The sequence below is a fragment of the Cervus canadensis genome, chromosome 20 (genome assembly GCF_019320065.1).
Source record: "Cervus canadensis isolate Bull #8, Minnesota chromosome 20, ASM1932006v1, whole genome shotgun sequence".
Lineage (NCBI taxonomy): Eukaryota > Metazoa > Chordata > Mammalia > Artiodactyla > Cervidae > Cervus > Cervus canadensis.
Genome location: NC_057405.1, coordinates 59,263,250 through 59,395,781, shown reverse-complemented (window position 1 = coordinate 59,395,781; position 132,532 = coordinate 59,263,250). Strand labels below are relative to the sequence as shown.

At 40.5% G+C, this 132,532-nt stretch overlaps 1 protein-coding gene across 2 annotated transcripts; it reads right to left on the bottom strand.

Annotated features, from left to right (window-relative positions):
- Positions 1 to 11,415: 11,415 nt before the first annotated feature.
- On the bottom strand, positions 11,416 to 126,226 carry SLC16A10 (solute carrier family 16 member 10). Of its 2 annotated transcripts, none has more exons than XM_043439695.1 (6): positions 125,692 to 126,226; positions 56,683 to 56,827; positions 50,735 to 51,197; positions 24,909 to 25,079; positions 16,358 to 16,586; positions 11,416 to 14,044 (listed from the first exon to the last, which is right to left on the bottom strand). In XM_043439695.1, the coding sequence occupies exons 1-6, from the start codon at positions 126,026 to 126,028 to the stop codon at positions 13,815 to 13,817; spliced, it is 1,575 nt and encodes a 524-aa protein (XP_043295630.1). In that variant the 5' UTR covers positions 126,029 to 126,226; the 3' UTR covers positions 11,416 to 13,814. The 2 variants fall into 2 exon arrangements, with proteins under 2 accessions (XP_043295630.1, XP_043295631.1); XM_043439696.1 differs by having other exon boundaries at positions 24,909 to 25,052; positions 125,692 to 126,225.
- Positions 126,227 to 132,532: the final 6,306 nt, after the last annotated feature.

Below are 132,532 nucleotides of genomic sequence, written 5' to 3'. Positions count from 1 at the left end.
CTTCCAGTAAATAGTAAGACAGTTTTCAAACTTCAGAGTGCCTTATGTCAGAAGAATGCTATTATCTTTGCCAGCTTTTCACCATGCTTCCCTGTAAAGTGGTCACTTAATTTTGATGGTTTCATTGCTTCATTAAAAAACATGTTAATAAAATGAGCATACAGTAACTGTTCATTTGTGGGCAAAGATATAAAAGCAAGCTTGAAATATTCAATTGAATATTGATACTTCTCTATAATTAATGAAATAAAGACTAAATAAGTATATTCTTACAGACAAATTGCTGTGAATGCCACATTATAGATACAGACTTAAGTTGTTTTAGATAACTTGAGTACTGACTATTCAAATACCATGAGTGCTATTCCTTTGATGATTTTCCAAAATGAAGACCCACTGTTGGTAAAGTTCTAACTAAAGCAAAACGTAGTGATCCCTTGAGTTACATAATAGTTTATGCTCTCGGCAAATTTGGTGTTTTATTGAAACTATGCAAAAAATTTTGTGTTTTCATGTATAAGAGAGTTAGAATCTAAGCTCAGATACTTACAAAAAACCAGCTTTTTTCACGCAATATTTAGCAGGACATTCAAAAGTTGACAGAGTGTGGGACTACCCAACATTGTATCCAACCATATACATTGTAGGATGTCCAGCATCTCTGACAGCTGACCACTAAATGACACCCTCACAGATTTCCAGAGTACCCTCTGGGTACAATAAGACTTCAATTGAAAACTGCTCATGTCAAATGTCAGCCTCAAAGCTTGGCAAATAGTGTTCCTTCATTGGGGCAAGTGACACAAGAAGACAGTGACATTTCTATTGTACGCTATTACGATTCTAGATAAGGTATTCTTTTACAAGATGCTTCATATTAAAAGTTCATACATGATAAGAAATTCACGTATGAACTACCTTTGTTCTTAAGCTTCAAAACATTTATAGACATACAATGATAAAGGATGGTCATTGTTAGGTGGCAGAACTTCCCTTACCAATAAAAGTTGCTTGCTGTCTAGTATCTCAAAGAGATCAGTCTGTTTAATAGATGTGATAATGTCACCTGGGACAGGTGCCTTGAAAAAAAATTTCCTTCTCCTTAAGACCCATGACAACCATTCTCTATTGCCACTAGGTCTATAACAAAGATCAAATCTCAACATGATTCACAGGAACAGGTATACACTGTGATCCAGGAGGACCTAGCTTGCACATCAAAATAATTGCAAAGGGTGGGTTGCCATTCCCTCATACTTCAAAAAAAAAATCAGAGTTTAGAGATTTAATGAAAAAATGAAGCCATAAAGCTATTAAAAGGGATTTTTAAAATATAGTTACATAATAAGGGTAGGCCTTACTAAACATATAAGCAATGATAGAGTCTATAAAAGTGAAAACTTTAATTTGAAAAAAAATGTAAAAAGACAAACTGGGGAAACTTTTACCAATGCTTATTAGAGTCTCACATAATATATGAAGAGCACTCACAAACCAATAGGCTTCCCTGATAGTTCAGTTGCTAAAGAATCCGCCTGCAATGCAGGAGATCTGGGTTTGACCCTTGGGTTGGCAAGATCCCCTGGAGAAGGGAAAGGCTATCCACTCCAGTATTCTGGCCTGGACAGTTCCATGGACTGTACAGTCCGTGGGGTTGCAAAGAGTCAGACATGACTGAGCGACTTTTACTTTCACTCACAAACCAATAAGAAAAAGAGAAGCCCCTCAATAGAAAAATAGACAGCGGATTATAACATAATACACCAAAGAAGAGATGCCGTGACTGAGAAGCTTATGAAAAAAGATTTACACTAATTAGTCATAAAAATGCAAACGTGGACAAATACCATGTATGTCCACTATATGAAGCACCTAGCATGATCAACAGTAAAGAATCTGCCTGCAGTGTGGGAGACCTGGGTTTGATCCCCGGGTTGGGAAGATCCACTGGAGGGGAGGGCATGGCAACCCACGCCACTATTCTTGCCTGGAGATTCCCCTGGACAGAGGAGCCTGGCAGGCTACAGTCCATGAGGCCACAAAGAGTCGGACACAACTGAGCGACTCAACACAGCACAACACAACACAGCATGATGAAATTCATAGAGACAGAAATAGAATGGTGGTTGACAGGGATGGAGGGAGGGAGGGTTGGGGAATGGGTACAGAGTTTCCGTTTAGGATGATTGAAGCATTCAGGAGATGCCTGGTGACCGTTACCCAACAGTGTGAATGTACTTAATGCCACAACACACTTTAAAGTGGTTCAAATGGTAAATTTTATGATAAGTAGATTTTATCATAGTTGGAAAAGAAACAAAAATGCAAATTTACGAGTGTAAATTTTTTTTGTGTTTTAGGATTTTTAAAAAGTAATCCTAAACATCATAATCATACCTAGTGTTATAAAGGTACAGAGAAAACATGTGGTAATGCAATTTGGTAAAACAGTAAAAATCACAAGTTCTTGTCCTTCCACCTAGAAATCCCGCTACTAGGAATCCAGCCTAAAGGAAATAATTATGAGCATAAAAATTTAGCTATTAGTTTGTTCATAGCGGCAGTGTTTATTATTGTGGAACATGAAACTACTCTAGGTAGCCAATAATAGAGTTACATCAAATTAATTGTTCATCTGTCTCATGAGATAATTGTGCATCTATCAAAAAAAAAGATGTAGAATTTTATTAATTGATATATGTGGTAAACTTCTGTTGTTATGCCTTCCCAGAATCCATTCATCCCTTTTTCAGACAACAGAACCCCAGTTTTCCCAGAAGGGAGCCTACTTCTCCTCTTGTTCCATGAAGTGGGTTGAGCACTAGCCAGCTTCAGGTAGCCTGAGGCTGAGGCCTGGTTGAATCAGCATATTCTATCTTCCAGCCTCAGTGATGGGTTTAGAGCTGGGCTCCTGACCTGTGTTGGACCAGTATGTTTCAGTCCCAGGAATTTGTCCAAAATATTGGGTAAGAGAAGCCCTTTTTTTTCTCTGCTGGAGTTGATGAAAAGGATAGCTTAGAGTCATTGGGAAGAATTAAGTTTTTACCTGAATTAAGCCTACAGAAAAATAAGTAGTCGAGAGATGGCAAGGATATAGCTCCCATGACGTCATCTGACCCTAGATCCTAGCTGTCTGATTTCAGACGGCACCTGAATTTTTCACCCTTTGGCTTAAGCCAGTTTGATTTTGTTGTTTTGTTTTTTCACCTGACAACATCAATAAAGAGTCAGGAAGTTAGGAAAGTGTGTTGGAAAATAGTATGTATATTTCCTCACTTTCACAAAATATTTTTACAGATAGAGTCTTAAGGGACACATTCTGTAATGATAAAGGCAATTATCTGTGGATCAGGGGATTGTCTGTGGTTTTTATTCTTGTTTAATGTCTGAAGACAAGCTTTTCTCCTTCTATGAAATTAGAAGGCTTTCCATGAGTGTCATCTTTGACTCCATCATGCTAGCATTATAATTTAGATTTAAAATATATACAGGGGCCTATCTTTATTCAAATATCTATCATCTGAGTCTCTGCTGTTACAAGGTTGAATATGGGGACACAGTCATTGCTTCTGGGATGTCACTGTCCCTCCTCAGTGGGTGGAGGTGGGAAGCATACCTATGAACACAACATCTACACACACCTACGTATATGTGTTATGTACATACACTAGAATTTGCCAGTCCTAGTCCACCTTCCACCTCTCCAGATATGTACCTCCCTTCTCCTGTGGTAGAAACCTGGTTCTTTTTATTTGCCATCTATTTACTTACCTGCTCAAGCCCCGTTGTTATTGTTTAATCACTAAGTTATGTCTGACTCTTTTGCGACCCCATGGACCAGCTCCTCTGTCCACAGGATTTCCCAGGCAAGAATACTGGAGTGAGGTTGCCATTTCCTTCTCCAGAAGCCCCACATAGAGAATCAAAGCTCCCAACTCTGTGAGCCCTCTCCTCTATTTGGGGCCGGCCAGCCTCTCCCCAGTCCTGATCGTGGTGTCGCCTCACTCCAGCTGCACTGGCTGAGTCCTCTAGTGAAATATTCCTAGGCAGAGGAAGTCGATATGCTAATGCTAACATGTTTGGAAACCATTCACTTATTCAACAATTGTTGAGTACTTATTCTATGCCAGGCATTTTTTTCTTCTTTTTTCAGTAGGTGGGGATAGTGAGAAGCGGGGGGATGGGGGGGCGGGAATTCTGGATGTAGTTTGGAAGTAGAACCTGTGGGGTTTGATAGTAGGCTGGAAGTGGTGAGAGACAAGGAATTAAGTTTTTCAGAGAAAAACTAGCAAAATGAAGTTGTCACTAACGGGAATGAAGAGCTGCAAAAGATGCAAGTACAGGAGAGCAAGCATATCAGGAGCTCAGTTTTGGATGCATTAAGTTGGGAGGTTCTTTGTAGTCATCCTTCTAGAGATGTTAGGTTGGCAGTTGTGTAAGGGTCTGTAGTCTAAGAGAGAGGTATGTGCTTGATCTGCATTCAGATAGTAATTCAAATCATGAGAAAGGATGAGACCACCCAGGGAGTGAGCGGAGATAGAGTAGAGACAAGGTTCAGAAACTAAACTGTGATGGATTCCCAGCGTTAGAGGTTAGATGAGCAGGGCCCAGCAAACCCAACTGAGGAGCAGCTAGCAATCAGAGACAAACCAGGTAGGTGTGTTATACTGGAATGCTGATTCAGAGATCAGGAACTGGTTCCCTGTAACACATGCTGCTGATCATTCAAATAAAATCAGGGCTGAAAAACGACTATTTGATTTTGGGGTGTGGATGTCAGTGGTAACTTTGAGAAGGGCAGTTTCAGTGGAGTGGTAGGGGCAAAATTCTGATGGAGGAGATTCAAAAGAGAATAGTAGAGATAAAATTGGAGAGAGAGGGAATTGTTTCAGGAATTTTTTGGTTTTGTTTTTTTTCTATTGTAAATGGAAAGAAATGAGGCAATAGCTGCAAGGGGCATGTGAATTTAAAAGAAGTCTTTCCTGCTCCACAACCCCCCACCACCACCAACAAAATGCAAGAAAGAATAGCATATATGTGCATATGCCCATGGAAATGATCCTGTAGAGGGGAAAAACTGATGATAGAAAAGAGGGAAGAGATAGTTTGAGGAAGGAATCTGGAAGTGTTTAATTTGGGGTTGGGAGAGAGACAGGGCAGCTAATGAACTGAATATTCAGGAAGCTTATTGGAGCTTTGCCAGACCCAGGGTTAAGAGTTAGAAAAATGAAGTATAAGACTGAAGAGATCTGATTGGTCAAGAGAGGATGGGGATTGGGAGGGGAGGAGTTAATGGGAAGAAGATCTCAAAGTCAAGGAGCAGGCTGGAGGGGAGTTAGCAAGCGGGAATGACGTGATCAGCTGTGATGAGAGACCAGGATATTGGTACTGAGGGTTCCAAAGATGAAGCAACTTCCCGAGAAGACAATGTTCCAAGTGTCCCAGTTAAGTCTGAGTGAAATAAAGTTGCTCCATATGAATGTTGGACATTGAACCAACAGCCACGTGCTCGCGTGATGGGTGTGGAGGAGTGACCAGGGAGGCTGCAGGTGACTGAGACAAGGACAGGCGGTGGGGCTGGACGGTGAGCAGGGAGGCAAGAGGGCCCTCTTATATTGTAGACCATCCTCCAGGGCAGTGAGTTTCCTGCTTCTGTAAGTTTCAAGAAAACACTGGTGCCTCTTGAGGGTTTTAAAAAAGAACTTTTGAGTTTAGGTTCATTTGTAGGAGACTATCCCATGGAGAAAGGAGCTGGCAGGCTGCAGTCCACGGGGGTCACAAAAGAGTTGGACATGACTTTAGCAACTAAACAACAAGAGAATTTTAAACCCTAGAAGTAATGATACTATGATAATTCTTTGAGTTATATATACCTCTAGAAAATTTGTTTTCTATATACATTAGAATTCTATTTTTTTCCTATAAAAATTATTTTCTCAAAAAAAAAAAAAAAATTTTCTCAAGAGGGTGATGTTTACCCTGCTTAGGATCGCCTGCACATCTGGTACTTATTTGCAGGCATATAAATAATTAATAGATTCAATGACATACTGCAAATTTCACATTGATGTATAAAATATATTTAGCACCATTAAACATCAATAGTGACTTGCTTTGTAGTTAGGTCTTATCAAATAATAAACATCCTCTGACTGCAATCAGTTTTTCTCCAAGTGGGTAATCCATAATAGTAGGAAATTAAAAAAAAAAAAAAAAAACTCCAGCCTGGTCTTGATCACCCCCTGAAATTGTCAGTGAGAAATAGATCACTTAGTACCAGCTGAATTTAATAAGTTTATTCAGTGTAAGTAAAAGAAGCAATAATTTAAGTCAACTGTAAAAAAATAAATAAAAGAATGTCAAATAGAAATAGTTTTTGGACTATCCAGTGCTTGTGGTTTATGTCTACCTCCCCTAGAGAAATAACAATAGCCAAAAACACTTGCAATACATATATGAAGCTTTAAAAGCATACAGCTTATTTCTTTTATTCAGTACACACTATTTCCTTCCCTTTAGTCATTTTTTTCTCCGCCCCCCCCCCCCCACACCTCCCCAGGGAATTTGATAAATACAATCACAAAGCCTTATAGAAATTTGCTAAAAAATTTTTATTAACTGAGAATATTACATTGTTTCACAGTAAAATGATCTTATCCTCCAAATGATTACAAAGCTTTTTTTTCATTAAAAAGATTTTGGTTATCTATATTAAATTGAACATTATAAAAAATCAATTATAAATTATACTCTTTAAAAAGAAACATAAAATTTTTTAAAAGGCAAGTACTAAAATACTGCACACTGATCAAACCCAGCATAATCATTTCACATAAGTGACCTATATTTAAATAACTACTGTGCCAAAAATGGCATCCTGTGTAGATAGATAGAGCAGAGTCACTCTGCAGCATGCACTCAGAATAATTTGGTTTTGATGTCTAAGGTCAAACATATTTTTTCCTAACTTTGAAAATATGCAAAATAATTTAAAAATTAGTTTTCAGTTAAACATTAAAACAAGTTGACACAAAAAGTGTCTATTAGGAGATACTTAAAATATCCAAGCTCTCTCTCAGTAATACTGCAGGGTTCAGTCTGTCCTAGCTGTAACTTTCAAGCTAAAATAAACGTGTAGGAGAACAGAATGACAAAATGCAAATTTATCAAGCATTGGGCAATGCCTTAATAATGTTACAGTCCTCAAACCACAATATGATAACAATTACATGAGACGTGATTACTAAGGGGATATTTCATCTCACTCCACTGTAACCTTTTGAGTATAGTTGGTTTACAATGCTGTGTTGGTTTCTACTCTACAGCACAGTGAATCAGTTATACATGAATACACTCTTTTTTAGACTTTTCCCATACAGGTCGTTACAGTACTGAGTCGAGTCCCCTGTGCTACAGTGGGTCCTGACTAGTTAGCTGTGTTATGTAGCGTAGTACGTGTGGGTCAGTCCCAGTCTCCTCCCTCTGGAACTTCTGATTAACAAGCCCCCATTCTCTTACATACAAATCATGTTAACGGTAGAATGGAATTATCATTAGTTAACAGTGAATCCAGTATATTCTAGTAGATTCTAAAGGTTTGGTTTTCCTAGTTAGAAACACCATAGTATTTTTCTAACTTATATTTTTAATATCTTCACAAAAATAGAGTTAAGGCAACATCTATAAAGACAACAAGGTTAAATACAAATCTGTGGTCCCCACTTCCTCTGAATCCTACTCCCAGGTACGTTAGGGACCCAGAGACCTGCACGGAAACTGGGGTAGAGTTTTAGGTGCGTGTCACACAGTCAGCCACAACCATGATGCTCAGAGCCAATCATAGGTCTGAGATTTGCCGACTCTGGCCCAGACACAATTGTCTCTAATCTAATTTCTTTATGTTAAATCTGAAAGATGGACAATGATACTTTATGTCAGGTTTGGTTTTGTTTTTTTTAAGTAACTCATTGTCCAGGTTTTAAGATTGATGGCTCCCAAAACTCTAATCTTAGCCCGAAAAATAGCTTAAATTATCTCCTTAAGCCCAACAGAAAGCTATTTTGTGTGTATGTGTGTATATAATACATACACACACATATATATATAACTATATAATAAAATATGACATTTTTTCACATAAGAGTTACAGAATACTTTGAATAGCTAACTTCATGCTAGCAACATTGACCAGGGACTTTTTCTTTAGTCATTGCCTTTGGGGGCTGTGTTCATCATTAAGTTTTCATTTGGTGATCATTTTTTTGAGTTTTGTACCCTAACACCTTCTGTATTAACAAAAATTACATATCTTTTAGTAGATTTGAACTCAGTAATTCCTTTATAGGAGGGGTTTTCCCTCAGATATATATACAGAATGTAACATGCATAATACTGCCAGACATATATATTTCCTATTGAATTATATATATTTAAAAAGAAAAAAATAATTTTGCAAAGAACATGAAATTTAGCACCAATCCTGATCTAATCTTTCTCTGGTAGGAAAAAAAAGGCACCAAATACAGTCAGTTCATAGGCTGGGGTGAAAATACAGCACTTGATAACAAACCCTGGGTCCCTGACATAATATTCCAGTATAGGCTAAATTACGACAGATATGTTGACCTATCACTGTCTTGCGTTGTAGAACTTACTATAGAAGATTACATTTGGTGAAGATAACAGTAGAAAAGGTTTATGTGTTTACACACATATTTAACAGATTCACTCTTAATAACCAACGGATACTGAAAATATTATCTGATATTGATTTCTAAATGTTGTTTTGTGTAGATAGTGATATCACATGCATGCTTAGTGACACTGAACTCCAAAATACTCTTCTTATAGGCCACCACATTGAAAGGCAAGAAACCTCTTTCATTCGATTGGGAACTTGTGGATTAACCCCTACACTATCGCCACACTCAGTGGTAGCATTTTCAAAAACTCCAGTAAGACGAAAACTCATTGCCACAGTCCCTGATCCACTTGGAAAGGAGTGCTTCTTACAGGAGTTTAACATGGAAGCTGTAAGGCTAAGGCACAAGCATACAATCTATTGTCAGTGATCATCCATCTTCCTGCCAAAGAAAACATGAAAACAAGACCTCGTCGTCAAGCTGCTGGTGTAATTTGTACAAGCCACTCATGATGCATTTTAGTAACTGTTCATTATTGTATATAGGTTATAAGGTTTGTCTCTCTTTTTTTCCTTTTTCAGATTATCCACAGGCCATATTAGTTAATATTCCATTTTTTTTCCTTTTAAATACTATCTATCAGAACAAAACACATTTTGTTTTACTGGTATTTCGACCCCCTTTAACAGCCTACACTCCCTTGCCTTTTGGTCTCCAGAATCACCATTCACTCACTGATTATGCAGGAATTAATTACACTGGGTTTTTAGGTAGACCCCGAAAGCTGAGGTAGGTGGACTGCCATGACCAAGCTGAGTGTCATGATCAAGCACTTGAAAAGGTTTCATTTCATTCTCACGGTCTTTCCAGCATACTAATAAAAAACAGAAACCTTGTTTCATAAATGAGGTAGCCTCCTGTTTTATATCTGTCAAAAAAAAAAAAAAGTACCATGGGAAATTTCCTTGAATGTATAGAGGCCAAGGTAATTAATGTTTACTTTTAAAAAATATTAATTTTTAAAGCTAAAGCTAAAGTAGGCTACTATATCCCAAATATCAAGGTTTGAGTGATTCAAAGATGTGGCAATGAATTGTTTCATGGGTCCTAAGCAGTCATCTGATAAAAATCCCTATTTATGGTAGTTTGGTAATAATGAGTCTGTGTTGTATGCAGGCTTCACATTTAGCTATGGGGATTTGGCCCTTTATTCTTGAAAATTGTAACCTATCACTTGCAGTGTATTTTTAAAACAAAGCATGAGTCTCTGTCAACAAGTAAAGTGATAAAACATGGCTGTGACTATCATACACTCAGTGAGCCTGGAAGCTGTGTGTTGCTGTTGTCTGCCTTATTATTTGCTCCCTCCCTGCAGCAACAATGAAGTTTTCAGTTCGAAAACTTGTGAATAGTTTTAAATATTTAAATTATTCACATATTTTTAAATTTTGGAGCTAATTTGCTCATACTTTCCACCCATATCTCTAGACGCTGGGAACTTAATCTTAATGCCATTCACCATAAATTGTAACCCAGGCCTAAAGCAGATTCATGAGAGACTGCATCCCAGAGGCCTGCTAGATTCCCAGGCATCCTCCAGGGTGTGTTCTCAGGACTACAATTTAGCAAAACTTTAATGGAATATGAAAATTAAAGTAAAAAAAGTATGCTCTGAAAATATGTTAAGAACTTGACACACTTTCCTCTCAAAGCATTTACCTTAAATATTTAAAGTTTTATATGTTAACACAAAAGTTGACAATTACATGAAACTTATTACCCCCCCATTATAATTTTTTTCCCAGTGTACCATTAGTACTCTAAGTTGAAAGCGGAGAGCAAGCCATTCTCTAGGTTACACAAAATTGGATGGGGTTCCATCCTCTGAAATCACCAGGACTAGTAAGTACTGCAACTAAGCAACCAGTGGAACTAAGCAAGGATATTCATTGACTCTTCAGCAGGTTTTTGAAGGATGTAGGGAAGAAAAGGGAAAAGAATGATAAAGATAATACAAAAAGAGGTATGAAAGGGTGTGAAAGCTTGCCACCAGGAAGTCTTCAGGGCCACTCATGCTATAGGGTGCCTGCCTCTGATCTCACAGCACATTTTCTGTTCAGCCTTATTTGATTTATCATCAAGTTATCTGAACATGGGACAGCTTACAAATAACAGTGGCACATATTTAAATGTTAAGTGCAGTTAAAGGAGTATAATTACCAGAAGTAAACATATGTTTACTTTACAACCAAGTGTACATTTACTTTAAAAGTGTGGAAAGTTGAAGCTAATGGCATTAATTTTTTTTTTCCCCCATACTTGGGCAGAGTCCATGGGATCATCTGCAAACATTTATAAACAGATAATGTATGATCATGAAATGCAAATGAAGTCTTATTTCTATTTATGAATAGAATTGGAAGCTCAGTGCAAGCACTGTGCAGTTTTCAGGAGAAATTACAGGTCTTGTGGTAGGGCTATAGACTAAGCATTGCAACTGTGATCAAAGAGATAAATTTTGAAAACAGTATCAGTAATCTGGGTGGCTTATTATTACTGAAATGGATGCATCCCAGCCACAGCCACTGCAGTAAACCTTAACCAGAATGTTTCTGGAAGATCCTTGGGCATCCTGTTAGAGTAACATCCCATCCAGACTGCGTGTGAAGAGGAATGATTGCTCCCCTTCTTTTATATTGCTGGCCTCAAATGCCAGAACCTTTTAAATGTAAGAATTTGCTGAGTTCTTTAAAGATTTTATCTATTCTTTAAAAAAAAAGTGTCTTGGATTAAACAACAACAACAACAAAATGTATGTCCATCAGGTCACTTTACTGCAATTAAGTAACAGTCTTTAGAAATTAGGCCTTAGTTTGAAAGATTAAAGTAACATTCCTTGGTCTAAAACAAATCTTTGTTAATACTGGTATTTTTTCTTAGGTTGTATATTTTAGACTTTTAGAGCTTTTTGTACCAAACAACGTATTACTAAATATGCATTTTATGTAATTCAGCATCTTATCTTCTATACTTTTAACTTTATATCACTACAGCACAGCACTGTCCGTAAGAGTCTGTTTTAGTGGAGCCTTCTCAGTGTTATAGATCTGTTTGATTCATTCCATTGGACTGAAAACTACATATATGTAATATTATACACAAACACAGTAGTCTGAGATCTAAGTTATATTCTACTTGTCACGTTGCTCTTTTATTATGGAAAATAAACAAGATCAAGTCTGAGTTTCAGATAATTACTTTTTTCCCCTAATATCAGCCAAATAATGAAAGGAAAAACATTCTGAAGGTCTTTACAGAGTAAGTTTTTCAGATCTGTTCTTTCTGTAAAATCACGGGGTAGTCAGGAATTTGTGCTGAAACTATAGAAAAAAATAAGTATTTTATAGTGGCAGGTTTGATGATTGTCCCTGGCTGTTTGTATATGAAATACGGAAGTACTGGAAGTAGTAGGCTGCAGCTGTGTGTATCACGTAGTAAGCTGAATGAATCTGAATGTCTCTCAGATCAAAATTGTTTAAAGCTCTATTATAAATAAATTCCATATTTAGTGTTTATACTGAACCTTCAAGGTTGCAGGTTGAGAAAGCTGATACTGAAAAAGTTAGTGGGTTTCCTAGTTGTTTACTTATCAGCCTCACTTTGCTCTTCCTCCTGAGTGCCCTCCTCCCCCAACAACAACAGAAATCCATATGTTTTACCGGCATCTCCATCCTCAGCTTGAGACAGGAATGGAAGGACTTTGCCCTTCACAAACCATCCAAGCTGAACAGAAAAGCAGGGAGACTGCATTTCTCTCAGCACAAAGGATTTAAGAACAGGTGGGTCCTGAAGGAGTTTTATAAAAAACATGCACCTGCCCAGGTGAATGAGCCACATTTGAGGAGGATCTAATACACATGCGTATTGGGGGTTTAAATATGAGTTTGCGTATTATTAACTTTTAAAGACCTAAATAAGAAACAAACATACTAAAATATAATTTCAGGATGAGGGACCCATTCCTGTTTCTTTCTTTTAGTTGAGTATAGGTCATGTCATGACTTTGGTTTTAACTTTAAATCTTTAAAACTTTAATTGCTTTCTTATATTTATATATAAATAGAAAAATACAGGCAGTGTTAAAGGGGAACACACTAGGATAAATATATATGAATGCAAATTTTTGCCAGAAAGTTTTACCAACTTAAGCAATTCTTCCTATCAGAAATAGATATTTTCTTCACAAATACTTTTTTTTCCCATTTATGCCTAAAACTGCAACTTGATAATATGCTTGTTTAAATATCAGGTCCTAGTGCAACAAATTCAGAAGTCAGAAAAAAATCTAAGCTAAAAATGCTAAAATATCTTTCAGTCATTCTATTTTACTGTTACAACTTAAACATTCAGAAATCTGGGGTGTTTCTGGCAACTTGAGTAAAACACACTGCAAATCCAAAGGGAGAAAACGTAAATGGAAGAAATGTCTGATTTCTGAACTGTTTTGCCCTTATGAACAGTATCCTGTTCATCTCACATATTGATTGATTCTGAATACCTTGTCAGCCCCTGCTCCAAGAAGGTCCCTTGACACGGGAGCAAGTCAGAATAACTTACTTTCATAGCTTATTTAACAGCAGGCAAACAATTTTTACATTGGCTTGAAATCTAAGTCGATATGATACTAGAATCCAGGCTTAAATTTTGTAAGAAGTTTCCAAGTAGCAGAAGAAATTAAAACAGAGATACCAAAACTAAAAACACCAATGTGAGACAACAAATAATATTTCCAGTCCTAATCAAACCACAACCCTTTCAGTATAGCTTGAGGTATTTTTAAGTATTTGTACAAGCTAAAGAGCATTCACAGTTTCCGAAGCTGCTTTTTTACTGAGATAGCCTCACATTCTCATGATAGTTGACTTTCAGACAGGTTTTCTCGTACATGAAAACTGAATCTGAGTCTCCGCCCTCAGACTCACGGAAATATCAGACAGCTAGCTGTTCAGTGGCAGCGAATGGTTCTCGTAGTAATGAGGGTTCTATTTCCCAATTATTGTGCTACTCCTAGGATGTGATTAAAAAAATAAGAAATTTGCAATTCATATATAAAAGGAAAAACTTGCTTCAGTTTCTGAAAGCAAGTCCAGTCTGGTGGAGGTATATAAGACATTAAATAACAGAGTCAGATTCCTTCTTAAAGACTGCAGCTGAGCTTGACACAGAGTTCTGGTTCTCCAGCATTTTCTCCACCTTTTCTCCTCCAGTGGCTTTAGTGACCTCCTTTTGCTTCTTACTGTGGACCCATGGGATAAAACAAAGGACAGCACCTCCAATAAGGGGCGGGATTCCAGCGAGGTAGAATGCCACATCATAGGAGCCCAGCTTGTCATGGAATAACCCTGGGAAGGGAAAAAATTGTCACCAAGAGAGAACAAGTATGACTGCTGAGGGCTCAGATTAGTCACCCTAGTGGCCTACTGCCAACCCAGTATCTTCATCCCGGCAGGCTCGTGCAGACACCTCAGATAGCAGACACTTTTAAGGAAATGGGTTTGAAAGATAAACCTTTTCTGATAGGAGGAAAGAAAAGATGTCATTTCTTTAATCTTGTTGCAAATCTGTGACAGGCTTCTGAGTTTTCCTACCAAGATATTACATGGACAGAACAGTCGAGCTTTGGCTTTCTCAAAATCCTTCAGAGGCCATTTGGGTATTCTGACACATGGTGTTAAGGTCCTGTTTTGGCTGAAGGTGGACGGTCCACCAAGCTGAAACCTCTGTCATACACACAGGCTTCAAAATGTTTACATTTTCAGACCTTTCTTGGGCCTGTTTATGAAATAACATGAAACTACTTAAAATGATAATCCAATATCATGAAAACTTATAAGGGGATGAAAAAGTTACATTGTTAAATACATTTTGGAAAGATACTAAGGTTTGTCAGCACCTGAGGGGAAAATGTAAGAATATAGGCGTGGTATTCTAATTAGATCCTAGGGCTGTGCTTCTGAAAACTGTCAGAGTTCTCTTTATTTCTATTTCTCTAACAAAATCCAGACTTTAAAAGTTATCTTAGTGTTTCAGACTTTTACTGTACAACCTGTTACCAGAAATGTTCCAGGAACACATCACACTGAGTATCTGACTCTGCTAAATAAACAGCTGAGGATTTGTTCAGCTGTTAAATACCAACACATTGAAAAAAAAAAAGTGTACAGTCATTCCAAATAGAAACCTAAAACATACAGTATATCTAAATATATGTTTTTCCTATCTGAATCAGAATATTCCATATATAACTGAACCTTGCATCTTTATGAACACAGATTATGTTTGGCTGTAATACTGTAATCCCTAGAACCTCCTGGTGTTTTTCTGCCCACTTTGGGAATTTCCTGTTTCCCCCTTCATTCTTGACCTGTTATAGTCACTTCCAGTGGCAAATAGAAACACCACTTCTACTAAAGTGCTTCCTATAACTTGCTGTGGACTTGGAAACCGTAACAAAGCATGTAAGATGTAAAAACAGGTTATTACCTGGGGGAGAAGGGAAGGACCGGAGGGTTCTCCTACAAGGAGACTGTGATTTTTAGAATTTATATTTTACTTGGTCTGCTCAGTAGTTGTTCTGCTTGCTTGATTCATGACTAGGTTCCCAAGTGGCAAATTTGCTGATATGTGTGGTTCTGAATATGAGAATGAGCTGAACTGAACCTTCACTGAGCCACTCACATACAAGACAGACGCCAGTACCTACATTTAAATTTCATAACATTTATATCAAATCTTACAATTTACAGTAGTACCCAGTTTATACTGAACATGAGACAGCTTTATACTATTCATTCAGAAGATTTCTAAAGGTAAAATTCACATAACATAAAATTAACCATCTTAGTGGCATCTGGTATGTTTACAATGTTGTACAACCACCACTCTCTCTCTAGTTCCAAAATATTTTCATCACAACAAAAGAAAAGTCCACACCCAATATGCAGTTACTCCCTAATCCCCCTTCCCTCCATCCCCTCACATCTGTTCTGTCTCTGAATTTATTATGGCTATTTCACATAAATGGAATAACATGTGACCTTCTGTATTTGGCTTCTTTCACACTGAGCATAATGTTTGAGGTTCATCTACCTGTGTAGCGTGTACCAGAATGATACTTCATTCCTTTCTATGGCCGAAGAACTCCACTGTATGGATATAGCACATTTTGTTTACCCGTTCATCTACTGACGGACATTTGGGTTTTCCTGTTAAGTGTTACTTTTCATTTAATTATTTCTCAGGGAGGACTGTGATCTCTTACACAGTTCATACATATTTAGAAATCTTTCAGAATCTTCACCTCTGGACTGTGATCTCTTACACAGTTCATACATATTTAGAAATCTTTCAGAATCTTCACCTCTTGATAGAAAGAAATCACATTTCCTATTCCTCCAAAACACTTACTAACATAGGAACTCTGAAGTCCTCAAGTCCAGAAGCTAACTGCTATACATTCAGCAGGTGTTTAAGATATCAATGAGAGTAAGAGGACTCATCGGCAAATTTTTCCAACATGCCATCTGCTGGTCCTGGTAAAAACGTTATAGATAAGATAAGACAACAGCAAGACACCAGAAACCAATAATTCATAATATATTTAACATGTGAGACTCAGGATCTACAGTAGACAATGCTAGGACAATATTATTTACCTGCGATGGGTGGGCCCACAGTCATGGGTATAGACATGAATCCGAGCAGAAATCCAATTGCTTGGGAGACATCCTGGGCACCAACCAACTCAAAGGCAATGGGGGCCATAATGGAAATGAAGCATCCATCGAAGAGACCCATGACGAGGCATACAGCAATGAGGGTCCCAAAGACGCTGCACAGGGGAATCATCATGGACATCAGACCAATGAAGAGAAAGGACAGGACCTAGGACAGACGCCACAGTGTCAGCTCCGCTCTCGGAACAAGGGAACATCACATTACTAAGCAACATGCTTAGGACTTTTAAGTGGTTGCTGGTTAGTCACCTCCCCAGCCCACTTGGCCTTGATTTTATATACATAATCAACTCCCACAATCATATTCCCTGAATTCCCCTCCCACTTTCTCAGTATTTCCATTAAGGGACAAGAAAAAAGTAAGGGTTTTCATATACTTACTTTCCTTTCCCAGCTGTAAGCTCTTTGAGATCAGAATCTGTACAAAAGTCATCTTTGGCCCTACATATAATAAGGTTTAAGGATCTTGTACCTGGTCAGTGCTCATTACATATTTGTCCTTTGACTATCAGCCCAAATTCACTCATCCAACATATGATTTAAAAATTTTACCTTTGAAATTATATGCACTTGACTGGTGTCAGTCCTGTGCATAATGAAGATACGCCAGCCAGATCCATCCTTCACCTCACAGAGCTTCCAGTTTGTTAGAATAACTAGTAGAATCAAACACTGGACTCTCCCTGCCGTTGGGCAGCTACTGTGCTCTGTTCTATGCACTGTGCTATGTGAATAAAACCCGGTTCATACCCTTGGGTTATGAAGAGTTGACTATGTAAATAAGTACACGTGAAGTATCCTAGATGTTCTAGTTGTATATTCAAAGTACGGTGGGTACAAAAAAGGAGGGAGCAGATAATTCAATTTTTTAGGCAAATAACTAATTAAAATTGTATCATTCACTCACTAGGCGGAATAGATGTTTTAAAAAGAATCAGCTTTTTTTAAAAGTATGCATATAACAGAAACTATCATTTACTTAATGCTTATGAAATGCAGTCAATGTTCTAAGGACTTTAGATGGTGATTTTATGAGGTGAGCCCTAATATTTTCCCCATTTTACAGATGAAGTGAATGATGCTGGTAAGTTTAGTAAGCCCAGATGGAGCCAGCCTGGAACCCATGGTCTGCGTGGGCAGTAAGTAGCAGGGGGCAATGGAACAGTTCCTAGAGGGTTCCCTCTGATGACAGTGGGGCAGGGAGGGAAGGGAGCGGCCACAGACAGCAGTGCTCTGGATCATCACCTTCATCCGCTCTATTTTCCCAGGGCTCACTGGCGGACACCAGGCTTGGCAGGGCCTCGGGGCAGCCCCCACCACCTCAGTGCAGAGCAGGATCGCCTGAGGACAGGGACCCCCAACGGTGGTTTTCACAGGCTCCCCAGGTGACTCTGACACACGTCATCCACTGACCCCACAATCAGAAACATTCTTTTAAACTCCAAGTTGGGGACTTCCCTGGCGGTCTAGTGGTTAAGGCTCTGCACTCCCAATGCAGGAGGCACAGGTTTGATTCCTGATCAGAGGATTAAGATCCTACATGTCACTCAGGCCAGAAAAAAAAAATCCAAGTTGGTCTCTTTTCTGACACCATTGTATTATATAGCTGAGTAAATATGGCTTTATGGTAGAATTAGTTTAAGACTCAGAGTTGGTTATTTGAAAAAGAAGTCTGGCACATCACATTTTTTCCTAAAGAACATGATCTCCACATTCTGATCGTTTATACTGTACTTAAACATCTTTTCCTCCAGTCCAATTTCCATTAAAGTGGAAGCAGAATTCCTTAGTGCTCCTTAGTGCTTTGGGCTTCCCTAGTGGCTCAGATGATAAAGAATCTGCCTGCAATTCAGGAGACCTGAGTTCAATCCCTGGGTTGGGAAGATCCCCTGGAGGAGGAAATGGCAACTCACTCTAGTATTCTTGCCTGGAGAATCCCATGGATAGAGGAGCCTGGCAGGCTACATTCCATGGGCTTGCAAAGAGTCGGACACGACTGGGTGACTAACAGACAGACTGGCTAACTCTGGGTTTGCAGCCTTAAGGCTGGAAAGAACTAAGGCCCAGAAGGACAGGCCAGGTTCCAGATTTCTGTGACCCTGTGACAGAAAGACTTCCTGATGCTTCCCATCTACCATCTATAAAGAAGACCAATCCTAGTATTATTTATTAGATACATTTTCACTCTATCTACAAACACAAAGGAGATAAAACTCCAGCGAACCTGGAATAAAACGTTAGGACATCACGGGGCCAGATTCAATGGGTTTAATGCCCAACCACACCTCTGTACTACTACTAGGTTCGCTTAGAACGCGCTTCCTGTTCTTTTCATACTTTGTTCAGTACAATCTCCTGCAAGATAAGACAACCAGAGTGAATGTTGACAGCTTAGAGCACAAAGTCAGTTTTGCTGAATAAACAAATGTTTTCTTGGACCCAATTCATTTAACATGAGACCCAGACACATATAGTGCTCATCCTGATTTTTCTATTCATTTTGGTCCCTTCAAGTTTTTATTCTTTGTTCAGTTTTCTAAGAAATCATTCATATAAGAGTTTCAGGTTTATTAATATATATATTTTGAGCACATTATTACTTCTTAATACTTTACCTGACTGCAAGCTCTCCTTTTCTCAATTCAAATTATATTAATTTATATTCTCTTTTTCAACTATTTGACAATTAGTATTTAAAACTGTTAAATTTTAACAATAATTGTTAAATAAAAATTATGAGTTGTTATTTAAAGTAAAATTCCTTGGTTTTTCTTTAAGAATTGAATTGATAGAAATTTACACACTTATTCTTCAGTATCTCTCAGAAAATACCTGGCTACTTCTGCCTTATTTGCAGCTAAAAAGTAGTGAGAAATGCTGCTGTTTCTCAGCAGGTTTAACTACCCTAAATGTAGCTAAGTTCAGAATAGCAGGCCAAGCTGACAAGGACACACTTGTTCCCCACACTCAGGAACGCTCCACCCACAAGTAGCATAGACCAAGGTTTAGCGCACTGTGCGTGTAGGAAGCTCATCACTTCCCCAAATATCTACTGATCTGTAGATACAAGCCCCCAGTGTGAAAGGTGAGTAATTTAGTATTACAATCTTTCTTTCCACCCCAAACACAGTAGCTCTGGTTAGATTTAAAAAAGAGATTTAAAGGTTCCTAACCCTTTTCTAGGCTCTGGCACTGCCATTTAATGAGACATTGACTGTTGAGATGTCTTTCTTGCTTCTGCTTCTTAAAACTATACAGGAAATATTTTCTGTCATAATATTACAGTCTCTAGAAGAATAACCCCCTGCTTCAGTTAGTTTATGTACCTAAGAACAACAAAAAAATTCCTTGCTATTACAGTCCCCATTTCTGTCACCAAGAACATTTTTGGAGGAAATGTCAGTGGAAGTTTTCTTCAGAAATCTAAGCATAATGACGGAAGAGGAAAAAATGAGCTGCACCTGAATAAAAGCAAAAGACACTTTCAGAGGCAGATGCAAATTATATTAGTTTATATTCTCTTGGCCACAGTTAGAAACAAGTGTTGCTCCTATGAATTTGGCAGATGCAAATTATATTAGTTTATATTCTCTTGGCCACAGTTAGAAACAAGTGTTGCTCCTATGAATTTACCCAGTATAAAGTTTGCAGACTTTCAGAGCCTCTGGCTAGGAACCCTCTACTTGGCAGCAGGGGTCTGGGGTCCATCACACCAAAGGAAAGTGTTCAGGGCACAGCCGAGCATCCGGTTTCTTCTAAAGCACGCAGTCCTGTGGAAGTGCTTCACCCAGACGTCTGTTCAGCTTTCCTGCTGCACATAAATACCACCATTTCTGCCTGGAGGAGCAACCAGCCCCAATGCCGCGTCCCAGGTGAGAAGAGGGAATCGTAGTCTGATTCCTCATTCAGGCAGGGGAGCTGCTAAATACCTGGATACCATTGTAGAAGCAGCTCATGTTTGGTAAAGCATATACCTTTTATCCCAAGGTATCTTTCAGAAAACATAAAACACCAAAAGGGAACAAAAAACAGCAGCAGCAACAACAAACTGGACAACGCGGCTCAGTTCGTTCTACTGCAAGCAGAAGTGACTTCCAGAGGAAGATGGATCTAAAAGTGATTCGTTTTTCTACATTACAAAAAACAATTCTGCATTTCAAAAGTAACTCATGCATTCCTGACAAAATTCAAACTGTAGAAAAATGTATACAGTAATAAATGAAAGTCTTCCTTCAACCCCCTCCCACCCTCAACCCACACTCTCCTGGTCAGGAATAACCGCTCAGTAATTTGATGGTCCTCCCAGACCTTTCCTGTGTGTACTCATCGGGGTTTGTCTGCTTACATACATGGATATGATGTCCACACTTTGGTATGTCCATGGGCACAGAGCAATCTGACACAGTGGGAAAGTGATCTTAATCCAAAGCTTTCGATTCTTTCCTTAGAGTTACAACTTCCAAACTTTTGAAACACCCTCACACTGTTGAAAGAGGTACACAGTAAAGAGAAATCTGCAATAATGTACTGGTGACTGGAAACACAGGCCTGTGAAGTTAAGAAAGATGGCTGGGAATGTGCCAGGACACAGTCTTCCCTCTCCTAATGAAGTACTCCTGGAACTTCTGCAGAGATTCTCTTTACCCATCATTATTCTATATAATACATTTCAATCACCTCTTCGGTCAGTATTCAGAATTGTTAGGCTGAAAATACTCGGTTACCCAAGACCTTGCTGGAAGTTTAAATTCAGAACTCTTTAGTAAAAGTGTAAAATATATTCCTAAACTCTGTTACCTATAAGCAAAGATCCCCACATCAGAAAAACCAAGGTCTCCTTTTTCTTGAGACCTGTTCCAAATCAGAATCTGCCTCAGTATTTCACAGAATATTAAAATCTCACAAAAGCAAGGACTTACTAATGATCCCCCTGGGCCAGCAGTTTACATAAGCTGTCACCATGAATCCTCACACGGGCCTCTGCACGATCTGGAGACGAGTTGGGTCTCACTTTAGAGTCTGTGCTTTTCTGCTCTGCAGCCTCCCCAAACCCAAGATGACTGTGCCCCCAAAGTAGACCACGTGGAATGTTGCGAACTGTGTTCCGGGCCCGGAAGCTACTCAGCACTGGTGTCACAGGGGCAGGGAGGGAGGAGAACTCCTGTGCCCCCACAAGGCTGAGCTGTGACAGAAGCAAGGAGCAGATGTGCCTGAGAAAACCCAGCACCCACGAAAGGAAGGAGAGGAAGTAAGCTGCGGAAGCACTGCAGCCCCTAGCGGCTGGGCCAGAGGGCAAACAGCCAGGCGGGGAGACAGGGAGAGGAGGAGGAATAAGCCGACAGGCAGAGCTGGACTTGATCACAGCAGAGAAGAGCCAAGAATCAAAAACCACATGAGATTCGGGAGTTGGGGCAGGGGAGAGACGGAGCGGGGAGGGATGTCGGGGGCTCCCAGCAGCCGGGACACTGAAGGCCAGCCTTCTGCTGCCCGGGCCTCCCTGGACTGCGGTCACCTCGCCTGTGACTCAGCACGTACTACAGGCGTGACACACGCTGTACCACGTTTGGATGAAGGAGAAAACTAGATGCGACTTAAAAGAAGCCAGGCTGTGGCTAACCTTTCATCCAAAACGAAATTACTCATTCTTCACTCACTTCCGTGTAACTGCAGGCCACACGTGGGCCAAGTCAGAAAAGGCTGTTTTCTTTCCTCAGTTACATGAACTACGAACGCATCTGCCCCCTGTTACGTTGTAAAGGAACCAACTGCCCCACTGGTAGCGGGGGATCCTTTCTAAAGTCAAAGTTGTTTTGGGGTAAAGCGCGGATGTATAAAACACCCCATGCCTTCATCCGTCGCGTCACTGCAGTCTGGCCTCCATCCTCTCTAACCCGGACGCTGTATTAGCTCCTCCCTGGTCTCCCTCTTGCGCCCCCGCCTCCCTCGCAGTCTTCAGTCCTGCACACACCACAGCAACCACGCCGACTTCCAAATGCAAGATCACGTCATTCTCCAACAAGGACCTACTAAGCTTAAAGTAAAATGTCTCCACGGTGTATTCCAAGGCCCTGGTTAATCTGGCCACTCCTGTCCCCATGTCCTGCTCTTTCCAGCCTCCTCCCAGGCCACTCTGTCTTCTCGAGTTCCCAATCATGCCCAGCTTTCCCCTGCCTCAGGTCTCACTCCAGAAACTCAGGGACCATGTCTGTATCATGTTTGTATCACCCACCAGGGTCGGGGCTGGTGCTTGGGGCACAGTAGACACTCAATCTTCTTTTAATAAATGAAAGGAAGCCGAAAGTCTGTAAGGCAACAAATGTCCACTAGAGGGCTCCCTTGACGCTTGAAAACAAGACTGTTCTGTTAAACGTTGGACAGGGATACCGGCAGTTAAGGTGTTAATAAAAGGGGAAATGATCATAACACAGGAATACTTCTAAAGGTAGTACTCTCCCAGCCTTCCAGCTAGGTGACCAGACTCCTTAGTGCGCTGACCGCCTAGATCTATAGAGACACCCACAGTGAGGCAGCCCCTCTGCCCCTCCGTGTTCGCATCTGTAAGTGCAGCAGCGCGCACCTGGAAGCAAAGGCGCACTCGGTTCACTGACCTTCACTGGTGTGTAGTTTTAGAATATTTACATCACCCCAAAAGAAGCCCCACAGCCATAGCAGTCACTCCCCAGACCCTCCTTCGCTCAGCCACCAGCAACCACTGATCTACACTTTCTGTCCCTGGATCCGCCACAATTCTGGACACTGCGTGTAAAGGGAACCACACAACATGTAGCCTTTTGTGACTGTATGAACCCTGGCCCCTCCTCCTCTGTATTCACCCTTCACAGCTGTTAGGTTAAGCTTTATAAAATACAACTCTTGTCACTCCCTTGTATAAAAAAAACCCTTAATGGCTCCTGGTAGATTTCAGGATCGAGCTCAGCCTCTTCTGTGCTCACAAAGGTCCTTCCCAACCTGACTCCTGCCTATTCCCCAGCCAAGCAACCTACTATGCTCTCTTAAAGTTCAGTCGCTCAGTCGTGTCCGACTCTCCGCGACCCCATGAACCACAGCACACCAGGCCTCCCTGTCCATCACCAGCTCCCAGAGTCCACCCAAACACTGCTTCCCAGACACAGCACACAATGTCGCGTCTCCGTCTCTTTGCCCATGCGGCTTCCTCTGCTTGCAACACTCTTCTCCGTTTTCCTTATCTATCTAACTGCTACTCTCAACAGCCCGCCAGCCAAGGGAGCCTGCTCAGACCTCCTCTAGTGATTTAGTTGCTCCGTGCCTGTGTTTCTGTGGCTCCACCTAGCCCCGTTAGTCCACTGTGCTGCAACCTGGCTTTATCTGTCTCACCCAGAGACCATTCGTCACAGAGCACGCAGGTGGTGTTTCATCTGTAGCATTTAGCACAGTAGCCAGCATGGAGGAGTCACTTCAATACTTGTGAAGTGAACATCAGTATGGTCTCGGGACAGCACAGCCCACAACACCCAGAAGGCAATCTGCAGTAAAGAAACTCAAAAGACACGCACATCCCTGAATTTCACAGGGTACTGCAAAAGGCACATGACCATGAGAACTACGTCAAAAATAAAGCATTCTTAGAAAAAAAGCAAAAGATAGAAAACCATTCTGGTTTGGTGCAGTTCCATGACAGAACAAAGAATATTGTTTGTTCGCCAATTTCTCATGTTGAAAACCCCAAACTCTGGACTACCCTGGCAGTCCAGTGGTCAAGACTCTGAGCTCCCTTTGCAAACCAGAGCACTGGTTCAATCCCTGGTCACGGAACTAAGATCCCACATGCCATGCAGCACAGCCAAAGAGAAAACCCAGACCTCATAACTGATTTTGCACTTTAAAAGCTGCTTGTAAAAGGGTCTAGAAAATAGTTCTTATTTTATGGAAGAATTTAAGTAAATAAGTACATATATGAGCCATTAGGTGACAAGGATAAATTTGCTAGAGGAATAAAGGCTTATTAAGGAATAAAGGCTTATTAAGGGCTGTCCTGGTGGCTCAGTGATAAAGAATCCACTTGCCAATGCAGAGGGGACAGGAAGATCCCACATGCCGCGGAGCAACTTCTACTGAGCCCGCGCTTGAGAGCCTGGAAGCCACCACCACTGAGCCCACATACTTCAACCATTGAGGCCCCACAGCCTAGAGCCTGTGCTCTGCGACGAGACATCGCTGCAAAGAGAAGCCTGCACACCTCAACAAAGAGCGGATCCCACACGACCAAGACGACCCAGCACAGCAAAAATAGAAAAAAAAAAGAATCAAAGCAACACCACAAGCCCATCTCCACTCCCAGAGGCTGACCTGAAAGCATTTCCCTATACTTCTCAGTTCCCGTGGAAATACATGCAATAATGGTTGACACTATGGGATGGGTACATGGGAGGTTCATCAATGAGGTTTAAAACTTTACATAGTAAAAGACGTTTAAAAAAAAAAAAAGTACCTGGAGATAAATTTTCTTCACACCAGGCACATAATCCGCGATCCGGCCGAAGAACAGCCGTCCGACTCCTGAAGTGATGCCGATGCACGTGAGAACCACCTCTTTATTTTTCTCATCTTCAAACCTTTCATTCACATGTTTCATCTGTAGACCAAAGAGAAAGAAGCCACACTAAATGTGGCAGGAAAACTTGACAAGTTTTGAGGCTTTGTACAAATGTCTTTTTTTGTACATGTAACAGATTCTCCTTCCATAGTCAAATTTTTATAAAAATGTATTCTATGATAATTTTTCATGAGAACACATGAAGAAAAGCCAACATGGTTTAGCTTGTATAAATAACAATTTTTATAAGAGGGTTTTAAAAATATTTTTAATAAAAGGTAACCAGCACACCCTTTATCAGTTATCATTGGGCCATGAGCTAAAGGAAGAGAAGAGACCTTTGAATACACCACGCCACAAGGTCACCCAAGGACTCAGCCCATCATCTGCTCCCCTGAAAGGCAGTCTGAAGGCTCAATTCTGAAGTCTCATCTCTTCTAGGAGGACCTAAACCAAACTGAAATAAGTTACACTGGAGCTTCCGGGATAAAAGCATAAGGCTCTCTACCTGAGGATCTGCCTATTTGTGTGGCCTTAGAACAGATAAAAATACAGAAGCGGTTTAACACAGTGGTTAAAAGAAAGGTAGAGGTTAAAGGAAAGGCGCAAGAGATTATGTCTGCATTTAAGTCCTGTTTCCATCCCTTGTTAGCCCTATGACCTTAGTTAAATTCTTAACCTCTAGGGCCTCAGTTTCCCTGTCTATAAAATGGAGACAGCACTAGTACTTCAAGAAGGTGCTTGCAAGGATTAAATAAAATATCTATGTAAAGAACTTAGGGCCTGACAAGAAAACTATAAAACACTGATGAAAGAAATCAAAGAGGACACAAACAGATGGAGAAACATACCGTGTTCATGGATTGGAAGAATCAATATTGTCAAAATGGCTATTCTACCCAAAGCAATCTATAGATTCAATGCAATCCCTATCAAGCTACCAACGGTATTTTTCACAGAACTAGACCAAAGAATTTCACAATTTGTATGGAAATACAAAAAACCTCGAATAGCCAAAGTAATCTTGAGAAAGAAGAATGGAACTGGAGGAATCAACCTGCCTGACTTCAGACTCTACTACAAAGCCACAGTCATCAAGACAGTATGGTACTGGCACAAAGACAGAAATATAGATCAATGGAACAGAATAGAAAGCCCAGAGATAAATCCACGAACCTATGGACACCTTATCTTTGACAAAGGAGGCAAGGATATACAATGGAAAAAAGACAACCTCTTTAACAAGTGGTGCTGGGAAAACTGGTCAACCACTTGTAAAAGAATGAAACTAGAACACTTTCTAACACCATACACAAAAATAAACTCAAAATGGATTAAAGATCTAAATGTAAGACCAGAAACTATAAAACTCCTAGAGGAGAACATAGGCAAAACACTCTCCGACATAAATCACAGCAAGATCCTCTATGACCCACCTCCCAGAATATTGGAAATAAAAGCAAAACTAAACAAATGGGACCTAATGAAACTTAAAAGCTTTTGCACTACAAAGGAAACTATAAGTAAGGTGAAAAGACAGCCCTCAGATTGGGAGAAAATAATAGCAAATGAAGAAACAGACAAAGGATTAATCTCAAAAATATACAAGCAACTCCTGCAGCTCAATTCCAGAAAAATAATGACCCAATCAAAAAATGGGCCAAAGAACTAAACAGACATTTCTCCAAAGAAGACATACAGATGGCTAACAAACACATGAAAAGATGCTCAACATCACTCATTATTAGAGAAATGCAAATCAAAACCACAATGAGGTACCATTACACGCCAGTCAGGATGGCTGCTATCCAAAAGTCTACAAGCAATAAATGCTGGAGAGGGTGTGGAGAAAAGGGAACCCTCTTACACTGTTGGTGGGAATGCAAACTAGTACAGCCACTATGGAGAACAGTGTGGAGATTTCTTAAAAAACTGGAAATGGAACTGCCATATGACCCAGCAATCCCACTTCTGGGCATACACACTGAGGAAACCAGATCTGAAAGAGACACGTGCACCCCAATGTTCATTGCAGCACTGTTTATAATAGCCAGGACATGGAAGCAACCTAGATGCCCATCAGCAGATGAATGGATAAGGAAGCTGTGGTACATATACACCATGGAATATTACTCAGCTGTCAAAAAGAATTCATTTGAATCAGTCCTAATGAGATGGATGAAACTGGAGCCCATTATACAGAGTGAAGTAAGCCAGAAAGATAAAGAACATTACAGCATACTAACACATATATATGGAATTTAGAAAGATGGTAATGATAACCCTATATGCAAAACAGAAAAAGAGACACAGAAATACAGAACAGACTTTTGAACTCTGTGGGAGAATGTGAGGGTGGGATGTTTCAAAAGAACAGCATGTATACTATCTATGGTGAAACAGATCACCAGCCCAGGTGGGATGCATGAGACAAGTGCTCGGGCCTGGTGCACTGGGAAGACCCAGAGGAATCGGGTGAAGAGGGAGGTGGGAGGGGGGATCGGGATGGGGAATAAGTGTAAATCTATGGCTGATTCATATCAATGTATGACAAAACCCACTGAAATGTTGTGAAGTAATTAGCCTCCAACTAATAAAAAAATTAAAAAAAAAAAAAAAAGAACTTAGGGCCTGACAAGAAGTTAAGAGTGATATTAATTTTAGCCTTCTTGCTAAAGGACCTTTTCCCTCCATGTATAGTCTACTTAGAACAGTGACTGCAGATCTACAACCCGACTGTTTCAAAAGGAGTGTGACCAGCAGGTGCTATTCTGGGTGACAGAACCGGTGGCCCAGCACCCACTGTCTAATACAAGCTTTGCTCCCACGGCCCCAAAGCCCCGCGCTTTCCACTCCTTGCTCAGCACTACCACTTTCTCAGTGCTCACCCGTCTGTGCTCGTAGCAAGAAGAAAAGGTGTGTGTGTGCTTCCACTGCTTTCTCTGCAGTCACGGAGCTATTATACCAAGCAGTTGTTTCAAACAATCAGACTCACTGTCCCCTACACCAAACACTGGCCTGAATTCTGAAAGCCTGCAAAGTCAGTTTCCCAGAAAGCACGCTGGCCCAGACGATCCCTTGTGGCACTTGCAGCCTTTCTGGACGACATCGCCTTAGAAGACCTCCATTTTGCAGTTTTAGGCCTACTTGGGTAATCACATCTCTCCTTTCCCTTTCAAAACTGGTTAACTGTTCTCCCTCACTTTTGTATTTTCACAGTGGTCCAGGATCTCTCTCCAAGGAGATGGTCCAGTGGCTAAGATGCTGTGGGGGCCCAGGTTCGATCCCTGGTCAGGGAACTAGATCCCACATGCTACATAGGGATCTATCCCACATGAAGATACTGCATGCCACGATTAAGACCTGGCGCAGCCAAATAAATAAATATCCAACAACCAGAACAGAATAACTCTCCTAAACATGGCTTTAATCTCATCAGTCCCTTATACATCAGCTGACTACATTTATACCCCTTACTTTGGTATTAAAAGCCCTCTATAATCTGTCACTGATCTATCTCTGTAACTTTATTACCTACCAATCCTTGACTCAGAAAACTCAAATGTCTACAGGATTCGGGTAAACAGCAGGAAGGAGTAAAAGAGACTTGCTGGAGAGGGGCCGTTACACTCAGTCCCATCATTACCGTATAGGACCACCTGCGCTGCCAAATCAACCTCCTGGCTGCCTTTTATTTTAAAGAAAAGTCAGAAATCTGGCCTTTTGTGTGGAAATGTTGGCACCTAAAATTTAGAACACTGCATGATCCAACCCCACGTGTGCCAAACACAACAGCTTTGATCTCAGCCCTAATCCCATCTGGCCCAGCAGGAAGGTTTAATCACAGTGTCACTTAGACATGTCCAACACCTTCTCATCTGTCTACATTTCTGCTGCCCCTTCTCCTGGTTCTCTAAGACTCTGCCCAAGTCCCACCTTTTCCATAAAGCTGTCCTTGATTACCTGACCCTTACGTCCCCTTCGGGTTTCTGCCTAGCCTTCATGGGTACCTTAAGTACTGAGTGCCCTCCCCAGCCCTTCTGGCGTCATAGGTGGCACCAGTGGTTAAAGAACCTGCCTGCTAATGCTAAGAGACATGGGTTCGACCCCTGCGTCAGAAAGATCCCCTGGAGGAGGGCACGGCAACCCACCCCAGTATTCTTGCCTGGAGAATCCCATGGACAGATGAGCCTGGCGGGCTTACAACCTTCCTCCTTCCATTTCAGTCACCACCACTGCTGTGGACTCAACCACCCAGGTAAAAACGGGACAACCATCCTAGACTACCCCCCGCCCTTCAAATCCAGCAGCCACCATCCAATTCCAATGATCTTTCCTCCCAAACCTCTCAGACACCCTCCCGTGGTCCACGCTCCCCACACTGTTTTTACTTTGGGCGATCACTCCTCCCCTGGATCCCAACACCCACTTGAACGTGCTACGGGTTAGAGCCCTCACTCCTAAATCTCTAACCTGCATTCCCTGAGACCACCAGATGAAGTTCAAAATTGTAAATAACACTGCTCCACCACTGTGGCCTTGCAGGCTTCAGGGTAAAGCTCAGACTCCTGGTTTGTCAGATGAAGCCTTGCCTCCAGCTGCCGCCTCTGCACACCACGTTGGTGCCGTGTGGTCCAGTACAGCGGGTGCTGGCCACGGTGGGCTGGGCTGTCCAGCACTTGAAATGTAGCTAATTTGAGATGTGCTTTAAGTGTAAAACACACAGAAAATTTAGAAACCTTAGTGGAATAAAAAACCATGTAAAATATCTCAATAATTTCAAAATACCGATTCTTTGTTGGAATAATGCTTTGGCTATATTGGCTAAATAAAATATATTATGAAAACATTTCATTTCTGAGGTCTTTTTTCTGTTTTTTTTTTTTAACTTTTAAAAATATGACAAGAAAATTTTAAATGACATGTGTCTTGCATTATATTTCTATTAAAGAGTGCTGGGTCTAAAAAATTCCCTTGTGGACACAAAAATAAAACAGCTGTTGATAAAAGTGACTTCAAACTGGCTCATTTCCTTCAGGTCCTTATCAGAGATGGATTCCAGCTCAATTCTGAAGAAAATGAATAACCTGATCTGAGGCAGGTGAGATATAATTACGTGAATTCATCAGCTTTATTTGGAATTTGAATTCAGACTCTCATGTATTAATCCACTTTAGAAATCACTCAAAGGATCTAGTATAACTTTTTAAGAGACATTCTTTAGAATTCAAACCAGATTGAATATGCTAGTCATTGTTTTGATGAAACTAAGAACACATGCCTGCCGAACTATTATCCTTTATTAGTGGTTTATTTTTCTTCCCCCCCTGCTCTACACGTTGTAATCCTTAATGGTACATTTGGTAAATTCAAAGTATGCTTAAGTGGAAACTTACTTCTTCAGCTATAACGGGCCTTATTTCATTGAATTTTGTTGTTGTTGAAATAAAGCAAGAACTTCAGCTTTTGATACCTCCTTTCCTACCCTCAGCCAAAATTTGCAAAGTTAAGTTGTGGTTTATTTTGTTTCTGTTTCTTGGTTTTGTTTGGGCAGCAAATAGGGAACTGGAAAACAGCATCTGGGGAGGCGGCATCTTTTGGTCCAAGAGATCCTTCCTCATTGAGGAAATAGCCTGCGGGAGAGCTAGTGTATTCTACCCGCAGCCTGGGCCCCCCACTACTGCTGCAGCTATTCCCCAAATCCCCACCCATTCTTCATTCTCTGGAGACTGGTACATAGTTTAGTTTAGCAGAAGACACGAGTACTGGCAAAACTGGTATTTCCAACAAGAGTCACATGGGTAGGGACATGAAAATGTTGACCAGATGTTCCCATATTTAACCTCACTTATTTAAACCAATACAAAGCTCTTATTAGAAACTATTATCTACACGGGGATAGGTTTTGCCAGTGGCTTAGTCGGTAAAGAGTCTGCCTGGAATGCAAGAGACCTGCGTTTGGTCCCTGAGTCGGGAAGATCCCCTGGAGGAGGGCATGGCAACCCACTCCAGTATTCTTGCCTGGAGAATTTCATGGACAGAGAAGCCTGGCAGGCTATAGTCCATGGGGTCGCAAAGAGTCGGACACGACTGAGTGACTAACATTTCACTTCAACAGGGGATAACATCATTTTTAGAACAGTGGTTTTAAAACAGACTTTATCCACATGTGGAAATGCCTTTACGGCAGGAACTAGTCTTTTGTTTCTATTCCAAACATGTGTTTACTCCAGGGCTGCACACCTCTCAGGGATGACCAGCGCCTGGGTGCTGCCTGCTCTGGAAACATTTTCCATCATTCCAACAACAACTTCACTTCATCAGTCACAGAAGCCATTTTTGAACTGGGTGAAACCCTCTTTTTGTTGTGTTATCCAAAGATAACCAAGAACTTAAATCCCATCATAGCTTCTCACTCCTTATCCATGGGCGACAGAAGGAAGCAAGACGCGTGCTCACGGTTTACGCCCTTCCCTCCTGACCATCCCCACTTCAAGTCAATGGCGAGTCAGCGTCTCTCCATGGATGACAGGATTCTGACCAGCCAAGTGAAGGCAGAAGTTCCTCCCCACTCGCCAGAGCCCAGAGCCAGTGTCTAAGAAAGGGCGCCTCTCACTGCGCGGGCCACAGCCCGGCTTCTCCCCCTCACCTCTCGCCTACAGGGCAGCCCCAGGCGCAGATGCTGCGCCATCAGCAGCGATCTTCCGCTGAGAAGCCGGGCGAGTCTTCTGGCTCAGAGAGTCAGCTGTGAAGGAAGCCCAGCAGCAGCCGTCGTATGAAACCAGCTCCAACACAGCTGACGCAGTGCACTAGAAACCCAAGCTTCTCCCTGACGAGCGGTTTCACCACAGAAGACGGTCCACCAGAAGGGAACCTCGACTCACTTTATCTACGGAAGCCCCTGAAATCCCGTGACGCTACGCAGCTGCAAATCAAGGCGCCCACTGGTCCAAAAGATGCAATAACTAGGGAACTCCCTGGCCAGTCCAGTGATTAGGGCTGGGTGCTGAGCGCCTGGGTTCGATATATGGTTGGGGAACTGTTAATAAGATCCCACAAGGCTGGCAGTGGCGGGGGGGGGGCGGGGGGGGAGACAAAAAAGTCCAATAATTACCTACAGTACGGCTTTCTCAGATTGCCTGTTATCTGGCCATGCCATAAACAGTCATTAGCCTCACTGTCCTCCCCTCCAGTAGCACCATTTTAAGGGGATGGGTGGTCTTCATTTAATATCTGTTACGTAATTTATTACAAAAAGAAACATGATAAAACTCTGGTGCATACAAGTTAAATTATGTATCATTAGGGGATAGCAGTTAAAGGAGGAAAACTACTGAAGATGTAAAACAAAAACAAGTTTGTTTCTGACAGCAGACTTGTAGTAACAGCTGACTGACTCAAGTAGCAAGTGCTAACAAAGGCAGTATTTCAGGAAGGCCAGGAAAGCAGGGTAAAAACAGGCCCAGCAGAGCACTGCGGGCTATGGGACTAATGGAACAACTGCCTCTGCAGAACTGAGGACAAAAAACAAAACCCTATTTATCATCCACTGTTGCTGCAGTTACTATGCCCTTTGGGAGAGAACAGATTCCAGGCAGCAGTCATTACCTGTCCTTACCTGTGGGCATCCCATTCCCCGATCCTCTGCCCTCCTCACCAGATCCACACCATCAAGCTGAGGAGGAGGTGGACAACAGACAGTCCTGTTGCGCTCCTTTTGGTGGGGACAAGGGATCTGTATCATTTACATTTCCACCGTACTTTCAAAAATGGGATAATAAATGCTGCACCATATTTTCAGGGGCTGTGGAATGCAGAATTTCTCCAGCTTCCTACTTCCCCACAGGGATGCTGAGTTCCGAGCACTTCTGCCCTCTTGCTCTTCATCCTGAGATTAGCAGGTTCAGCTTGTTGCCTCTTCCTTGAATGCAATTTAATTTCTAAGAACACATCCTTTTAACACCTGAAAAGCTACTCAATAACTCTTTTAAGATGGAGTATTTACATGTATTCTACTTAAATACACTTTTTTTTTAAAGGTAAACACAAAGAAAAGAGCCTGGTCCCTTTAAAAATTACATGTACATTTGAAAGGCAGTAGAAGGCTGCTAGAGTAGTTAATGGATAATCTCAGATTTTGTTGCAAATCAAAACTTTATACTACCCTTTGACTTCAAAGAAAGATGAACAGAAATCTGAATGGATTGAGGGTTTGGTTTGTTTTTTTCTTTCTTTTTTACAATAATTGTGTTTTCTCCATCTTTGTTTTTGCTAAGAAAGTAAGTTAGCACTGCAGGGCATTCCCTGAGAAAGTTTTACATGATCACAGTACACCAGTGAGTCCAGTGAGGTGACTAAAGCTAGCAGAAAACTAAGCCCACAGATTTGGGTACATAAAATTAACCCCTTTACATCATTTAATATTGAAATAGGACTTTACGGCCATTAAGACAAGTACTGATTATGTCAGCCTCAAAATATCATTTTAACATGTTAAATTTGATCAACCGTGCTTTGAAGTAAAACAGCTCTAAGATGTCCTTGAAGTGAAAACACAGAATCTCCTTGCCTGCCAACATTTTTAAGGACTAACATCTTAGGCAGCCCACTGTCTCTTTACTAATAAGGTACCTGTTGTGATTAAAGCCGAAGTATGCGTACTGCCTGCCTCCCCAGCAGCTAACCCAGCGGAGGGCAGACCTTTGGCCTGGCAGGACTCTAGGAGGCATGGGCAGTTGGCTCTGTTTGTTTTTTTAAACGGCCAGTCTTTCCATTTCATTGAGATGGGTTTCCATGGTGCCGGTAATCACACACGGCACTATTAAGAGTGGGACCAGAAAAGAGACTGAGAAAGTCAAGACTGAGAAAAAAGAGGGAAGAGTTTCCAGGAACTTATTTAACAGCCACCAAGGGGTAGAAAAAGAAGGGTTCTAAAGGAAGGAAGGTAGCTGATGGTTTGGAAATCCCTGGTCTGATTTGGAAAACATTTTCTAACTCTAAAAATTCTTAAGACCTGATTATTTTTCTTTTTGTTTTTTCCAAAAATAATTTTCCTTTGATTAAAGCGAAGTTCATCCTTGACACAGAATTATTTAGATGAGATTTGGCAAAATGTTTCAGAGGAATTATCTGTCAAAACCAATCTGGATTTAGATGCCAGTTCAAATAATCCTAAATTATAGACAATGAACTTACAATGAACTTAATCTTAAAAAATAAATCACTAGGGTTTTTAGATAACTTGATGTCATTAGTGACCCTGACAATAATATCCATACCAGATAGTTCTCAAATTATCAAAAATTATTCTGGTCCTTCCTGAACTATGAAGGATGTTTAATCTGTTGGTTGATGTGATTTTTATTCATTCCACCCAAATCCAAATATGATTCGGAACAGCTTTCTTGGAGGCTCATTCTTGGCACAGCAGGGTCACCACTCCCTCAGACCCCTGGTTCCTGGCTAGGCTGGATGAACACAGTGGACTGTGAACTGTTAAGACAGGGCCCATCTGTGAAGGACGTAGATTGCCTCTGCTCTGGTTGGGATGGCTCGGGAAGGCTCCGCTATGGTCCCGAGCATGCCTGCATGACTGCCTAACGCTTCAGGACAGCACTTGGAAGGTACAAAGCGGTAGCAAGGTCTCCACAGATGCAGACCCCTGGTTGTGGTTAATGCTCTTCTGAGGCATCATTGAGTTTCCATGTTTTAGTTTTTTTACAGGGAGGAGGTGATGTATGCTCTTCTAGACTTACTCCTGGATTCACCTGGTGATAAAATCACCCATCAGCTAAATGTACATGCAGATAGACAGGTGTGGGTTATGGAGTTTCTAGTCAACAGCTGAATTGCATGAATTTAGAAAAATAGTCCAAAATGAACAAATGCACCCAGCAAAAGGCCAGTTCAATTAAGGCTGAATATTTGAAGTTTAAGATAGACTTCGTCTTAAAATAGGAAGGGATAACTTCAGAAAGTATTATTTAAATCACTAGGATTTGGGGTAATTTGATAATGACCCTGGAGCATTATTAGTTCTTACTTAGCTTCTTAATTTTGTCCTTAATTTTAAAGTGATAAAAGCCTGATCCTTCCACAAAAATTCTACCTTCTTCTAACCTCTCCTCACTAAGATTCTTTCAGGCTAGTGATGCTGGCTAGAGAACCCTTTTACCAAAAGCCTTCTGGCCTCCTTTCTCCTTCAGTCTTTCTAAGGCACACCATAGAGCTTGTCTTTTCTACTAATTCTAAGAGTTAGTTCTTAAATTCTCTCCCTAGGATCACATCACATTTTAAAAAAATTATCTGAATAAAGATTAAAAATCGTTAGGATCACGGAATTCTTTGGCAGCCCAATGGTTAGGACTCCATACTTCCACTGCAGTGTGCATCAGTTTGATTCCTGGTCAGGGAACTAAGACCCTATATGCCTCATGGGATGGCCAAAAAAGAAAAAAAAAATAGGATTAAGCTCAGATCAGTCTCCCTTCCACTGTCGTCACTTTCACACACTTCTGAAATTGTCTATCCCAATTTTTTACCTCCTCTTTAAAGAATAAGACTACTTCAGATTTGGGGTGAGGTGGTGGTGACTAACATTATTTTAGACATGTTCGATCCCGTCTTGTGATTTTAAAGCGTTCAGGAAGAAAAGGACCACACCTCTGTAGGATAGATAAGAAAGTAGAAAGCCTAAGTGGTCTGGATTAAGGCAGCTGGCATGGCACAGAGAAAAACTTTCACAGACTGAGAGTTGGAAGGCCTCGGCAGAGCAGGTAAAAAAAAGTCTTTGGAGTCAAATTGTGAGCTCTGTTCCTTAGAGTCTAAGATCTTGGACATCGGTTCCTTGGTTTCAAGTTGACCCTGCACACTGCTTCACTCCCTTGGAGGGATGTTCTGGAAATCTATGGAGGCTATTTTTATCTGATATAGTTGTGCCCAAACATTGCCTTTTTTCCAATTAATTTTTTATTTTAATAAACTTTTTTATCACATAACACTTACCATTTAAGCCATTTTAAAGTGTATACAGTCAGTGGCATTAAGTACATTCACGTTCTTATGTAACTATTACCACCATCCATCTCCAGAACTTCTTCACTTTCTCAAACTGAAACTCCAAACCCATTAAATAATATCTCCCCCCTTCCCCACTTCTCAAAGTCCCTGGGAGCCCTCATTGTACTTCCATCTCTGAATCTGACTCCCCTAGGTACCTCATCTAAGTGACATCATACACTTTGTATCTGGTTTATTTCATTTAGCATAATGTCTTCAAGGTTCCTCTATGTTGTCACATGTGTCCCAAACATTACCTTTTAAAATACGTATTATTTTATCCAAAAAATTACTTTTTATTTCTTTTTATGTTACAAGTGGGGCATTCCTGATTTTTTTTTTTTTAATTATGTATACAGGTAGGTTTTATGACCTAGGAATTTGGTTCCGGGAGAGAAAAGGAGGCACCAGGTCTGACACACTACTCCGGGTGTGTGACAGCATAGCTGTGGAGGTGAATGTGACATTGAACTTAGAAAGCGCCTCGCAAGGAAGATGTGGGACGGGGACCCCAGGACGGGGCATCCCCGAAAGCTGGAGACCAGGAGCCAGGAGACACCGGCAGGGAACTGTGAGAAGTCCCTAGGACAGCTCCTGAGGAGTCAGAAACGTAAAAGGAAGCTGTGTGTTCACAGGAGCAGACCCAGGGATATCCGATTTATGTTGAGGTTTGTACAATGCCTCATAAATTAAATAATCAACACACGGGAGCACTTTACATTCTACAGATGTGTGCAGGGGTCACGAGACTGGGGCAGAATCTGCTAGTCTATGTGGTGGTGGTCCACTCAGACACCCCATTCTCCTGGAAGCACATGGTACAAGGTATGAGAGAGGGTATTCCACCTTAGCAGGGCCGACTATATACTGACTGTGTACCTCTAGCCACCCATTTCCGTATCTTTAAATTACTCCACATGGACACTAGTCTAGATAAACATACTTTACTTCTATTATTTAAGCTTTAAATGACACCTTGTCACTAATTACACATGTGTGATCAGAGAAAGTCTCAAAACCAATTAACTCCTCTCCAGGAGAGTTGAAGAACATAAAGCACAATTAGAACGGAAAAGTTGTCATGAGTAGGGAAATTACTAGAGGTCATACTCTAGCAACTCAACCAACCTGTAAGCTCGGCCTCAAACTGGTCAAAAATATTTGCGTGCTGGGGGCTGGGATGCAGCAGTGAAGAGGAGGCTGTGTCCCTACCCTTGTCCCATCTGCCTTACCTGGTTCTTCTTTATCATTTCATGAGGTGTTAGGACCCTCCCCACACAAAATGCCCCAGTATATGTTGTAGATAAATCCAGTCTTCACCAGCCTTTCCCATACTTACACTGAACACATCATGCAGTACAAGTGCCTAACCAAAACACACTACTGCTGTGTTCCAACTTAACGTAAAATCAGATACTCTTAAATGAGAATTTCTTTCTCTACCACAATCTTAAATCTTTCAGCAGTATGGGGCCCACATTCTAGAGATAATTTTCATGCCTGAATAAACCATCTATCACTTCTAAAAACTAGCATTGAATTATCTGTAAATACATATTATTGTTTATAAATACATATTATTTTTGGCTAAATAAATATAATTTGGAAAATATGACAAGCTTACTCTACCTTACCAAAAGCAGCAGCTCTGTTTTCATTTATCTGTAAATGATTTGTTTTCTAGATTTCTTATGTATTAATTATGTATTGTCTTCCTATCCTGTTCCTATACTGCTGCTGCTAAGTCGCTTCAGTCGTGTCTGACTCTGTATGATCCCATAGACGGCAGCCCACCAGGCTCCACCGTCCCTGGGATTCTCCAGGCAAGAACACTGAAGTGGGTTGCCATTTCCTTCTCCGATGCATGAAAGTGAAAAGTGAAAGTGAAGTTGCTCAGTCGTGTCCAACTCTTAGTGACCCCATGGACTGCAGCCCACCAGGCTCCTCCGTCCATGGGATTTTCCAGGCAAGAGTACTAGAGTGGGGTGCCATTGCCTTCTCCAGATCCTATACTAGTGTACTACAATTAAGAAGAAAAAAATACTCAAAAAACCAGCTAGCTTTTCTTGGATGAAACTGTTCTATAGATATGGAACTTCACCATTAATGAGTCACAAGTGGCCAGAGAAGTAAAGATCCTTATTCACCTCAAGAGAATGCTGGTGAATACTGCCTAAGGCACAAAACTGGTAAATGGGCAAATTTTCACTAACCTGAGTAGTCAAATTGCAGCAGATGGTGAGATCTGCAGGGAAATAAATGCAAGGTTAGAAAAGCAAGAAAAGCACAGACACCACTGAAAAAAATCTGAAAAAAGTGGGGATAAAGTGATGGTGAGAGGATATCTACTCACTCATGTAATAACCACAGGAGAACTGAGGGACTACAGTTAGAAGATGTAAGTAGTGAATGAAGTATCTGAAGAAAAAGCAATGCTTGGGTCCTATGTAAGAATTTTTCATTTCTAACATGCAGACTTTAATATAATGCATTGGATAAAAACAAGTTGAATAAAAAAATTCATTGGCTGATCTTAAAGACAGAAACTAGAGAATTTCCAAGCCATAGGCTTCCTACAGGCAACAGGAAGCCATCTCATTTTTCTGTCTTCTAAATACCTACTGCTGCCCTTCACCCAGAGAATGCACCTACTAGCACCTCCTCAAAGAGGTTATCGCTGACTTGACAAACTGAGGTTACGTCCTACCATCACCTTCCATCTAATTTTACTGCCTTCAAAGAAAATATCACTATTTGAAAAGTACCTTGTTTATTCACGTGGTTACTGTTTACTGAGCTCCCTGAGAGTAGAGACTACATCCCTTCTCAGCACTGCAATCCCACATCTAAAGGCGCCGGCAGGTACCCGGTGAGTATCTATCAGGTATGGACTTGAACCTGCTCAATTTGAATCTGCACAACTGAGTCATAATTCCTGAGAGGAAGGTCACATACATGCAAGGAAATACAGCAGTGACAGAAAGGAATAACTCACCCTAATTCTATCCTAGTAACATCCCTGCCACTTACTGTGAAACTCTGAGCAAAAGAAAACCTCTCTTTTGGTCCAGGTTCTTATCTATTAGTAGGAGAGACCAGCATCAATGCTGCTTTCCTCATAAGAGGGTGCTGTGAGAGTTGAATCAGAAAATCTATCTGTGAAGTGAATTCCTTCATATTCTTTAGGGAAGTCCACTGGGATGGGAATGAATGAATGAAATGAAATGGAAATAAATGAACAACAAAACATTTCCAGACCACATAATAGGGAAAAAATGTAGCGGGTGTTTGTGTGTGTGTGTATGATCAGCACACAGTGAATCTTAATGGTTAATTCTTGATATTTAAATCTATACACTATACAAAGAAATATTCTTGTTGTCAAGGAAATTTTATAAGCATGCTTTTAATGAAAAAACAAAAATTACTTAATTAGAAAATCTTCATGAAAAATCTTGATTAGATTACTTTTTATTCTGCAAAGTACCAAAACATTCTGCATAACTAGTAAAAGTCAAAGTAACAATAAAGATAATCAGGATAATAAACCAAAATCAAGAATGAAAAGGAGGGAGGGAGGGAAGGAAAAAATGAAATTTAATCCCTAGTATTTAGACTTTATTGTTTAGCATCCAGTCTAAAAACAAAATTAAAATGTCAACTCTGCCTCTTTTATCTGGTTATAGTGCCAGAAGACTGAGATAGGGCAACTCTTCAGATTATACAATCCCACTGGAAATCAGTTTAAAAATGTTTCTAAAACTCTGCAATCACCATCCCAGGGCTGAGGACATGTATTGGGCCTCCAGGCCTTTCTCCTGTCAGAACCTTACGAGAAACAGATAAAGAAAGCAGGTGAGGTCAGCTCAGCTGCCCAGACCTGGCCCCATACACAGTAACCTTTGGTTTAGATGAATTCTGCTACGAACCCTGCATCCTCGGGGCTCAGCCACACAATAACTATAACTTTGAGCTCTAAATATATCCATGAAAGAAAGATGACAAAACCAGTACAGTCGCTACTGGCAACCTGGAAGACCTGGACTGTGTCAGAATGGTGAAGTGACCTCCAGGTTGGGAAGCGAACCCCATAATCTGACGAGGGTTATAATAAGGGTCAGATAAGCCAACCTCACTCCTCTAATGACTCAGTTTCCACTACATGCACATTTACATTTCAGGCTAGGATAAGCTTCCATTCATTTTCCATGGATATTCTTGCACGTTATGGGTGCCAGGTTCTATCATTTTTATAACTGTGTGACTTTTGGCAAGCAACTTAACCTTTTTGTGTCTTAATTACTTTACCAGTTTTTTTTTTTTTAAGTACAATTAAATGACCTGTACACTCCGTTCAACTCCTAAATTACTATCATACTTTTTTTTAAAGGCATTTAAATATTTATATTTTACCTCAAAGCCACACATTTAAGAAGACCAGGCTCAAGCCTCAGCTGCACCAGGCACCAGCCTACAACCCTGAGCAAGTTGACTTAATAACCCCAAGTCCAGTTCCTCTCCTGCCAAATGGAATCTGACCCTGCCCATCTCGTAGGGTGGCTCTGAGGCTCCAGTGAGAGATAATACTTGTGGGAGAGTCTTAGAAAGTAAATGTTAATAAAACTGTGGGAAATAAAAATACGTTTAAAAGAAACTTATAGTTTAAAATAAACCTTCGTGTGGCTATGATGACTGGGCATACAGGATGCTAAATCATGCTCTGAAGATTGAATGCTGCAGTTGTTCTGGCCCTGTTACTTTGAGAATAAATCAGTTCAACTTGACATGGATGCAGACACAGCTGGACTACGTAACTGCACATCAGTTGTCCATGTTTGCAATTTTGCCTCCAAACTAGCTACCATTAAATGAGTTTTTCTCCAATTTGTTATGAGGGAATATAAACTTTCTGATGATGAGTGAGCTGCCAAAAGGTAGAGCAGTGAAAAAACTAGATGTAGGTAATGGGGATGGAAAGCAGGGAAAGCAAAGGGGGAAAGGCACAGTGGCATCTGGGGGGGATACATAAGAGACACGCACCCCTCAAACTTTCTTTGGATCTAGAGACACTTCCCTACACCATGAATACGTAAGTGGCGGATCTAGAGACACTTCCCTACATCATGAATACGTAAGTGGTGGATCTGGAGACACTTCCCTACACCATGAATACGTAAGTGGTGGATCTGGAGACACTTCCCTACACCATGAATATGTAAGTGACCTTCTCCCCGATACTCTGTAATCACTGGAGTTAGTCTCTGTGAGGGCTTTTCCAAAGAGATGTCCCAGAACCTAGAGAGAAGGTTAAACTAGCAGAAGGTACTCTCAATTGATCAGACAATTCTCTCCACCCACCAGAACCACCTGGTAAATGCAGAGTGAAAGGCAATGTCCAGGTATACCCTCATACCTTTAAGAGTCTTCAAATTAAGATTTCTATTTGTGTTAATTCTCTGTCATAACAATTTATCTTCTAGTTGACAGAAAAATCAGGATAGGACCCCTTATCAGCTAAATTTAGGTTCCTCAAACTTGAACAAATTTTGATATTAATCCGACGAGTTGAGGGATAAAGCAAATATCCCTATTACAGTTAAATTTTGAGATTATTCTAGAGAATATTATATTTTAACAAATAAAACATGAGACAATTAAATACAAAAGACCTGGTAAAATTTACATATTAACAAGATAGAAAAACAGATACAGAGGATAAACTAGTGGTTATCACTGGGGAGAGGAAAGTGAGGAGGGGCAAAACAGGGCATAGTGTATGAAGAGGCACAAACTATTACGCTAAAGTAAGCTACAAGGATATACTGTACAGTATGGGGACTAAAGCCAGTATCTTATAATAACCTTAAATATCTTATAATAAATTTTATTATAGATTTATAGATTTATATAGATTTATAATAAACTTATAATCTATAGAAATAAATTTATATAGATTTATAATAAATTTATATAGATTTAAAAAATCTATAAAAATATTGAATCACTATGTTGTATACCTGAAACTAATATAATATTGTAAATCAACTATACTTCAATTTTTAAAAAAAGAAAAAACATTATAGATATGGGGAGGGGACAAGAGAAGGAACAATCTCTCCAATGCTTTTTGGGCCTTCTCAGGAAACTTCACAGGGCTTCCCAAGTGGCACTAGTAGAGAAAAAAACCTGACTGCCAATACAGGAGATATTAACACACGCAGGTTTGATCCCTGGGTTGGGAAAATCCCCTGGAGGAGGGCTTGGCAACCCACTCCAGCATTCTTGCCTGGAGAATCACATGGACGGAGGAGCCTGGTGTGCTACGGTCCGTAGGGGTGCAAAGAGTTGGACAAGACTAAAGTGACTTAGCACACGCACACACAGGACACTTAAAGATCTATCAGGGTCTTCAGAGTTTATATGTAACTCTAAAATTCAAGCAATTTGTTTCTTTGCATTTTCCTATAATAGTACTCTGTTATCAATCAAATACATTTGTACATTTTACTATAAATTTGTAATTTGTCCATTTTTTCTTCTGCTATGCTTAATGTTTACTGTAGAAAACCAAACCGATCAAAAAACTATGCATATTTCATGTTCCGCTTGTCACAGAAAAGCAATTCGATTTTCTCATATTCACAACGTCCTAGAGACCAAAAGAGGAGACACGGGGGCTGAGAGGACAGTTACACGTCACCCTGTCACTCACATCAGCCCGTCTGCTCGGAGTCCTCCCCACGGCTGTGCGGCGTCCTCTGAGGGCCTGGACAGTCCGGCCCTGCTTCTGTGCTTAGTCCTGAAGGAACAGAGGGGAAACACGCAAGCCAGAGAAAACCCTGGTCCCGGCCCAGTGTGGCTGATGGTAGGCAGCACTCCACCTCTCAGGTGATCCAAAGAAGGAACAGAAGACTCTTTACGAAAAGAACACGAGACTCAGAGTCTGAGACCCATGGTTTAAATCCCAGCTCTGAGCAAACTCAGTGCATGACCCTGACCAAGCATAACTTATTTAGCAAAGTAGCTTCCTTGGCTCCAAGTATATAATTATTTCTGACATTTATTACCCTCACCCTTGTGATGGTTATGTGAGATTTTGTGGAGATGCTTGGCACGTGACAGATTCTTGCAAATGCCACCTGACTCTCCGTTTGAGGAAGCCACAGAGAGACAAGAGCATGTCTGCTGATCCTATTTACACGGCTCAGCACCCTGAGCTTTACCTTGGGGCGATATTCCTGCTGTGACCACAACGTGGCCAGTGGTAACCTGGCCGGTGAATTAGGTGAATTAGGCCCGGAACCTAACAGGTGCATTCCAGTACTGAGCCACGGAGCACCTGGCATTAATCAAAGCCATAGAATATCTCCTGAGGTTTTACATGCCCCATTGATTGGCTTGTTTGCCTACAGATTTCATTTCTAATTTAAAAACACAACTTGTTTGTTCCCAATTACAATTGGACTTGGTGTCCACTGAATTGCCCTGTCAGCAGGCAAATAATGGTGCCTTTAATCATAGTCTCAGATGAGTGGGATATTCGTACCAGATCAGAGTTTCTTTTGAGGACAATTACTATCTGCCACAAAACTGACAGATCTTATGGAGTTTTTTAAAAATGAGCTAATAAACACAAATTTCAACACATGAGTCAGTCATCTCTCTGATACAGAACGATATGGGTCAAAGCTTAAAACCTAACAGTTCACTGCCGTATGTTCTGGAGTCAAAGAACACAAGTGCTGCTTTTCAAGGCGAGTAGTGGTGGAGAGATGTAAAAGCAATAAAAACTAAGTCATCATTCTCGTACTGAGGATGGGACATTCTATGCCACTGAGAAGAGCTGCATCACTGTTGTCATTTGCAGGCATTTATCAGGCATCTGACTGATGTGGCCCTGTGGTCAGTGCTCTGGGCCTGTATCCCCATCCTGTTCTCACTCACAGCACCCAAGGCTCTGCAAGATTTTCAGCTGCTATGCAGGAGAGCAACTGTCTAGCTTTCCTTGTTAATGGGGATGGCCATTCCATCCTTCCACACACTTACAACAGTGACAGAGACACACAAATTTCTTCCATTTATAAATTTTCAATTTCAACATGTATATATAGCTATAGGTCAAAAGCAAAACGCATCAACTCTTTTCTCGATCATCAACAGATGGCATTAGTGGTACTTAAGTCTGAGGTCTGCTGAGCTTGAGCTTACTGATTAACTGTGGAGTGGATATGAATACCATCATGTCCTATAGGTATAACATGTGAAACATCACTTTAGTATCATAGTAGAGAATTTTAAAGATCAAAATGAAGAGAAGATGAACAGTGCTTATACAGTGTCACTTCTGATGAATCCATAAGATATTTAGTCATTCAACAAATATTTGAGCACCCACTGCTATGTCAGGCACTGTGCTAGGTGCTCACTGAACAAGACAGAGAAGGACCCTTGGCTGGCCTCAACATTTACATTCTAGCAGAGGTATACACACAGAGAACAAACAATCACCATCACAATTAAGTTACTTAACACATTAGAAGGTACAACAAAGAAATAGCAGTGTGAGAGAGTTTGGGAGTGTGTGGAGGGGAAATGGATGAAGGGAGTTTTAACCAAGTGGTCAGGGCAAGCCTCATAAAATGTCAACCTGGAGGACTCTGAGGGAAGGAAAGTTAGGCGCTCAAAATAGCCTGGAGTTAAAACTCCCTTCTGGGTCCTCCCCACCATTCTATACAAAACAAAGAACTCTCTCACCTGAAGAAAAAAAATGGACATTCGGATTGATTACGCCCAGCTCCCAGCCGGTCCCAACCTCTGGCAGATCTCCAAAATTCCTTGCCCCAGCCGTTTAAGAGATAACTAATCCGAACAACCTTGGAGAAGAACTGGGGCCCCTTAAGACAGTAGATTTCCACATATGTGCCTGTATGTACTTACTCTTTTCTTGGGTTAGTGCTGCTGCTAAGTCACTTCAGTCGTATCCAACTCTGTGCGACCCCACGACAGCAGCCCACCAGGCTCCCCCGTCCCTGGTTAGTCAGCAGCTCACTAATCTGACTGCTGCCCCTTCTGGCCTCGTTAAAGGGGATCTGTTCTTGTAAAGTGCCAGTCTCGTCCTTTCTCTGAACCTCGCTTTCTCTAATTTCCTTACCCTACATTGAGAGCCACCAGAGGACATTAGTTTTTACTCTCAGAGCAATGGGGAGTCACTAAAAGATTTTGAGAGACTTGTGTTGAAAGAACACCTGTGGTTTCTGCATACAGACTGCAGCAGGGCAAGGAAGGAAGTGGAAAGACCAGATAGGAGTCTGTTACAGTGATCCAGGCTAGGGATGTTGCTGGCCCAGTCAGAGGTATAGTAATGATGATGTTAAGAAGTGGACAGATGCTAAATATATCTTGAAAGGAGAACCACTGAGATTTCTGGCCTGGATCAGGAGTATGGTGTGAAAGAAAGAGGCGCCAAGGTTGCCTCCAAGGTTTGGGGCCTGATGGAATTGCCATCTCCTGAGATAAGGAAGGCTAAGGGCAAGACAGGTTTGGAGGACATGGGATAACCTTCAGCGCTGGACATGTTAAATGTGAAACATCTAGCAATCCTCCAAGTGGAGATATTAAGTAAGCAGTTGGCTATAAAAGTTTGGTGAAGAATTTAGTAAAGGGGTTTGGACTAAATTAATACAAATTTTGAGTCACTGGCATATACATGATATCTGAACTCAGGAAATTAGATGAAATCATCATTTGGAATTAATATAGGAAAAGATCAAGAGGCAAGTCCCTTGATATTCAGAGTCAGGGTGAAAAAGAAGGAACCAGAAGGAACTATTAATAAGAGGATTAATGGAAAAGTAGGAGGAAAACTAAAAGCATGTTATGTTTCTGAAAGGTAGTGAAGAAAAACTGAAGAAGAAGCCATAAAAACTTAATCCAAGTGACCTACAAGGGATTAATCTCCAAAACATACAAATAGCTCATGCAGCTCAAATTAAAAAAAAAAAAAAACAAATAACCCAATCTAAAAATGGGCAGAAGATCCAAACAGACATTTCTCCAAAGAAATATTTAATATACAAATGGCCAAGAGGCACACGAACAATGCTGAACATCACTAATTATTAGAGAAATGCAAACCAAGACTACAATGACGCGTCACGTCACATCAATCAGAAAGGCCATTATCAAAAACTACAAACAATAAATGCTGGAGAAGGTGTGTGGAAAAGGGAACCCTCTGGCACTGTTTGCGGGAACATAAATTGGTACAGCCATTATGGAGAACAGTACGGAGGCTCCTTAAGAAACTAAAATAGAACTACCATATGATCCAGCAATCCCACTCCTGGGCATGTAACCTGAGAAAAACATCCTCCGAAAGGATATATGCACACCAGTGTCCTCAGCAGCACTGTTTACAATAGCCAGGACACGGAAGCAACCCAAAAGTCCATCGACAGAGGAATGAATAAAGGAGACGTGGGACATACATACAATGGAATATTACTCAGTCAGTAAAAATAATGAAATAATGCCATTGGCAGCAACACGGATGGACCTAGAGTGTCATAATGAGTGAAGTGAGTCAGACAGAGAAAGACAAATATGATGTCACCGAATCTAAAAAAAAAAATCACACAAATAAACTTATTTACAAAACAAAAGCAGACTCACAGACTTAAAGAATGAACTTACAGTTACCAGAGAGGAAACACAGGAAACACAGTGGGCAAGGGGTAGTCAGGGAGCTGCGGATGGACAAGTACACACTGCTACAATTAAAATGGATAACCAACAAGGACCTACTAAATAGCAACATGGAATTCTGCTCAGTGTTATGTGCAGGCTGGATGGGAAAGGAGTCTGGGGGAGAATGGATACATGTATATGTATGGCTGAGTCCCTTTGCTCTCCACCTGAAACTACTGTAACATTGTTAATCGGTTATGCTCCAAGACAAAATAAAAAGTTTTAAAAAAATAAGACAAAATGGATAACCAACAAGGACACAGGGAACTCTGCTCAATATTGTGTAACAATCTAAATGGGAAAAGAATTTGAAAAAGAATAGATACATGTATAACTGAACCACTTGGCTGTACACCTAAAAAACCAACACAACACTGATAATCAACTATACTCCAATATAAAATAAAAAGTTAAAAAAAAAAAACAAAAAACCTTAACCTAGAAAACAAAACAGCTCTCAGGAAAAAAAGAGCAATTCAGAAAAACTAACGGAGCTGCTAACAGGAATGGTTATTTGGAAAGTTATGTCTCATCAAAATTAATCTGTAAGATTTGTACCCTTACTCTATTTCTTTAATTTTCTATCTATGAGATATGGGATGTTTACTAAACTTGTTATGATATTCATTTCATGATGTATATGATTCAAATGATTATGCTGTATACCTTAAACTTATAACATGCTGCACGACAATCATATCTCAATAAAACTAGAAGAAAAAAGATTCATCTCACAATAGAGATTACAACTGGAAGGCTTAAAGGAGATCATTTGACCCCTTCTTGGAAGCAATAGGATTCTTCATTTTTAAAAGTCAACTACTAAAAGAAAACTTTCAACCTTGCTCTGAGAGTAAGAACGCCACAAAGCATACATATTTTCTCTCAAATCATCACACATAGTCTAATAGGCAAGTAACCTTGGAATTTTTAACATAACCATGAAAGCACTTCACTGTATTTCTGAATCCTTCAAAGGAGACCTAGATAGAGAAATTAGTTCCCTAATTAAAGATGCAGTTTTAACAGCAAAGCTCATGATTAAGGACCAATTCCAATCCTATGAAGCTTTTACTAACCACTTTCCCAAAAAGATACCATCTTTCTCCTTTGACTCATCCACTAAAACCAGACAATTCACCATCACATCATCTTAAATTTGAACAACTCTCATTTTTATACCAGAACTGGAGAGATGCTTTACATACTTTTTTTTTGTCATCCTTACAACAATTCTGCAAAATTGGATTTATCCCTATTTTATAGATGTTGAAACTGATGGTTAGAGTCTGTTACCTAAGGTTACACAAGTATAAAGGGACAAAACCAGCATCTGCTTTACTCACTATGCAATACTGCCTCTTGCATGAAAGTATTACACTAATAATTACCAGTCACTGTGTCCTGTGACCCTGGACGAGTTTTTACACCTGTCAGTGCCTCATTCATGAAATAAGCATGATACAGTACAGATACTGCACTGTGGTGAAGATGATATAAGGTAATGTATGTAAAACTCCTTTATAAACTGTAATTGTCGATATTACCACTCAGAGTAGATTTTATGCTCCTTCAGCACAGGTTCTCATGCCTTACAGGCATTTTCCCTTCAACATTCAAAGTGAATTGAATACCATCTTACCAGTCCTTGGAAAGATTTCAGACACCTTTTCCCCCCTTCTAAGGAGGGAGGTGGTGTCCCACTGCATGAAGTCTGGATTGAGTATCGAACATCCCTAATCCAAACCTTAAACTACAACACAGTGACAAATTCAGTGTGCTCATCAAACATGAGATTTAAAACCACCTGCCTGGCATTTAACTGGTGTTTCCTCTTCACCACGCCTTTAGTGCCATAAGAGTTTGAAAGGGAGAAAAATCCCAAATGAAAAAATATCACATTTTGTTAAGAAAACATGCCTGGAAGGAGGGAGAACAGGATAAGGCCTGGTTTGTTATCTGAGTTAACAGAGACCTTGTTGTTCTGTGTACAATCTGATTTACAGCCTCCTGATGACAGCAGTAACTATAACACTGTCTAACTCATCACTCATTATGAAATTTCATTTACTTTAAGAAAAAGACCAATAACATATTTATGAAATTTCTTAGGGAACACTCACTCCCCCTTCAATACAATGGACGTATTCAGTGGTATATCTGGGGATGGGAGCTGGTATGCCCCAGAGGAAGACCATGCCAGGCGTGTTCTTCAGGACACAGCAGGAGGGAACCAGCCCCTGCTCTGCCATGATTCTGGGGAAGCTGCTCAAAATCTTTATTAATGATGGATCTGTTTTCCAGCCTGTAAATCATGAGCTAATATAGTTATTCTGCCTACCTCACAAGTTTACTGTGAAGGTCAAATGAAATAATATATGTAAGTTAATTTACAAATTACATTACTAGAAATTACCAGAAATAACTAGAAAATCAGCTACCACTTGTCCTTTGGTAAATGTCAGGTACTAGCAACTTAGCAGCAGCAGCAAAGTTGAGATACTGATTTCGCTAAGTGTTTTCACATTATAGTAACAAACACAATTATTTTTTAAAAATCTACTCATCTCTGAAAAGGACACAACAAATGTTTTCTTATCTATGGAAGCTATAGAAGAAGTAACTGGTAAGGTTGATCTTCCCACAATGGATCTATGTATATATATGTATATATTCTAAATTATTTTCAGATGGTTTAACTATGTCTTCCTAAAAGAGTGAAAATGGACTCTCAGATCAAGATGTAGCCACAGACTTCATATGTGATAGGTGTCACATACCAGGTCATTTTACTTAGGAACTCGGTCTCTGCAAAATGCCTCATGGTCCTAAAAACTAGTCCTCTCCATGTCTCCCCACTGATCATCCCAGCTGCCTCCTTAAAACCTCTGGCAAAAAGAGAATAGGAGAATTAAGAATTCAAATGATCTTAGATCCACAAAGGATTGATCATGTCATTTACTAGCTGACCTCTTGACCCCAGTAATTCTCTGAACTACACTGCCAAATTGCGCCAGAATTTTAACTAGAGAAAAATTGCACAAGTGTCCAAAAGTAGACTGAAAGCTAGAAAAACTCCAAATCACAAACACAGTATACACATAAAAGAAAAACTTATCCTAGTACCATTTTTGTTTATCATTTATCAACTATGTTGAACTATAAATACATTTTCAGTCATAACAATAAGGATAAAGGAAGAAACATAATAGTAATCACTTGTGAGCAAATTTTGCCAGGGGCAAATACTTTAGACACTGCTTAGTCTTATTATAAGAGGTTGAAATTTGCCTTTGCAATATAAATAAGCAATATAAAGTGCCCGAGCACTTGAAATCCTAATTTCCTATGAAATCCTTGCTCTCTCTTGTTATTTGGAACTTGCTAACATTTCTCAAATAATCCTCCAAATGGAATTCCCATTTTCTCAGAAGTATCTCACAAGTAGACAAAGTGCTTCTTTGTGTCAAAGCCACTGGCTTTTACTATTTACCTAATTTTTGCACCCTTTTGTTGAAAAATAATTTATTGGTGTTGCCAAAATCATTGCACCATCTTTGTCCCTGATTATGATTAATAAGCCACTTAAACTAAAAGTGACCTGTCAACCTTTTTGTATATATGACATTTGTTCCAACATTTTAGTGTTCTTTTAAAAAAAAACAAAGTTGGTTTTGTTTGTGTAGGTTTGGCGATCTTTTAAATACCAAAGCATACCATGAAACATATTCTCTATTTAATGACTGGATGACTGTGCTGACCTTGTCTTAGGAGACCTTGACTTTCAAGAGTCCCTGAACTACAACCAGGATAACATTTAAGGCCAACATCAATCTGAGCTCTCTTGCTCTTCTGAGAAGCTGTTCTGTATGAAATAATAATATCTGTTACCAGCAAAGCCAGAGAGGTGTACTCACCAAGTGAACATAAGGTACAAAGTAGCCGAAAAGTGCAAGAGGTATTCCAACGGCCCACACTGCGTATGCTGTCACCTTGAAGATGGCAAAATTGAACATTTTTTTTGGAGGATTGAACTTTCTCCTGGAAAAGAGGGAGAGTCTGTGGCCTCCTTTGGCTGTATCATCTTTATCTTTGGCACTGGAAGCAAGAGGTCGGTAAGTGAAGCCAGCCAGAAAGAGAACAAATATGAAGATGCACAGGACCCTGAGGGTGTGGAAGAGGCCCACGCTGTCGATCAGAACCCGCAAAAGGAAAGGCAGCAAGATTGTGAAGATGCTGCTGCCAGCGGTGACGATGCCGTTCACCAGTCCAAGGCGCTTCTTGAAATAGTGTCCCAAAATGACCAAGGAAGGCTGGTAGGCGAAGGAACAGCCACAGGCAAATATGATTCCGTAGGTCAGGTACAGAGGCTCAATGGAGCTGTGCGAGGATGAAAAAGATGCAGAGCGGCTTTCATTATTTTTATCATGTGCTTGGAAGAATAAAGCCTTATGGTCAAGGTGGGTTTCAGTTAATCAACATATTTTCTACAAATAAAAATTAACCAAAAAGAGGTTAAAATCATAATAATACAACACTACCATATTTTAATTTCATCTGAACAGATAAGAAAAAAATGACTTAATATGTGAAAAATGATCAATCAGGTCCTCAGTGATTTGATCCCCCCTCCTCTTTCTGTCGACTTTCAGGAGAACCATGCAGCACTGGGTAAAAACTGTGATGCTCTCCAACTCAGAAATAAAGAGTGGTGCCAGGAAGGGCCTCAGTGATACTGACAATGATTAAACTACCAAAAAAAGAAAAAAAAACTAGTCTCAATAAAAGCTTTTAAAAAGTAGAATTTAACTATGAAAACTCTTTTCCTTAATGGAATTTTCCCAGGGACTTATTAATCAGCAATCTACTCAAAGAGAAGGCTGTGTTTGACTTTTTTTTTCATTTATTAGTTGGAGGCTAATTACTTTACAATATTGTAGTGGGTTTTGTCATACATTGACATGAATCAGCCATGGATTTACATGTACTCCCCATCCCGATCCCCCCTCCCACCTCCCTCTCTACCTGATCCCTCTGGGTCTTCCGGATGTATGTTTGATATTTTCTCCCCAGGCTTATGCGAGGAACGTTTGCACGGACAAGCAGTTGTGCGTCTGTGCGTTTTGCTGGCCTGAGGGCTGCAGACCAACCTTCGCCCTGTGCTGCACTGTTCTCAGTGTTGGGCAAGATAATGAGAAATCATATTCTGATTGCAGGACTACCAAATGAAGTGCATTCACTACCGATCCCAGTCTGTAAGCTTTAGGGCCAGGCAAGTCTCAACAAAAATAATCAAAGGTTAAGAATTCTGTATTTAACCAAATAACTTAATTACACACTTTCGATGAAAGTAAAGGAACAGAGGGAATTCCCTGGCAGTCCACTGGTTAGGACTCAGCACTCTCACTGCCAAGGGCCTGGGTTCAATCCCCGGTCAGGGAACTACAATCCCACAAGCTGCACAGTGCAACAAAAAAAAAGAAAAAAGAAAATGAACAAAAGAAAAGAGAAGGCTGAAGCAAGAGGAGGCTGCAGAGTGGAGGAAATTTTTTTAAAAAGAAAGTAAAGGAACACAGCATTACATTCTTTGAAACAATTGAGGAGTAAAAGAATGCTGAAGTTTTTTTTCTTTTGAAAATTCAGAAGGCTGTGTATCAGTAGTAAAGGCAAGCTCTTTATTAGAAACTAACATAGATAAAGTTGGTTAATAATTAAATTTTGAACAATAATTGTAGCCTAGCAATATGCTGAGGTAATCACAAGGAACTCTAGAATCTGATAAAATTAAGGCAGGCTGGCAGTCCTCTCACTCTGAGATGCCCTTTCCCCGTCCATTAATCTACGTAAAAACCATTTTCAAATCAGGCTCAAGAGCCAGTCCCTAATTCTCCCAAATTAATCTTACCTAACTCTGATCACTCTTTACCAAAACCCCACTCTTATTCAATAAACATATTTAATAGCTACTATGTTCCAGATACTTGGTGAAAAAAATATTTTAAGTGTGGTTATGCCCTATTTCTTCTAGTCTGCTCAGTGAAACAAGACACCTACCTGAAATAACAAGAATGTAAAACAAAACATAAATAATATTTCACTCATTCTGCATCAGTTTTTTCACATAAGTATTTTTCCAGATAACTGCAACAAATTTCTTAAGGTGTCAATTTACTTTTATTTAACAATTTTAAAGGAAAAACCTAAATACATTTTTCTCTGCCTTCTTCAAAGTATATGTTAGAAAATGTAAACTTTTGCTTTATGATATTTCTTTTGTATAATGTTAGACATGGAATAATTTTAGATCAAGAATTTCTTTGAGTTGAGTAAAATGAAGGAAACCCTGTTACATGTTTTTAAGGAAAACATGCACACAGATACATGTGTGGGTGTGTTCCCCCTCTTCCACACTGTTTTCTAAATCTTGGCTTACTTATATAACCTGTTCATACTTGTGTGTGGTGTGGTGGGAGTTGTGTGTTGATCTTCAGTCAGCCTGGCTGCAGGCTCCTCAAAGGTACAGTATCTTGAGTTTTCTGTCATTGTGCTATTTCTCTTCAAGGCCAGTTTGTTGGAGTGCTTTGGTAGGATTCTCATAAATGGTGATCTATAAAATATGGCATTTTTTATAATAAAAAATTCAATTCAAAAAAAAATAGTATTGACAGCACAGTATTTCCATAAACAATGACAATATCCATAGTTACACTACATTATTATAAAGCTGTCAGTTGGAAAACCAGAGAGCCAAGGACATAAATCAAGACATTCTTTTGCACACCATTTAAATACGGAGTGCTGGGTAAGATTAGCTTTGTATCTCTCCTACAGAGTAAAATACATCAGCTTGGTGATGGCATTTTCACTGCTGCTGGAACCTTCTTCACTTCTAATTTTCACTTTAGTAACAGATGGTTCAAATTGTTGAAGTTTGACAACTGAGTAAGTGCAGTGTAAATCAGTAAGGTATCAAGTATGCGTGGGAAAAGTACTCAAAGAAGAGACACTGATGCAGCAACCTGGAATCGCTAGAGAAGGCTTTCTTCAGAAGGCAGAATTTGAACTAGAGGAAAAGAAGGTCAGTCCACTGTTCAACACTTGGAAATTATCCCACATCTCCCCTTGTTCCTCTGTCTGCTCTGAAAGTTCAGCAGCTTCTGATCAGTGGGTTAAATAATGAAACTGAACAGAAGATATGAGAGCATTATATGTAGTAAGGTAAAGATCCCTTCAAGACAGTTTGTTTTAGGCAGAGGTGGGGATGGGGGACAAACAGAGAGAAAAAGAACTAGGTCACCATGTAAAGTACATTTTATAATTTTTATTTCTCAGTGGTCAAAAAAGTTTGAGCAACATTGCTTGCTGTAAGTAGGTGTGTGTATATGAATTTTGTCTACCAAACGAGGTAACAAGTTACGTGAGTTTTTTTCTTTCTTAGTATCTCTCTCTACCAAAGCCTGAGTGTTAATACTTCAGCAAACACTAAGGTCACTGACTGACAATGGGTACCTGGAGGCTTCTGGACCATGCAGGGATTTGATGAGGCAGCGAGAACACAATACTGTATTAGAGATAAAGGAACTACAAGTAAATGATCTCACAGAATTACCTAAGTACAAACAAAACTGGTTTTTTATTTCTTTAAAAAACAACTTTAGAAGACAAGAACAAAGACAACTTTAAAGGTGGAATATTTATTTTTGAATGAGAAGTAAAAACAATTGTGTAGAATCCAAATAAAATGTCTAAGGTGAAAGAAAGAGGCTCACTTTAGAGCCGAGGAAGGGCTATGTGTGGGGAGAGGGAGGGTAAAACCAAGGATTTTGTTGATCCTGAATATTTAAAAATAAACAGGGTGGGGCTTCCCTGGTGGTCCAGTGACTAAGGACTCCGAGTTTTCACAGAGGGGCCTGGGTTCAATCCCTGGTTGGGAAGCTAAGCTTCCTCATGCTGTGTGATGTGGCCAAAATAAAGATTAAAGAAACAAAAAATAAATAAGTAAACAGGGCAATGGCCAATGAACACATGAAAAGATGCTCAAGATCATTAATTAACAGAGGAATGCAAATTAAAACTACTATGAGGTATCTCCTCCCAGCAGTCAGGATGGCCAGCATCAGAAAATCTACCAACAATAAATGCTGGAGAGGATGTGGAGAAAAGGGAACCCTCCTATACTGTTGGTGGGAATGTGAACTTACACAGCCATTAGCGAGAATAATATGAAAAAACTAGGAATAAATCTACCATATGACCCAGCAACTCCACTACTGGGCATATACCCTAAGAAAATCGTAATCAAAAACGACATGTGGACCCCAATGTTCACAGCAGCACTGTTTACGATAGCCAGGACATGGGAACAACCGAGATGTCCACTGACAGATGAATGAATAAGGAAGATGTGGTATATATACACAGTGGAATATTACTCGGCCATAAAAAGAACAAATTCAAGTCAGTTCTAGTGAGGTAGATGAGCCTAGAGTAATAGAGTGAAGGAAGTCAGAAAGAGAAAAACAAATAAAGTATATTAGCCATATATATGGAATCTAGAAAAATGATATCGATGAACCTATTTTCAGGGAAGGAATGGAGACACAAATGTAGAGAATGGACTTGTGGACACAGTGGGGGAGGGAGAAAGTGGGATGGATGGAGAAAGGAGCATCAGCGTACATAAACGGTTAGGTGTATGGACAGCTGGTGAGAAGTTGCTGCGTGCTACAGGGAGCCCAGTCTTGCGCTCTGTGATGACCTGGAGGGATGGGATGGGGGTGGGGGTAGGGAGGCTAGAGAGGAAGGGGATCTAAGTATAATCATGGCTGTTCTGCATTGTTGTGTAGCAGAAACCAATGCAACACTGCAAAAAAAAAAAAAAAGCCCTTTTTTTTTAAATTAAAAAAAAAAAAAGAAAAAAAAGAAACAGGGCAAGCAATATAAGTTTAATTTTTTTTTCCCTAGTAACTACAATAATGCTTTTCAACTAGAGCTTGAAGATAGCTAGGGAAGAGAAAGGGACAGGAAATGAAGATAAACCACAAAAGTAGACAGAGGATGGGAATCATCTAAGGGTTTTCCTGTTAAGTGCTGCCTGTTAGCCAGAGCTACCCATTTAACCAGTGTTTCTCTATCTGGGGATTAGCCTGACAATGAAAGAGGATTTACAGGTTAAATAGGAGCTGGAGGGAGAGGTGCTTCCACGGTAACTGTGCCCATCAGCTCTCTGAAGTTAGCTCCTCTGCAGTGCTTCTAATAGACACACGGAACAATGTATTGATAGGAATTTTTATTTTAAGCTGCATTTGATCACTTCATTTTGTCATGATCTTTTTAAATTTCAGCACTGTTCTTTCCCCCTCCCCCATTCCCCAAAAAAAGTCCAGGCAGGAATTCTCTACCTAGGTTGAAATAAACAGCAAAGTCTAGATCTCATTAATAAAAATATTTCACATCAAGCATATGAACAACCATTTCAAAATATCATCTCTTGTATGCTTTGGAAATCAGAATGAGTTGATCTTAAATTAAGGCCATTGCTTTAGACAACTTCACTGCTAGAATTTGAGTTCTTCGGGATTTTTTTGTGAATGGAAAAAAACAAAAGGAGAAATATTTTTTCTTGGCTCCAGGGAACACATGTACCCTGACTGGCATCTCACTCTTGAGGCACTGCAAGCAAAAGCATTCAAATTTACAAGCTCTGATTTACAAGCTGTGGACAGTGCATAAGTCACACGGCTTCAAGTTTTAAGCACTGAAGAGGAGGACTTTTTTTTCCTTGTAAACAGCAAACTTTCTGAAAGGAAATCTGGAAGAGAGCTCACAGATTTTGAAAAGCAACGTGAAGAAAGCAAGTCCTTACCTTACAAACGAACTTGATAAGAGTCCAGCAAATCCAACAGCAGCGCCCATGACAGCTGTTTTCCGACAACCAAACATGTCTGTGAAGACGCTGACGATCGGGCAGCAGAAGAAAATCATCCCCATGGAGATAGAACCAACCCATGCTGCAAGAGAGGGGGAGATGGGCGACATTATGACACGGGGAATTCTGGTTGTTCTTATCTCATAGAATGTAAGATATAGTGAGAAAAGTACCAGTGCAGGAAAGATACTACTCAGAGGGACAAATGGGGGAAGTTAGAATAAGTAACAAATCTGAATCATAGATCAAAGCGTTGGCAAGTACTCATTATAATTAGCAAAGCAATTATTTGTGTTTAGTGCAACTTCTGAAAAAAGTTTGTATCCTTAAACAAATCAAACATTCTCCTGGGACCTAATCTCTATCCTGATAACTATGGTTTTAAGCAACTTCTAATCCGTGGAAAGAAATCTGTCTTAAAAAATTGAAATATATTTAGGAACCCATGCCTAGGTGATCAAACTGCAAAGAAATGATGACCACCGACCTCAACAGTGGTGAAACTTGAAGAAAAGGAGTTATAATCATATGAACACAGTAGTTAAGAATCAAACATCTGCCTAGAGTCTGGGCTTTGTGCTTTTGTTAAAGGAATCAAATCCACACAGGCAATTTATTGACCTAGATAGTAGTTACTGTATATTCACATTATTCATAAAACCATACACATATTTATCTTCTTTTTTGAAGGTATGTCATCATTCACAATAGAAAAGATTTAAGAATCAGGTCATAATTTCCTGTTCTGATACTGTAAAGACAAAAACAAAAGGAAAGCAAAAGAGAGACATACTGAGTACAAATGATCATAAATTTGTGCCAAAGAAATGAGTGATCTTGTAAGACACTGAGTCTGTAAATTCTTAAAAAGTATAATGAACTAGTGAGTCCTAAGTGAACATGAGCTATAAAACAAACAAATCCTTCAAGTCCCCAGCTCTGGAACTATCCAACAAATTCTCGGGCAAATCATTTCCTCTGAGTCTGTTTTCTCACCTTGAGAGGGGATTGAACACAGATCTTTCCAGAATTATTAAAGATTAGAGAAAATGTGTCTAAACCTCCACATCTAGCAGAGTGGTTAATATTGCAGAGGTTTAACAACAACAACAAATTTGTCTTATAAAATGAAGTGATCTCCAGCATTCCACCCAGCTCTGACAGTCTACCGGTAAACCACTCTATTTCCTTAGCAAAGGAAGTTAAGTCCAGACAGACCCTGTACAAATGACTATTTGCTAATAATGGTATCCAAATAGAGCTTCACCAGACTAACAATTTCATTTAATTCTTTGCCTTCTTGCATTTTATTTTTTAATTATGTATATTTTATCAGCCATAATTTCTTTCCTTTCTTTCCTTACCAGAAAGGAGACAAAACACAATGAAGAGAATGAACAAACAATGCAGGCTTAGCTTAGGTGTTGGTGGGAGGGATTCAGAAGTGGACAGGAGAGAGGTGATGGGCCAGATATTAGCACAACCACAGCCCCGGATGCACCCGCTCAAGAAGTGTGACTTTTTCAGTCCATGTTATATAAAAATGTTACTGATTTTTAACCATTTAATCTCATTCCAAAAAAATTTAGTCATCTATCATGTTGCTGAAACAATCTAAACCAGTCTAGTCAGACTAGAAGAACAGCATCCTAACCTTTATTTTTGGAAGAAGGCACTTGACAAGTGAAACGCCAACACTAAACAGGAAATCACCTTAAGAAATTCAAGAGCAAATATTCATATTGCACTAATGTTCAAAGAAGTCAAGGCATGTTTCAAAAAGAAAAACAAGTCTTTATGTGTTATCTAGGTATTGGTCTACCGTAACAGCAAATGTGAAAATTTTTACAGAATCTTATGTCCACTGAACAAGCACTAAGTGCAGGATATAATCAAATACAACTTTACTTTTGTCTCGACTATCGTCTTAAAATGCACGTGTGGAGAAAATGTTCCCCTGCCACTCACTGCATGAGCACTTCAGCAAGCCCACCTGATCCTTGCAGCAAGGGCTGAGTAACAAAAAGGCCTCAGTTGCTTTAGGTTACAAACTAACCTTCACTAGGAAATCAAATCTTTTTTCCTTTTCCTCCGGAGGAGAGGAAGATCAGCTTGGTCTCTTTTCCCTGGCCCTTCTTCCCCTCCCTAGCTATTGCTCTCTCCAAAGTGGGCGGGCGTGAGACAGAGGGCTGCTCGGAGACGAGGCAAGGAGACTCTGACTTAACCGATCCTGCCAAAAGGCCCGAATGGTGATGCCCGAAGCGGACGCTTCCCCTCAGATGCACTTCCATGGGTTCCTGCTAGTCTCACCTCAGAGTTCCTTCTGGCTACGGCTCCACAGACAAGGACAGTTCACTCTCCTCCTGGCTTTCTGGCTGGCACTTAAAAGACTCACTGTTGGAGCCTCGTTGCCCTTCTAGACAGTTTATTTGGGCAGGGATCAAAACAGCTCCTCTCTCCTCCACTCAGCCTGCCGCTGCTCTGCAGGAAATATTCATGTTTCCTCTGCCCTGACAAACACTGGAGTGTGGGCAAATTCCACACGGCCCCCCTCTTGCTGTGGAAGCAGTCGGCCAGCTGCAGTGTCTCTCCTTGTTGGATTTCTCACGGGATTCAGACCTCAGTCCTCTGTATCCCCTAACTGAAGAGAATTCTTTAAACCTCTAAGTGGTCCCTCGAAAGCTCCTCTCACTAGGTTATCAAGTGCGAGAGTGTGTACCCCAACTTCTCCCATGAGGGGTGGGTGGAAGGAAGCCACAGCATAATTTCATAAAAGAATCTTCACAAAATGCTCTTCCTTGACCCATAAATATCCTTCTTCTGGGTTTCAGAGCCTCTAACTGGTCCTTGAACTATCCCACTCTTGAATTTCACACTTCTGTACCTTAATGCCTCAGCTAAATTCCCAACATCTTTTTTTTTTTTTTGGCCACACTGCACAGCTTGAGGGATCTTAGTTCCCCTGCAATGGAAGCAGGGGAATCCTAACCACTGCACTAGCAGGGAACTCAAGAAATTCTCTTTTTAGAAAATTTTTATTGGTGTATAGTTGATTTATAATGTTGTGTTAGTTTTGGACATATAGCAAAGTGAATCAGTTATACATATACATATATTCACTTTTTTTTTTTAAGATTCTTTTCCCATATAGGCCATCAGAGAATATTGAGTAGAGGTCTCTGGGCTATGCAGATTCTTATTAGTTATCTATTTATATACAGCAGTGTATAAATGCCAATCCCAATCTTCCGATTTATCCCCCCATCCCCTCGTAATTGTAAGTTTGTTTTCTACATCCATGACTCTATTTCTGCTTCATAAATAAGTTCATTTATACCCTTCTTTTATATTCCACATATAAGTGATATCATATGGTATTTGTCTCTCTGTGTATAACTTACTTCACTCAGGATAATAATCTCTAGGCAAATCCATGTCACTGCAAATGACATTATTTCACTCTTTTTATAGCTGAGTAACATTGCATTGTATATATGTACCATATCTTCTTTAACCATTTCTCTGTTGATGGGCATTTACGGTGCTTCCATGCCCTGGCTATTGTAAATAGTGCTGCAATGAATACTGTGGTGCATGTATCTTTTTCTAATTATGGTTTTCTCTGGGTATATGCCCAGGAGTGTGATTGTTGGGTCATAAGTTAGTTCTATTTTTAGCTTTTTAAGGAACCCCCATATAACACACTGTTCTCCATAGTGGGTGTACCAATTTACCTTCCCACCAACAGTGTAGGAGAGTTCCCTTTTCTACATGCTCTCTAGCATTTACTGTTTGTAGATTTTTGATGATGGCCATTCTGACTGGTGTGAGGTGATACCTCATTGTAGTTCTGATTTGCATTTCTCTAATAGTGATGTTGAGCATCTTTTCATGTACTTTCTGGCTATCCATATGTCTTTTTTGGAGAAATGTCTATATAGATAGTCTGCCCATTTTTTAATTGTTTTTTTTTTTTTATATATTCAGCTACATGAGCTGTTTGCATATTTTGGAGATGAATCCCTTGTCAGTCGCTTTGTTTGAAATATTTTCTCCCATTCTGAGGGCTGTCTTAGTGTTTTGTTTATGGTTTCCTTTGCTATGCAGAAGCTTTTAAGTTTAATTAGATCCCACTTGTTTATTTTTACTTTTATTTTCATTATTCTGGGAGGTAGATCAAAAAAGATCCTGTCAAAGAGTGTTCTATGTTCTTCTCTAAGAGTTCTATCGTATCCAGGCTTACATTTAGGTCTTTAATCCATTTTGAGCTTATTTTTGTGTGTGGTATTAGGAAGTGTTTTAATTTCATTCTTTTACATGTAGCTGTCCTGTTTTCCCAGCACCATGTACTGAAGAGACCATCTTTTTTCCATTGTATATTCCTGCCTCTGTCATAGATTACGTGACCAAAAATATGAATTCTTGAATGAATCTATTACTTGACACTGTTTTTGTAAAATTTTAACATGGCATAACGAAGAATCCAAGGTTTTACAGATTATGCTATACACCATAAAAATAAAAGAGCCTGTTGTTCTCTTCTGACCCTTCCGACTGTGATCACTATTAATGACAGAAGCTGAGAAACTGAAAGACACAGTCACTCTATCCAGCATGGTAAATTTTGTTTAAAAAATACAAACTAGCCCTAACCCCTCCATGTAATTTGATCAAACATCGACACAGGGCTTCCTAATACTGTTGAAGAGCAAATATTTTCCAGTGGAAGAGATACTATTTAAAATGTGGAATAACAACATTCCAAGTAAAAGTGCCTATTATGTACACTCTCGGCACTATCATAGGCTCCTGAGAATATTAAAACAACTAAAATATTTTTCTACCTTCCAATAATTTCCATCTAGTAATATACATATGGAAATAGAGGTCCAACCAGAACACCATATAGAATGTGCTAAATGTCTTAAGAGATATAGATTTCAAAAAATGTATAATAAAGAAGGGATTAAAAATCTGAAAATTTACCAGCACAGAATCCCTAATCAGCAAAGCTTGTTACATACTACTGTATCTTCTCATTTGCAATACTGTTTTTAAAATGTATGTAGATTATGTTAGTAATAAAATTCAGATATTTTAAAATGCTAATGACTTCATAGTAGACCTCTTTGGCATTAATAGTATTTCTCAATGAACTGTACTTTTATATATTTACTGTTGTTGTAGAGTGGCATACCTATGTATGTAATGAATTGATTTTGAGGTTGTTGGCATTTCTATAGGATTCAAGTTAGCTATTACATAAAGTCCATTTTCCCTTAAAAAAAAATAAAACAATAAAGAAAGAAAGACTTTAGAATGTGTTTGTATACTCTTATTTGAATATGTGTGTTTGATTTTAACAGCGAGAAACATCCAAAAAAGAGACCAGGTAGCAAAATCTTTTTTATAAAGTAACAATCAATGTGGTTAGCATAAATACAAATTCAATTCAAATTCTGTGTAACTGTTAACAGTTATAGTAAGGCAACCATAAAAGTACAAATTAAATACAAATTTTAAAAAACAATAAATTATAAACATACATATATATATATATATATAACTATATATATATAATTTATCATTATGCTGCTGCTGCTGCTAAGTCACTTCAGTCGTGTCCGACTCTGTGCGACCCCATAGGCAACAGCCCACAGGCTCCCCCCATCCTTGGGATTCTCCAGGCAAGAACACTAGTGTGGGTTGCCATTTCCTTCTCCAATGCAGGAAAGTGAAAAATGAAAGTGAAGTCACTCAGTTATATCCAACTCTTCGCAACCCCATGGACTGTAGCCTACCAGGCTCCTCCGTCCATGGGATTTTCCAAGCAAGAGTACTGGAGTGGGGTACCATTGCCTTCTCCAGTATATAATTATAGTATATATTAAATATAATATATATTATAGTATATATTATAACTATTAAATATATAACTTAATATTATATATATATATATAAAAGTAACAATCAGCTTTCCAGTTTCCCCATCCAGACTCTCCTTGTTTACTATTCCATACTAAGAACAAATCCTCATCTCTCAGCATGGCCAAAGGAAAATACAAGTCACTCCAAAGAAGTGGTTAGGTTTAATATTTAAAAAGAGTTTACTGCATATTAAGTAAAACAAAAATGTTATAATTATATGGATGTAAATGACTACAAGGACAAAATGTTTACAATTGAAAACACCCAAAGGGAAGACTTACTGTAGTTAGTTGAAGGCTGATAAATACTCTTTCAGCCTGTTTTGAGAGCTCCAACCCCCATTTCCACTTGATCTTGGCCTTTTTCATGACAGCTTTGCTCTACAATAGAACATTGGTCTAATAGCCTCAAATAAACATCTAAATACTATTTAACAAAGTTCCAATGACTTTTGGAGCGTGGTATTGTCTGGCAACTACACAAAACTTCAGAAACGAGTGAACTGTACTTGATTTGACCCTTTTATTGCCAATCAAAAGGTTACTTGGGAGCTAAATTTCACTTAGGAATGGTTTTGAAGTTATTTGCTATCAACTTCTGTTAATCGCAGCAGAGTGAAGTGGTCAAGTAAGTCCTCTTACAGATAATAACTGTGTTGGGGAAAAAAACTTATTTAAACACACTGGGAAATATTTTAAAACAGACAGAAGTTGGAGGAGAGTTTTCTTCCCTGGTGGCTCAGACCGAAAAGAACTTGCCTGTGATGTGGGAGACCAGGTTCAGTCCTTGGGTTGGGAAGATTCCCTAGAGAAGGAAATGAAAACCCACTCCGGTATTCTTGCCTGGAAAATCCCATGGATAGGGAAGCCTAGCGGGCTACAGTCCATGGCGTCTCAAAGAGTTGGACACGACTGAGTGACTAACACCTTCTTTTCCCTTTTACACTTGGAGAAGCTGAATCTGGAAGAAATAGAAATTACCAGTTTGTGGGCCTTCTTGAAGATCAACAAACTATGCAGATGCTGGGTGGACTAGTAAGGGGCCAGACTAAAGAAAAGCAACAGCTGGAGGGGAAAAAAAAAAAAAAGCAACAGTTGGAAACTGTACGAACTAAACAGAGATATCAGCTGCTGCATACCACAGATAGACAGACTTCGCAGTTTGAGTGCAGGCGAAGTAACTGCCTCCTAGGAATAAAAACTCAATAATACCCGGACAAACACAATGGAATCAGAGTTGTTTCAAATATTATCTACAATGTTCAAGTATTCAACCTAAAATTACCAGACATGCAAAAAAACAGGTAATAAATATAAATTGACACTGAATGGACTCAGATGTTGAATTCAGAAAACAAAAACTATAAAATGTCTGTTATAATTATGTGAGAAGTATTGATATTAATGGATAATAATTTAAAAGTAAAATACAGAATTACTGAGTGAAGAGATAGGGAATCTCAACAGTGAAATGTAAACTACAAGAAAACAGAAATTTTAGGGGTGAAAAGTACAATAGCTGGAAAAAATGCATTATGATAGGCTCATACGTAAGAACAAATCTGGGACTTTGAAGACAAAGATTACCTAATACAAGAAAAGAGAAAAATAATACTGAAGGAGAATGAACAAAGTCTCAGAGATCTTAGAATGGACATCTAGGAGATTTCCACTACAAGAAATCTTAGAGAAAGTTCCACAGACTGAAGGGAAAAGATACCAGTTGACAACTTAGGTCCAAAGGAAGGACCGGAACATACAAACACACACAACGCACTGCTTTCTCATATTTCTTTATGAGATACACGACTATTTAAAGCAAAAATTGTGACCATGTGCGTGCAGCAGTGCTTAGCTGCTTCAGTCGTGTCTGACTCTGTGACCCCACAGACTGCAGCCCGCCAGGCTCCTCCATCCACAGAATTTTCCAGTCAAGAATACTGTGGGTTGCCATTTCCTCCTCCAGGGGATCATCCTGACCCAGGGATTGAACCCACATCTCCCGTGGCTTCTGCATTGGCAGGCAGATTCTTTACCACTGAGCCACCTGGGACAGATGTATTATAATACATCTATAATACATATATGATACATATATTATATCTGATAATATCACTAAAGATGGAAGTAAATGAAATTACACTACCACAAGATTCCTATATTTTATCTGAAGCAATTCCATATCAACTTAAAATACATTGAGATATATGTTGTAATCCCTAAAGATAGCACCTTTTAAAAAATCAGAAATACAGCTTGAAAGCAAATAGAGAAATTAAAACTGATTACTAAGAACTACCTGATTAATGTAAAGGAAGGCAGAAGAGAAAGAAGAACAAGAGGCAGATGAGACAAATAAAACCAAATAGCAAAACGTCAGACCTAAATATGACTATATCAGTAATGATATTAAAGAAAAATAAAGACTCCAAGCAAATGGCAAAGACTGTCTAACTGGATTTAAAAAAAAAAATCAAGAATCACTTATATCCTGTTTAAAGAGATGCACTTTAAATACAAATACACAAACAACTTAGGAATAAAAAAGATGGGAAAAGATATGCCATGAATTAATAACCCTAAGAAGACTGGAATGGCTGCACTAATACCAGACAAAACAGACTTCAAGGCAAGTAGTTTTACTAGAAATAAAGAGGGATTCTAATGATCAGTCTCAACACATCAGCAAGATATAACAATGACAAACCTATATACACCTAATATAACAGAGCTTCAGAAACACAAGAAGGAAATTTGATCTCTACAACATATTTTTACTTACCTCAAAATGAATCATAAAAATGAAATTTGAAACTGAAAAGTATAAAACTTCTAGGAAAAAACATTGGAGAAAACCATTGTGACCTTGGGTTAGGCAAAGATTTCTTAGACACAACATCAAAAACATAATCCACAGAAAAAACTTCACTTCAGTAAAATTAAGAATTACTATTTGAAAGGCACTTTTAAGAGAATGAAAAGGCAAGCCATAAACTGGGAGGAAAGACTGGCAAGTTATATATCTTACAAAAAAAAAACACAACAAAACCTGCACCCAGATTATAAAAAGAATTCTCAAAACTCAATAAAAACCAAGCAACCCAATTTAAAAATAGGTAAAAAAGATCTGAACAATCTCTTCACAAAAGATATACAAATGGAAAATATTCATTTTTGAAAAGATGCTCAACATCATTAGCCATGAGGAAAATATAAATTAGAACAATGAAAAAACCACACACACCTATTCAAATGGCTAAAATGGCTAATCATACCAAGCGTTGGTAAGGATGTTAGGATGTAAGGATGTCATACACTGCTACTGGAAATTTAAAATTGGACAACCATTTTGGAAAACTGAGTAGGAATTTTTTTTCAGCTAAATACATCCCTATTATATGATCCAGCCATTCCACTCCCAGGTATTTACCTAAGAGAAACAACAGCATATGTCCATACAAAACTTATGTACAGATGGTTATAGTTGTCTTATTTCTAATAGTGAAAAACTGCAAAGAGTCCAACTCTTCAGAAATAAAGTGACTGGATAAACAAATTATGGTATGTTCATATAATGGAACATGCGTGCATATGAGCTTAGTCACTGCAGTGGTGTCCAACTCTTTGCAGCCCCACAGACTAGAGCCCACCAGGCTCCTCTGTCCATGGAGATTCTCCAGGCAAGCATACTGGAGCAGGTTGCCACGCCCTCCTCCAGAGGATCTTCCCCACCCAGGGATCGAACCCTCATCTCTCATGTCTCCTGCATTGGCAGGCAGGTTCTTTACCATTAGTATCACCTGAGAAGCCCATATAATGGAATACTACTACCCAGCAAAATACCAGGACTGAACTACTGATAAATACAACAACATGGATGAATACCAAAATACTCATACACGGTGAAAAAAAAAGACGAAAAAGGAATATATAAAGCATGATTCCATTTATTAAAAATTTCCTAAAAATATAAGCCAATATACAGGACAGGAAGCATATCAGTGTTCACCTCGTTGTGGAGAGGGATACAGAGGGAGGGATTGTCAAAGACACAAAGAAAGCTGAGTGTGATGGACATGTTCATTATCTGGACTGTGGTGGTTGTGTCTCACTGGTGTATACATATGACAAAACTCATCAAATTACCTACTTTATTTCATGTAATACAGCTTATTCATGTCAATTATACGATAATGTTGCTTTTAAAAAAGTAAGAGAAACCCTGTATTTATATGAGATGGTAGACGTTCACTAAACTTAACTGCAATCATCAGTTCATGATGTATGTAAGTCAAATCATTATTCTGTATAATCTTATAACTGACATACAACACTACATCTCAATAAAACTGGAAGGAAAAAATACAAACCTATATGGAGGTTTTCAACAACAATAACAAAAACAGATGTCATAAAAAATGAACACACAAAACTGACAGAACTAAAGGGAGAACTAGACAAATCCACAGTCACAGTTGTATATTTAAGCACATCACTCTCAGTAATTAATAGAACAGGAAGACCAAAATATAAACGTCTGGATGACAGCATCAAGCAGCTTAACTGACATTTACAGAACACTATATCCAACACCAACTGCAGAAAGCTGTTTGCTCTGCCAGCAAAATTTTTAATCACTGATGAGGGTAGAGTGGGGTGGGGAAAGATGGAAGGAGAACTAACACACACAAAATGCCACTTAATCCATGGGTAGTGTGCCTGTGTAAAACTGTCATCAGATTCTCAGGCAACACTGTGAGGTATTATGTTCATTTTAAAGACAGGGAAAAAACAGATTAGAGGTATTCAGCAACTTGCCAAGGTTATTTATGCAACTCTGGTGAGATGCCAAGAGGAAAAGGGAATAAGAAAACATGCCCAAAGTCCTTCATTAAAAAACATCCACCAGACTTCCCTGGTGCACAGTGGCTAAGAATCCGCCTGCCAATGCAGGGGACACGGGTTCGATCCCTGGTCTGGGAAGATTCCACATGCCGTGGAACAGCTAAGCTCACGCACAACTTCTGAGCCCACGCTGTAGAGCCCATAGCTGCATGCTGCATACTGAAGCCTGCACGCTCTAGGGCCCAGGAGCCACAACTAATGAGCCCCTATGCCGCAGCTACGGAAGGCCACTTGCCGTAGAGCCAGCAAACCCAACCACTGAACCTGCGTGCTGCAGCCACTGGAGCCTGTGCTCCGCAACAAGAGAAGCCACCACAGTGGGAAGCCCACCCACCACAACAAAGAGTAGCCCCCCAACTAGAGAAAGCCCGTGGTGCACAGTAACAAAGACCCAGTGCACCCAAAATAAATGTTAAAAAAAATCCAGCAGAGAAAAAGGAACCCTCCTACACTGTTGGTGGGCATGTAAATTGGTGCAGCCACGGTGGAGAACTGTATTGTTGCTGTTGGGTCGCTAAGTCGTATCCAACTCTTTGCAACCCCATGGACTGCAGCACACCAGGCTTCCCTGTCCTTCATTATCTCCCAGAGTTGGCTCCAACTCATGTCCATTGAGGTGGTTGGTGATGCCATCCAACCATCTCGTCCTGTCGCCCCGTTCTCCTCCTGCCCTCAACCAGAACAGTATGGAGGTTCTTTAACAAATGAAACACAGAATTGCCATATAATCCAGCAATCTCACTCCTGGCATATATCTGGAAAAACAAAAACTCTAATTGGAAAATGCACCCCAATGTTCACTACAGCACTATATACAATAGCCAAGACATGGAAGCAATCTAAGTGTCCACTGACAGATGGATAATTAAAACGATGTGTTGTCGCCAGTCAGGATGGCTGCTATCCAAAAGTCTACAAGCAATAAATGCTGGAGAGGGTGTGGAGAAAAGGGAACCCTCTTATACCGTTGGTGGGAATGCAAACTAGTACAGCTGCTATGGAAAACAGTGTGGAGATTTCTTAAAAAACTGGAAATAGAACTGCCGTATGACCCAGCAATACCACTTCTGGGCATACACACTGAGGAAACCAGATCTGAAAGAGACACGTGCACCCCAATGTTCATCGCAGCACTGTTTATAATAGCCAGGACATGGATGCAACCTAGATGCCCATCAGCAGATGAATGGATAAGGAAGCTGTGATACATATACACCATGGAATATTACTAAGCCATTAAAAAGAATTCATTTGAATCAGTTCTAATGAGATGGATGAAACTGGAGCCCATTATACAGAGTGAAGTAAGCCAGAAAGATAAAGAACATTACAGCATACTAACACATATATATGGAATTTAGAAAGATGGTAATGATAACCCTATACGCAAAACAGAAAAAGAGACACAGATGTACAGAACAGACTTTTGGACTCTGTGGGAGAAGGCGAGGGTGGGATGTTTCGAGAGAACAGCATGTATATTATCTAAAGTGAAACATATCACCAGCCCAGGTGGGATGCATGAGACAAATGCTCGGGTCTGGTGCACTGGGAAGACCCAGAGGAATCGGGTGGAGAGGGAGGTGGGAGGGGGGATCGGGATGAGGAATACATGTAACTCCATGGCTGATTCATGTCAATGTATGACAAAACCCACTTCAATGTTGTGAAGTAATTAGTCTCCAACTAATAAAAATTAAAAAAAAAAAAAAAAAGATGTGTTGTCTATACACACAACGGAATACTATTTGGCCATAAAAAATGAAATAATGCCATTTGCAGCAACATGGATAGACCTAGAGATTATCATACTAAATGAAGTAAGTCAGAAAGAGAAAGACAAATGTTAAATACCATAAGATATCACTTATGTGTGGAGTCTAAAATATGATACAAAGAAATTTATTTACAAAACAGAAATACAGACATAGAAAACAAACATGGCTATAAAATGGGAAATGGGGTAGAGGAGGGATAAATTAGGAATTTGGGATTATCAGGTAAAAACTATATAAAATAAACAATAAGGTCCTACTATACAACCCAGAGAACTTTATTCAATATCCTGTAATAAACCATAATGAAAAACAATATGAACTATATATACTTGAATATATATATATATATATCTGAATCACTTCACTGTACACCAGAAACTAACACCTTGTATACTTTGATTTTTAAAACTATTAAATAGAGAAATGAAATAATATGAAAGCAATATAAAAGATTAACAAAACTAAAAGCTGGTTCTTTGGAAAGATAAACACAATTGACAAAACTTTAGCTAGACTAACCAAAAAAGAGACAGGATTCAAATGAGTAATATTGTAAATATATATGTACAGCATGGTAACTATCAGTTAACAGTACTATATTGTATACTTGGAAGTTGCTATGAGCATAAATCCTAAAATGCTTACCACAAAAATAAAGTTGCAACCATGTGAGGTGATAGAAGTGTTAACCTATTTGTGGTAATCATTTCACACTATGTATGTATATAAAATAAACACACTGTACACATCAAAAAAAAAAAAAAAAACCCACCAGGTACCATACTTGATGCCGATAAAAACCTATCCCACTCTGGAGAAGCTCACTGTCTAACTTAATTACATTATGGTTTTCTCCAGATATATGACCAGGAGTAGGACTGCAGGATCATATGGTAGCTCTATTTTTAGTTTTTTCAGGAACTGCCACACTGTTCTCCCTAGTTGCTGTACTAATTTACATTCCCAGCAACAGTGTAGGAGCATTCCCTTTTCTCCACACCCTCTCCAGCAATTATTCTTTGCAGACTTTTTGATGATGGCCGTTCTGACTGGTGTGAAGTGATACCTCATTGTAGTTTGGATAAAAATCTTTCTCTCTTGCTCACAGCACTAAAGGAAAGAAAGAACTGTCTTAGCCACATCAAAATTATCTCTGCCATTCTGTTTAATTTCAAAATCAGATGGCTATTGAAAGGACAACAGTGAAAAAAGTAGACAGGTAACCAAGTAAGGTCTAAACTGGGTGCGATGAGATGAGCTAGAGCCCCACAACAGGGACCCCTGCCCCTGGTCCCCCCCATCAAACAGCACTGACACAGCGAGACTCATAACCCTGAACAGTCTTCCTTGTTCAGGCTTCAGAGAAGCACATCTCCACGCCTGCTGTCCTATGTCCAGGAAGCGAAAGGAGATTTCACCTAAACGTCACGAAGTAAGTTGTGGCTGTACCACTGCCAAACTCAGACTGGCACCAGAGAGGCCTTGGATGCCTGCAGAATAGGGCCAGGAGAAGCACTCAGCTAAGAGGCAAGAGAAAAGCAAAATCCTTCCTCCTAGAGAACCCCAACACAATCGATTCTTTCATAATGAAGCTGTACTTCAAAGCAGTGTTGAGTGTTCATTTCCTGTGCCATTCATGGTTCTGGTGTACGAGGCATGGTTGTCATAACTATTGGTGAATACAGACACACATCGGGGAATCTGTAATATGAATGACACATGACGCTGCGTACGCTGGGAATTAACAGACACTGAACGCTAGAACATTTCTGATTTTATTAAACTATTTCATAAGATTTTAACAAATTTCAAAAATAAATCAAATTCAGCTATAAAGTTTGTATTTCAAAATTAAAATTCTTGATAATTCTGTATTTTGCCTTTTGATTTTTTTTCTCTCGTGTAACAATTTTAAAGAGATATAATTCACACACCATAAAATTAGATCTCTTACAAAAGTCACTGGTGTTCAGTATATTCACAACGTTATGCAACCATTATATCCAATTACAGACCATTTTCCTCACCCCAAACAGAAACCCTGTACACACTAGTAGTCACTCCAATTCCTTCTTCCCCAGAGCCCCTGGTGACTACTAATCTGCTTTCCATCTTTATAGAATTGCCTATGCCATTATTCTTGCCTGGAGAATTCCACCAACAGAGGAGCCTGAAGGGCCCAGTCCATAGGGTTGCAAAGAGTTAGACACGACTGAGAAATTTTTCACCATTCTGGATGTAAGGGATTACCAGGTGGCGCGAGTGGTAAAGGATCTGCCTGTCAATGCAGGAGACTTAAGAGATGCAGGTTGGATCCCTGGGTCAGGAAGATCCCCGGGAGGAGGGCATGGCAATCCACTCCAGTATTCTTGCCTGGAGAATTCCAGGGACAGAGGAGCCTGGCAGGCTATGGTCCATAGGGTCGCAGAGTCAGACACGATTCAAGCAATTTAGCACGCACACATTCTGGATGTAAAACATGTTTCCTTTTTTTTTTATTTTTTAATTAAAGGATAATTGCTTTACAGAATTTTGTTGTTTTCTGTCAAACCTCAACCTGAACCAGTCATAACTATACATATATCCCCTCCCTTCTGAACCTCCCTCCTATCTCCCTCCCCATCCCACCCCACTAGGTTGATACAGAGCCCCTGTTTGAGTTTCCTGAGACATACACCAAATTCCCATTGGCTATCTATTTTACACATGGTAATGTAAGTTTCCATGTTACTCTCAACATACATCTCACCCTCTCCTCCCCTCTCCCCACGTCCATAAGTCTATTCTCTATGTCTCTTTCTCCATTCATGCTTTCATTTTTGTCTAGCTTCTTTCACTTAGTATGTTTTCAAAGTTCATCCAATTTGTAGAATATGTTAGTACTTTGTTCCTTTTTGTGACTGAGTAATATTTCATTTACGAATATACCACATCATTTATCCATTCATTCACTGATGGACACTTAGATTGTTTCCTCTTTTCAGTTATAATGAACAGCACTACTGTGAATATTTGTGCACAAAGTTCTACAGGCACATATACTTTATTTTTTCCTTTGATGCCTGTGCTTCTCATGTCATAGCTAAGAAATCACTGCCTTATCCAAGGTCATGAAGATTTATGCCTATGTGTTCTTCTGATAGTTTTACAGTTTCAGCTTTTTAAGTCCCTAATCCATTTTTAATTAATTTGTGTATATGGTATGAGATAGAGAGTTCATATTCATTCCTAATGTGGCTGTCCAGTTGTTCCAACACCATTAGTTAAGAAGACTATCCAATCCCCCACTGAATTGTTTTGCCCTGCTTTGTCTTAATAATTTTTAATATTTAGGACAAAAATCATACCTTTTTAAAAACAAAATTTTATTTGTTAGTTTTATATACATAACTGTTACACAATAAATTGCACATACAAAGTGTTCAGTGAGAAGCTCTGGCATGTGTATATGCTCATGCACCCACTTCTACAATCAAGACAATGAAAATTTCTATCACTCAAAAAGTTTCTTCATGCCCCTCTGTAATTCTTCCCTCCTGTCACTTCCCATGCAACACTGATTCATTTTCTGTCACTGTAGACTAGTTTTTAGGCTTTTACCTAACTGGAATCCTACAATATCTACTCTGGTTTATGCTTTTACATTTATTATTTTTTTGGCCACGCTGTAAGGTATGTGGGATCTTAGTTCCGCAACCAGGGATCGAACCCGTGTTTCCTGCAGTCAAAGTGCTGAGTCCTAACCACTGGACAACCAGAGAATTCCTACATTTACTTTTCTTTTTGGTTGCACTTGGGTCTTTGTTGCTGCACAAGGGCTTTCTCCAGTTGCGGTGAGCAGGGGCTACTCTTCATTGCCGTGCGTGGGCTTCTCACTGCAGAGGCCCCTCCTGTGGGGCCGCACAGGCTCTAGGCCCTCGGGCGTCAATGGTTGCGGCACTTGAGTTCAGCAGTTGTGGCTCATGGGCTTAGCTGCTCCTCAGCAATGTGGAATCTTCCCGAACCAAGGATGGAAGCCACGTCCCCTGCATCAGCAGGCGGACTCCCCACCACTCCACCAACCCTACATTTACTTTAATTTACATCTTTGTAGAAAATTATTCAAATATTACAGTTTGAATACACTTATTTTTTAATCCTTAAATCATCGTAAGACTAGATCTTGTTACTAGTACACCAAAATATCTTGATAACAGTGGTTTTGCAGAAATAAGGTAAATAATTTCATAGAATAATTACATAGTAAGTTTTAAATATGTCTTTATTTTACTTTATTACTCCTCCAAACATTACAGGTCTATCAAAAGAAAACACTTTAAATAATAACTGAATTGATAACTAAATTGATTGAATTCAATTATCTTTGATATTTTGCTTTCAGTTATTTAAAGCCACAACTTTACATATTTCCTAGTTTTGTTGCTATGAAGGTTGTCAAGGTACAGAGCATATCTTAGCCATTTTCAGACATACGGTATGTAGGACTCCATTTGTACTTTAGAAGCAGGCTGGGTTGGCAACATTCTGTTTCTTCATAAGAGTGTTTATAATTATCTTTCAAAATATACAGGCAAGCTTTTGCTCTTTTCTATACACAGGTTCCTTTGTGGCTCAGCTGGTAAAGAATCCGCCTGCAATGCAGGAGATCTGGGTACAATCCCTGGGTTGGGAAGATCCCCTGGAGAAGGGGAAAGGCTACCCACCCCAATATTCTGGCCTGGAAAATTCCATGGACTGTATAGTGAAAGGGGTCGCAAAGAGTCGGACACAACTGAGTGACTTTCACTTATATATAGGTTATATTTCACAGTAAAAGAAAGACGAAAGGAGAAGGAAAAAGCATCTCAGAAGGTCACAACACTGATGAACACTATACATCCTCCAACTAAACTTAGAATAAAGAATGGTGAACTTCCCTGGATGGTTCAGTGGTTAAGATTCGGTGCTTCCACGGCAGGGCGCAAGGGTTCGATCCCTGATCAGGGAACTGTGCAGCACAGCCAAAGGGGAAAAAAAGAATGGGTGGAGTCACTATGTTCACTTTGTTTACATACGAATTCAGTTTTTGGAGGATCTGAACCAAACCTACAGCTCTCCAGGATGTCACTCGCTGAGGCAATCAGGGAGGGGAGGGACCTTCTACAGACCAACTCCAATACTATCAGAAGGGCTGGGAGGGAAACCAAGCGAAAGAACATCCACACGGCACCGTGACAGGCCAGGCACAGAGCCAAGGGCTTTCCACATAGATATGTCATTTAAGCCTTGCAACAGCTCTGGCCGACGAGGATTACGGGCTCCATTTCACTGGGAGGAAAGCTAAAGCTCACAAAGATTACTTCTCCAAAAAGTCACAGAGCTGGTTAGTAGAGTGCTGGCTCAGGGCCAGCTTGCTGAGGATTCATTCACCAAATACACCAAATTGATTGACTCGTCAATGAAGGGAGAAAGATCTAGGAATTGGAAAAACAAGCAAACCATCAAGATGAATATGATGACCAAACAAGGGGTTCAAAGAGCAGATTCTAGTCTCAGCTCCTTGACATCACACACCTCCCTGCCTGAAATACACTCCTGCCATCCTGTACCCCATTTATTCATTCATTCCAACTCTTACTAGGTAAGAATTATTTTTTAAAAAAGCATTTGTTTCACTTTATGCTTATATAATGTGTACTCAGCTGGTAAAGAATCCACCCGCAATGCAGGAGACCCCACTTCGATTCCTGGGTTGGGACGATCCCCTGGAGGAGGGTATGGCAACCCACTCCAGTATCCTTGCCTGGAGAATCCCCATGGACAGAGGAGCCCAGCAGGCTACAGTCCACAGGGCTTGCAAAGAGTTAGACACGCCTGAGCGACTAAGCACACAGTGTGTACTATATGCCAGGTAGTTCTAGGTGTTTTGTTTTTTTTAACTATTAATCCATTTAATCCTCAGAACAACCCTATGAGTAAGGCACCATTAGGATCCCCCTTTTACCTAAGGAAACCAAGGAACAGAGAAATTAATTTGCCTCAGATTGTGTGTATCTGAAAGTCGCTCAGTCATGTCCAACTCACTTTGTGACCCCATGGACTATACAGTCCATGGAATTCTCTAGGCCAGAATACTGGAGTGGGTAGTCGTTCCCTTCTCCAGGGATCTTCCCAACCCAGGGATCGAATCCAGGTCTCCTGCATTGCAGGCAGATTCTTTACCATCTGACCCACCAGGGAAGCCCAAGAATAATGGAATGGGTAGCCTATCCCTTCTCCAGAGGATCTTCCCGACTCAGGAATGGAACTGGGGTCTCCTGCATTGCAGGTGGATTCTTTACCAGCTGAGCTACTAGGGAAGCCCTAAGATCACACAGCTAGTAAGTAACCTAGTCAGGATTCAAACACAAGCAGCTGGATCATGCTCTTAACCACTATACATTGCTACCGATTAAAAAACAGATTATCCTGAAAAACAAAACAAAAACAAGATTTTTGCACCAGATTATTCTGGTGGGAAAAAGCTACTCTATTATCCTAGAGGACTCAAAACAGAGATGGGCAGGTGGCAGCATGGATGATGGCTAAATGGAACTCAAGTCTGGAGTCGGTGGATAAGGGTGCACTGGCAGAAAGAGAGGTCAACAATAGCAGCAAACAAGAGTGGTCTCTCTGCCCAGTAAGGCTGCAGCCTCCCCGAGGGCAGGTGTAACGCCTGTGTGTGTGTGTGTGTGTGTGTGTGTTTGTGTGTGTGTGTGTTTGTGTGTGTGTGTGTGTGTGCGCGCGCGCGCGCGTGCTGAGTCACATCAGTCATGCCTGACTCTTTACAATCCCGTGGACTGTAGTCCACCAGGCTCCTCGGTCCATGGGATTCTCCAGGCAAGAGGACAGGAGTGGGCTGCCCTATCAGACCACAAGGCAGCTCTACACACACAACAGGATGCCTGGTGCTGAGAGTCAATCAGCTGCGGCACCCGAAAAAAGGCGGAGGCTTAGGGAAAAGTGCCTCTTTCCAGGCCCTGTTCGTGTATAAACTCAAAGGAAATGGCCACATTTCAGTGATAGGTTCACTGAAGACTTTCACACAAGCTTCCATACTATATTAGAAAACCTCTATGCGAATTTAACAGGAAGTTCTGCTCCCCCAGAAATCTCAGGGTGCTGACTCCACTGCACTGCGATTCATCTAGAACACATTCTCCCTGACCTACACACACACACACACACACTCACTCCAGTACCAACGTGCACCTCACATTTTTGTTATGACAAAATTAGAGCAGTTTCGTATGCTCTATACAAAGAGGTGCTTTAAAGCAAACTAGATATTCTGATACTGTGATGTCTCTCATAATTAAATATTCCAGTTCATAACTCAAATGGAGGCTTCCATAATTTAAAGTGTGATGGTCTGAAATTAACATCAAACCTGATTTTGAAATTTTCGTTAAGTAAATTATTTTCCCTCAAGCAGATGGAATCCAACGTGCCAAGGTCCCTCTCTCTACCTCCCTCCCCTCGAAAAAAGCAAAATTTCAAAGGAATGATGGAGAAATTAAGAAATAATCTATCAATTGTCTCAGACCTTCTCCAAACAGGTTTAACAGGATTTCTACTGATTACTTTGTCCCACTGCCTTTCACTTACCTCTTGTCACAGCCAAAAACCCAAGAGGAAAAGGCTAATTTGGATGGAGGAACTATCAGTAAACATCCTGAATATGGGATTCCATCCTCAGCGTGCTTGGCTTTACATCATGGAAGACTTGAGTCCCAAGTGGCTAGTCTGTAGTTATTCAAATTTGAAACTGAAAAACCACTTTGAATTAAATTGAATTTAAATACAGAGTAACAGCTTTATCACTAAAATAGTATTTGTCAAGTATGTACTTTGTTCTTCCACTCTGATAAAACTGGTTTTATAAACAATAAGTAACTATTAAAGCCACTGAAAAAAGCAAAACATTGATAATTCTGACGAACCCTGATACACTGCTCACTAAAGCTTTACCCTCAGTTAAAGTACCATATCAGGTAGGGATTATTTTTCCTCTTCTCCAACACTGAACTTAACCAGATTGTTAGTTTCACATGGCTCCAATCACTGTATTTTTCCATTTCCCCTTGGCTCTCTTGGAAGCCTGACAGACTGCATGGAAAGATGAAGACTTTCCAAGGTCCAAACACACAGCTGCTCCTTCCAAGGCCAGCTCTAAAACTGACGTGGCTGCCTGGTAGGCATCACCCCAATCAATTATTAATGCCCTGTAGCCTTTTCACATTCCACTCTTCTCACTGGAGAGGCTTATTACTTAACTTAAAAACCCTGATAACATAATGTTAAATGAAAAATGAATATGCTATAACTACGTACAAATTATACACAAATAAACACAAGAACTGGAAGTGAATGTGAAAAAATAAAAACAGCTAATTTACTAGGATAAAGATTTTTCTTGATTTATAAATCACTATTATTATATTGTTTCTGCAATAAAAACCACTAAAGAGGTAGTAATCACAATCTGTCATTAGCTAAGCCCCCTTCTGTAAGGGACAACATATACTCTTTTGAAGAAACAGAGGTACTGATTTTCTTCTCAATAAACGGCCTTTTAAAAAATTTTTATTAAAAAAAAAAAATTTTATTTATTTTCGGCTATGCTGGGTCTTTGCTGCGGCACATGGCCTTTCTCTAGCTGCGGCGATCGGGGGTTACTCTTTGTTGCAGTGTGTGGGCTTCTCTTGTTGCAGAGCACAGGCTCCAGGCGCTCAGCTTGCAAGCCTAGTTGCTCCATGGTATGTGGGATCTTCCCGGACCAGGGATCAAACTCGTGTCCCCTGCACTGGCAGGTGATTTCCTAACCAGCAGACCACCAGGGAAGTACCAGTAAATAGCCTTTCTTAATGGATTGCACTTCATATGCATACAGGCAGAACTCCTCAGAATAGAGAGGTTTATTATATGGTCCATGGAATGCACTTCTATATTCCTTCTTAAAACTAACTGGTATTCTCTTGATCAGCTAGTGCCACTCCCCCCATTCTGTATCAGACCACTAAATAACCAATTAGTAACCGATAAATATATAAAAGTGTGAAGAAACGATTAAGAGCATAGTCTCTACTCTAGAGTTAAGCATGGGTTTGAGCCCTGGCTTCATTGACCTGCTCTGGGACCACAAGCAGATTAATTAAACTCTCTCTGCCTCATTTTTCTCCAAAGTGGAAAGACCAGCACCTACTCTGGATGGTTCAAGGATTAGTAGAATAATGTAGGTAGAGAAGTGTGTAACTAGCTTTCCGTAAGCACTCAGTAAATGTTAGCTACTGTAATAATTATATATGATTGCAACATTTACTGATAATTATCATAGCTAAACAGATGGAATAATTCAAAGGAACAAACTTCTCAGGGACTAGAACCCTGTTCTGAAAAGAAAACACAGGAGTACACCTGTTTCCGGCCTCGGCGGAGATGAGAAAATATACTGACAGAGCTTCAGACCACAGAGTCAAGGCGGCCGCATCGGGGTTGTGCTGCCTGAATTCACAGGGAACCTGGGAGAGAAGAGGTCCATGCAGGCTCCTGCAGGTCACCTCAGGAAGCCACAGTTTAAACAGCATCCCTCAGCTCTGTGCACAGAAGAATCTTGCTTTCCCCTTCACTCCTGCACTTTCGAATCTCTATTTTATACCCAGTGTTCAGAAACAGCCTCTTTACCCTTTCCCTCCACTCTCTCTCCACCTGGAAGGAATGTCTTCCATTCCCTTTAGACAGCTTGTTAGAGAAACAGGTAACAGGAAACCGTGGCACTGGAGAGCTGACTCTCTGAGAATAAACAGCATTCATTATCAGATGAAGTGTCGACCAGCCGGACACCATGCAGTCTCTAACTGTTTATCTGCTACATACTAGTTTTACAACACAGAAAATTGCCAGTTATAGGAAGAAAGAAATGTTTTGTCCATACCTTTGTCTCTTTCACAGCACCTGGTTTTGGGCTTGCCCCCACGTGCACACATCCCTTCCCTGCTCAAGACCCCACACTTCAAAAAACACTCAAGCTCTTTACCCTGGTCTCTCCACCTCTCCACACTGGACATCTTTCTACTCTGGGCCACTCCCGCCCTGCCTCTCAGCCGTGGCACCTCTGTCTTCCTTCTCCTAGAAGAGGGCTTCCCTGGTGGCTCAGATGGTAAAGAATTTGCCTGCAATGCCAAGAGACCCGGATTCCAGCCGTGGCTATTCCCACAGATTTTCACATGACCATGGCCACTCGGGACTCAGATCAAACGGCACTTTCTCCCACAGGACTTTGCAGCTAAGAATGCCCCTTTCAAGCATTGTCCCCTGTTACTTTCCTCAAAGTCCCTGCCACTTGATCAACTTCATATTGACTCATTTACCACTCCAACTTCTGTTAGAGTAAGGACCCTGTCTGTCTGGTTCATCGTCATGTCTCTGATCCCTAGCCCAGTGACCAGCACAAAGAAAGGGCTCTTGATTTTTGTGGAGTTAACAAATAAATGAGTGACAACCTCTGAAGATGATAATACTACCTAATAGTTACTGATTGTCTACTGCTTGCCTCCACCATTCTAAACACTTTGTACTCAGTATCTCATTTAAACATTCCGACAATCTTATAAGGTCCCCCATTTTACATATAAGAATACCAAAGCTCAGAGAGATTAATTTGTTAATCTCTGAGTGACTGTAAAATCACTCAGACAGTGACTGGCAGAGCCAGATTCTGGTCTGATTCATAAAATAATATATAAAAACATATTCTTAGCCGTGGTGCTGTACGATCTCCAAGTCAGAGTTCTTTGTCTGTAATATGATAATAATCATGTAATCTAACATGACTTAACATGTTTATTATGAGGAACAAATATATAAAAACAGATTGAAAAATCTTATAAAGTGGCTATGCAGATATATTACCATATCGTAAAATAGTCACAAACTGCACAGGATACATCTAACTAGGTCAAAAAAGAAACTCAATAAGCAATAAAATTCTTTAATCTCACACTTCATCTCTGGCACAGCTGTCTGCAGCAGCATGAATGTGACACTCCAAGATATATTTTAGCATAAGTCAATGCATGTTCTCTCCACCCACCCTTCAGCTGCAACTGCATAACTATGAAATATGGGGAAGAAAAAAAAAAAGAAAAGAAATACGGGGAAGAAGCCAACCAAAGCATTAGTGTCCAAAAGAAGACCTATAAGTACCAAGAAAATACTCCTGGCGAAGTCAGCTTCACCTTTATAACCATAACCAAATACCAGCACACTGGTTCCTCATTCATCATGTGGCGTCAACGGGATAATTGGAGCAGTCTTCAGAATCTTAGTATCTCTGATTCTAGGACTCTAAGATAATTTTCACTAAAACAGTAAGTGGTTCTCATCTGTAAATCTAAAACTAAGGCACTACTGATTATATCTCTTAACATTTACAACAAATAGTATATACACATAAACATATGCCATAAAATGTGCATGTACCTGTGTTGGATTCAAGTCGTAATTGCCACGCGTGTCTTCACTAAGAATGTGTGACATAAGTCAATCAATATGAAGCCAAAAAAAGAACAAGGAGTTTGGAGTCCAAAAATCCAGGTTTATGCCCTAGGTTCTCCAGGTACCTCCTTTTTGAGCTAGTCAATCTGAGCCTCAGTTTCCTCAACTGTACGATGAGGATACTGATGATAACAATAGTAACAATACCACCACCATCCTACGTGTTGGTCAAGTGAGGATTGAGTGTGTTATTTATGCAAAAATACACCAGAAAACCTAAAGCAGTGAACACACTTTACACTTTTTGTATAGTAGTTGGCAATTCTAACAGCAAATATCCAGTAAAGATAAAAACTTTTATTGATACTCAGGAATGAAGAGAATTGTAGGAAATACTTATTTAGCCATAGAAATATCCAAAGAATTACACTCCCTAATTCAGACTGTCAAGAAAAACGTAATAGAGGCAAAAAGATCTCAAGTACAATTTGATGAGACATAGAGTAGTTTTTTAGCGAACTCAAGTCAGACCGTTTTTCAATGCGTCTTAATCCTAATATCTTCTTGTAAATGTATCCTGGTTATCCAGAACATACCTTTCTAGCAACTTCAAGGAAGGTAAGAGAGAACCACTCCATGCCCATATACATTTATCAAAACATACTTCAGTATTCTCGCCTGGAGAATCCCTGTGGACAGAGGCATCTGGCGGGCTCCAGTCCGTAGGGTTCCAAAGAGTTGGACACAGCTGAGTGACTAAGCAGAGCACAACACAACACTGCCAATTCTACAAAGGCTTGCCCCAAGGTACTTCCATTAACCCTGGAGATGAACTAATACGCTGGAATTTAATAACACTTTTTAAGGTTGATAATGTGAGCTTTAATGTGGTTAGTTATAGAAACAGAAAGATCTTCGAATTAAAATATGTCTCTGCAGATTTCATGATCTATTTAGATCTAGTTGAGGAATTTAGATACAAAAGTAAAGACTCATTCAGGGTTAAAATTAACTTCATTAATAAAATTTAAGATACTGTAATAAGATACTTTTCTAGGGACTTCCCTGATCGTCCAGTGGTTAAGACTCCATGCTCCCAACGCAGGGAGCCTGAATCCTATCCCTGATCAGGGAACCAGATCCCACATGCCACAGCTGAAAGATTCTGCATGCTGCAACTAAAAACTGGTGTGGCCAAATAAAAAAAGAAAAAAAAATTTTAAGATACTTTTCTAACTATATTTCATCTTCCCCATATAGCAGTTCTAAGGTTAAAGAAGTACGACTATCTTTAATGAATTGCACTATTTAGCCATTAGCACTTATGAAGCCAAGCACCCCTAAAACTGAGTTGCCTTACCAAATTTATGATTGATCTATTTCCAGCTGGCTCAGACCAGTAAAGAATTTGCTTGCAATGCACAAGACCCAGATTTGATCCCTGGGTCAAGAAGATCCCCTTGAGAAGGGAATGGCAACCCACTCCAGTATTCTTGCCTGGAAAATTCCATGGACAGAGGAGCCTGGTGGGCTACAGTCTACGGGGTCACAAAGAGTCGGACATGACTGAGTGAGCAACACTTTCACTGTTCAAAACTTTATTCCCTTTGGTGCCCTGTCTGACCTCAGTTCTGTGCTAACTGAACATTAATCAACCAGAGTTTGATGACTAAGACTGCTGTCATTGATAACATCGTTAATGTACTGAAACTGCTGTTGTAGATATTATCGTTGTACAAACTCAGATTCTCTCTCCAGGTCCAGATGAGCTCAAAATCTCCAGAGCCATGGACCACCTGGGCAGAGAATTGTAAACTGAGACATCCTGTCTCCTGAAATCACAATTAAGAAATGTCACAGAAATGTCAGAAGACGATGACTAACCCCAGATGCTTTGTTCTCCCCTTTTAAAACATCTCCAACTCAAAGACCGAGCTGGAGTGGATCTGAGGCTTGTCTCCCACCCCCATGCTTGGGGCCCTGCACTAAGCCCTTTCGTTGTTTGCTGTTGCAGTCGCTAAATTGTGTCCGACTCTTTCGCGACACCACGGACTGTAGCCCACCAGGCTCCTCTGTCCATGGGATTTCTCCAGCAAGAATATTGGAGTGGGTTGCCATTTTCTTCTCCAGGGGATTTTCCCAACCCAGGGATGGAATCTGCCTCTACTGCGTTGCAGGTGGATTCCTTACCACTGAGCCACTGGGGAAGCCCCTGACTTCACTGCAAATGCCTTCCGTGGAGTTTGGCTTTCAGTGCCATGGGCACACAAGCACACTTTTGATTCAAAATCTTACTAATCAACAGAGGGGAAAATTTCCAGATAGTGCACAATGAACTGAACTCTGACAGTTATTAATGGATGAAATTGCAGAGGTAGGAAAAACAAACAACTGATAAGCAGAGTTTATAAACATTTATTTTTCCTATAGATAGTCGGTAAAGAACATTTTCTACTACATGTCTTCAGAGACTTATTTTTACATCTTACTAAAGATCAAACTAAAAATTACCACCCTCTGCTACTCCCACTCAATAACTTAAGCCAGAATAAAGTTTTAGGGATTCAACGAAGGAAAAGCACTCTATTGGGGAAAACGAAAATCTTTTTTTCAAGCAATGAGTACAAAAGTTGGTTTCTCAGCCATCAACCAATCCTGAATAATTAGGTTCAGAATAAGCAGATAAAAGGCCCAAACTTACGAGTTGAAAGCATAGGATCCTGTTTATTTCTATGACCAATCCCAAGTCACCCAAAGTTTACTTGGGCTTCCCTTGTGGCTCAGCTGGTAAAGAATCCGCCTGCAATGTGGGAGACCTGGGTTCTATCCCTGGGTTAGGTAAAGCCTCTGGAGAAGGGAAAGGTTACCCACTCCAGTATTCTGGCCTGGAGAATTCCATGGACTGTATAGTTCATGGGGTCGCAAAGAGTCAGACACAACTGAGCGACTTTCACCTTCAAAGTTTACTTACTTCGTGGCAACTAGGAAGCCCACTGCTAATCAAGAATCCCTCCACCTACACCTGGGGCTGAGATAACCCTGACATGGAGCTCTAATTTTCTCTTAGGACTTCAGAGTGTGTGGTTTGCCCTAATGCTTCCTCTCACTGTGTCCTGGAGCAGAGCCCTGGAGCCCATGAGCTCCAGACTCAAAGTTGTCCTTTGAGCCCAAGTTATCCTCCAGCCCAAAGTTATCCTTTCCCACCTCCGACTGGATAACTTTCCTGCTTCTTCTCATCCAGCCCTGACCCCCAGCTCTGGGCCGTTTTGGAGATTTAAAAAGGAAAAGGGGAGAGGGGAGGTGGTATTTAAGCCAGAATCTCCCTGTCGATAACACAGTGGAAATTGTACTGCTCTTTTTCTGATGAGTGAATACCGCTGCCTCCTTCAGGAGGGCATCGAGGTGAGAAAGTACCCTTTGAATTGAGGGTCACAGAAGTTTGTATGAAGTAGGACAAAGACAAATCCAGCACCCCAGGGAAACCACCTCTGATAAGGGGCTCCAATCCAGACTCCCATTTGCCTCTTAGACCTAACAGACCATTTAGGAATTTCTTCTAGTTGTTGGTCTATTGGAATACAGTAGAATCAGATGAGGTTACTACCAGTTGCTAATTCTGGGGCTCAAAGAGTGAACCAAGTAACTGACGGGGCAATAAGTCTCAGCCAGTATGTCTCCCCAATTTAGTCCTCACTAGACACGGAGGGAGGAGGCTAAGGTCAGACACAGACCCTTCTTCAGCGGGAGCCACACCTGAGCACAGACATGAATTACACAAGTGAATAAATAATTGATCCACAGGCCGAAAGAGAAAGGATTCTTTTACGCTGTAGTAATCTGAAGAGACTTCTTTGACGAAGAAGAAATAAAAATCCAAAAGCGAAGTCACTGTGGAAACCAGGCAGAGACCTGGCTGTTAGGATGACAGGTGGGAAGAACAGGCTAGAGTCTGAACAAATGCCTGATGATAAACACACACACAATGGGAGTAATAAGATCCAGCTTGAACTGGCTCCAAGATCATGCTGATCTTTTCAGAAGGAAAGTTAATATGCAACATGTGAGTAAAAGGCAAATGCAAAAATACTATGCTACTAACAGGTGAGGCAATGTTTATTTTCCGAATGAAATGGTTCTCAGCAAAGATGAACCGGTAGTAAATAAAATACCAGCAGCAGCTTCTAGTCATTATGCTCAGCATCCCTCTCCTAGGAGATGAGCAACAGTCGGCAACCGAGGGTGAACTCCAACCCAGCCAACAGCCTGTAAAGAACCCTCCAGTTCTCTCCAGGAAGCAGGAAGCAGAAGCAATGCTGAGTGTGCTAAGGACGTGATAAGAACCGGGCAACGAGAGCGCTCACCTAAACCAAATGTTAAGTCTGCGTAGAAGAGCTGCACCTGAAGGATGGCAATCGTTTCCTGGAAGCTTTCAAGAGCACAGTGAGATAAAAGGGCCAGATTTCCTCCCTAGCGAGCCGCTGTGGGGAAGACAGTTCTCCCTGGTGTGCAGTCCAACGAGCATTGAAGTTTCTCTTGCTTGGAAAAGCAGGGACTGAGTCCAGCCAGAACTGGAACTCCTTTCTGACAGCATATTGGGTTCCATCTTTAAAAATCCCAAATCATCTCCTTTTTCTATGCAACTGAGGTGGGTTTCTAGGGAATGCCAAGAAGCAGACTAAAGGGGCAGAGTCAGGCCCAGGTTCAGGACAGACAAGAACAAGACACAGGAGGCTGTCAGTGAGGGGAGTGCATGAACGAAGGGCCAAATCTATCGAGACCAAGAGACTCAAAAGCAACAGTAAGGGCAAGACATGGTCGAAAAGCTCAGGGGCTCCGAAAGTCAGAAACTATGACACTGACAGGCACAGGGACAAGAAAGAAACTCATCTTGGAGCAGAAATCATTCCCGGCATTACATGCTCATGGTATAGCCACCTGCTTACTATAGTGAAGATGTGTGCCTGCAGAATTTACTGTGTATGGTAGGAATATAGTAAATTCAGGAGAATTATTCTTCTGACCAAAGAGCTTCACAGGTCCGTTCTATTGTACATCAGATTTCATGCATATCTGTTTGATCCAGCTTGAAGACAGAGCTTCCCTAGTGGCTTCCCTGGAGGCCATCTGAAACACATCAGCAGAGGCCCCTGAAACCGTGCAGTTACAAGAAAAGAAAAATAAAAATTTTTAATGAGTAGCATGAATTTTATCACTATAAGGATGTTTAACTCATACACAGAATTACGAAGTTACACAATTCACATTTCACAGCCCATCCCCAGAAAGAACCTGGAGCTAGCTAGAAGAGACGAATTCAAGCCAGATTCAGAAAGGCTGGTTGGTAGGAGGAAGAGAGGATGCCTTGGGCATGTAGCCAAACCACCAGAAGCAGTCCTCTGGACACAAGGATACTCACGGAGAAGTGGGGACTCCTAAGGGGCGGGTGGGGAAGTGGGTGGTGCTCTAAGTATATGCTCAGGTCTGATGGCTGCTGGGTTTTCCCTTCTGATCACCAACCAGACCAAGGCTCTGGGGAAGCAGAGCCAGGCAACTCCCTTGCCCACTGCCCAGCCCCTGCAAACCGTGCTAAGGGATGCTCAAGCGTTGTTTAAACCTCCACACCTGGGCACAGTGGACACCTGGAGTGGGGATGAGCTAGAGGTTCACCCACCAAATGCGCCAGTGTGCTTCCAGCCTGGGGCAGGGTTAGCTCCCACCACTCCCCAAGACACTGCGAGATGTAGGCACCCGACCCCCACCCTCCCTGAAACAGTACCCAGGCCGCAGCAGGAGGCGGAGGGTGACAGCAGAACGTGGGCCTCCTCCTCCCCAACTTGACCCAGTCACCAGCCCCAGGGGAAGGGTGCAGTGGACATGGCTGGTGGCTGGGCAGGGGGAGCAGGGCAGGGCCTGCACATCAGCCAAGGCCCCCAGCACAGGTTCCACTGTCTCACCGGACCTCATTTACCAAACAAGATCAAATATAACATTATCAAGAATTCGACACGCTGGCAGCAAAGCATTAAACGCAGCATGGAACCCTTCTGAGCACAGAGCCCTGAGTGACTGCACAGGTCACATACCCAGGAAGCCAGCCCTGCCTGATTCTCTGCTGTAACACGAAGGAAAAAACTCTTAAAGGCCATTAGTCTGTAGCTTTTCATGAAGTTCCCTTAAAACTATGCTTTAAATGGAAATGGAAGAATAACGTAGAATTTCTCTAAAAACTATGTTCTTCCAAATACAATGAAATCTTGATAATGCTGCCAAAGAACTAAACTAATACAGGCCTGGAGGGTAACTAGGCTGCTTCAAGTCCTCCAACCGAGTAAGGGAAGCATGTCTGTAATTATACCTTCTTGTTTCTGTTCAGTCGCTCAGTCGTATCTGACTCTTTGTAACCCCATGGTCTGCAGCACTCCAGGCTTCTCTGGCCTTCACTGTCTCCCAGAGTTTGCTCAGATTCATGTCCACTGAGTCGGTGATGCTATCCAACCATCTCATTCTCTGTTGTCCCATTCTCCTTTGGTCTTCAGTGTCTTTTCCAATGAGTTGGCTCTTTGCACCAGGTGCCCAAAGTACTAGAGCTTCAGCTTCAGCATCAGTCCTTCCAGTGAATATTCAGGGTTGGTTTCCTTTTGGATTGACTGGTTTGATCTCCTTGCTGTCCAAGGGACTCTCAAGAGTCTTCTCTGGCACCACGAAAGCATTAATTCTTTGGCACTCAGCCTTCTTTACGGTCCAACTCACATCTGTAAATGACTACTGGAAAAACCATAGCTTTGATTATACGGACCTTTGTCGGGAAAGCGATGTCTCAGCTTTTTAATACACTGTCTAGGTTTGTCATGGCTTTCCTTCCAAGGAGCAAGTGTCTTTTAATTTCATGGCTGCAGTCACTGTCTCGATGATCCAATGAATGCTGGCAATTTGATCTCTGTCATTATATCTCACAGGTCATTATTTGACACATGACTCATTTAAACAGGAGGTTTAAGAAGATAGTTGTAATGCATACACAAAATCACTTGGCAATAAGCATTCCAAATATATTTTGAATAAATAACAAATATCTGACAAAACACTTTATATTTTTTTCCATTAGGGAAATAAAATTTCTACTTGCTTCATATCCACACACACACTCACACACACATAATTCAAAAATTACTCCCCACAAAATAAGCTTTATTTCAGAGAGGGTCAGATTATATCAGAAGTTCTGATGAGTAAAAATAACCCTGACACCTTAAGAAAGATTTTTATCACATCAATTCTTCTTTGTTTTTGGCCACAATACACAACATGTTAGATCCCCTGACCAGGGATCTAACCCATGCCCCCTGCATTGGAAGCATGGAGTCTTAACCACTGGACTGCCAAAGAAGCCCCATCAAATCAAATTTTTACTAAAAAAAAAAATTAACCATTCTGCAGGGATTACAACAACTCTAGTATCCTGTTCAAATAAATACTAATAATCATCACTATGACATGATGGTCATCCTCTTTTCAAAAGGATGTCAAGTAACCTACAACCCCTGCTGGCACATAGCATAAGTTAAATTCACCACAACCAGTGCTTAAAATGGTCCATGGGTGAGTACTGGTCCATCAACTATTTATTAGAAACTCATAACAAGACAACTAAGGAAACAAAGTATTTATAAGTGTTTATAATAGTTTGAACAGGGAATTTTATGTCCAATAGATTTATAAGATAAGATACAAATCCCACATTGTATGTCTGCTTTTCCTTTTTTTAGTAATTTTGGACTGGAGATACACACACAGTAACAGATTCCTGTTGGCATTTTACTCTACTTCCATTTAAGGTATGAAATTTACACTGTGTAGAAATTCAGCTGTAGAAAAACATATGGAAAATGCAAAGACTGCCAGAGTTATCTGGCCCTAAGTAAGTCCATAGTCTAAGTTAAATCTCTACAATAGTGACATGTTGGGAAACTGACATTTATCAACTTTAACCTCTGGTGTAGGGGTCCATTTTTGTGTACTTATGTGTATTTTAAAACAACGTTAATGACCATTTTTCATGCTGGTGTTATGCCAGTGATTATAAGTAGACCCAGAGGAAAATGTCTTTATTTTTCCAAGAATGTGAGAAAGTATTACACAGAGGAAAAAGAGAAATGGAAAAAATGCTTCATGAAACCCAAACTAGAGCCATTGGAAGAATGATGTCAGGGTGTTTCTCTGAATATCAGTGTGATTCTGCAATATGAAGACATGTACTCATCACCTTTTACAGAAACAGATGCAAACAATACCGTTATGACCACATTTTTAATATTTCCAAATATTTTGTTAGTTTTTATGACAGATGTTCCATTAATACTACTTAATGGTTTAAACCAACTACATATTTAAAAACTGTCCCAATCAACTTTAAAGGAAATTCCTTCATTATGGAAACTATGAATGTGGATGCATAAAATATCTGAAGGAAGACATGCAGAATGATAAAAATAGAGACCAGAAGTCCGGCCAGTACCAGGGTTTCCAAACTAGTAAGGTTACAGAGTTCTTTTGCAGTGTTTTTTAATTTCCGAAATTTCAAGTCCTAGATAAGGTGTGGATATAATTAAGTTTCACACAACATTACATATATTCACCATAACTGTTTTTTTTTTTTTTTTCCTGAGAGCCAAAGTTATCAGTAACAGCCCATGGCACACTGTGGTTAATGCAAATTATTTAAATACAAAATAAATGCATCTTATTTTATTTAGCTTACTCAATTACACTAAGAGGTGAAACTCTCTTTTTTTCTTATATTAGGGTATCTACCAATAGCCTAAGCATATTTGTGTATTTGATTATAAAATCCTACACAAAATATTCAAAATTTGTCCTGCCAGTACATCATGGTTTCAAAATGTCCCAAACACAAACAGTAACAACAACTTTAAAACCACCACAAAAAAAAAAAAAAAAACACCACAAAGACAAAAAGCAAATGACAAACTGGGAGAAATAGTTTGCAACTCATGTCACTGACAAATGGCTGAGTTTTCCAATAAAGTAGAGATTCCTAAAAAATTGGCTTCCCTCGTGGCTCAGGTGGTAAAGAATCTGCCTGCAATGCAGGAGACCCAGGTTCGATCCCTGGGTTAGGAAGATCCCCTGGAGAAGGAAATGGCAACCCACTCCAGTATTCTTGTCTGGAGAATCCTATGGACAGAGGAGCCTGGCAGGCTACAGTCCATGGGGTCGCAAAGAGTTGGACACAACTAAACGATTAACACTTTCACTTCCTACAAAAAATAAAAATAAAAAAACAAAAAAGCCAACATCCCAGTAGAAAAATAAACAAAGGATCTAATAGGCAGCTCAGAAAATGGAAATATAAATAAGTGACTCTCCGTATACAGAAGATCCTCAACCTTCCCTATAACTATTATTAAAATTACACATAAGATACCATAATGATCACCTACAAGTGTCCATGATATAATTTTATCCAGAATAAGGAAAACATGTTATAATGAAATACCATTATTTCACTAACTTACTGTTAACTAACAGGGCTAGTGCAGTTAAGGATACATTGCACATGCATTCTCATGTACTACTTCTGGGAATGTAAAGAGACACCACCTCTATGAAGACAATATGGTAATTTTTATTAAAATTAGAAATATATGCCAGAAGGCCTATTATTGGGTCAATGATGAAAATCAATTTGGAAATTAAAGAAATGTATCCATGTTCAATTTATTGAAGTTGGTAACTTATGGTTATATAAGAGGATATCCTTATTTTGAGAAAACACACATTTAAGTATTTAAAGGAAAGGGGCAATAATATATTCAACTTAAACAGTTCAGAAAAATGTACTTGTATCTATATGCACATGCATGCAAACACAGAGCAAGAGAGAGAAGAGAACAAATGATAAAACAAATGGAATAAAATGTTAGGAGACGATAAAGGGTTTACAACTCTTCTTTATATTATTCTTACAACTTTATTGCTAAATACAAAATTTTTAAATGTGTGAAAAAATGAAAAAACCTTTGACCCAGAACTTTCCCTTTTAGGATGTATCTACAAGTTTACCAACATATGTTAATAATTTACATACACAAAAATATTTATTATAACATTGTTTGGAAAAGAAAAAGATTGGAAACCACCGATGGTCCATCAGAGGGGCCCAGTTAATTACGGGACATCCATACATACAGTGGACTGCTGCTGAGATGAATTGTATAATACAGTGGCCACTAGCCACATGTGGCTACTGAACACTGGAAAATTAAACTTACACCTGATATGCAGTTCACTTACTGGAAAAGTTTTAGGTATGTCTGAAAATTTTTATTTATGTGAGTCTACTTTTTCCAACTGTACATTTTAAGAACTCTAAATACAAGACCAGCACCAAGCATTCAAACTCAAATGTGCTATAAAATGTTGAACACACGAATTTCAAAGACTTCATAAAGGAAAAAAAAAGAATGCAAAATGGTCATCTTTTTACATTGATTACATAATTGAAATAAAATATTAGGACCTTTCCTGGCAGTCGAGTGGCTGAGACTCCACACTCCCAATGCAAAGATGTAGGTTCAATCCCTGGTTGGGGAACTAAGATGCCGCATGCCACACAGTGCGGCTTAAAAAAAAGAAAAAAAAAATGCATTAAAATTAGTTTTACCTATTTCTGTCTACTATGTAAAATACAGCTAGTAGAAGTTCTTGATTTACATACGTGGCTGTGTTATATTTTTATTGGCGGTGCTGCTACAGAGCAGCCATCAACAAACTATTGCCTGAAGGCCAAATCTGCCCACTGTTCTTGTACAGTCCACAAGCTATGGCCTTTTACATTTTTAAATGGCTAAAAAAAAAAAATCAAAAGAAGAGTTGTTTGTTATTCAGTCAAGTATGTCATAACAAATGAAAATTATATGAAACTCAAATGTCAGTGGCCAATAAAGTTTTACTGAAACACAGTGATACCCATCACTTACCCATGTTGGATATGGCTGCTTTTGCACAACAGCAGAGCTGAGTAGTTGTGAAAAACTCATTTGCCAACTCTTGCTACAAACGATGAAAGAGAGCAAAGCATCTCTATGTGGTCAAAAGCAACACTTTTACCCTGTTTACTTCCAATTAGAATCTAAAGGGACCTATTTGTGGGTCCATAGCATAAGGTCAATCCTCTTATCAGAACTCCTGGGCCCAGACAAGATCTGTGCAGATGTGGCCCTTGGTTACCAAGGACAGACAGCCCACTCATGCCCCTTAATCTTGGCTTCACTGAACCAAACTCGCCTTCAGTCACAGCAAAGTCCCGCCCCATCTTCGTCTGCAGGACACCCTCCAGTTACTGTGCTTGCCTTCGGTCCCACTCCTGCTTTGACGACTTTTATTCCCTGGTGTCATCTTCCTGGGGCCCTGTGGTCACTTCTGGATGGGCACAAGGACATTTCCTTAGTCAGAGCTGAAGCAGCTTCTCTAACTGTGTGGGGCAGGGGAAGAACATGAAATCAGGTGCGGATACCTATTCTCAGGGGCTTCCCAGGTGGCACTAGTGGCGAAGAACCCATCTGCAGGAGAGGTAAGAGATGTAGGTTTGATCCCTGGATTAGGAAGATCCCCCTGGAGAAGGGCAGGGCAACCCACTCCAGTATTCTTGCCTGGAGAATCCCAGGGACAGAGAAGCCTAGCAGGCTATAGTCCGTAGTGTCACAAAGAGTCAGATGCAACTTAGCACACACACACACACACACACAACTATTCTCAACTGCTTTGAACACTTCACAGCTTTCTCCCTAGTGGTCCACAGTCAGGAAACACCACCTGAGATAAATCAGCCATAGGGGCCAGATAGGACTAAGTGAATGAATAAAAAGAGGCGTAAAGCTACCGGAACTTTCATGAAATTCACATTCCAGGTTGTATTTTGCCTTTTACTATTAGCATCAGTTCTTTCGATTATAATTACATTTCCTAAAAACAGAGCAAACTGTTAGCAAGAAGCCCTACAACGTCAATGGTCTGAATAATAAAATTCATCTGTAAATGTTTCAGCCTGAGGCAACAAGATGCATTTATTATTTACATTTCTTCAACAAGGTTGCATTTCTTTTCACGTGATTGTATTTTTTCTTTGGTAAACTGTCTGCTGATGTCTTTTTACTGGTGTCTGCTGATATCTGTTTTGAGGTGGCAGCCTTTGTAAAAACTAACTTAAGATGAGAATGACGTCATACCCAATGTTCTGTCCATCCTGAAAAAGTGGCCCCTAAAATATCAATCATTTGGCTCTGCTCTCTCTCCCTTTTCCTCCGTCTCTCCTTGTGGAACAGCATAAAAGACACTAGATTTGGAGCCCTAAGACGTAGGTTCATCGCTAAGTCCTTGGGTCTTATCTACTGACATATAAAGTGAAGGAACTGGATTAACTGGTCAGTAGGCCTTAGATGTCTAAAATTCTTTCAGTCTATTTCTAATCCTTCCCCGGTTATCACCAGCCTCAATCTACCTATGATGGCAAGATGATTTAACTGTGAATTAATTATAGGTCTCTTTTTTTGGTAGCCACAAATCCATCAGTGGTGATGTAAAAATCAAAAACAAGAAGTATGGAGAAAAAAGAGATGGTCTTTCATGCCCTCAGAAGTTTCAGTGTCTGTGTAAATGATAAAATTAGTTAAGATTCTACCATCTCAGGGTGAGACTCTGGTTCTGTTCAGGATGTTAATGGCATTATTGCAAACAAATAGCTTCCAAGCAAATAACCAAATATTGACCAACCAGAACACAGTCCAAAATTTTGGTTTATTTGGTAGTGCAGAAGAATAAGCTAGTCACATTAGCTCTGATCCTCCCACTTCTTGTACCAATCCTCAATAATCTGATTTCCACACAATTGCCCTCAGCCAACTTAATTCTAAAAGACAAAATCTAAATAATCAATTTGTGCCTTGCTAAAGCACTCTTGGTTTAGGTTTTAGTTTTATCATCAAAAGGGCCTCTACCTGCATTTTCTAATATCCCCTATCCTAACATCTGCCATTTTCTTAGAAATTCAAATTTTTCTTTAAAAGATCTGGCTCCCCAACCAAAAACAAAACAGTACTTTTTTTTTTTTTTAAACAAATAGTGAGGGGAGAAATCCACTCAAAATTCTACTATTCTAATTTTTTTTGGGGGGGAGGGGGTCATCCTGTGCAGCATGCCAGATCCTAGTTCCCTGACCAGGGAACGAACACACACCTGTTCCGAACAATGGAAGCAGTCTTAACCATTGCACCACGAGGGAAGTCCCTACCATTCTCATACAACTACTGCTTGTTTTTCCCATATTTCCTACATCTTCATTCACATTCATGCAACTTTCTAGAGTCACATCATGTGATACATCCTGTTCTTCTCACCAAAAATTTTCCATGTTGCTACACAGAAGTCACTATCATTATCAGTTAGCCGCAACGTAACTCGTCAAGTAGATCAACATCACTTATTTAACCACTTCTATATTTGAGGGCATTTGATTCCAAAATTTTACTTTTTTAACAGTAATGGTATGATGAAGATTTTCATACATAATGCATTTTTCTTTCTTAGGAGTCATTAGGCCAAGATTCAAAGGAATGTGATTTTGGATCAAGTGATGTGACTATATTTGGCATTTTTTAATAGACCCGGCCAAATTGTTTTTCAGTCAAACAGTAAGCATGATTAAACATATAAGTATGATGCTAAAAATAATATGAGGACTTCCCTGGTGATTCAGTGGTTAAGACTCCACGCTTCCATGGCATGGGGGGACAGGTTTTGATCCCTGGCTGGGTAAACTAAGATCCCGCATGTAGTGTGGTACAGCCAAAAAAAATAAATAAAACAAAAATGTTACAGGATATTAAAAATATTACCTTTTCATGTGTGTGGGAAGCAATGATCACTAAAGGTAGTATGATAAAACACACTACACTCCTTCAGCTCTTGATTCCTCAATGCTTAGGGCATAATAAACAAACATCCTACTACATCTGGTGGTGGAAGGGCAAAACACTCCTTTTAGGATAAAAGGACTTCCCTAGTGGTTCAGCAGTAAAGAATCCACCTGCCAATGCAGGAGAAATAGATTTGATCCCTGTGTTGGGAAGACCCCTTGGAGAAGGAAATGGCAACACACTTCAGTATTCTTGCCTGGAAAATTCCATGGACAGAGAAGCCTGGTGGGGTACAGCCCATGGGGTCACAAAGAGTCAGACACAACTGAACAATGATAAAAAAAGCTTCATGATCTTATTTTAAAAGTAACTCTTTGTAAGATTTAAATGTGGTGGTACTTATTTTTGTTCAACTTGTATAATAATTTTTTCTTAAGACCTGACTCTTCACTAGACACCATGACTAAGAAAGAATAAGGGAAAAGGTTTTCAAACCAGAAAAATGTTTTCAAAGAAACAAATAATGGGAACACTTTCTTACTACTTATAAACAGTAAGAAACAACGCCAGCCAATTCTATTCATCCTATAACATCTTAATCATTTACAACTATCTCCTTTTTATCATTACTTAGACAACACGTGATACACCTTTTAATTCATAAACAAAAATGGAGATGTAGAAAACCTGTGGCTTTCCAACAACAGCAAAAAAAAAAAAAAAGAAAAGAAAAACCCACTGCTGTGATACAACAGAAAGAACACAGAATCAAATACAGTTGTCCCTCAAGATCTTCACAGGACCGATTCCAGGATGCCTCCTGGATACCAAACTCCAGGGATGCTTAAGTCCCTTGTAGAAAATGGTGTAGTATTCACATATAACCTATGCTCATCCTGCCATTTACTTTAAATCATCTCTAGACTACTAATGTCTAATATAGTAATAGTTTCAGCTCAGTCGCTCAGTCGTGTCCAACTCTTTGTGACCCCCTGGACTGCAGCACACCAGGCCTCCCTGTCCATCACCAACTCCCAGAGTTTACTCAAACTCATGTCCACTGAATCCGTGATGCCATCCACCCATCTCACCCTCTGTCGCCCCTTTCTCCTCCTGCCCTCAATCTTTCCCAGCCTCAGGGTCTTTTCAAGTGAGTCAGCTCTTCGCATCAGGTGGCCAAAGTATTGGAGTTTCAGCTTCAACATCAGTCCTTCCAATGAACACCCAGGACTGATCTCCTTTAGGATGGACTGGTTGGATCTCCTTGCAGTCCAAGGGACTCTCAAGAGTCTTCTCCAACACCACAGTTCAAAAGCATCAATTCTTTCGGTGCTCAGCTTTCTTCACAGTCCAACTCTCACATCCATACATGACCACTGGAAAAACCATAGCCTTGACTAGACGGACATTTGTTGGCAAAGTAATGTCTCTGCTTTTTAATATGCTATCTAGGTTGGTCATAATTTCCTTCCAAGGAGTAAGCGTCTTTTAATTTCATGGCTGCAGTACCATCTGCAGTGATTTTGGAGCCCAAAAAAATAAAGTTTCCACTGTTTCCCCATCTATTTGCCATGAAGTGATGGGACCAGATGCCATGATCTTAGTTTTCTGAATGTTGAGCTTTAAGCCAACTTTTTCACTCTCCTCTTTCACTTTCATCAAGAGCCTCTTTAGTTCTTCCTCACTTTCTGCCATAAGGGTGGTGTCATCTGCATATCTGAGGTTATTGATATTTCTCCCGGCAGTCTTGATTCCAGCTTGTGCTTCTTCCAGGCAGCATTTCTCATGATGTACTCTGCATATAAGTTAAATAAGCAGGGTGACAATATACAGCCTTGACGTACTCCTTTTCCTATTTGGAACCAGTCTGTTGTTCATGTCCAGTTCTAACTGTTGCTTCCTGACCTGCATACAGGTTTCTCAAGAGGCAGGTCAGGTGGTCTGGTATTCCCATCTCCTTCAGAATCTTCCACAGTTTATTGTGATCCACACAATCAAAGGCTTTGGCATACTCAATAAAGCAGAAACAGATGTCATTCTGGAACTCTCTTGCTTTTTCAATGATTCAGTGGATGTTGGCAATTTGATCTCTGGTTCCTCTGCCTTTTCTAAAACCAGCTTGAACATCTGGAAGTTCATGGTTCATGTATTGCTGAAGACTGGCTTTGAGAATTTTGAGCATTACATTACTAGCATGTAAGATGAGTGCAACTGTGCAGTAGTTTGAGCATTCTTTGGCATTGCCTTTCTTTGGGATTGGAATGAAAACTGACCTTTTCCAGTCCTGTGGCCACTGCTGAGTTTTCCAAATTTTTTGGCATATTGAGTGCACCACTTTCACAGCGTCATCTTTCAGGATTTGAAATAGCTCAACTGGAATTCCATCACCTCCACTAGCTTCATTCATAGTGATGCTTCCTAAGGCCCACTTGACTTCACATTCCAGGATGTCTGGCTCTAGGTGAGTGATCACACCATCGTGATTATCTGGGTCATGAAGATCTTTTTCGTATGGTTCTTCTGTGTATTCTTGCCATCTCTTCTTAATATCTTCTGCTTCTGTTAGGTCCATACCATTTCTGTCCTTTATTGAGCCCATCTTTGCATGAAATGTTCCCTTGGTATCTCTAATTTTCTTGAAGAGGTCTCTAGTCTTTCCCAGTCTATTGTTTTCCTCTATTTCTTTGCACTGATCACTGAGGAAGGCTTTCTTATCTCTCCTTGTTATTTTTTGGAACTCTGCATTCAAATGGGTATATCTTTCCTTTTTTCCTTTGCTTTTTGCTTCTCTTCTTCTCACAGCTATTTGTAAGGCCTCCTCAGGCAGCCATTTTGCTTTTTTGCATTTCTTTTTCTTAGGGATAGTCTTGCTCCCTGTCTCCTGTACAACAATGTCATGAACCTCCATCCATAGTTCATCAGGCACTCTATCAGATCTAGTCCCTTAAATCTATTTCTCACTTCCACTGTATAATCGTTAAGAGATTTGATTTAGGTCATACCTGAATGGTCTACTGGTTTTCCCTATTTTCTTCAATTTAAGTCTGAATTTGGCAATAAGGAGTTCATGATCTGAGTCACAGTCAACTCCCGGTCTTGTTTTTTGTACATAGCTTCTCCATCTTTGGCTGCAAAGAATATAATCAGTCTGATTTCTGTGTTGGCCATCTGGTGATGTCCATGTGTAGAGTTGTTGGAAGAGGGTGTTTGCTATGACCAGTGCATTCTTTTAGCCTTTGCCTGTTTCATTCTGTACTCCATTAGCCTTTGCCCTGTTTCATTCCGTACTCCAAGGCCAAATTTGCCTGTTCTTCCAGGTGTTTCTTGACTTCCTACTTTTGCATTCCAGTCTCCTATAATGAAAAGGACATCTTTTTTGGGTGTTAATTCTAGAAGGTCTTGTAGGTCTTCAAAGAACCGTTCAACTTCAGCTTCTTCAGCATTACTGGTCGGGGCATAGACTTGGATTACCGTGACACTGAATGGTTTGCCTTGGAAACGAACAGAGATCATTCTATCATTTTTGAGATTGCATCCAAGTACAGTATTTCAGACTCTGTTGACTATGAGGGCTACTCCATTTCTTCTTGGAGATTCTTCCCCACAGTCGTAGATATAATGGTCATCTGAGTTAAATTCACCCATTCCAGTCCACTTTAGTTTGCCTATTCCTAAAATGTCGATGTTCGCTCTTGCCATGTCCTGTTTGATCACTTCATGGACCTAACGTTCCAGGTTCCTAGGCAATACTGCTCTTTACAGCATCAGACCTTGCTTCCATCACCAGTCACATCCACAACTGGCTGTTGTTTTTCCTTTAGCTCCGTCTCTTCATTCTTTCTGGAGTTATTTCTCCACTGATCTCCAGTAGCATATTGGGCACCTACCAACCTGGGGAGTTCATCTTTCAGTGTCCTATCTTTTTGCCTTTTCATACTGTTCATGGGATTCTCAAGGCAAGAATACTGAAGTGGTTTGCCATTCCCTTCTCCAGTGGACCACATTTTGTCAGAACTCTTCACCATGACCCGTCCTTATCATAAGTCTCTTATCCTTCTCCATCAGAGGGCAGCCAGACTGAAAATCACAATCACAGTAATAGTTTAATACATGTAAATAACTTTTTACATGATTAATATGTAAATAGTTGTAAATACTATGTAAGGAGTTTCAGGCATGTGGTAGATTCAAGTTTTGCTTTTTAGAAATTATGGAGTTTTTTTCTGAGTATTTTCGATCCACAGTTGGCTGAATTGGAGAATGCAGAACCGTTGACCTGGAGGGCCAACTACACTATACTAGAAAGTAGAACAGAATCCACTATACATAGGCTTTTGCAACTTGCTTTTTACGTAGCTTCTAAATATATACTTTTCATGATGAAATATACACAGCATACAGAAAATTACAGGAACTCATCAACCAACTTTATCTAATCTTAATGTTTTGCAATATTTGCTTTAGATTTTAAAAAACAGAATTGAAGCCCCCTGTGTAGCCTTCTATTCTCCTCCCTCCCTTCATAGAGACAAACTGCATCCTAAATTGGCTATATATATTATTTCTATGTGTTTTTATATTTTTATTAGAAGTATGTTTCAGTAAAATACATTTACCTTACTTAATTCCAAAATGAAAGCCCTTTCATACTATAACATCTCTAAAATTGGAATGCATCCTACTACAATCCATAACAAAGCATTACATCACAACTTCATCTGCAGATTTTCCTCTTTGTCAGTATACCTAAAATAGGGGTGTATCTCAGCATCAATAGAGTTTTAGACTCTATGAAATGTGGTAGTATTTTTTTTTCATTTTAATGAAACATAAATGGTATCAAATAAAACATTCTATAATTTTGTATTTTCATCCAGCACTAAGAGATTTCCTAATGTTGCAACATGTATGCAGCATCTTTAAATGTTCTTAATTCACTGTTACACACCACAAAATTAAGAGTCCTTTAGGTAAGAATGGTAGCTAGTGGAAATGGTAACCGTTATCGTTCAAAAGTGTGTGCTTGGCTAAAAATCAGGGAGTGACAAGATGAAGACAAGAAAAAAAACGGGAAGGAAAGAAGTTAAACAGAAGAGGCTTCCTTGATGCGTAAGTAGCTGGGGACAGCAGATAACTGCATAACCAAACATGATGATTCAGAAATAAAAATGATGACAGAAGAGGCTTCCTTGATGCGTAAGTAGCTGGGGACAGCAGATAACTGCATAACCAAACATGATGATTCAGAAATAAAAATGATGACGGGAGGAACTATTCCGAGGAAACCTGTGCTGTTGCTACCTCAGAGCCCAGGTGGAGAAGCAGCCTGCTCATGTCAGCCAGGCAGCAGGAAGACCCCAGGCCCTGCCTGTACCCAGCAAACTCTCACTCCAGCATCGGGACAGGACAGGCCACAGGGACAGAGACAAACAAGAAGCGCTTACACAACAGGGACGGCAGCCTCGGTCTATTTCCTCTGCTTCTGCTCCTCCCTGCCCCTCCATCCCACCTCCTCCGCCCAGCTTCCCTCCCCGGCTCACTTGTGTTCCTCCTTTCAATTACTTACTTGAGGAAGTGCACTCGAAGACCTATCCACTGCCTGCTCTCCTACATACACATACACACACACACACACACACACACACACACACACACACACACACACAATCACTCAGTGAAATGTCATAATAATCAATCAGGACTAAATTTTGCTGATGGGCCATAAGAAAATTTCCATGACTGGTTCCTAAAGCCAAACTCCAGTTCTAACTTATTCTGAGTTTTAGAAGGTAAGGAAATAATAAACCTAGAGTTCCTAATAACTTTTTCTTTTCTCTTTCTGTATGACACAAAAATACCTTGATGGAGGCAGATTTCATTCCCACTAAGAGCCTCAATGGCCAAATACACATACAGAGCCCTTACCTTTATCAGAAGACACACCGCCACGATTCTTACACAGATGCACCATACTGCAAATTAACACTTACATTGTGTTTTGCCCCTTTATTTCCATTTAGCCACGAGCTTATGACACTACCTGATCTAAGAGGAGCTGACAAAGCCCATATTTACACATATTTCTTAAATAAAAGTATTACTGAATTCATTAATAAATGGAACTTTTAATGAAAAGTAAAACATATTTTTTTAACTTTAAGGTTATATTTTAAACTCTAGTGTATTATTTTTTCAGTTCAATGACGCTTTAATAAAATAGGACATAACAGAGAAATCATTGGGAATTACATGGTAAGAGAATGGAGCCAAGCCTCTGTAATGGCAGAAGGGACATTAGAAAATTAACCCAAGCATTCACAAGCAAACCATCTGCTTCCATCCCCCCATGAGACGCCTGAGAAAGCTTCATTTTGCTGTGAGTCCATCTTTGTTGGGAGCCCATCTTTGTCAGCCCAGTAACTGGGGGACAATTTACAGTGAGCAACAGAGGCAAGCGGTTTGTCTCAAGTGGAAGAAGGCCATCATATGTCTCCATCCAGACACTGTGAACATGTGTGTTATGCCTTCTCCAAACTCTCGGCCTTCCTCTCCTCACTACTGGCTTCCCTTCCCCGAGATCTGTCCCCCCAATGGACCCCCAGCAGGGTCAGGAGACTCAGAAGCAGGGAGGACAGGAGGAAAGCTGGATGCAGTGGGTCAAAGCCCAGGCTTTGGAGAAAGACAATCCAGGAAAAAATCCCAGCTTCTCTCCAGGTCTTGAGCAAGGGGCTTCACCTCTGTGAGCCTCCCCTTCATCATCTTAAAAACAGAGATATGACTATCTGCCTCACATGTGGGAGCTTCATTCACTCAGTAAATACTTGCTGAAGAAAGAGACAGACTTAGAGAACAGACTTATGGTAGCCAGGGGGAAAGGGATAGTTAAGGAGTTTGGGGTGGGCGTGTACACACTGTTGTATTTAAAATGGATAACCACAAGGACCTACTGTATAGCACAGGGAAGTCTGCTCAATGTCATGTGGTAGCCTGCAGGGGAGGGGGTTTTGGGGAGAATGGATACATGTGTATGTTTGGCTGTCTCTTCTTTGTTCACCTGAAACTATCACAACATTGTTAATCGCCTATTCAGTTCAGTCGCTCAGGCGTGTCTGACTCTTTGTGAACCCATGAACTGCAGCACGCCAGACCTCCCTGTCCATCACCAACTCCCGGAGTCCACCCAAACCCATGTCCATTGAGTCGGTGACGCCATCCAACCATCTCATCCTCTGTCGTCCCCTTCTCCTCCTGCCTTCAATCTTTCCCAGCATCAGGGTCTTTTCAAATGAGTCAGCTCTTCACATCAGGTGGCCAAAGTGTTGGAGTTTCAGCTTCAACATCAGTCCTTCCAATGAACACCCAGGACTGATCTCCTTTAGGATGGAATGGCTGGATCTCCTTGCAGTCCAAGGGACTCTCAAGAGTCTTCTCCAACACCACAGTTCAAAAGCATCAATTCTTCAGCACTCAGCTTTCTTCACAGTCCAACTCTCACATCCATACATGACTACTGGTACCCCAATACAAAGTTAAAAGTTCAAAAAATAAATACTTGTTGAAGGCCAACCATGCAGGAGCAACAGAGCCAGAATGAGGGTGAAGCAAGCAAGGCATTTTCTCTGAGTACAAATGGGGCACCAAAACAGTCCCCAAGATAACTTCCTTGTTTATTAATTTATTTATTTTTGGCTCTGCGGGGGTCTTCGCCACTGCACTCAGGCTTTCTCTGGTTGCGACGAGCAGGGCCTGCTCTCCAGTCGAGATGCACAGGCTTCTCGTTGAGGTGGTTTTCCTTGTCACAGAGCACGGGCTCCAGAGCTCAGGCTCAGCAGTTGTGGGCACATGGGCTCTGGGGCCCCTCAGCATGTGGAATCTTCCCAGATCAGGGATCGAACCTGTGTCCTCTGCAATGGCCCTCGGATTCTTAACCACTGGGCCAGCAGTAGGGTCCTCATAGTAACTTTTTTTTTTAATTGGAATATTTTACTTTATTTATAATTAAAGGACAACTGTTTTACAGTATTGTGTTGGTTTCTACCAAACATCAACATGAATCAGCCATAGGTTTACCCATTAAACTCTCGTGCATTTTATTTCATATAAGGTAATAGAACCAAACAGTCCCCAACCATTTTATTTTCTTTCTTCAAAACATTCTGTCATCCATAAAATCCACATGCATTCTGGTATTTTAGAGCATTCTGCAACTAACGTTCCTGCTACCTGCTGACATATTTGAAGTGTGTTTGAACATAAATTATCGGAACATTCTTTCAACTCTGATTAACTCATTTTCTGTCAAGTTATCCTAATTAACCTACAGTCTTCAAGCTTTGGGATTACTGCTGCCAATTCTGTACAACCATTTGTTTAATGCATGGTCTGCTCCAATACCCTCCCAAGGTGAAACTGCAAATATAAACCCTTTTTAATTTTTACTCATTAACTAGACATTGGAATGTGCCATGCCGTGTAATCTGTATTAATGTGTGAATACAAGTTTTGCCTACTTCACATGAAGCATTCAGAAAGAACTTATTAAACTGTCTCAGTGAAGAAGGACTTTCATTTGTTCAAAAACTTCACTTAACACCTAGTATGTGCCAAGAACTGTGCTGGGCAGCACAGATATAACCGTAAACAAGGCAGACACAGATAGCCCCAGCTTTCATGGGCCTTACACTCTAGTAAAGAAGACAAACATTAACAAATAATTACAGTCAAATAGCGAGAAAGCTAATGTCTCAACTGGTGCCTGGCAGAGTACCTGCCAGGTTTAAGCTCAGTAAACGCTGTTATCAATACCTCAACCACAAATAGTCTACCCGGTAAAGTTTCTCTATGTTAAGTTTATACATCCAAGGGAAGAAGAGAGATGACAAAGTCGTGCTTCAGATTAAAACTGTGGTCTAGTGGTGGTGGGCCCAGAGCACTATGAATGTACTTAATGCAGCTGATGTGTACACTTAAAAACGGATAAAGGACTTCCCTGGTGGACAAGTGGTTAAGAATCCGCCTGCCAATGCAGGGGACATGGGTTCGATCCCTGGTTCAGGAAGATTCCACAGGCTGCGGAGCAACTAAGCCCGTGGAGCACAGCTACTGAGCCCGTGAGCTCTAGAGCCCATGCTCTGTAACGAGAGAAAACACCTCAGGAAGCCTGCGCATCACAGCTAGAGAGCAGCCCCCATTCACCGCAACTAGAGAAAGTCCATGGGCAGCAACGAAGACCGGCACAGCCAAAAATAAAAGTAAAAACAACTTTATCCATATTTCAATGGATAAAATGGTAGATTTTATGTTATATATATTTTACTACAATTAAAAAAAAACAGCATTTTAAAATCGTATTAGACTGATTAATCAGGTGAATCGGATTCAACATTTAAACAAAGACTCAGTACACGTTGAGTACTCTGGCCTCTCAGAATGGGGCATAAAAGCTGGAGAGAAGAGGAAGCCATATGCACACACAGCTGAAAGCAGATAGAAAATGTGAAACCGTTCGGCTTCGATTCTCTTCCAGCTTCACTGAATTCTTCAGTTCACCTGCTCTGCTGCCCCAGCCTGGAGAACACAGCTGAGGGGCGGGGCGGCGGGGAGCCACAACCTTAGATACGGGTTTCACTACAAATTCACAATTTCTAATTTTGGTTCAGTTCTCAGAACTGTTCTCAATCCTTTTCCTTATCGGTAATCAGTTCCCCCAATCTTTTTCGCTCTTAAATCTGCTGCTCAATCCCACAGGCCATACTTCACACACACGACTTCTCCTCAGAGGAAGCGCAGGTTGGTGACTGTCACCCACCCTACCTCCATTCGCTTCCGTTCTGACTTTCCTCTCTCTCCAGGTCCTGCAGAGATGGCACCTCGCAAATGCACGGCCCACCCCCACACCGCTGTGCTCTGGATTCCCCCATCTGAGACCTGCTCGTCAACTTATTCTATCAGCTAGCCACTTGGTAACTTTGACCTTCTCCCTCTCGACAGGTTCTTTCTCCTCAAGCTACTCCATGTTTTAAAAACTGCTATCCCTCCACCCCCCGACCCTAACTCTCTTCCAGCGACCACCCTATTTCTCCCCTCCCTCCTTTCTTGGCCTGAACCCCCACCCCTACCTCCCATTCACTGCTCCACAGACTAGAGTCAACCCCTGCTCCCTGCACATCCAGGCCAAGGAGTGTCTGCTAGCTGAAGTCATCAGTCATTTCCCACTGACTCATTTCAATGGACCTCCTTTAAAAAAAAAAAAAAGATAGAAAATCTCAGCCATATTTGACTCACTTGATTGGCAGTACCCCCACTCACCCAAAATCACCCAAGTGAAAAACCTGCCTTTCCAAAGTCCTTGTATGCTATTTCACCTCCTCATTCAGTCACACATAAATACATATAAACACACAAATACATAGTATTATCTTCCTGTTAAATTTTAAAATACAGATAAGCATATAAAATAAAAGTAAGTAAAATAAGATGCACAAGAGGCAAATACATATGTCCATACAAAGACTTGCACACAAATGTTTGTAGCAACTATTCAGAGCAGACATAACCTGAAAACAACCCAAATGTCCACCGATATGTGAATGGATACAGGCAAACAATGGAGTACTACCCAGCAATTAAAAGGACTGACCTTTTTATTGCTAGTACAGTCGTCCCTCAGTATGTGAGAGGAGTTGACTCCAGGACCCCAGCAGATACCAAAATCTACGGATGCTCAAGTCCCTTATATAAATAAAAAAGCATCTACATATAACCTATGCACATAGTCCTATATACATGCATTAAACCATCTCTAGGCTACAGCCCTGCAGGACCTTATGGGCCTTCCTGGGACAGACTCCTCCTGCATATCCTCTGCTTGAGCTCCTCTCTGGAGTGCATAGATAACAGCATCTGATGCACATCTCCTGAGTCGTTTTACAGATCTAAAACCACTACCAAACGGAAGGAGTTAACTACTTGATGACCATAAGCACATAGCCTCCAGATCTAACTGGATGGAGCCTGAGGAATGAAAATATTAACCCCTATGACCCCACCCTGTTAACCTCACCATCAACCAATCAGAGAGCTGATCACACACCCTGGGCCATCCCCCTTTCACCTAGCCTTTAAGAATGCTTTGCTGAAACCCACAGGGACTTCAGGTGCTTTGAGCACTAGCTCTCCTGGACTCCTTGCTCAGCAATAAATGATGCACTTCCCTTCACCATAGCCTAGTATCAGTACATTGGCTTCATGGCCTGAGGCGGGCAGACCCAATTTGGTCCAGTAACAGGTTATTTATAATACCTAATGTAAATGGTATGAAAATAGTTGCTGGCATGGGGCAAATTCCAGTTTTGTTTTTTGGAGCTTTCTGGAATTTTTTTTCTGAATATTTTTTATATGTGGTTGGTTGAACCCAGGATACCAAAACCAGGAATATGGAGGGCCAACAGCACAAGCAATAATACGGTTGAATCTCAAGAGCATCATGTTGAGTGAAAGCTAGACACAAACGAAAACACTGTGGGATTCCATTTATAGAAAATTTTAGAAAAATTGGACTACAGTGATGGAAAGCAGATCAATGGTTGTCAAAGGCAGAGGTGCAGGGGAAGACTGACAGAAAAGAGGCCTGCAGGAACATCCTGGGGTGATGGAAGGCTCTGTATCATAACTGCAGTGATGGTCACCTTACTGTCAGAACTCAAATTGTAGACTTAAAACTGGTGAATTTTACCACGTATAAATTACCCCTTAATCAGTTCAGCTCAGTTCAGTCGCTCAGTCGTGTCTGACTCTTTGCGACCCCATGAATCGCAGCACGCCAGGCCTCCCTGTCCACCACCAACTCCCAGAGTTTACTCAAACTCATGCCCCATCGAGTCGGTGATGCCATCCAGCCATCTCATCCTCTGTCGTCCCCTTCTCTCCTCCTGCCCCCAATCCCTCCCAGCATCAAGGTCTTTTCCAACAAGTCAACTCTTCGCATGAGATGGCCAAACTATTGGAGTTTCAGCTTCAGCATCAGTCCTTCCAATGAACACCCAGGACTGATCTCCTTTAGGATGGACTGGTTGGATCTCCTTGCAGTCCAAGGGACTCTCAAGAGTCTTCTCCAACACCATAGTTCAAAAGCATCAATGTTTCGGCACTCAGCTTTCTTCACAGTCCAACTCTCACATCCATACATGACCACTGGAAAAACCATAGCCTTACCCCTTAATACTGCCTTCTAAAAATTAAAGTGAGTCTTCTAAAATACACCCTAGTTAAAATCTCTGTGTCTACATTTATTTTCCATAGTCCTAATCCATATTTTAGTTCTATAGTAATTCAGTCCTATATAGAGCCCTGTGTTTCTTATGATAATACAAATCCTCTGACTGGAAACAATACACAGAATTGTTTTATTTCCAGAAAGCTTATTTGTTAGGCAACAATTTGTTACAATGTGTGTGAACTTTGTTATCAAAATGGTAGTATCTTGATCATGGTAAATAAGTAGTATGTCTCTGATTGCACCAGAATAGCAATTTCATGTACTCAGATAACAAGGTTCTTCGGGAACCTCTTAAATGAAGACCACAAACTCCAAAAGGTAAATACTGGCCTGCCTTTCAGACACTGTACCCACGTGGAAAACACAAAACAAGGACTTCCTCCTTAACCTTACTCCCTTGGGACTGAAATATCTACTTTTTTTATGCCCACCCCAACCCGAGTACCTAATATATATGATACTTTTATGTTGACTCCTTCAAAAAGTATTTAGTGCATAAATGGAATTGCTGTCACCAAAATACTCACTTTCTAAACAATCTATATTCAAACCAATTTTATAATGTTATCACAATTTCCCTAATCCTAGTAACCAGAAATATATACACAAGTTGAAAGCCTTAACCTGTTAAGGCAACCCTATTAATCCTCAGCTGGGGTAAGCCTATGAATGTCTACTTGAAAACCACAAGAACATGTATTAATATACATTCCCTGTGGTTCCACATAGTTTCCTGAGTTTCAGAATGATCATGCTATAATGCAAGGCAGAAAAGGTTGAAGGCAACTAATTTCCATTCATTTATTATTAGTCTTAGAAAAGCTGATTAACTATGACAGTTTTACTAACTCACTGACTTGCTTTCCAAAAAATTAAGGATACTTCCAGCTAAATACAGTAATTATTCAAAGATTAGTGGCCAGTGATTAATTTATCTTCTTAAGCGACCATAAATAATAGGGATTACATTGACTTGACATTTTTCCACAACCCATTCTCAGTTGCCACCAGACACCCAAAGTCATCATGATGAACTGGAGGAAGAAGACAAATTAATTGGATTAAGCATTACTTTCACCCGATTTTTTTTCCCAAAAAGAGTAACAGTCTGCCTTTTGCTTTAAGTGTCTCAATATTTGTTTCCTAATCAAAGCTACAAAAAATAACTACCACTAATTATACACCAACCCATTATAATTTGGTTAGCATACACATAACAAATGAACACTAAGTTACAGAAACCAGTGTATTTTGAAGTCAATACCAAAAAACATACACTGTTCTTTTGCAATTCCTAACCTTTGGCATTAGCAAATCTCTCTTGTGTGTTGGCATGAGACTTAAAAGACTATATGGCTTCTGTTTCTCAAACTCTGAGGAAAAAACACCTGACTTGGGGCTACCCTGGTGGTACAGTCGGCAAGAATCCAGTTGCCAATGCAGGGGTCATGGGTTCAATCCCTGATCCAGGAAGATCCTACATGCCACAAGCAACTAAAACCTCTGCATCAAAACTACTGGAGCCTTCGCTCTAGGGCCCGAGAGCTGTGACTACTGAAGCTCATGCTCCTAGAGCCTGTGCTCACAATGAGAGAAACCACAGCAATGAGAAGTCCACACACAGCAAAGAAGAGTAGCCCCCACTCGCTGCAACTCGAGAAAGCCCATGTGCAGCAACAAAGACCCAGCACAACCAAAACAAATAATTAATTAAAAAAAAAAAATACTTGAGTTGGCCTCCCTTTTACCTCCCCTCCCCATGATTACTGGATATCAAACTGACTTGTCAGCAGACCAGTACTTCAGTTCATGCCAGTAAGCATAACAGCAGGCAAGCAAGGTCAAAATACTGCCTTAAATCCTGACACATGCTTTAATACAGACCTTGTAAATGAAGTCAAAAGGTACTAAAGATGAAACAATTACTGGAAGGAAGGATGGGGGTAGGGGTGTCTTGGCTTACAAAACAGGCAGATACGGTCTTCTTGCACAACCATCAATTAATTCATCCACCCCCTGCTTTTACTGGTTCTTCCTCCAGGGTCACTGTACTTCCAGTACCTTCAGCTGGGATTCCATCACAAGAGAGCAATTCAGGACCTGAATTCTGAGAGATTACAGCACAGCACGTACGTCAACACACACGCCCACACACAGGGACTTAACCAACCTACTCAGTAACGAGAGTGTCTGACCTATCTCAAGTGTGTTGTGCATCCAAAGCATTTTGACATTATCTTACCTGAGTCTCACTGCTAGGCTGCGCGACAGGAAACCAAGGTAAAAAACAGACCAGCGTGTAGCCAGGCATTCTTTTCCCTAAAAGCAAACTAACTCCATTTCTGGCCAGCAAGCACCACAAGACATATCCTCCTTGCAATCAAACCTCAGACGTCTGACATGAACATGCCAAAGAAAAGTCCTGTTTTTTAAGAAACTGTATAATATATTCCACCCTAGTCCTAGTCAACAGAAAACTTAATTTCATTTATACTGCCTTTCCAGTAGCTTTCCTAGACAAATTTTTCAAAGAGTGAGCCTACACTGTTTTCATTATGAATTGTGAGAGAGGTAGCTGACTCAGTTCCTAGGCTCAGAAGGCTGATCTACAAGATAACACCTTCCTGTTGAACAAGTTTTCCACCACTATCAATACTTTACAATTAGAATTATATAATTTAATGGAAATGATTCTAAGCTACTCTCACCACAGGCTCTTGGTCTAGAACATCTGGAAAGTAAGCCTTAGAGACCAACTTAATTCACTGTATCGTTAATGTAGAAACAGCAAATGCCAATAGTCTCAGAAGACATGTAAAACTGAAGGCGAGGGAGAAACCAAGTCTTAGGACTAAGTTTTGAAAATACTTAAAACAATGATAATAAAGAATACAATCTGAACTTTCAAAAGCAGCAAGTCTTAAAGAAGTCTAAATGCTGAAAAGATTTTAAGGATGAAGTTCTGTTACTTTTAAATAAGATGATTTCAATGGAAACCAACTAAGCTACCTAGCAGCAGCCTCTGAGGCTTCTTGAGACAGAATTTCTAAGTTTCTATTATTATATCACATTCCTCTTAAAGACCAGGCTCTTTCCAAAGATCTCTGGCCTCAGCTTTGCTCTGAGGCTCCAGGTTCACATTTCCAGTTACCTGCTTGACATAATCCCCTGATGCCCTCTGGCATTTCACAATCATGTCTAACAACTTGAGGCAGCCTTTCCTTATCAACTCCTCCTCTGCATGCTCCTGGTCCTGTCAGTGGCATCACCTAGCACTGCCTGCACCATTTGTAGGGCCAAGTACAAAACAAAAACGTGGGGCTCCCAGCTCAAAATTCAGACCCAGTCCCCAGGCAAAGGCATCATCTCAGTTTCCATGACGCTGTCCACACCCAACACTTGCCAGACTTTCCTCGATCTGTCTTTTCAAGTGTCTCCCATCTACCCCTCCCTGCCTACTTCCATCACTGCGCTGGCTCCCAGCCAAGACCTTTGTAATTAATGTTCCTCTTTCTTTCTCTCAGAAACCCAGTCATGATTCTCAAGGCACACTTTTCAGAAATCCTTGGTATCTCCTCACTGCCTATTAAATCACATCAAAACTTCTTAACTCGGCACTCAAATCTTCCCCTCTGCATTCTTTCCAGGCCTGATCTTCTGGGGGCTTTCCTCTACAAATCCTGGGCTCCAGTCAAACCAAATTCTTTGTCATTTAAAGAGCCCAGTGTGTTGCTGAGTATAATGAACCTGGGTCCTGATCCCAGAGACTGAATTCAAATCCACCTTCAGTTGCCCATCTGAAACATGAGGCTCATAACACCAATTATCCCATAGGATCAATAAAGCAGTAAAAAACATACAGTAAGACAGTTACTATTAGTGTGTACCCATCCCAGGGATATCTTTTCTGCTAAATCTGCTGAAGAAAGTTACCAATCCTTTGAAGGTTTAACTCAAAAGCTACCTCCCAAATGCCTTCCCTGATCATCTCAGTCAGAAGTCACTTTGCCTTCCCCTAAAATCCAATACCGTGTTTATGCCACATTTAACATGGGTGGCATACTCTCTCCAAGTTACTGATATACATAGCATTTTGTCTTTCCTCATAACCTCCCAAGAGTATGGAATATGCCAAATTCCTTTCTGTTCCTTGCATGGCCCTAATATATAGTTTGTGCTCAAATGACTTTTACATCACTTTTAAAAATAAATCATTTTAAACATACACCCAAATTAATGAATTAAAGCTAATTCCATAGAATTGGCTGGGTCTGGAAGAGACTGAGGCACGGCTACAGCAGACGTGGAGAATGAGACAGGGCTGCTCGTGCAGACTTGAGCCTCTCAAGGACACCACGTCACCTAAAGAAGTCACTAAGTCCTCAGGGCCAAGCCTCCCGGATGGTTATCTCCATCCTCACTCCCACCCCCACAAAAGGCCTCGATCAACACCTAGGCTGGGCTTACAGCATGGAGGAAAGGGAACAAGGGCACGCCTCACCTGCCAAGGTGTGTGTCAGGTGAGAATCTAAGGACCAGGATAAGCTCAGGCCTTTCTAGTGTTCCCACCTGTGGTAAGAAAGCTTTAATATTTTCACTAGTACGTGTCCTCTTGTATTTCCAGATGCCATTTACTGCTTCTAAAGGGCTCAAAAACTGGGAAAATACACTGCCCCAAAAGCAAGGAAATATGACTTCAACTAATTTTTAAAAATACCATTAGCAATTATCAAAGTAGCAAATATTAATAAAAATGAAACCTAACATCGGTAGGGTTTTCAAGAAGTCAGTATACCGCTGGTGCACAGTAAATGGATTCAAATTCTCTAAAAGAAAGTTTGACAATGGGAGGGCATGGCAACTCACTCCAGTACTCTTGCCTGGAGAATACCCATGGACAGAGTCAATGGGGTCACAAAGAGTCGGACACGACTGAGCGACTAAGCAAAACAAACGTTATTATAAAATTGTTCTTGCCCTTTGAACACGTAATCTCACTTTTGGACATATATGCTATGGAAGCAATTCAAAAAAGGGGGAAAGAATTTGTTCAAAGATGTATATGGATATGCCATTTCCATTGCATAACACAGCCTGCACTTCAAACACCCAGCCCTTTAGGCTCAGCTGAGTAATCTAGGGTAGATCAGTATGATAGCCAAATGTCACATTTACTGAAAATATAAAGCAGGTTTCACTATCTGATAAAGAAAAATGTACCTTAAAAGGAATGTCCGCTGAGAAACAGAAAACAAAATACTCACATATAAATCTACAAATCCTTATTTCCAATTCTGAAATTCCAAACCCAAAGTTTTTTGTAAGATAGCATCAATACTCACTTGGAAGTAAAACAGGACCTGAATTGACATGAAGCTACTATGGTCTCTATTTGTCCCAATTACTCCGAACAGTCACACATTTGTTGCAAAAACATCTATTAGATTACAGGGTGCTGCCTCAGACTCCCAGAGGGGGAGAGAGGCGTTTTTTAAAAAAAAAAAAAAAAAGTGTATGAACCTGGTTATTTTTTTTAAATCCAAAAAATTCTGACCCCAAAACACATACGGCCCCAAGAGTTCCAGATAAGAGATTGTGGCTCCGGACTAATGACATCAGTTGTAAATTTAAAGAGTTCAGGTTTGGTATTCCTTGATTTTGTTGAAAAAAGTGTTTGAAAGGAGTGCATTTTCTCAGGAAGATTCCTTATAGTGCTATATCTGCAGAAGTGTATGAAAAGACAAACCATATCCCTCTCCAAATAATTACAACTTCCAACCAATCAAACTGAACTCATCATAATTTCTTTTTGCTTAGATTCAAGAAGATTTCACAACATTTCTGGAAAAGGGTCAGTCTTCTGTTCTACTGAGCATCACTTACAGACACAAGTTTGTTGAATGAAATGATAAACACATATTTTATAAAGAACACTGAGCTAAAATTTAAGTCATTTAAAAGCATTACTTTAAAGCTTTTAGTTTAAATAATCATTTAATAGGTAACCATTTTTTCCAAGGTTTTTTTTTTTTTTTTCCTGAAGGCAACACATGTGTCTTTGAGACTTTTTTTCTGGTGGCCAGCAACAAAATGTGGGGAAATGCTCTATTTGCCTTTGCCCCCATATAAGCAGCCTGTGTACCAGATGTACATAAGAACCACCAAACAAGAGGATTTTAGATTAGTAATTATATAATATTCTGGATACAATTACGCATATAAACACAAACATTCATCTATTATATCTTCTGACCCTCCGAGTCCCTCTACACCCCCCCCCAAAAAAAAGAGACACATTAGTAAGAAATCCATGTGCCATGTCTATGTGGGGCTCAGGTGTGATTAGCACTAATCACATAATCTAGCTCTTAGCAACTGTCCATCTGACATTAAATACATCCATTTTGATCCAAAACAAAATGTGGTCAAATAATGTTGTTGTTTAGTCGCTCAGTCGTATCTGACTCCTTACGACCCCATGGACTGTAGCCCGCCAGGCTCCTCTGTCCATGGGATTTTCCAGACAAGAATACTGGAGTGGATTCCCATTTCCTTGATGTGATTTAAAATCAGTTCTCAAAAAAAAATAAATAAATAAAAAATAAAATCAGTTCTCTTGGACTTATCTGGTGGTCCAATGGTTAAGACTCTGAGCTTCCAATGCAGGAGGCATGGGTTTGATACCTGGTCAGGGAACAAAGATACCCCAGACTGCAGGGCGTAACCAAAAAAAAAAAAAAAAACACCTTTCCTCCTAATCTGTTCATATACAATTAACAAAAGATTTTCATTATAAAAATAAAATCAGTTCCTTGGAGGAATCAACCTGCCTGACTTCAGGCTCTACTACAAAGCCACAGTCATCAAGACAGTATGGTACTGGCACAAAGACAGAAATATAGATCAATGGAACAGAATAGAAAGCCCAGAGATAAATCCATGTACCTATGGACACCTTATCTTCAACAAAGGAGGCAAGAATATACAATGGAAAAAAGACAACCTCTTTAACAAGTGGTGCTGGGAAAACTGGTCAACCACTTGTAAAAGAATGAAACTAAACACTTTCTAACACCATACACAAAAATAAACTCAAAATGGATTAAAGATCTAAATGTAAGACCAGAAACTACAAAACTCCTAGAGGAGAACATAGGCAAAACACTCTCTGACATAAATCACAGCACCCTCCTCCCAGAATATTGGAAATAAAAGCAAAAATAAACAAATGGGACCTAATTAAACTAAAAAGCTTTTGCACAACAAAGGAAACTATAAGCAAGGTGAAAACACAGCACTGTTCATAATAGCCAGGACATGGAAGCAACCTAGGTGCCCGTCAGCAGACGAATGGATAAGAAAGCTATGGTACATATACACAATGGAATATTACTCAGCCATTAAAAATAATATATTTGAATCAGTTCTAATGAGATGGATAAAACTGGAGCCCATTATACAGAGTGAACTAAGCCAGAAAGATAAACACCAATACAGTATACTAACACATATATATGGAATTTAGGAAGATGGTAACAATAACCCTATATGCAAGACAGAAAAAGAGACACACATGTATTGAACAGACTTTTGGACTCTGTGGGAGAAGGCGAGGGTGGGATGATCTGAGAGAACAGCATCGAAACATGTATATTATCAAGTGTGAAACAGATCGACAGTCCAGGATGGATGCATGAGACAAGTGCTAGGGGCTGGTACACTTGGGATGACCCAGACAGATGAGATAGAGAGGGAGGTGGGAGGGGGGTTCAGGATGGGGAACACATGTAAATCCATGGCTGATTCATGTCAATGTATGGCAAAAACCACTACAATATTATAAAGTAATTAGCTTACAACTAATAAAAATAAATGAAAAAAAAATCAGTTCCATTTATCAGTTCTAGACTATTTCAAAATTAACATTTTTCTCTTGAGAAGAAAGAGACAAAACCTAACAATTACAATGAAAACTCCATATATTTATCATTTATTCCTATAAAACCACTTAATCTTAGGGCAAGTTTACTATTACAGTCATTAAAGTTAATATTCCAATGCTAATAGTTATTTTTAATATTAATATTTTTACTATTATAAAAGCAACACTTGTTCAACAAAGCAAAACTAAAAGCTACAGGTAAAACAGAAAGAAACCTAAAAGTCTGGCAGCAGGAGATAACTTCGGAGTTGGGGAATTGCTGCCAAAGTTAAAGTATTACACTACTATAGAACAACAATGGCAACTTTCTGCCCCCATCTGCGCTAAAACATCAATTAACTTTGTGGAATGCTGTTGTTTAAACAACCATTGACAAATGTGAATCCTTTGAGATGCTGCCATTTGAAATTGGAACGTAAACTCAAAACTAATAAAAAGGATAATTAAACAAGATGAAAAGGTTTTCACTATTAAAACCAGCACCAGACTAACTCACTTGACTCTGGCATTAATCCCTATCTACCCAGAAAAGTCAATAAATACATCTGTTGAATGAGTAGTGGTTGTCTACTCTCAAACATATTTCAGAACTGGTTTTTGGATCGAGTCTAAGTTGGTCACAAGACTAACTAAATTTTTTACTTTCTTAACACATGCTGAGCACTGTTGATACAATTTACTCCTCAGCCAAAAAAAAATGGGTAACAGCTGAACCACAGATCAATGCACCTTTCCCTCAGTTTTATACACTAATTTAACCACTGACCTTTCATTTGGATTTAACTAATGATAGAAAAGCATGCCTTGAACTCAATTCAAAACTCCAGTTACTGATTCTCAATTTGGGGGGCTGCAGGAGCAAGGCAGACTGGTTCCCCCTTACTAAGAGCAGATCTAAGAGGCACACTTACTTTCAAAAAGCATATTCACTATTATAACTTTGTCTTTAAAAACAAACAGACAAACAAAAAAGAATCCTAGGGAATTCCCTGGCAGTCCAGTGGTTAGGACTGGGCACTTTCACAGAGCTGGCCCAGGAACTAAGATCCTGCATGCCTCGAGGTGCAACTCAAAAAAAAAAGAATCCTAATTATAATAATGCCAGTAAAAGTAATGTGACAAAATCTTAGCTGGTGGAAAAACACAGAGCATGGCTTTATCTTCTGGGTATTAGAGAATATCTCAAAAGGTAAAATACCCTTGGAGGTGTGTATCAAAATTTTCAAGGGCTATTAGAAGACTTTAACATTTGGGAACAAAAGGGTTAGAAACACTGCTTTAGTCCACATAAATTATTCGAAATATTTATTTCATCTGTTTCCCCATAATTAAAAATTAGTGAAATGCAATAGCCAAGAAATGGAAATAATCTATCAGTAAATATCCCTGACAGATAAATGGATAATGGAGATGTGGTACATAAATATAATGGAGTACTACTCAACCATTAAAAAGAATGAAATAATGCCGTTTGCAGCAACATGGACACAACCAGAGATTATCATACTAAGCAACATAAGTCAGAATGAGAAAGACAAATGCCGTGTGATATCACTCACATGTGGAATCTAAAATATGACACAAATGAGCCCATCTATGCTGAAGCTCCGATACCTGATGTGAAGAGCTGACTCATTAGAAAAGACCCTGATGCTAGGAAAGATGGAAGGCAGGAGAAGGGGACGATAGATGATGAGACGGCTGATGGCATCACCAACTCAACGGACATGAATTCGAGCAGGCTCCAGCAGACGGTGAAGGACAGGGAGGTCTGGCGTGCTGCAGTCCATGGGGTCGCAAAGAGTCGGACACGACTAAATGACTAAACAACAACGATATGAAACAAGAAACACGGACAAAAAGAATAGACTGGTGGTTGCCAAGGGGGAGGGGGCTGAAGGAGGGGTGGAGTGAAAGGCTGACGTGAGCAGATGTAAGCTTTTATATACAGAATGAAAAAACAGCAAAGTCCTATACAACACAGCAAACGATATTCAATACCCTATGAGAAACCACAATGAAAAAGAATACTTTATATAAATATATAATGGAATCACTGGGTTACACAGCAGTAATTAACACAACATTGTAAATCAACTATACTTCAATTTCTTTTTTTCATTAGTGAAATGAAAAAAAGACTTCCGAATAAGGCAAGCCACCTCCTCAGGTCCCTAGCTCTAGTTCCTACGTGTAATGTGGGATGTAGGCATTTTGCTGCTAATAAAGATGGCTTAGCTAAGAAGGTTGCTCGCACACATGTGGTACAGAGATGACTAACAGCACTGCTGTCCTCCATTAACCCAGTCCTGGGCGGTGCTGCTGCACAGTTCCCAGGAGGGCTGGAGTTGCTCCTTCTAAAACACTGCCAATAAAAACACCCACAGTTCCTGCCTGGGTGGCAACCGGCTAGGTGGGTGCTCAGAGCTGGGGTGAGCCAACTGTTGAGCAGGGTCTGGGGTTTAGCTTGCTTTCGTTAAGGTTTATTTGTTTCACTTCAAAATGAGACCAGATCTCTAGCTGGGTTATGATAATTCTAAATGGGATGGATTGGACGACTTCACAGGATTTCTGGTAGCCTGGATAGGAAACACTATACAGGTTCTAGAGAACATTTAGGTAAATACGCAGAAAATAGTTTCAAGGGGATAAAAGGCCAGGATTCCACAACTCGAGACAACTTTAACAGAAGGACACATTTTTGTCCGGCTAAAAAGATGCTCTTAAATTCAACTTAATGAATATAAATACTGATATCATGTGGCCCAACCTTAAACTGTGCAAGTTGTGACTTTATTATCTATAAATGAGGTAACAACAGACTACAAGGCTACTCTAAAAAATAAAATCAAGTAGTGTATACGAAAACCCTTCCTTTATGGTAAAGGACTACACAAATTATCACTTGAACAAATATGGGTTATTTTAAACAGAATACTAGATTAGGATGGGTTGGAATTAGGTTCTCTGTCTTCCACTCTAAGCTGAATTCATAATTCACGTGAATTCATGCTACCCCCAAAACATTCCATGTGCATCAAAAACAAAACAACAGTTGCAAAAAAGCATTTTTTATCCCACAGCTGTGATCAAAGAAATAAAACAGCCAAGCCATTTCATCAAAACCTTATAAGGACCAACAACCACACGAAAGAGAGGAAGTGGCACACACAGAGGCAAAGAAGCAAGACAGATGGGGAAAATGCAAGACCTCCTCCGTCTAGACGGGAGTATAAAACCCAAGAAGGGAGTGTCTTCCCTGGTGGTCCAGTGGTTAGGACTCAGTGCTCCCATTGCAGGGGGTCTGGAACCGATCCCTGGTCGGGGAACTAAGATCCCACATGCTAGGCAAGAAGGGAGAGCAGTGAGAAGCAAGGCTACAGGGTTAGGCAAGGGCCAGTGCTCAAACGATTCTGGTTTTCCCAGGATTAATGGGTATCACTGATGGCTTTTAAACAGAAAAATGATACAGTCTAATGTTCTAGAAAAATCACTCATGTGTCTAAACTGAGGTCCAGTAGACCCGTTAATGGGTTATGACAGTAATTGAGGCCAAAAGTAATGAAGGCACAAATTAATGCACGGCACTAAAGGATAAGATGGGGATTGACTTATGAGGCATTAAGGAGGTAAACACAAAAGGACCTTGTCTGATTTCACAAAATTGGAAAGAGAAGAAATAAGAAACTAAGATGGAGTCCAGGTGTTTGACGTGAGCAACCAGAGGTGTTATACACTAAGAGAATTCAGAAGCAAGGCTACATCTACCCACAGGTGACCTGTTGTTTTTGATGGACGTGAAAACACTATGTGGGGTGGCTAAAAAATGAGTTCATTTGAGTATGATATACTTGGGGCTTCCTGGTGGCTCAGTGGTAAAGAATCCACCTGCCAAGGCAAGAGACTTGGGGTCCAATCCCTGGGTCAGGAAGATCCCTTGGAGAAGGAAATGGCAACTCACTCCCGTAATTCTTGCCTGGGAAATCCCATGGACAGAGAGCCTGGCAGGCTGCAGTCCATGGGGTTGCAAAAGAGTTGGTCACAACTTAACAACTAAACAACAATATTCCTGTGCATCCAAATGGAATTTTCCAGAAATAGGTAACATGGGTCTTGAACACAAACAAATTTGGAAATAACAACCCCAAGATAGTGGTTTGAGCCACAGGGCATACAAGACACCCAGGGAAGGCAGGGAAAGTGAAGCGGGTAGATGGCCTTGGACTGTCTCAAGGAACTGCAACATGGATTCAATAAGAACCATATAAAATGATATAACAAATCACATCAAGAATACAGCATACAATTCCTTATAAAAGACACCTCAAAATCTCTCCTGAAATAATCCCTACCCTATTTCTAGTTGAGTTGGTTCTTTTGGCAGTTAATTCTACTGATAAAAATCCCATGATAAAACACCACAGGAATACTCATATTGTTGTACTTCAGCAGAATTCACTACACACTATTTACACTTTTCATGTTTTACACTTTTATGCTAAGGGCTTTATTTTGGTGGAAAAACCTGTCTGCATAACCAACCATTTCTGTGTTATAGGAAAGTTTCTAAATTCAGAAACATTCTGGAAATGGAGTATGAAATGCTCATACCAAGCTCATTTCTTTCCAAAATTCTTAACTATTTTTGTGGTCTAACAACTTATTTTAACAGGCAGTTTAGATTAATTCATGGAATATAAAGTTAAATGTTTTAAGATGGAAAAGAATGAAGCAAATTCAAGCCTCATAACATCTGCCATAAGAGAGTTTTCTTGGCTTTTCAACCTCTCTTTGAATGCAATTAAGAGTCAGGCATTTTCCTTACAGTGAAACATGTGTACAGTATGGAACCATGAATCAGATCATTTGTTCACTGTAACCATCTTAACAAAGTACCACTACTAAAAAACTTTCCTATAACACAGAAATGGTTAGTTATGCAGACAGGTTTTTCCACCAAAAACAAAGTCCTTAGCATAAAAACCAGACATAGAAATTCAGTTCTGAACTATAGCCAAAACCTCCTATAAGTTCAGGTATAGCACACAACTGCAGTATGTATTTAAATATCAGCATAATATCAGTATGTAAATGCAAAAACTTAAAAAAAAAAAAAGAAACCTTTAGGAAAAACTGACTGACTTAAAAATTTCAGAGGTGCCAGTAAGAGTATGTTGAGGACTTCCCTGGTGGCACAGTGGATAAAAATCTGCCTGCCAATGCGCAGGGCACACGGGTGTGATCCCTGGTCCAGGAAGATTCCACATGCTGCAACTACTGAAGCCCGTGAGCCCTAGGGCCTGCGCTCCGCAGCAAGACAAGCCACCACAAGGAGAAGACCTCGTATCACAGCAAAGAGTAGCCCCCGCCTGCCACAACTAGAAAAGCCTGCACCAAAGCCACGCCAAAACCACAGAGACCCAGGGCAGTCAAAAACAAATAAATGAATAAAGACAAAAAAAAAAAAAAAAGACTATGTTGAGAGGTGTTGCAAGATGCATCCATCCCTCAACGCTACTAAAAATCCTACTTTGTGATTACGACTATCTAAAGAGCAATCTCCTTCCATACGGGGAAGGTAGAGTTGTATTAAAGATGATAACCAAAGACCTTTTTGATAGCCCATTTTCCTTTAAAACTACTGAATTTTTTTAATACCTTGATTTGTACTTGGAATATCCAAAAGAAGACGATAATGTGCAGCGTTTCCCAAACTTATTTAACCACAGGCCTCTATGTTAAAGAACGGCTATTAAAGAACACATTCTCGGAATTATTGCAAATAGTAGGGGTCTTCTTGATTCAGCCTCTGGAGCAGAGTGACGTAATTTCTTCAAAAGAATATCATTAGTGACCTTAAATACTGATTCTGAAAACATACTTGTTTTAAACAGATGTTTTTAAATATGAACATACCACTAAAGTAGTTTTTCTTTTTCCAAGAAGAAAGCAGGTAAGTAAACTAGACTAATACCCTAGTAAGATCCCAGAGAGTGTCCACAGCACTAAAAGAACCCTAGAATCTTTTTCAGTTTCATGAAAAAACTAAAAATAGGTTTTCCAATAATTATAGTTTCTAAATTGTAAGTTGTAATTTCTAAGGGAAAACAATGTTCCAGTTAACTGTAGTTATCTGCTTCAGTTTTCCCAAAAGTGTCTGATTCCCACCCACCTGGGCAAGAAGCAGGCACATATGAACAGATTAAAAACTTAGTTGAAGAGAGAGAACTGAAGCTCAGCTTGCTCCCTCCGATGGACCTTTCTAACACAGCAGTAAGTGCAAGGCGTATCTCTGAGGGCCATGTCATCAGCAGCCAGGAAAACGTAACGGGGCTGTGATGCACCCCACCGGAGTTCAGCTTTCTTCCCCTTTCCAAAGTCTTAATTTCACTGCCACAGGGAAAAAGGCCATCAAATGTTTTTCCCAGCCTCCTCCATTCGTGGGAATTTCCTTAGACTTTCAGCCTCTTAATCTCCCTAAGCCTGTGTCCTGGTATATTGCAAAGAGAAATACTCTATTTACTTTTGTATCCCACAGCAGATCAAAAGCTCCTTGGGGACAGCTGACCTTGTCTCTCTCAATTACCTCCTTCTATGCCCAGCACACAGGGTGTCAAATACTGGGTAAACATTTGTAGAATGAATGAGGAGTAACATTAAGATGTGTAAACTCACTTATATCTTAGTATGAATGAATTTCTCCATGTCTGTTCCTGAGAAATTGTGGGAGGATCATCAGTGGCACAGAAAGAGATAAGAGAGCCTTGAAGAGCAGAAGTAAAGCCTGAGGAAGTCTCTCCTTCACTTAACATCTGGAAATACTGTCCTGCTATGGATCAGTCTAAAGGAGTCTGGTTCTTCACAGGAAACTCCAGACTCTGGCTTGAACACCATAACAAATTATCTTGCTTTCCCATGAATATCTCCCTATCCTTCAAAAATCTTTTTTTTTTTTTTTTAATTTTGGCCGCACCCCTCAACTTGCAGGATCTCAGTTCCCCAACCAGGGATTGAACCTGAAGCCACTGCAGTGAAAGCACTGAATCCTAATCACTAGATCACCAGGGAACTCCCAAGAATCTATTTCAATGAGACATTAACAACTGGCAATTGCTTACTGACAGACAAGTGAGATCAAGAAACAGGGATCCTGATCTTTCAGACTTCTTTTTTAACTCCAGAATTCCTATATAGTTATCAATTTCTAAAACTTGAATTAATCAAACATAAAGAACGGCGCATTACCAGAATGTTATCCAACCCATGTAATATGATCAGTCATTAAAAACCTAGCTTCTGGAGTCAGATAAACCTGAGGTTGAACCCTGGGCTCCACTGCTTACTTAATCTCCATAAGCCTGACTTTCCACATCAGAAAAGGAAGATTAAATAAAGCCTATCTGATGCAGTCACACTAAGGTTTAAAACAGGAAAGCATGGAACGTGCTTAGCACTGGGCCTGGCACATGGGAGGTTCTCAAGCAATACGAACCATTGTTTGGAAACCGAGGTTCCCATTCCACCACCACCTCCATGGGCACCCTTGAGCTTTTAACTATGAAGCAGCTAATGAGCACGTGGAGACAGAATGAACTGACCTCTTAATGCCGGAATTATCAATCATGAACAAGGTAATAGAAAATGAACCAAAACTTTGAAAAATTAAGTCTTAAATAATTCCAGATTATGTTTTACATTGTACCTGAAACTAGCGTACATTTGATCACAGAAGACTCAGCATTAGAATATCAAAACAAAAAACCTGAAGAGTCAAACTTCAAAGCAAGCATTCTCAAACCCTTCAGTACCTGTTTTTGATACAGACTTTACATGAAACACCTGTACGTATGTGTGTGAGAGAGAGCGCATGAGCAGAGGGAGATGGACATGGACACGGGGAAGAAGAGGAGGGAGGAAGGAAGCAAAAGAGACACTAAATGAGGGAAGAGACAGAGAAAAGGAAAAGGGAGGGACAGACAGAAAGTGGGGGGGAAGAGAGAAAGAAAGAGAAAGGAGGGAGAGCTGGCAGAAGGGAGGGAAAAAAGGAGGGAAAGGCAGAAAGGCGAGGGGGGGGGGCCCGGAATCTAAACATTAATTGGCTTAAAGGCTATCCAGTCTCCATTTTTTCACCGAAGAGGTGACCTCAGACCTTAAAGTTTATCTGCTGTACATGTTTCACGTATCAACCAACTACAAGTACAGGCCACCTCGCTGGGGTGCTCCACGGGGCCCCTCTGCAGGAATTAGATAGAGCACCCAGAGCGCAGGCCGGTTCTCAGTCAGCACTGACCCTGCGCTGCGCCCCTTGGTGCGAGGCTACAACCAACCACATGCGGCAGTCAGGCAGGCAAAGTCTTCACTACTCAATGTGCACACCTGTGTACCTGTTTGTGGAGTACACACCCACACATACACAAACAAGCCTGAAAAGCCGTCAAGGCTGAGTAAATGAAGATATTCATCAAAACTGAAAATGCAGAGTTTCCAAAAAGTTGAAGAGAATGGGTCCCTGTGGCCTCCCTACCCCTCAGCTACCCAGAATTGGGCTATCATTGTCACTGGGAATCTTTGGGACCAAAGAGAGAGAGGCTTCGACATCACAAAACTCTGAATTGCTGATGAAGCTATGGTCTCTCCAGCAACTGCTCGCTCGCTTGCTCATTCACTCGCTCGCTCTCAAAAAAAAAAGTTAGAAAGAAGAAAAAAATAAGACATTTCACAAACAATGGATCTACTCACCTGAGTTTGCAAAACCTGTGGTAAACAAATGAGTATTTTGTTTTGGTGTTCTGACTGCAATAAAAGTGTAATCAATCCCAGGCAAGAATATACTAAATTCTGAAAGAACTAGTCGTAAAATGTTGACTCTGAATTCTGCCTGAGTGCACTTTTCTCTCCCAGATGCTGGCTACCCATAGAGAAAATCCAGTTATTTTTGTTTACTACTGCATATGCATATCTATCCTGCCAAGCAAGTACATGATATTATATTTTGAACACTTCTGTACCTAGCTCTGTCACCTGAAGAACACAAGAGCTTCAAAAGCTCTTTAAGGAACAGAAACTCCAGGTTAAATATGATACCTGATTCACATGTGCAAGGAGACAATGTACAAGAATATGCATGGCAGCATTGTCTATAGTAATTTTGAAAGTAACCTAAATGTTTATTAAAGAAAGAATGCATATAAAGTATAATACCTTCATACAATGGAAAACTAGGCATTAAAATGTAAGGAATTTAAGTTACCAGCTCATACTGAGAAGTTATGGGGATAAACTGCAAACAACACAAAGAAGAAAAGCTGCAGAACAACAGTATAATACTCTTTAATATCAGTCTTTAAAACTCCCAACATTACCTCTCCCTTAGAATTTGCCATAACAGACTAGCATATTTTTTTTGTATGCACACTAAAGAGCTAAGGAAAACACACTCTAAAAATAATTGAAAATTAAAGTTAAAAAAAAAGGACCATATATGTCGCTGTTGTTTAGTCACTAACTCATGGTTGCCTCCTGTGGACTGTAGCCCACCAGGCTTCTCTCTCTGTCCATAGGATTTCCCAGGCAAGAATACTGGAGTGGGTTGCCATTTCCTTCTCCAGCGGATCTTCCCAACCCAGCGATGGAACCCAGGTCTCCTGCATTGGCCTGTGGGTTCTTTACCACTGAGCCACCTGGGAAGCCCTCATTAACCACATAGAGTTGCCCAAATGGCAAGGAGCGAGCATGTTTTACTAATGAAAATCACTTGGCCCTTTAAATAAGATATGTTTCATCACCATTCTGGACTCATTAAAACACTTGATTTCAACAAGCTTCACTTTTCTCGTCTAAAAGGGGTTAATAACGCCTGCCTCGCAGGATGACATGAAATAATGCATGTAAAAGAGTTATACAGAAGGTCTTGGACTTGGTAGATCAGGTAATAATCATTTACAGGAGAAAAAAAATGTTGAGTCTGCACCTTTTTCATCTAATTTGGTATATGATTAAAAATGACAGAGAATACAACAGAAAGGGCAACCCTTCACCTTCCTCTTCCCGGTCCCTGATCTGGCCGCCTCCTATGCTTTCTATATTTAGCAGAGTGACACCCCCCTTCCCCCACCCAAAAAAAAAAAAAAAAAAAAAACCCAGCACGAAACCGTGTTTCCTTCAGGGCTCCCTTCAGAACTCCGGAGTCCTTGCAATACAGATCTTTCATCTCGCCAACTCCGCCTTCCCCCAACACACAGAGTCCTCTGCGGCGCCGGGGGCAGAAGAACAAAAACCCAACCGTCACGGTCACGAAAGAGATTGTAAAAATAACGGAGCGGTGTAACTAACTGGCTTTGGAAGGGTCTGTTTGTTTTCAAAAATTAAGAGAAAGTCTACCAGAGACTCAGCCTCTATCCTGCAGAAGGGGAAGCAGGAAGATCTAGGCAAATAAGTTTTGTGACTTGTATCCAAATACAGTCCATACATCTGGATTCAACACAAAGAGAGGCGCACGGAGGCCCCGGGAGCCGCAGGCTGCTTTTGCAATTGGACAGACCCACCCCTCACACCCTCCACACACAGGCACCCGCAGGGGCGCACCAGGCGGCGCAGAAGCTCGCGCCACACGCGGGATGCATCCCGCGCCCATCCCCCGGGGCTGGCCGCGGCGGGCGCTGTGCCTCACCTGTCTTGAAGACCATATTGTCATCGTCCTTGGACCCGAAGGTGTTCAGCATGGACACGAAGAGCAACCCGCAGGAGTTCTGGATGCCGAACACCGACCCGTTGCACCACATGGCTGCTAGCATCACCAACCAACCCCAGCCGCCCTCAGGGGGTTCAAGGGGCTCGGCGCCCACCGACCCACCCAGCTCTACTTCCACCTTCTCGGCCGCCGCCGCCTCCGGGCCGTCTAAGGGTCCCGCGCCGGGCAGCGGAGCGGCCCCCGGAGGCGCGGAGCCCAGCGGCTGCGCCTCGCTTGTCCCCCGCGCGGCGGCGGGCTCCTCCTGGGAGGGCACCATGGCCCGGAGCGGCCCCCTCGGGCGCCGGGGAGCGCAAGGGGCGCGAGTTCCCGGCGGGCTCGCGGAGGAGCCGCCGAGTTGGGCTGGCGGGCTAGCGAGGCCGAGGCGAAGGTGGTGGAGCCCCCCGTGGGCGGGCGGCGGGCCCACACTCGAACCTCCGGGTCCACAGCCCCGCACCCGGACTCAGCAGGAGGCCGGACCGCCAGCTCTTAAAGACGCCCCCCCCGCCCCACCTCCTGGGGGCGTGGTCGGCGGCGGGACCTGCCCCGGAATCTCCTGGTGATTGGGCTTCGGGAGAACGCGGGGGGCCCACCCCCACCCCTCCTCCCGCGGCGCGCGACCCAGGTGCCTGCGGCTGGCGATGTCTGCGCGCGCGCCTGCCGCCGGGCCTCCTCCTCTCCAGCGGGGGTCACAGATGTGTAGGTCACTCCGCCAGAAAGTGTTAACGGAAGGGGCACGTCTGCTCCTCGGTGCAGGCTACATTGGGTCATCGGGACCACAGAGTGGGACCTTCTTTAGCCTCAGTCCGCTGACAGCCTCACCACCAAACATTGTCCCTTTGTTTCTTTTTGTTGTTGTTGTTTTCTGGCGTTCACCTCTAATTACGAATTATAATACATAAGATATGTTATGCCAACTGCTGACTTAAAAGGGGAGTCAGAAAGATCAGAGGCCCTATTTAATTTCTCCTACATTCATATGTGATTTCCTATGAATACTTGGCATATTGAACAGGCTCATTTTGGAAGACACAGACTGTTATATCAAAGTCTTCCAGTAACAAACGTTTTTGACAGAGAGCTAGAAAACATTACTTTTAAACTACAGCACAGTTGTTTGCACTTGAGACAAAAACTAGCACCTATATTCAACTTCTCTGTCTCCTTAAAGCATGGAGCAACCATGTATGTAAAAGAAATGAAGAGTAACTAGTATAATATTGGGCACAATTCTTAATTTCTCAGTCACTCAAATTCTTAACTTCAAAGTCAAAATATGCAAATTACTTTATGATGGAGTCCATAAATCAGTGTGATTGATCACATTTCTGCCCCTACCAGTTCAAAAACTAGTAGGAAGAAGTCCTGGGATAGAATAGGAGTGTCACATAATAAGCGTTACAATACATATACAACAAGGAGAAGTGGACTGGAGCCATTAAATTATCTTCAAAACATTAGAGAAAAACTTCTACAGCAAACAGCCTTTGAGCTGAGCCCTGAATCATACTAGGAGCTTTCCTGGGCAAAGATAGAGGAAGAGTGTTCTAGGTAGAGAAGATAGCAGAAGCTAAGGGGAAGCAGGGTATGCTTGAGGAGCAGGGAACAAAAATCAAGCATAATATGTCTTGAGGATGGGATTAGAATGGTAAACTAAAGAATAGTCACACAAGTGCACAAAAATGAATGTACAAAGATGTTATTCCAGTGCTATTGGAAATAAAAAGTGGAAGCAAAAGCATGCATCTGTACTACATAACCACTAAAAGTTTTGATATTCACCTCTGTTGACTTTGAAAGTTATAACATTTTATTGAGCAAAGAAAGCACATCCACACACAGAAAAAATGTTATGTGCTATAGCACAAAATATAAAATAAATATCCATAATCTATATTAATATAAGTAAATGATTAAGTACATAAGTAAAAGGGGGAATAAATACCTCCATGCCTGATTGTCTTTGACCTTTTTGGAATGATGAATTCTCACTCTTCAAGACTTAACTCTAAAACGAAGTTATAGAGTTATACCTTTATCAGTTCTTCCTCCAGACTTCCATACTTTATTTAAACAGTTTTTACAATCAGCTGCAGAGTGGTTTTCTGTCTCCTTAACTAGAGTAAGAATGTTCAGACAGGTCAGATGATGTCCCATGGAGATTTGAACCATAGCACAACGCACAGTGTAGGGGCACAACAAATAATGGTTGAACCAAATTGAATTGAATTTTTGTTTTTAATTAAAGAATCACAAAACACTCAATTGAACACACCAACTTGGTCCCATATTTTCAGGTGGAATATTTTCAATATTTTTTAAACAACATGAATTTGTTTTCCAGTTGTAAAAGTGATACAGGCTGGCTTTAGCAGTTACCATAAAAAATAATAAAATTTTTAAAATGTATTATTGCACCACTCAAATAACCTCTTTAACATTTAATAGTTTTTATTTATTTACGTATTTATTGAAGATAGAGCATCCATTTTGTAACTACCATTATCACATATTTCCCCTATAAAATACGCGATGGCATCATCCAAAAAATTATGAGTCTTTTTACCATTAATGAAAATTGCTTCATCCAAGATAATGAACAAAACATAAAGAAGCCCAATGAGATGAGACTTTGCCATAGGCCATCTTCAAAGGTCCATTTGACTTAGATTTGTACATCTGTGAAGTTATTTACCAGTTACCACATATTATGAGTCTTCAGGATTGCTCACAAAGCCACAAATCTACTGTTTCCTTACAGTCTTGTTGTTGTTGTTGTTGTTTTCATTTTTACAAATTATTTTTTTACTTACTTTTTGGATGCATAGGTCTTGGTTGCTACAACGGGGGCTTTCTCTAGTCTCAGCAAGCAGGGGCTACTCTTCATAGAGGTGCATAGGCTTCTCATTGCAGTGGCTTCTCTTATTGCAGAGCACAGACTCTAGGCTTCATTAGTTGCAGCTCAGGAGTTACGGCTCCCAGGCCCCAGAGCACACGGGCTTCAGTAATTTAGGCTCAAGAGCTCTAGAGCGTGGGCTCAGTAGTTGTGGCTCATGGGCTTAGTTGCTCCGAGTCATGTGGGATCTTCCAGGACAGGGATGGAACCCATGTCCAGCAGGTTCTTACCCACTTTACCCCAGGGAAGTGCCCTCTATTTTTAAATAAAATCAGAATTACAATGTTGTGAACTGACTCTTTACCTCCCTGCCCCCAAAAAATTACATATCTCCTATTTGGAGATATGGCCAATAATAAAGGTAATTAAATTAGAATGAGACCGTTTGAGTGGGCCCTAAACCAATCTGACTTATGTCCTTATAAGAAGAGGAGATTCGGACACAGAAAGTCACCAGTGAAAGGCCATGTGAGGTCACAGGAGGAAGGCAGCCATCTGCAAGTCAAGGAGAGGGGCCTCAGAAGAAACAAACAAAAAAACACTGCTGACACCTTGATCTTAGACTTCTAGCCTCCAGAACCATGAGAGACAAATTTCTATTATTTGAGCCACCCAGTCTGAAATATTTTGTTATGGCAGTCCCAGTAAACTAACATACATTGTTGTTGCTGATCTAGTTACTAAGGCATGCCCAACTCTTTGCAACCCCATGGACTATAGCATTCCAGGCCCCTATGTCCCCAGGATTTCCCAGGTAAGAACACTGAAGTAGGTTGCCATTTCCTTGTTCAGGGGAGCAACACAAGAGATGGAATCCGTGTGTCCTGCTTTGCTGGGCACATTCTTTACCTGGGACCCCAGGGAAGCCCCAGCTGAGATACATAACTAAGAACAATCTTGTAACCTGCAGTTTTTTACTTAAGGCATCGTGTCATGAATAACTCCCTGTGTTATTAAATATTCTTCAAAAATATATTTAGTGGCTAAATAGGATTCAACTATAGAAATGGACCATAATTTATTTAATTATTTCCTATCATTTCCTATCATACCTATACATATATAATGTATGTCAGGTTTTTCATCATTAAAAATAACACTATAATAAACATTCTTACACACAAATCTTTATCAGCATCTGTGATAATTTTTTAGAATACATTTCTAGATGTGAGAAGCATATCAATATTTTAAGACACTAAACATGTTGATAAATTTGAAAGCAACTTTGCCAATTTATACTCCCACGAGCACTGTATGAGAATGCCATATTAGCATCCCTCAGGAAATGTGGAATAATAGGATTATTTTCATTTTTTAAATTTTTTATGTAATTATTTTTAAAACATGCCAATTTAAAATTAAAATGAAATCTCTTTATTAGTTTATTTTCAAATCTTTGGTTATAAGTGACAAATATCATATTTACTAATCATCTGTATGTCCTTTTTTATAAATGGTATCTTGATAATCAATCTCCACATTTTCCAACAGGAAAACTGATGTTTTTCCTTATTCATGTTTACTAATGTTTCTTGTACAGGTCCCATGCCTGTCTCATTTGAATTATTTTCAGGCATTTCACTTTTGTGTTTTTGTTGCTGGTGATGTTGTCGCTGATTTTGTGAATGGACTTTTTTCATGAGAACTTCTAACTGGTTGTTGCTAATACAGTTCAGTTCAGTTCAGTCACTGAGTTGTGTCCAACTCTTTGTGACCCCATGGACTACAGCACACTAGGCTTCCCTGACCATCACCAACTGCTAATACAATAAAAAGTAATTAAGTTTTTGTTTTTATTCTGATCTAACTTTGACAATAAAGCATTATCTACTGGATTACGATAATACATACCAGCCTAATTTTTTTTAAAAAATCCTTATCATTTTATAGCTAATTTAGATGCAGTCCTACACCTTAAATGGATACACTTTAATTGTGTGTACACATTTACCCATTTTATATTCCTAATCGAAAGTAACTTCAACATTTCCTTTTTGCTAATGCAACAACTTCTAATACAATGACTTCTTTCTTCAAGTATTTTATTTTTATATAAAATGTCTTTAAAAGCAAACTACTGTGCATCAGTGTTTATGCTGTTGATTGTTCCATAAGCCTTCTCAAACCCCTATTAGGGAATCCAAAACCATGTTAAGAAGGTTGAATAATCTTCAGAGAAGATGTCTCTAAACTACGCTATGCTAATATCCTCCAACAGAAGACACAGGCTATCTTGGAATATCTTGGAATCAGAAGATGAATTTCTGTCACTTCACCATTTGTGTGACCTTGGCCCAGTCACTTGCCTATCTGCAGGTCAATGTTTGAGACTTAAACACAATTCCTCAGGGTCTAACCCAATCCATGCCCCACACACTCCATCTTTCCATCAAGACAGCACTACCTTAGTCATACTGCAATTCATCTCAGATGTTTTCAGTTCAGTTCAGTTCAGTCGCTCAGTTGTGTCCAACTCTTTGCGATCCCATGAACCGCAGCACGCCAGGCCTCACTGTCCATCACCAACTTCCGGAGTCCACCCAAACCCATGTCCATTGAGTTGGTGATGTCATCCAACCATCTCATCCTCTGTCGTCCCCTTCTTCTCCTGCCCTCAATCCCTCCCAGCATCAGGGTCTTTTCAAATGAGTCAGCTCTTCCCATCAGGTGTCCAAAGTATTGGAGTTTCAGCTTCAGCATCAGTCCTTCCAATGAACACCCAAGACTGATCTCTTTTAGGATGGACTGGTTGGATCTCCTTGCAGTCCAAGGGACTCTCAAGAGTCTTCTCCAATACCACAATTCAAAAGCATCGATTCTTCGGCGCTCAGCTTTCTTCACCGTCCAAATCTCACACCCATACATGACCACTGGAAAAACCATAGCCTTGACTAGACGGGCCTTTGTTGGCAAAGTAATGTCTCTGCTTTTTAATATGCTGTCTAGGTTGGTCATAACTTTCCTTCCAAGGAGTAAGCGTCTTTTAATTTCATGGCTGCAATTACCATCTGCAGTGATTTTGGAGCCCAGAAAAGTCAAGTCAGCCACTGTTTCCATTGTTTCCCCATCTATTTGCCATGAAGTGATAGGACCGGATGCCATGATCTTAGTTTTCTGAATGTTGATATGTTTTAGTATCACTAAAGAGGTTTGGGGAAACCCATTCTTTAGCAGCAATGTCTTTGCAAATATTTTGGAATGAGAACTGTGGATGTGATACTTAATCAGCTTCTTTTACAGAGGGTAACATTGTCCAACGCTATCCCAAATTGTAGGAGTGTGTCCTCTTGGTGGCCTCTGGTTCTGCATGCTTTGTCCATCTACACCAAGTGTCCCCAAAGCATGACTGTCCAACACAGATCTGTTGACTTCAGCATCCCACCATTCACACCTTGCTAATGTTGAAGCATACTAAAAATGAAATTTACTGTCATGAGAAGGGAAAACATTGATAATTTAAATTTGGCAATGGTAGTTCTTCCCCCTGTGGTACAATGGAATTTAAAAAGGGTTTTGAGGAAGGAGATTTGAAATCCAGTCCTGAGTCCACTCTTCACAAGCTGCTGACCCACAGCCCCAAGACTGTTGAGATGAAGTGGGAAAATGACGAGGAGTTGTCTGTGACCTGTGCCTCCCTGTGAAGGGGCTGTGGCATTCTTGTTGCTGAAAGAATGTCCTTAGTTGTAAATGTTTCTTGAAATTTTGTATTCTTGGAATCATACGATATTTCTTCTAGAGAAGGGATCTTATTATTTTGTTTAACTGTCTGCTTAAAGCAAGACTCTCTTCTGAAGCATCACAGCAGAAGCAAAGAGCATACAACCTGTGAGAAACTGTGTCCACGTATAGAAAAGCCCACATGATGTCATGGAGTCCGCTGTGGTA

Excerpts from the sequence above, each read along its gene's own strand:
- SLC16A10 (XM_043439695.1), bottom strand. The coding sequence starts at position 126,028 with ATGGTGCCCTCCCAGGAGGAGCCCGCCGCCGCGCGGGGGACAAGCGAG. Across the intron at positions 56,828-125,691 it reads CAATATGGTCTTCAAGACAG|CATGGGTTGGTTCTATCTCC; the intron begins GTGAGGCACAGC and ends CCTCTCTTGCAG. Across the intron at positions 51,198-56,682 it reads TTATCAAGTTCGTTTGTAAG|CTCCATTGAGCCTCTGTACC; the intron begins GTAAGGACTTGC and ends ATCCTCGCACAG.